This window comes from Mercenaria mercenaria, chromosome 5, assembly GCF_021730395.1.
Source record: "Mercenaria mercenaria strain notata chromosome 5, MADL_Memer_1, whole genome shotgun sequence".
In the NCBI taxonomy this organism is placed as follows: domain Eukaryota; kingdom Metazoa; phylum Mollusca; class Bivalvia; order Venerida; family Veneridae; genus Mercenaria; species Mercenaria mercenaria.
Window position 1 is genome coordinate 89,656,662 of NC_069365.1, and position 144,179 is coordinate 89,800,840.

General features: G+C 35.7%; 3 protein-coding genes across 6 annotated transcripts; 1 reads left to right on the top strand and 2 right to left on the bottom strand.

Annotated features, from left to right (window-relative positions):
• Positions 1 to 6,370: 6,370 nt before the first annotated feature.
• Positions 6,371 to 52,212, bottom strand: LOC123557903 (microtubule-associated protein Jupiter-like). Of its 4 annotated transcripts, XM_045349683.2 has the most exons (10): positions 52,053 to 52,212; positions 30,687 to 30,868; positions 28,942 to 28,977; positions 27,955 to 28,002; positions 27,275 to 27,364; positions 19,951 to 20,112; positions 19,428 to 19,445; positions 13,364 to 13,416; positions 9,756 to 9,775; positions 8,427 to 8,565 (listed from the first exon to the last, which is right to left on the bottom strand). In XM_045349683.2, coding segments are annotated over exons 1-10 (666 nt in total). In that variant the 5' UTR covers positions 52,109 to 52,212; the 3' UTR covers positions 8,427 to 8,564. The 4 variants fall into 4 exon arrangements, with proteins under 4 accessions (XP_045205614.1, XP_045205616.1, XP_045205617.1 ...); XM_045349679.2 differs by lacking the exon at positions 9,756 to 9,775 and having other exon boundaries at positions 6,371 to 8,565; XM_045349681.2 differs by lacking the exons at positions 9,756 to 9,775; positions 19,428 to 19,445 and having other exon boundaries at positions 6,371 to 8,565.
• Positions 52,213 to 53,268: 1,056 nt separating this feature from the next.
• LOC123557904 (protein cramped-like) lies at positions 53,269 to 83,990 on the top strand. Its single transcript, XM_045349684.2, has 20 exons — positions 53,269 to 53,389; positions 53,570 to 53,720; positions 54,028 to 54,311; positions 55,564 to 55,679; positions 60,507 to 60,663; positions 61,166 to 61,237; positions 61,583 to 61,637; positions 62,202 to 62,237; positions 63,012 to 63,061; positions 63,352 to 63,548; positions 63,969 to 64,119; positions 64,561 to 65,537; positions 69,108 to 69,263; positions 70,479 to 70,637; positions 71,683 to 71,965; positions 72,398 to 72,504; positions 73,942 to 74,155; positions 74,943 to 75,142; positions 76,234 to 76,374; positions 79,443 to 83,990. Exons 2-20 carry the CDS (start codon positions 53,656 to 53,658, stop codon positions 79,566 to 79,568), a joined length of 3,546 nt encoding a protein of 1,181 aa, XP_045205619.2. The 5' UTR covers positions 53,269 to 53,389; positions 53,570 to 53,655; the 3' UTR covers positions 79,569 to 83,990.
• A 4,764-nt stretch (positions 83,991 to 88,754) lies between these two features.
• On the bottom strand, positions 88,755 to 116,869 carry LOC123557906 (tudor domain-containing protein 3-like). The gene is made up of 13 exons (XM_045349687.2): positions 116,833 to 116,869; positions 114,836 to 114,917; positions 113,841 to 113,906; positions 113,070 to 113,230; positions 112,304 to 112,445; positions 111,815 to 111,926; positions 110,225 to 110,370; positions 108,227 to 108,599; positions 106,403 to 106,525; positions 104,929 to 105,845; positions 102,973 to 103,044; positions 101,681 to 101,800; positions 88,755 to 99,975 (listed from the first exon to the last, which is right to left on the bottom strand). Exons 1-13 carry the CDS (start codon positions 116,862 to 116,864, stop codon positions 99,757 to 99,759), a joined length of 2,565 nt encoding a protein of 854 aa, XP_045205622.2. The 5' UTR covers positions 116,865 to 116,869; the 3' UTR covers positions 88,755 to 99,756.
• Positions 116,870 to 144,179: the final 27,310 nt, after the last annotated feature.

Below are 144,179 nucleotides of genomic sequence, written 5' to 3' on the forward strand. Positions count from 1 at the left end.
CAATTACTAGGGTTACAAAATCATGAAAATGGACTAATACTAGTAAATGATTTTTTTGCACTTCCGAAATTATTCCTAATTGTTATTAAAATTCGACTGTTGTCTAAGCTATTTCGAAATTGTGTACAATTACTTTTAATAATAACATTCATTCATTTTAAAATATTCAGGTAAGCTATAACTGGACATTGGGAACATTTATAATACATGTTTGTAACCATGGTAACTAAGGGTCCATCTCTCTCTACACATGTTATCTATTAGTCACACCAATGGTTTACACACTATTCAGTTAATTTGATGAAGGTTAAAGCTGCAATACAGAACAAGTTTATTCATTATGTACAGAAGGGACCGATGCAGAAAAAGTGAGTACAATACTTTAAACATTATTATAACATAATAATTATTTAATTATTCGTCAATAACTTGACGTATTTATAAGATATCTATTTTAACATCATTAGCCCTTTTTTAATCTGCATTCTATTTCCTTAAAAATATCTCATACTACAAACTTAGAGAGAACATCTCAGAAAATGTTGATAATAGTTTAAATGCTTCCATTAAATGTTTAATCAGTACTTTATTTATCAAAACTGTTTCTGCATTTCTATTTAATTTACGGGAAAATGATGAATGGTAATTAAAAAAAACTCGAATTAATAAATTTGAGGTGATACTAAAGCTAAAAATTACGACCCACTTTTTGGATTACTTATTGGACTTGCAATATGTTACTAAGATAAAATACGATCACAGATCTTATGTCCAAAGTCTAAAAAGCATTTCTTTATACTTATATATGTCAATACCCTTTTTCTTGTTCTGTACAAACCTGTCTTTCAGATGCGTGCTTACAGTTATCTGGAATTTCTGTCATCTATTTTCTTAAAAACATGTAAAATGATTACAAATATGTCATGATATTTTGCAAATAGTCTTATTTTTTATGGACAAATGCTCAGACTGACATTAATTTTTCTACTTTACAGAATGCCTTTACAAAGAATCTGATGAAGTGAGTTGGAAATGCAATAGATCAAGATAAAAAGGTCCATGGTGATTCTGAAACAACTACATGGGCAGCTACAATGTTTCGGACAGTTGACAAAATCAATCAATCAATCAATCAATCAATAAGACCCATACAATTCCAGAACGCCCCTAAATGGCCCATACTATATATACGACATGGGACCCAGAAAGGTCCCACATGGGTTATAAAATCTGGGACCCATAAGGGGCCCACATTGGTCCCATATAGTATATCCCATATGGGACCAATGCCAAAATGGTTTGCAAAACCCATCTGGGTCCCATGTGGGTAGCCCATATAGGTCCCATATGGGAACCCATATGGGTCCCACATGGGTCCCATGTATGCTTGCTAGCTGGGTATTCTTCCATATTTAAGGGTAGAAGATATAACTAGTTTGCTTTGATTTAAGGTTATAGTCATTATCTACTTTAAAAAACGTTTAGCCACTGACAGTGGTACTTTTATAATATTATGGTACGTATTAGGGTCCGAAATTGGCAAAAATACCCTGTCACAACTCTGGATAGCTTACTTTGGTCTACAAACTCTGCCAGAAAGATGCTTTTGTATGTAGTTTTTGCATGTCGCTGTATAGGTGACATGTACAAAAACAATTTAGCAAAAAAGTTTGAGCAGTTTAGAAACATAAAAACATTTTAGCGATATTGTCTTGTCACAGAAATCTCTGTGAACTACGTTACCATTTTGAGCTGAATATTTAAAAATCAATGCGTATATAGATATGTACTATGATCAGTCTCGAAGACAGTCAAAACATAGAAAAGGTACACTATGAAATTATTTCGTTCATATGTATTGATAAATTTTCAAAAAATCCCCTTAAAATCGATACCCCGTTATTTTTACATTATTTTGTGAACTACGTTACCATATATTACTGCAATGTGCAATAAAAACAAAGGAATGCCTATTTCTCACTACATACATATTAGTAAACAGTATTATTATACTATTATATTAAAGCAAAAAGTTTTACTGTGCATCATGTTTATTAAGTCAGACAGACTTAACCTATTTTTTTTGTGAACTACGTTACTAAAATACTGTTGAAAAACGGCGTTAAACCCAAAACAAACAAACAAACAAACGTTACTATCAAATTAACAAAATGTCTAATATTTAATCATAGGACTAATTTCTTGGGGAGCAATACACATGGGCACTGACTACATTTCACGATGCTCTGTGTAAATAAGGATGCTGCATCCCATGTGTGATTTCATCAAATAAAAGTAACACAAACAATCAGATTTTAACCAGTCGTCGTTTAGTAACAGATCAAGTAAGTTAACCAAATGATATATATTAATTTTCTACATTTTCTGGTGGTATTATAATGACTTTGTGGTGTGTTACTGCTACAGTAAATGCAAACATAGGTATAATACATGGAGAACATGCTCGAGATGGTAACATAGTTCACATAAATTTATTTGTGATCAGATTGTTTTTATCATTTCAGAAAATGGCGTTGCATTGTTGTTTCATAGAGTTAAACATTATGTCACATGTTTAACTTGTATTTGTATCATAAGCAAGGATATAATTCTTACAAATAAGCTTTTTTGTGAACTACGTTGCCAAATACATGTACTAGTCGGCATTGGCTTCATGTCCTTTTCGTTCCTTGTTCTTTTAATTTAGTTACATCTAGTTCACATTTCTTTACGTTAACTGTGACTACTTTTATTTCAAATATTAAGCGTAAAGCAGCACTTAGCGCACAGTTGATAAAAACACTCTCAACTGAAATCCTTATACATAAATGTTGGTTACACTTCTTACTAGTTATATAGTCAGCATTAGCTATGCCCCCATACACCCCTGTTTTTATTTTGTTCCCTAGTCAATATTCGTTAACTGTGGTGACTATTATGTCTATTTTGAATAAATATGGCAGGTTTCTTTACATCACAGGTAGTCCAATTAAGTGAATTCATAAATTTCATAATCCACTTTTCTTAAAATACTGTAAAATAAGAATTTTGTGAAAATATAAGATGTATAAAATTACTGTATTGCAATATAAAATTGTCAAGAAAGTATCTTGCTTGGATTATGAAAAAATATGTAACATAAATTAACGGCAACGTCACATTTATAGTCTGCAAACTATAGAATGGTAAACTACGTTACCAAACACCATTTGTTTTTGTCCCGACGTGTATTGCAGATTTTGCTTCTTCTAAATTCCAATCTTGGATTATTCATAAAGTGAAGTCATAACACCTGTAATTAAATGTATTGTCCTGCATTGAAACATTATTTTGCCATCCACAGTTAAACATCAAAATAAGATATTTAGACAAGAGCACCGCCTTGCGGGTGCTGACGCTCATCTGATTTTTTTTGTGTAATAGAAATATTGTCCTACCCATGATTTTCTAAGTCTAAAAAGGGCCATCATTCTTGCAAAAAGCAGGATAGAGTTATGTTTCTTGATGTTTCGTGTCCACTTATGATGGTGAAAAACTGTTGCAAGTTTTAAAGCAATAGCTTTCATAGTTTATGAGAAAATTTGACTCAACCAAGAAAATGATTTTCTAAGTCCAAAAGGGGCAATAATTATTGTAAAAAGCAGGATGGAGTTATGTTGCTTGCTGTAAAGGGTCAGCTTATGATGGTCAACAAGTGTTGCAAGTTTTAAAGCAATAGCTTTGATAGTTTAAGAGAAAAAGTTGACCTAAACATAAAACTTAACCAAAAAATCTGATATTTTCTAAGTCCAAAAGGGGCCATAAATCTTGCAAAAAGCAGGATGGAGTTATGTTTCTTGCTGTACAGGGTCAACTTATGATGGTGAACAAGTGTTGCAAGTTTTAAAGCAATAGCTTTGATAGTTTAGGATAAAAGCTGACCTAAACATTAAACTTAACCAAGAAAACTGATTTTCTAAGTCCAAAAGGGGCAATAAATCTTGCAAAAAGCAAGATGGAGTTATGTTTCTTGATGTACAGGGTCTGCTTATGATGGTGAACAAGTATTCCAAGTTTCAAAGCAATAGCTTTGATAGTTTAGGAGAAAAGCTGACCTCAACATAAAACTTAACCAAGAAATCTGATATTTTCTAAGTACAAAAGGGGCCATAAATCTTGCAAAAAGCAAGATGGAGTTATGTTTCTTGCTATACAGGGTCAGCTTATGATGGTGAACAAGTATTCCAAGTTTCAAAGCAATAGCTTTGATAGTTTAGGAGAAAAGCTGACCTAAACATAAAACTTAACCAGGCAACGCCGACGCCGACGCCGACAACCGCTCAAGTGATGACAATAACTCATCATTTTTTTTCAAAAAATCAGATGAGCTAAAAATGGTGTAAAACAGTTTTTTTTTAAGAGACACATTTTAAAATGCAAAAATCTGACAAAAATAAATGTCTGTGGTAAAAATATTCTGTTCAACAGTTTTTTTTATTGTTTCAGTAAAATGTTAGAAAAAAATCGCGTTTTTAATGTTATTCTAGTTGTCATCCAGGTATAATGAATGTATCCACTCACTATGTGACGTAGTTCACATAACGAAATTGGTATGTATAATGTTGTTTCACCAAAAATATTTTGCCGGTATTTGCATTTTCTTAAAAAATGAAATGGGTAGCAACAAGGATTGATCTGACGAAATTAAACGCAAAAACAACTGATTTATGAAAAAAAAAATCTTCAACAGATTTTCTCAAAAATTGTCTACATTTCTGGAGTTTTGATGTACAACAGACTGTAATCCGCACAGGTGGAAAATTGTTTCACGCTGTCCAGAAAATCATGTGGCACAAAAACGTCAAGAGACCAAGTACAGTGTTCTGAGGTACTCAAGATCCACGGTGACCATGCTCGATGCTTCGCCATCAATCACCGCCCGCATAGCCCTTTGTCAGGAAGTCTCTAAGCTAGTCGTTGATAGTATCACCAATGCCTATGTGGTCAGCTTACGGAGGTGGTTGCGATGCGTTGTCGGAAGCCTTGGGAGAATTCCAGGATTAACGTCTATGTCCATGCCCTGTTGTTAGAAGTCGTGGTTCGTAAGAGTACCCGGATCTAAAATCGTGACAGTTAAACAAGCACGTTGATTCTCTCAATGTGGTCGAGCAGGTGTTTGCAGACTCTACGTTTCAGGATCTTATAGAAAATGTCAGTGAAACAGGACGACAGTTTTCATGTAGGTGGAACTGTCTTTTCTAATATTGAAGGCATGTCCAAATTCTTGCGCTTTCTGACTGGAAAAGGTTTGAATGTTCGGACATTGTTGATGTTCGCATAGGTTGTCGATACCATTCCTTTTTATATGGATCAGTGTTTTAGGTCGTCCAATTTGTGGTGGTGAGTAACATGACGATGTACGGGGACTTGAGATTTCTCTTCCCTATCCTTGCATAGAAAATCTTTGACCATTTAGAATGTAGTATGATTTTGACATTCGGGCTATGCATACCACACATGAATTTTTAGTGTCGTTTGTAATTCCGCGATTCATTCAATTTTACGAGACAACAATGCAGCTTATGGACACACGGCTAAACTAATATGTGGGACATGTCCATGTATCCCTGTGCATTCGCTTTGAATATCTTCAGTTTAGAGGAAGCAACTTTGCCTACAACTTGATTTTCAATGCTTTATAACGTTTTAACCAGTTTTCATACTAATGAAGTGTATTAAATGCTTAAAAACATGCTAGTTATTTCGTGCTTTTCATCTACGCTTATTATGGTTTCATCTGAACATCTCAGGTCATTGAAAATCTTTCAAGCTAAAGAACATACATATGCCTGTAACTACCAGCACTGGATGTCTCAAATCGCTTTCACACGGGACAGAATTCAACTCTGCTTCGAGCATTATAAAACCAGAGGTAGGAGACCAGCTTTGTTCCTCATTAACACTTGGAACACATTCGATTGTACTGGTGCTTTACACTTGGCAAACTTACAGAGAAGCTTCTGAACTTAAGATTTCCACAATCCTCTTATAAAAATTTGCTCGTATGGATTATAAGTCGCAACAGTATCAGAATGCAGTCTATTAGCGGTCAAATGCGTGAATAAAACAGCCAAATGATAATTTACAGACTGGTCCATAAACTAGTTTTACAACTTTTTTGTTGGGTTTAGCGTACTACAAACACAATTATAGGTCATATGACGACTTTCGAGATTTGATGATGGTGGAAGACCCCAGGTGCCCCTTCGTGCATTATTTCATCATGGGCAGAACCACCGACCTTCCGTAAGCCACCCGCATGGCTTCCTCACGAAGAATTAAACACCACCATTCTATCACTACACTGGATAAAACAAAACAGTACAAGATACTTGTCAAGTAACACTTTATTGAATTCAACTTGGGGATTTAATTTCAAACGATTAAAATAATATTGAAATATAACTTTAGTGCTGCTACTTGATAATAATAGATATGACAAATATGAGATTACCATGCAGTTCAATGACCTTCAACCCTCATGACCAAATGTAGAATACAGAAAAGATATACTTTAAATATTATTTTATCATATTTTGTTTCGATTTAAACCCTTGTCATGTTTTGCCCAAAAGCCTCAAACTCTACACTAGTCCCCTGTATAGTGATGATAAAGTTTGACTTATTTAATACTAAAACATAAATGCAAAATTACAGCAAAATAATACATAAATATTCTTTTCTTAGAAAAATTGCAAAAATAAAATCTTTATCAGCACTGATTTGTTCTCATATACAAAATTCTAAATCTAATGTAAAAGAAAACAAAGCTGTTCCATAACCTCCAAAAAGTAGCTTTTAATTTCTTTTATACTAGGGTTCTGTATAAAACTAATGTAGAACTATAAAGCAATGTAACTATTCAACAACATTTAACTGTATACATTGAACACAGTAATATAAAAGATAATACTTTTGTCTCGACATCTTGATGTATTATGTCCACTTATCATTTTATGAACAATTTCTTCAACCATTTATATTCTCTTTTATTAAACAAGTTAATTTTTTAACATGCAAAAGAAAAAACACAAAAAATCCTAAAAAATAAATGTCAGATCACAAAAAAGAAGTGTCATGTTTAAACAATTGGCTACCTGCATGTTTTTTTTTTTTACTGTAACTGACCTTGTTTAAAGTGCATGTTAATAAGAAATGAAAATTTAATAAAAGAACAAACACTTTACTTCAACACCTGATAAACCAAATATGCTGGAAAACTAATTATGCTGTATATGCATGATTACAAAATAAACTGACATAATTATATAAAACATTTGATCACAGAAACAAGTGGATGGAGAATATATCACTAAATTTCGCAAAATCCTCCCAAAATTTGCTTTGAATATTCAATATAAACCATCAATACAGAAAGCTTGTGTATATAGCAAACAGTGCAACATTACAAGGTTTCCAAACAAAAGGTTAATTAAATCAATACCTCATTTCATTTAACAGTTTTGGTTGAAGGACAAAGGTGGATTTTCATTTTTAACGGTTTACAAAATATCGGTGGGCAGTTCGATACTTTTCCCTTGTTCAAAAGTGCATACACAATATATTTTTTGGAAAAAATACCCCTGTATAAGAACTCCTTTCTGAAACCAATTTATGTTACAAACATTTCATAAAATAAAATTGTTGAGATTCCATTTTATTTCCACACAAATTTTCTCTTTTTCAGCACACAAAAATGTTAAACAAAAACTACTTAAAAAGTAACAAAAACATACACGAAATCTGCATGTAAACGAAAAAAAAAGAGAAATCAAAATATTAGTTTGGAATGAGAGAAAGTAAGTGTTATAAAACAATGTTAAGCATACTTCTAATAATGGCCCCGCTTGATATACAACAACACTAATGTTGAAATATGATATCACAATAAAATGTTTTGAAACAGTTATAATTATATTCATTTGATCTCATTTCAATTTTTACAGAATTCTTATAAATAAAAGAACACAGACTGTGTAAAACTATGAAAACACAAGCAAAATATCGGAAAAGTCAGAAGAGCAACAAAAAAAAATTGAAAAAAAAAGTTTGTTCATTTGCTTGTTGTTAATCTCTGGATCTGTTAACCTTCTTCAAATGAAATGGTATGCAAAGCTAAATTCTTCTTTTTCTACAGAAATGCATGAAAACAAATGATTGAAATATGTTTTACATAAATTCAAATGCCTTCACTTGTTAGATAAACACTAAACATTTATTGCAAACAAATTAAGTATACAGAACGCCTTTTTCCAGCTGCGAAATGCAAAAATGGAAGCATCTTTTAATTGTCTAAATTCTAATCTCTTAAGTCAGTGATCACCATAAACCTGATGACTTGCCACCTGGTGGTTGACGAACTTTCTGTATAGGTGCCGGCGGGGATTGCACTGTTGGGGCAGGTGATGGTTCAGTTTTCTCTGTTGAAGTATTGTTGACGTCTGTAGGAGTAGTGTTAGATTCATTGCTGTCTTTTTCAGATTCTTCATTTTCATCTTTTTCTTGCTCTTCTTCATCTTCCTTTTTCTGTATAAAAGAAACAAAACTAAATTACCTTCTCATTGTATTTTTCTTTAAAAATCTGAATTGTCACATTTCGACAGACCAGCTTGTTCGTCAGTATTTTATTTGCAAAAAGAAAAACATGCAAAAAAACTTTTTGACACCAAAATTAATGAGTACTTATTCAATTTTATCACTGTCAGACAAAAATTAAACTTTGGACAGGTTGTGTTTTAACATGAAAAAAAAAACCGCCATCTTTTTAAGAACTTTTATTTTTTTTCTCAAAAAAAAAAAAAAAAAAAAAAAAAAAAAAATCAACTAAATGGTCCTATCAATGTCATTACCCACATTTATGTAAGGGGACTGATTGAGGACTTTAGTATTTTTTCTATATAAGCAAATAGATAGGCATGCTACTAGTATGCTTGCAGCAGTTTAAGGTATTTCTGTACAGTAATGATTATATCAGTAATGGCAGATGATATCATTATTCAATTAAACTAGTTCATACAAAAATGAAGAATTTTCATGCATATTAAACATTAATTTTTGTCAGAAATGTGTACCCAAACAGAAGAACTTGAACTGTGTTCACTTTAAAAATGTTTTCTGGAACAAAATATTATGGTGAAGGATAACAAGTTGAGCACCACAGGTGAACAATCACTGATTTTTCTCCCAAAAACAAAATACCATTCGAGGGGTGAATGCGAAAGAGTTCTAAGTGCTTCTTTATTTATATTCACCCCTCGCATTGGAAAATCTATTCTAAAGTCAACAGGTCAAATACCAGTGTTCATTTACTTGTGGACTGGACTACTGTGGTATTAGTTTTAACATTTTTGTAACAAGTTTTAGTCAAATGTTTTGTTATTGTATACAGGAACATAACATGGTAAAACAAATCTGGTAATGATTGCTATATATAAACTTCTGACAGTATGAGATGTTGTTGAAAAGACAATGTCCTTTTTCAGTTCATACATTTGTGTTTATGTAATTCTGAATAAAAATGAACAAAATGGCAAAAATACTGACATTCTTGATTGTGTATCAGTAGGGTGTATCAACTAACTAATCTAATTCCACAAATTAATTTTGTTCAAATTATAGAAACAGGTACATTATAACTATACTGAGGGTTGCTTTCAAACAGAGGAATTATAGAAAATACAAGTCATATTACACCCTAGCAATATAAATATACTTAACACTGTCTGCGGGCTTGACCCTGCAATGTAAGACGGGTTCAAAACATGTCAATTACAATGATACATAAATTCACACATTCCATAAGTTTAACTTCATGCTTTTTCAGATAACAATGACACCAAAATCTCTCTGCTGATGAGTTTCCAAAAATGTATAAAGTTGTCATCTTGTTTTTATAATTTCGAAGACTGTTTAATACAGTTTATCTTGGACAGTTTTACACCATAGTGGTAAGGTCCTGACCTATTGAATCTTCAATGTAAGACTGTTATAATTTTTGTAAAGATAGTACAGCGGATCTCAAAGCCATGCTAGATTTCTACGTTGCCTTTAAGAGTGCATTCAGACTTCAATTGCGGAAGACTATAACCTCTGAATAATTTCTGATTAACAAAGTAACAGCATAAGGGGATAAAATACAGTGCACTGTTTCAGTCTCAGGATTTCATTATGCAGTAAAAAATCTCACATTTATACAACCCAATAATGTTAGCATGTCCCTAAAACAAATTTACCAGAATTGTCCTGTTTTATAGTAATGGTGAACTATAAATAACTGATCAGCAGAGAGATGGCAATAAGTGTGAGCATGAAAATTTTAAATGATAAATGATGATGACTTCTTATATTCAAACACTAATTAAAGCATTTTTTACGTCATGCAAGATTTTAAAGCCATTCCTGTTGAAACATTCCGTTCATTTTTACGTCAAGGCCTATCTACCAATATTAAGATCAGCAACATAAATTAAGCAAAGCAATTACATTTGCAAAAGAAGTTGTATGAATACAGAACTTTTCTTTTTAATTAAAGACTTTGGATGAAAGGATGCAATTTCAAAATACAAATCTGATTTTGTTTTATTCTGTGTATATTTCATAGTAGATAAAACAATGTTGATGACTGGTACAGTTGTTCATAAATTATGGGTTGCATCAATTAATTAAAAAATATTATTTTCCATACTGAACCACATGGGATCATGTTTTCACACAATTTGCTTCCCTTGTAACCAGAAAGTAATTCAGGTAAATGAATCATGGATCCCCCATCCCATGCCTTCAACATTTTCCCAAGAAAATGACAGTAATGTTGTGAGATACAGAAAAGTGTTCAGAATTGAAGACATTTGAGCCGTGCCATGAGAAAACCAACATAGTGGGTTTGCGACCAGCATGGATCCAGACCAGCCTGCGCATCCGCGCAGTCTGGTCAGGCTCCATGCTGTTCGCTTTTAAAGCCTATTGGAATTGGAGAAACTGTTAGCGAACAGCATGGATCCTGACCAGACTGCGCGGATGCGCAGGCTGGTCTGGATCCATGCTGGTCGCAAACCCACTATGTTGGTTTTCTCATGGCACGGCTCATTTATCCTTTCTCAGTGATATTAGCATATACTTGAACCAAGTTTTGTAAAAACCAAATAATTTTTTTTTGTTTTGGATCTGGTAAACAACATTCAGATTCAATGCTACATGAAAACAGGTAACAGAACTTTAAAATTCTGTGGAAAAACAACCTTTTCCTGACCTTTAATGACAAATATACTTCCTATGTTGTTTGTTAACACAGTGTCCGAAAATTTAGAAAATCTTAAACAATATTCAAGGCACATCACAATTAAGTTTTATCTTGGAAAAAAGTTATAAATGAAAGGACAAGCTGAGCTATTAGCCATTATCATGCCCGAGAGAATTGATTCTGCCTTCGCAATCAGTGTAGCTCTTCATCAGCCTGCATATCAGTGCAGTTTGATCAAGATCTACACTGTCCGCCATCCAGTCAGTATCTTTTTGGTAAGCACCCCTTTTAACGGTCCATGGTATTGTCCAATTGACAGATGGACAAGTTCATTATAGAAATTTAGCAGTTTAAGGGTTAACCAAGGCATCAATTTTAAGCTATGGAAACTGTTAGCATTATTTCAGTATGACAAAAGTTGTCTCCCTTAAATGATTCAAACAAGAGGACCATGATGGTCCTGAATCGCTCACCTGTCTCCACATGACCCAATTTTCATGAGATCCATTGAAAAATATGGCTTCTAGAGAGGTCACAAGGTTTTTCTATTATTTGACCTAATGACCTAGTTTTTGAAGGCACATGACCCAGTTTTGAACTTGACCTAGATATTATCAAGGTGAACATTCTCACCAATTTTCATGAAGATCTCATGAAGAGTATGGCCTCTAGAGAGGTCACAAGGATTTTCTATTTTTATACCTACTGACCTAGTTTTGACCACACGTGACCAAGTTTCAAACTTTATCTAGATATCATCAAGGTGAACATCCACACAAATTTTTATGAAGATCCATTGAAAAATATGGCCTCTAGAGTGGTAAAAAGGTTTTTCTATTTTTAGACCTACTGACCTAGTTTTTGACCGCAGTTGACCCAGTTTCAAACTTGATCTAGGTATCATCAAGATGAATATTCAGACCAACTTTCATACAGATCCCATGAAAAATATGGCCTCTAGAGAGGTCACAAGATTTTTTTTATTATTTGACATACTGACCTAGTTTTTGACAGCACTTGACCCACTTTAAAACTTGACCTAGATATCATCAAGATGAACATCTGACCAATTTTCATGAAGATCCATTGGCCTCTAGAGAGGTCACAAGGTTTTTCTATTTTTAGACATACTGACCTAGTTTTTGACCGCAGTTTCGAACTTGACCTAGATATCATCAAGATGAACATTCAGACCAACTTTCATACAGATCCCATGAAAAATATGGCCTCTAGAGAGGTCACAAGGTTTTTCTATTATTTGACCTACTGACCTAGTTTTTGAAGGCACGTGACCCAGTTTCGAACTCGACCTAGATATCAAAAAGGTGAACATTCTGACCAATTTTCATGAAGATCCATTGAAAAGTATGGCCTCTAGAGAGGTCACAAGGTTTTTCTATTTTAAGACCTACTGACCTAGTTTTTGACCACAGCTGACCCAGTTTCGAACTTGACCTAGATATCATTAAGATGAACATTCAAACCAACTTTCAGACAGATCCCGTGAAAAATATGGCCTCTAGAGAGGTCACAAGGTTTTTCTATTATTTGACCTACTGACCTAGTTTTTGAAGGCACGTGACCCAGTTTAAAACTTGACCTAGATATCATCAAGGTAAACATTCTGACCAATTTTCATGAAGATCAATTGAAAAGTATGACCTCTAGAGAGGTCACAAGGTTTTTCTATTTTTAGTCCTACTGACCTAGTTTTCGACCGCACGTGACCCAGTTTCGATCTTGACCTAGATATACATTCTGACCAACTTTCATTAAGATCCCATGAAAAATGTGACCTCTAGAGTGGTCACAAGCGAAAGTTTACGGACGGACGCCACGCGATCACAAAAGCTCACCTTGTCACTTTGTGACAGGTGAGCTAAAAACTGTTAGCATTATTTCAGTATGACAAAAGTTGTCTCCCTTCAATGATTCCCAACACCAGAGTGACAAACATATGCCCGAAGATATACTCTGTTTCTTACTAGCTTGTTACAAGCCAAAATTTTACAACAATAGAAGTTATCTCCCTTTGTTAACTGATATATACCATTTCATTCTAGCATGTTAAGATGCAATATTTACCTGCTGCCCATAGCCTGCAGGGTATTCTTCACCAGTTATAGGATTGTACTGCACTGAAAGACAATATATTTACAACTGTTACATTTATTACACATTCTTTCCTTTAAGTTCTTAAATCAACTGCCAAAACTGTCATCTGATCAAGTTAATGCAAATCCTGAAAAAAAAAGAAACATTTATAAATTAATTACAAAATGTTGACTGAGTCTACAATGAGAATCGGATAATCCTTCAAAATTTCTGAAAAAAAAAAAAAAAAATCATTATCTTTTACCAGACTGAAAATAAAAGATCATAGCAAATTTATACAATTAAAACAATTTTAACCTTTAGCCTGCTGGCGGCAAGTGATTCTGCCTTTGCAACCAGTGCAGTCTGATCATCTGATCATGGTCTGCACTGTCCGCTATTCATTCAGTAAATTTTCATTGAACACCCCTTCGAATAATAAATGGTACTGCCCAAATTGAACGATGGACCAGTCCATTTTAGAAATTTAGCAGGTTAAAGGTTAAGCAAGATTTACAGAAAGTGGACTCTAAAACATACAGAATTTTCTGCTCTTTCCTTTTTTAATTAACTTCAGTCCAGAGTGCAAATCACATCAAAAATTTGATAACTTCTGACATTTTTTGCATTACACTAATCTCTTGTCTATTTAACAAAGTATCATTACAGAACTCCATTGTAAAGAGCCATGTACATTCATTGTTCATCAAATACAAAGCCTCAATGATCCCTTGTACAGCCTAAGATGATACTATGAAACGCCCTTACATTCAACTGTGGTAAAATCTGAAATACTATCCTGTTCAGTTTTGTATTTGGCCATGTAAGCATTTTATCATCTTAACATGTTATATAATGATCAGCAATGATTCCTTTTGCCTATTCATGCATGTTAGTAAACAATAACATGATAGTGTTGAAGCAATAGCTTTAACAATGATTTTTGAACAGCTTGTATCCTTAGTAATAATGATATAATCCTAAAAGTTTGCTTGTATCTTCATTAGATACAAGGATACAATAATAAAAGTTTACAGAATAATCTCGGTCACAGACTTGTAAGTATATATCATGTTTGACATCATGGGAGGGAAATAAAGTCATTATATAATGCTGATATTACACCAGTGTTAAATAACATTTTGAGACTAACATCATTTTAAGTATAGAAGATGTTGGTCTATATTAGCTTAACAAAGTAACTTCAATGTTTCAGCAGAAAAAGAAACATATGAAAAAAGTATAAAAATTACACCTGTGTCTTTATTTTGTTGAACAAAAAAGATAATTTGCTTGTCACAGCCACGCATTTTATTATTTCATTCAGCTTGTTTAATAAATCAATATGAAGATACTTGTTCAATATCCTGTATTTCTCTACAGCTTAAATACTGTACCATAAATTATGAATCAAACAGTAAGGGTGCTTGTTACTTTTTATATTCAGTTATAGACAAGAGGCCCAATCGAATTTTGAAAACAAGTGGCCCGTTTAAACTGGCCCAAGTCGCTCACCTGCTGAGGATCTTGACTATCTGACCTTGCTCTGATGTTTGGTGAAAATCTTTTTAGCAGTTTATTAAAAGTTATCTTAAGGGTTTCTATATTTTGCACTGACGGCCCCAAAATACACGGGTACTAAACAGTGCCTGCGGTACTGACTGTGCCGACGAGGATTGAAGGCACTTCGCTTCCTGTACCGCAGGTACTTCGTCAATGTTTACAAAACGAGCGAGATCGGTGAGTGATTTTTGTCATTTTTGTCATTTTGTTACTGCATGGAGTATTTTTTCAAAAATCGGGGAATGTAGCGGGGTGTAGATGTATCTTATCTACATATCCATGCTAAAATTTGTGGCAAATGAACAATTTCCTAGAAACGTAAGGACAAATAAGTTGTGAATGAAACCTGATTTTTTCACATCAGTGACTGTTTAGACTCGATTTCTTTTCACTGACCCAAACGATGTTGTCTCTGCCGTCGTAAATTATATTTATAAATGACATGTGATCTGCTAAAACATAAAATGTGTCCAGAAAATTCCGAATTTGAACGTTATGCTACTTTTGGAAAAGTGCCGCAGGCATTTTGACGATGCCGCAGCCCCTTCGAGGTGCCGCAGGCACTTTCAAAAAGTATCGGGACATAAATTTGGCCGAAACTAGACAAAGAGACAAATGGAAGAACAGAGAAACAACATTTCCTTCAAGAAAACGAAAAGAAAAGGGGTGTTGAATAGTATGCAGTGGAATGCAAGTCAACTGAAGTCAGGTACCCTCCAGAAAGCGGTCCGCAGAATAAAAACCCTACTTTTGTTTTCACGTAAAACAACCCGAAAACAAGCGAATATTAGCATGAAAAATGTCCTATTTTATGTAAAATTCATTCCACGAGTGGAATGATGCCCATTTGGCTCCCGATTTACACGCAAACGCGCGAAAAATGGAAAAATTAGGATCTACTTTTTAGGGACTTCTTTCGATACACCACGGAAGCACATTTTGACCGAATTACTGCATTGTAACCTCTGCCACGAGATAGATAGGTAGTTGTCGCGATACTTCAAGAAATTATCGTGATAAAGCGAAGTTTTCTAAATTGAAGAGTCTCAATAGTCAAAAGTTTCCTGTAAATATTATTGCGATGATTCACATTATAATCTCGATACCATTTGTGTAAGAGCCCATTGTGGACAGTTGACATTTACTAGCTAGACAGTTATTACGGTATAAAATCAGAAACTGTATTGATGTTTGAAATTTTCTGTAGTTATTTTAATAGCCTAATGTTTCCTGTAAATATTAAGTATATCTACAAAAAAAAAATATTTTAAAAATGTTTTCAGAAAAAAAGGAGAACTTAATATAGCTCATAAACGATCAAACGGGAGAATTTTAATAGTTTTTACATGTACGTAAAAACCTATTTTATTCCCTGCAAACAAAACTTTGAAAAAAAAAACAACAAACATATCGAGCAGCATAGGACGGGCAGAGAAGGCAATTTTCAAAAAGCAAAATGTTTTGGAATACAGTTTGCTTCAACGTACTGACCGGAACAATCGCGTACTATAGTTTAAGGTTATAAATTACCCGCGATGATAAACCGATTGCTAAACTTTTTATATTTGTGAATATAAAATATAATCGTACGAATGCGATTTATTTGAGATGTAGTTATGGGCCAAATTTATGAAACTTTTTGAAGTGCCTGCGGCACCTCGAAGGGGCTGCGGCATCGTCAAAATGCCTGCGGCACTTTTCCAAAATTGGCATAACGTACAAATTCAAAATTTTCTGGACACATTTTATGTTTCGGCAAATCACATGTCATTTATAAATATAATTTGCGACGGCAGAGACAACATCGTTTGGGTCAGCGAAAAGAAATGAGCCTATACAGTCACTGATGTGAAAAAAATCCGGTTTCATTCCCAACTTATTTGTCCTTACGTTTCTAGGAAATTGATCATTTGCCACAAATTTTAGCATGGATATGTAGATAAGATACATCTACACCCCGCTACATTCCCCGATTTTTTAAAAAAATCTTCATGAGTAACAAAATGACAAAAAATCACTCACCGATCTCACTCGTTTTGTAAACATTGACGAAGTACCTGCGGTACAGGAAGCGAAGTGCCTTCAATCCTCGTCGGCACAGTCAGTACCGCAGGCACTGTTTAGTACCCGTGAAATATGAACCAATAGAACAAACTTGATAGTTTGGCGACAGCACCCATAAGATACGGCCCCAAATTTATGATGATCCATTAAGCAGCTCAGGAGAACTTGTTGGAAGGTTTTTCTGTATTCTTCTTTAGTGGTCCCTTAAAGGGGCCAAACACCCCTATATGAACAAATTTAGGAGAGAACCTTATAATGATGCTACAGACTAAGTTTGATGAAAATCCATCTAGCAGTTCATGAGATAAAGTTGCTTTTAAGGTTTCTATTTTTAGCTCTATCAGCCCCTAAAACGGTCCAAGTGCCCTGATTTGAATGAATGTTGTAGTGGACCTTATAGCAATGCTACAGACCAATTTCAATGAAGATCTATCCAGCTGTTCACGAGGAAGTTGTTTAATGGTACATCTTTTTTTTACCTCAAGTAGTCCCTAAAGGGGGCCAAGTGCTCCAATTTGAAAAAAATTTCATGTTGGCCTTTGAGTGGTGCCATAGACAAAGTTTAATGAGTTTCCGAGAAGCTGCTTAAAGGGATTTCTAATTTCAGCTCTAGCTGCCCCTAGAAGGGGCAAAAAGCCCCCCATTTGAAAAAAAAATGGGACAGGACCTTATGATGCTACAAAGTTTGATGAAGATCCAGAGAGAGAATAAGTTGTGTTGAGGGTTTTCTGTTTTTAGCTCTGACAGCCCCTGAAAGGGGCCAAGCTGAACCATTTGAAAAAAAAAACTTTACACAGGTTTATGCCAGGAGGCAATAGACCAAGTTTGGTGTAATTCTGACCAGTAGTTTTAGAGGAGATGATGCTTATTATAATAAGTTACAAGAGTCCGTAGAACACAAAATGCCCCTCTTGATGCATGCATTAATTGCACAACAAACAGAATTTATTTGGTCACTTTGCACTGGATGTTTGACGTACCAACCTCAAATCAATAATTATGGGTCATTTACCAATAAGTAAACTCTGTATCAAATGTGATCTTAGACCAAAGCATTCTCCAGTTATCTGGCAAAAGAAAGTTCTACGTGGTCTTGACTTTTGACCTCATCTGCTGGTCATGTTCAACATCCCTATTAAGTTTCGTGATCCTAGGCCCAAGCATTCTCAGGTTATAGTCCAGAAACTGTGTAGCTGTTCCAGGTCACTGGTTCCTTAAAATCAATAGAGGTCATCAGCTGGCCATGACCATCCTCTCTAACAATTTTTATGATTCTAGGTCCAAGCATTCTTCAGTTATCATCTGGAAACCGTTTAACTGTTCCGGGTCACTGTGACCATGACCTATGACCTACTGACCTCAAAATCAATAGGAGTCATCTGCTGGTCATGGCTAACCTCCCTACCAACTTTCATGATCCTAGGCAAGCGTTCTCAGTTATCATCCGGACACCATTTAACTGTTCCGGGGTCACTGTGACCTTGACCTTTGGCCTACTGACCTCAAAATCAATAGGGGTCATACTACTGGTCATGACCAACCTCCCTAGCAACTTTCATGATCCTAGGCCCAAGCATTCTTGAGTTATCATCTGGAAACAGTTTAACTGTTCCGGGTCACTGGGACCTTGACTTTTGAGCAAGTGACCTCAAAATCAATAGGGGTCATCTGCTGGTCATGATCAACCTCCCTATCAACTTTCACGTTCCCAGGCCCAAGCGTTCTTGAGTAATCATCCAGAAACCAATTGGTCTATGGACTGACCGACATCTGCAAAACAATATACCCCACCGCACCTTCTTCGAAGGGGGGCATAAAAATGCTGATGCAGGATGCTAACGATGGATGCTGGACCATCCACCTATACTAATAGCTCACCTTGAACAAGGTTCAGTTTCAAGAACTAAAGAATTGTTTTATCTTTAAAGCTTGGAAATTAATGTCAAGTCTGTGGGAAAAAAAAACTGTGTACTTTCTGTAAAATTCATCAGAATAAAATAACTGCTGCTCAATATCATTTCAAGATATATTAGACAGAAATTTGTTAGTATTTCAATACATGCAAAATGATGATATAAAGCATGAAATACCATGAATAGTTATAAGCATACCAAGCATGCAAGAAATACCGCCCAGTATTTGAGCCGTGCCATGAGAAAACCAACATAGTGGGTGTGCGACCAGCATGGATCCAGACCAGCCTGCGCATCCGCGCAGTCTGGTCAGGATCCATGCTGTTCGCTAACAGTTTCTCCAATTCCAGTAGGCTTTAAAAGCGAACAGCATGGAGCCTGATCAGACTGCGCGGATGCGCAGGCTGGTCTGGATCCATGCTGGTCGCAAACCCACTATGTTGGTTTTCTCATGGCATGGCTCATTTATATTTAATAGTCATGCAAACTTATGTTACAGTATAACATATAGATACCCTCAACTTTTCCTTGATCTGCATACAAAAATGTAAAAAAAAAAAATCTCAAAGTTATGAAAGTTCAAATAATCTAAATAACAGTTTTTTTTTTAAAACAGAGCAGTTTTTTTCATTTACCTTCAAAGCTTATGTAAAATCAAGATTTAATTAATTTAAAGTCTTGGTCAAATTGTTAATATTTAATAACATCTAAACTTTTACTGTTTTTGTCTTGTTTTGACCAACTGTCATGTCAGAACATACACGGATACAAAAAAGACATTTGTTAAAGGCTGGATTACTACTACTTGCTATTATTTAACGAGATGTTCTTTTTAAAAAGATGCCAACTATTTCATGTATTAAACACATAAAATGTTGACTATTTTTTAGAAAGAACACCTTGTTACTGTTTTTGTTATTATTCATACCTAGACAATAGTAACGTTAAACACATTGTGAACCTACATTTGAGTTCTATGTTCAACATTAGTTTCGCTGTATTGAAAAATACACATCTAATTTTGTACTAAGGGTGTACCTTTTCCCTTATTGAAGTTGCCCTGTCCCCTAACCATGCGTACTGGTTGTTGTTGTTGGTCTCGGGCAACTTGCTGAGGGTGGACCCGTCTGCTATCATAATCTTGACATGGGGATGACTCCTGGGTCTCTTCATGGGTTATGGGGTTAAACGTACCCATGGCTATATATAAAACCTCATTTTATACTTATTTAAAATTACTTAAAAAGTGAATATCAGAATTCTTTTACAAGTACTTAATACTTTTCAATTAAATTGCGTATCTGTTTTATTTATGACTGTTAACACTACACAAAATTAATCTTCAAATTTTATATAAGAGTGTAAGAAAAGCAAAAACATCAATTTAAATACAGTGGAACCCCTGAAAACTAGACACTTCTCTAAACTTAACACTAGAATTGTTAACCTTCTGGCCGATTAAATAATATTCCCATAGCACTACCTTCCTTTTTATGAAATAAAGACTTGCCCCCATGTTCACAGACATTTCGGTCTTAGCTGAGTTTGATCATGAAACCTTTTTTGCCATTTATATCTAAATTCCTTGCAAGATTCCAGAACGGGCCACAAAGCAGCTGGAAACTGGTGGATTACAACTAAAACTGACATTGGCCTCTATACTATGATTATATATCTGTATACTTCAATTAGAATTAATTCTTTCATCCTTTCAGAGTAATTGAAAGGACAACAATCTGTAAGTCACGAAAGGTGCCATAACTCTGCCAAAAAGTGGTGGACTGTAACCAATAACGATATGGCCTGCATTTAATAATCATATACCTGTCTACTAAAAATGAATTCAATCCAGTCATGCTTTAAAGAGTTACAGCCTTACAGGTGCATGACTGGACTGACCCCTGCACGGCATGGTGACTCAAGTATACCCCGCCCCTAAACTACATTTATAGGTGAATAACTGTGAGCATGGTCCAGTATAATTTTCTTCTGTTCTAAAGTAACCAGTTCTAACCCAAAACCAGCAAAACTGAACTTTTCCTTGGGTCAATTTGCTGGGTTTAACATTGCACCTACACAATTATAGGTCATACAGCGACTTTCCAGCTTTGTTGGTGGAGGAAGACCCCAGGTGCTCCTCTTTGCATTATTTCATCATGTGCGGGCATCTTGGTTCAAAAAGCAGTTCAGTTTAGAGGGATGCCACTGTACAAAGAGTTATAAATGAAACCTGCATGCAAGAACAGTGCTCACTGCAACCCAAGCAAAATACAAACTAGCAAAACATCAAAGTAACTACAGAAAATTGTATAACAACTGTTAATGGGTAGTACAGAATTAAACAAAGAGCAGGTACCAGTAAGTCTGGTTATTGCAATTCATGCATTGGTTGCATCAGGCAGAGTAAGTTCCTAAAATGAACTGGCTGCAGACAATATGTTGTGATTTTCAAAACTGCCCTATTGTGACCCTGGTCATGTACGAAGTGGTCAATCTAAATCAACCCAAGTCCAACAAGCGAATTCGATGAATTGGAATTCTCCGCCAAAAGGGTCAGAGTTGAGGAACGGCAAAAAAATATATCCAGCAAAAAGTTAAGAATGTTACCAAGAAGCAAATAATTTCATTAGTCAAAATCAAATTAAAAGAAAATGAATGGTTTGTTTGGGTGGGGCTGGGGGTGAGGATACAACAGTTTACATGTTGATTATTAATATTGATAGAAAATGAAAAAAAAAAAAATGGTGGTGGTCAGGGCTCCGGAAATTTTGATAACTCAATCGGTCCGAAACGAAAATCCTGACATCGACGCTACCCCACCCACTGCATTCCCAATATTACATATTTTGTAAAATGTGATAGAGTAAAGATATAATCATGTCATGCATTAAAACTGAGTTACCGGTCACCGCGTGTTTCCATACAATGAAGACAGTTATTCAGTGTTATGTGTGATTGTTACTTTGTTTAAATTTCGATTTTTTTCCGAGAAAATACTTGTAAGGATAAAATTACCGAGGCATTGACACCGTGTGCGTAACTAGTCTAAAAGCCAACGCACGTGACCGGTACCATATACACGGCAGATACTTTGTGATGTTTCCTCATTCTTTGGCGGAATTCTATAAAATACAATTACATGACACATATTCTCTGCTAAACAGTCTCGGTATTTTAAGAATACTCTGCCACGGACCGAATGTGTACGTTATATGAACGCTGAGATCTAATTTCCCGCATGTATAGTACCAAAAGGTCACGCGTGTTGGCCACGGATATTTCATTTCACTTATGTTGTACTTCAATAAGCAGCTACATTTTAAAAGTTATATGTTCTCTTCTGATGTAAACAAAATTTCATTTTGAAACGTTTTTTTAAAAGACCGATTTGATAAACAGCACCACTCCGATTTTCTTTATCATTCGTGTTTGCCAGTCCATTTTTTTTTTCTTTTTCTTTTTTGCACCGTCGGGTTGCAAAGACGATTTTCTGCACTTGTTTCAACTGGAGCCCCAACAAATGAATCTTGTAATTTTTTCAAATCAAGTAATTATAAAAAATACAGTGAAACACCGCTCGCTCGAGGTCGCAAGGGGATGAGCAAAATGCTCGAGTTATCCATGGTTTCGAGCGACCCAAACATTGACCAACATATGGAGAAAAACTGAAGTTTTATTCAATTGTCATCGGAACCATTTGCAGAGGAAACGGTGATGCATAATAATAACAAACCCGTGACATTTAAAAAGAACGTATCACAAACGTTATCTATGATGTAATAAGTAATAACATACTTGCTTTAATTTAAAGCAAACAGTAATTGATCAATATTTGATCAATAAAACTTTTCTTTAACCTTTCATCAATAACTAATCTCATAATCAGATCAAATATACCGACAAACAAACATTTAAGATAGTCGGGGAATAGACAACGCAATTTACACGTTTTCACGGCGTGCGAAAATTTTTAATTTACCGGTACATTCAGATCGCCGAAGCTGTGAAAAATTTTGACACCTCTGCTCGAGTTAGCCAGAAGCAAAAAAGAGTAAATTAATACACAGGGACCAGGTGTCATGCTCGAGCGATCGAGTTATCGATGCTCGACCCAGCCATGGTAATTTCACATAGAAAATAGAAGGAAATCGGCCGGGACCACATGAATTGCTCGAGCGAGCCCGGGTGCTCGAGTCATCGATGCTCGAGCGAGCGGTGTTTCACTGTATTTTGATTGGTTTTCCGTGTGATGTCTCATTAAATCAAAGACCTATAATGTACAATTATAGCTCCTTGATTAAATGCAGTGACCATTTGTTTTTATAATGATGAAACACAGCCTTTTGAAATAAACCATCCATCGGATTTTAAATAAAAGAAGTGGATCCCAGTCGAAATGATTTGGATCCAGTCAGACATATTTGGAAACCAGTCAAAAATGTTTAATACATTGCAGTCGGCTGTCTGCCAACATTAAAGGATGTGCCGCGCTAGTACTGATTGCGTCACGTGCTAATTACGGACCAATTATCAAAGTGACAGTCAGACTGTTTGACACGTTTATTGATTATATGAGGGTGCGACCAACAATTTCCTGCTTGGCTGTAGATGGTGTATTGAGATATCAGACAGAAATTTATACTTTTCTCCATTTTACGGGACCGATTTTTTTTGTTTTTTCACTTTATGAATCGGTCTGAAAAGTAAAAAATCGGTCCAAAACGACAAACGGCCAAATTTCCGAAGCCCTGGTGGTGGTGGTGGTGGTGGTGGTGGGGGGGGGGGGGGGGGGGGGGGGGGGGGGGGGGGGGGGGGGGGGACCAAGGTAAGGTGGTGGAAAATTGACCAATCGAAAAAAACCTTGAAGGGCATCGTCGCAGTATCTTGGTTCATGTCTGTTTCAAGTTTGATGAAATTCTATCTGCTAGTTACTGAGAAATGGCTGCAGACGGACATTTTTCATTAAATCAAGGGCAATAACTCTGACGGAAATTGACCTATCAAAAAAACCCCAAAAAACAAGAGATCACAGAGTGATCTTGGCGCCCACCAATGTGCCATTTTTGAGTGTTCCAAATTTCAAGACTTACTGACTAGCTCAAGGTCAAATTTCATTTCCGTACACAACACTTTGCATGTGGTCCAAATTCGAAAGCTGTAGCTTGAGAAATGTGAAAGTAGGTCACTAGATCAATTTCAAGGACGAAATGTGAAAGTAGGTCACTAGGTCAAAATCAGGTCAAATTACACTTCAGAACACAAATTTATGCATGTGGTCCAAATTTAAAGCCTGTACCTTCAAAAATGTGGAAGTAGGTCACTAGGTCAAAATCAAAGTCAAATTTTATTTCGGAACACAGAACTATGCATGTGTTCCAAATTTGAAGCCTGTACCTTCAAAAATGTGAAAGTAGGTCACTAGGTCAATGTAAAGGTCAAAGTTTGTTTCGGTACACAAAACTATGCATGTGGTCCAAATTTGAAGGCTGTAGCTTGAGAAATGTGAAAGTAGGTCAGTAGGTCAAAATCAAGGTCAAATTCCAATTCAGAACACAAAACTATGCATGTGGTCCAAATTTGAAGCCTGTACCTTCAAAAATGTGAAAGTAGGTCACTAGGTCAAAGTCAAGGTCAAAGTTTTTTTCAGTGCACAAAACTATGCAAGTGGTCCAAATTTGAAGGCTGTAGCTACAGAAATGTGAAAGTAGGTCACTAGGTCAAAATCAAGGTCAACTCATGTCAAGGTTCATCTTGCCACTCAAAACCATACATGTGGTCCAAATTTGAATGTTGTAGGTTATTGACAAGAAGATTTTAAAATCTTTTCCCTATATAAGTCTATATGAACCATGTGACCCCCCAGGGCGGGGCCATATTTGACCCTAGGGGGATAATTTGAACAAACTTGGTAGAGAACCACTAGATGATGCTACATTACAAATGCCAAAGCCCTAGGCTTTGTGGTTTGGACAAGAAGATTTTCAACGTTTTTCCCTATGTAAGTCTATGTAATCCATGTGACCCCCGGGGCAGAGCCATATTTGACCCTAAGGGGATAATTTGAACAATCTTAGCAGAAGACCACTAGATGATGTCATATACAAAATATCAAAGCCCTAGGCCCTGTGGTTTTGAACAAGAGGTTTTTCAAAGTTTTTCCCTATATAAGTCTATATAAACCAAGTGACCCCCGGGGCAGGGCCATATTAGACCCAAAAGGAAATATTTTGAATCATCTTGGTAGAGGACCACTAGATGATGCTTCATACCAAATATCAAAGCCCTAGGCTCTGTGGTTTTGGACAAGAAGATTTTCAAAGTTTTTCCCTATATAAATCTATGTAAACAATAATAATAAACAAAGGGCCATAACTTACTAAAAAATTGTTGAACCAGTCTGATTTTCAGGGGGACACAACTAGGGTACCAATACATCATTCTGACAAAGTTTGGTCAAAATCCCCTAGGTAGTTTCTGAGGAGATGCGATAACGAGAAATTGTTAACGGACGGAAGGAAGGACGACGGACCACGGACGCAGAGTGATTTGAATAGCCCACCATCTGATGATGGTGGGCTAAAAATGGATGGGCATCAGCACAGTATCTTGGTTCATGTCTATTTCAAATCTGATGAAATTCTACCTGTTAGTTACTGAGAAATAGCTGCCGACAGACATTTGTTATTAAATCAAGGGCAGTAACTCTGAGGGAAATTGACCAATAAAAAAAAAAACTTGACGGGCATCATCGCAGTATGTTGGTTCATGTTTATTTCAAGTTTCATGAAATTCTACCAAGTAGTTACTGAGAAATGGCTACGGACGGACGGACAACGCCATTTCAATACCCCCCTCCCGATTTCATCGGCGGGGATAATTAATACATAAGATATACCCAGTATTTTGCATCAAAGTGCATAGAAACCAAATATGACTGGATCTATACTTAGTATAGCGCCTGAGTTAGTTTTAAGAATAGTTGCTCCTTCAAGTTTATTTACAATAATATCACTTTCTGTGGTGAATATCACTTTCTACAGACCCTCATGTGATCAGTTATGGACCAATGAGATAAGAAGAATTTACAAGTCATAAAATAAAATTACTAAAATGCAGTTAAAAACATGTACATGACCAGCCTTACCACTACTAGTTGATAACAACAGAAAGCTGAACAATGCCAGAAAGTGAAAATTGATTATAAAATAAAGAGAATGATAATATGTGTCTAGGAAGAGTTCTATAGAAAGTGAAACTGACTGTCTCTAATTGTGTGTTTGTAAGACGTTCAGCTAATACTAATAAATGTGGATATATGCAAGCAATATTTTTTGACTAAACAAGAGGAACATGATGGTCCTGAATCGCTCACCTGTTCCCACATGACCCAGTTTTGAACTGAGTATGACCTTGTTTTTTCTATTATTTGACATAGTGACCTAGTTTTTGAGCTCATGTGACCCGGTTTTGAACCTGACCTAGATATCATCAAGATAAAAATTCTGACCAATTTTCATGAAGATCTATTGAAAAATATGGCCTCTAGAGAGGTCACAAGGTTTTTCATTATTTGACCTACTGACCTAGTTATTGATGGCATGTGACCCAGTTTCGAATTTGACCTAGATATCATCAAGGTGAACATTCTCACCAATTTTCATGGAGATCCATTCAAAAGTATGGCCTCTAGAGAGGTCACAAGGTTTTCCTATTTTTAGACCTACTGACCTAGTTTTTGAAGGCACGTGACCCAGTTTCGAACTTGACCTAGATATCATCAAGATGAACATTCAGACCAACTTTCATACAGATATCATGAAAAATACGGCCTCTAGAGAGGTCACAAGGTTTTTCTATTATTTGACTTACTGACCTAGTTTTTGAAGGCAAATGACCCAGTTTCGAACTTGACCTAGATATCATCAAGGTGAACATTCTGACCAATTTTCATAAAGACCCCATGAAAAATGTGACCTCTAGAGTGGTCACAAGCAAAAGATTACGGACGCACACACGGACGTTGCACGATCACAAAAGCTCACCTTGTCACAGGTGAGCTAAAAAGAATGAAACTCCCCATCTTTTAGTCATTTTGCACAGTAATACCAAATTCACATAGAGAAATGTTTAAGATGGAAACCCCTATCCTCTACCGTTTAACTAGTGACAAACTGCAAGTACATATTAAAACCAAGGACCAAAATTTGAAAATGATGAGATTTTGTTTTTTCTGGGGCATCTTCCATGCCCAAATTAACTTTCTAACCATCTATCCCCTTCTAGTGCCTGAGAGGTATTTGAACTAGTTTGTGTGAAGCAACTACAACAACAACAAGGGGAACAACTGTAGCACAACAGATACCTGCACCATGCGCCCTGTCTTTCACCGCTGCATTCTGAGCGATAGCATTACGGTAGTCTGTTACTGAGTAACAACGAAAATCTGCATCATCTAGAAGCATAACGCAGTTATTTGCAAATACAAGCCACATGATGACCATTCTTGTGAATGATGAATTGTAAAAACATGCTTTTATATTACTCATGCATATAAATTATTATGATAATTTCAATGAAATTCACATAAATTATCTAACAATATTTTTGTTTAAACAATTTTCATTTTGTCTGCAGTGTTAAATTTGACAGTATAAAATATAACCATGAAATTTCCTTTAAGTTCATTGTCATGCATAAAAGCAGATAAATTAGTTTGTTCATTTTAACTTTGTTTTTTCAACAGATTTTAAGTTGGTCAAGAGATCTGTCAGGCTTCCTGGATTTCATATCAGTACTACGGTACCTTAATCTCCGCCAGTAACTGACCACTTCCTCACATCAACACAGACGAAACAACATTTACTGGTTATAGTAAAACTGTAACAGAGTAAACTGTTTCAAGAGCGCTGAGACTCGACTCACAGCCAGCTGATGGGTACACAGTCTTGTGCTTCCCTTACTGACCTAACCAAGCAAGCGGTTCCTGAGAATGACATTTTTACATTTATCTAAAGAATAAAGTATAAAATAATGTAGGATTACTTTGAGAACTTGTATCACAATTGTCAAACTGAGATGGGGCTGAGGATTCTGTAAAAAGCAACAAACATTCTTACAGTAAAACATGCATACTATCAAATATGTATACAATATAATAAATGTATTTTGTTAAGATAACACATCATATGATACAGAAACAGTGTTTAACTGTTATCAGAAAACACACTGTTACTTTATCTACACCAGATTATAGTATTTGTAATGTTATTTAATGAAACAATGCTTGAATATGTTTCAATTCATCTTGCATACCTTGCTGATTATTGATAACAAAACATTTCAATTTGACGAAGGGATATTTGTAGTTGTACTTTAATGCATCGCACATGCAAAAAACATTTAATTTCCCATTAAATGACCACTTTTGAAATTAGTCTGAACTTTACTTTTTACTATAGCTAACAAATATCCCACTTTATTACTGAATACATTGTAGCAAAAACACAGTAATATCTCATTAAGAAATCATTAGCCATTTTAGATTAAGCTTAAAAACTGCCAGTAAGGTCTGGTGTCAATACAGCTATATCCTTTCAGTTAGGTTTTATATACTGGCAAAATATTTGAACACAATGTAAGTAGTGTTTTATGCAAGTTTCAAGTGAAATTATTGCATGTAACTTGAAGAAAGACCAAAATGTATCAGAGGTAAAACACATCAATATACTGAATGTATGAGTCACAGAAGTGCACTCTATATATCTACAGTGCTGCATTATGTATGTACAAGTTAACATTTAGGAGAAAAATAATATTGAATCTTTTACAACTTAAGGGACTGAAGTTCAATACATGTATACACTGTTTAAACTGTACACTGATGAAATTTTTTCCCTTAAAGATTAAAATTTTCTGAAATTATAGGTAAATTTCCACAACAGTTTGTATGATCAAAAGTAATTTTTTAATCTCTAGTTCCAGTTAAGTTCTCACTCAATAGTTTAAGTTAAGGAACTGATATATACTAACTTCCACTTTCTGCAAACATTGCAAATGGAGCTTCAGCTAAAATATACAAACATAAATGTATGAAAACTGTCATAACTTGGCTAATGCATTATATATAGTACTAATAAGCAAAGAGCACACACAAGAAATCAATACATGATAAATAACTGGGTGAACTAGACCTATTTGCTGTAGCATCATCCACCACAAAGTTAAGAAAAATTATTTATATCTTAAGAAATAATCCTGTGATTCATGGCAAATAATTTTCACAGATTCTGTGGTTGTGTCAATTCATTAAATTATATGTAAACAAGTAAAATTTCTGTTCAGTTTGTTTTCAGAACTTGAAATTCATACCCAAACAAAATAGTCCTTTTTGGACAAATCAAAACCATGAAATTCCATGCTCATAAAATGAAAGTACTAAAATGTTTGATACGTCATTTTTCCATAAAAATCATTTAAATTCCCACAATGTAACCATGAAAATCATTAAATTCCACTTTAATAATGTTTTTAACTTGGGAAACATAAACATTTTTTTTTATAATTTCTGTTACTACATCCTCCCTCCCCTTACTCAAACCTGATCCCTAAAAGGATTTATGAATACTAAGTTATGAAAGGTATTGAAAGAGAGTGAGGCTTTTTTGTTAATTTTAAGTCCCCTACCATTGTGGTGAAAATGATCTAAGCGTAGTGTAACACAAGTGAGATCTCGGAGCAAATTGACACAGCACACAGCAGAAATGATTCACAGAAATCAATGAACAGTTTCTGACTCAACCAGTTATAGAATAAAATTTATAAATGTGCAATATTTCAACTCATTTCTTCGCTCCAATCAATCGTGAGAGAGGCTCATAATTTATATATAAACTTTAACAAAGATGACCTTTTCTAATGTATTTTTTTTTTTTTTAGAAATTACATTTTTTACTTGCCAAAATTCTGCTGTACACTGCCAGTAAAATTATGAAAGAAGTCGCTTTTTTCAAGCACTTACAGAAAGTTTTATTTATAAAGATAAAAGCACATGAAATACTCTTCACATAAACCTAACCATAATTTCCATTCAGCCTGAAAGAAATATACAACAACTGGTTAATATTAATACATCATAGCATGTATATAGCACACCTTTCTGCAATAAAAATGAAATGACATATTATTATGCAAGACTACAGCAACACTGCTAAATACAGCTTACAAAGAAAAGAAAACTTTGTCAACTGAAATGTCATTACTGTGGCTTAACATGTATACTTATATCATCTTTAATTTCTAAGACCCTAGAAGTCAGAATATTACATGAATGAACAATTCTGACAATTAAGTTATTTCACATGTACATGTATATACTAGTTTTACTTCAACAAAGAATTGTATTTATAATGAACAGAAGATGTGACAACAGATGCAAGACTGCCAGATTTTATTAATGTTTCTAGACAACTCTCAGATTCCCAATGAAAACCAGACTTTTACAAGTCTGTTAATTCAATTGTCTCGCAAATTAGGTCTGTGGTACCTCAGTAAGCACAGCATCACTCATTCAAGTATTATATTTTAGAAACCTGCCAGATTACAAACTTAACAGAAAAAGAAATTCTTTTTTAAATCAGTATAAATGAAATTAGGTGAATTATCATAAAACCCATAATTTCATAACTTTTTGGTTCCCTAGCACTTGTCATTACAGTATTGACAGAGTCAGTAATAGGAGTAGCAATTACTTCTGCCTAAACAACTCTAAGACATACCTCTGCCTTTCGGTTTATTTTTCTGGTATCCTTCGTTAGCTTCAGCAGTTGGGTTTGAGGGTGATTGGGTCTGTGCTGTCGATGATTGCTGTGCCATCTCTTGCTGTACTTGTTCCTTTGGTGCTGGGGGTTCTGGTGCACCAAAAATGTTACTTGATCCACCACCTGGGGGTCTCAATACCCTGTAATGTACAAACTTTTTAAAAGCTTGCAAGTTGTGATTATGGATAAGAGCAAATCTATGGCAAGGTTAGCACTATACCCTATGAACCTAAAAAAACTTTACTGAAGGCATATCAAATGATGAGGGATGGCAAAGTTACAAAGTGCATAGTTATGCTCTTGTGCAAAAATGCATAACAAAAGGGTCATGAGGACTATACATGTATATCGCTCACCTCAAACATCAAGGTACACATTCTGACCAAGTTTCATGAAGATAGGGTCATAAATGTGGCCTCTACAGTGTTAACAATTTTTTCCTTTGATGAGCGTAAGACCTAGTTTTTGACCCCATATGACCCAGTTTTGAACTTTGCATAGGAATCATCATGATAAACATTCTGACCAAGTTTCATGAAGATAGGGTCATAAATATGATCTCTAGGGTGTTAACAATGTTTTCCTTTGATCTGACCTTGTGACCTAGTTTTTGATCCCACATGACCCTGTTTCGAACTCTTTTTGAGTCTTTCAGGGGTCAATCAAGGGGCATAACTTTGGAACTTATGACTGAATCTGATGGATTCATAATGGAATCCAAGATCTATTGTTGTCAAAGATATTTTGCAAGTTTGTATCAAATCAAACCATAGATGAAGTCTCTATATGGATGCAAAAGCCAAAATAGCAAATTTTGGCCCTTTAAGGGGCCATAACTCTGGAATCCATGATGGGATCTGGCCAGTTTTCGAAAGGAACCAAGATATTATGCCAATACAAGTTGTGTGCAAGTTTGATTAAGAGTGGTTGCAAAATGTGGTCGCTATTGTGTTCACAAGAAATTGTAGACGGACGACGACGGATAGATATTAATATAAACAGTGCATGTGTTTAATTAATTATTAGTGCAGTTTTTTCTTCTTTGCTCAATGGAAAATTAACTGGGCTGTATTAGAGTCAAATTTGAAAAATATCTCCAGTGAAAATCTATCACAAATCTTAGCGTAAAATGGCCAGTTGTTGAAGTTTTGTAATATCTATTACTTGACAAAAATCAGATCTAGATCTACTACCTTTAATTACAATTATTCATAATAAGTATGTAGTAAAGTGTCACACCACATGTCAAACTTGTCTTTTCCATACTGAGACAAAATTTTGTAAACAGTGCCAAATGTTTGACATTTTAGCTCACCTGTCACTTAGCCCTTCATCGTCCCTCCACATTTTCTTGTGAACATGATGGAGATCACATTTTGCAACCAAGGCCATCCTTAAACAAGAGCTGTCAGAGGACAGCAATGCTCGACTATTCAACAGCCTTGTCGATTGAATGAATACGAGTCGAACAAGAGCACCGCCTTGCGGGTGCTGACGCTCATCTGATTTTTTTTTGTGTAATAGAAATATTGTCCTACCCATGATTTTCTAAGTCTAAAAAGGGCCATCACTCTTGCAAAAAGCAGGATAGAGTTATGTTTCTTGATGTACAGTGTCCACTTATGATGGTGAAAAACTGTTGCAAGTTTTAAAGCAATAGCTTTGATAGTTTATGAGAAAAGTTGACTTAAACATAATATTCAACCATTTTTCTAAGTCCAAAAGGGGCAATAATTATTGCAAAAAGCAGGATGGAGTTATGTTGCTTGCTGTACAGGGTCAGCTTATGATGGTGAACAAGAGTTGCAAGTTTTAAAGCAATAGCTTTGATAGTTTAAGAGAAAAAAGTTGACCTAAACATAAAACTTAACCAAGAAATCTGATATTTTCTAAGTCCAAAAGGGGCCATAAATCTTGCAAAAAGCAGGATGGAGTTATGTTTCTTGCTGTACAGGGTCAGCTTATGATGGTGAACAAGTGTTGCAAGTTTTAAAGGAATAGCTTTGATAGTTTAGGATAAAAGCTGACCTAAACATAAAACTTAACCAAGAAAACTGATTTTCTAAGTCCAAAAGGGGCAATAATTCTTGCAAAAAGCAAGATGGAGTTATGTTTCTTGATGTACAGGGTCTGCTTATGATGGTGAACAAGTATTCCAAGTTTCAAAGCAAAAGCTTTGATAGTTTAGGAGAAAAGTTGACCTAAACATAAAACTTAACCAAGAAATCTGATATTTTCTAAGTACAAAAGGGGCCATAAATCTTGCAAAAAGCAAGATGGAGTTATGTTTCTTGCTATACAGGGTCAGCTTATGATGGTGAACAAGTATTCCAAGTTTCAAAGCAATAGCTTTGATAGTTTAGGAGAAAAGCTGACCTAAACATAAAACTTAACCAGGCAACGCCGACGCCGACAACCGCTCAAGTGATGACAATAACTCATCATTTTTTTTCAAAAAATCAGATGAGCTAAAAAGGGACATAATTTAGTAAAAAAGCAAAATAGGGTTATGGAACCTGCATAGTGCTTATCAGCTCAGGACAGTGGACAAGTGTGTGAAGTTTCAATCCATTCCCATTAGTGGATACTGAGATACCAGCTTACATACAAAAACTTAACCAAAAATTTCTATGTTGAAAAAGGGGCATAATTTTGAAAAAAAGCAAAATAAAGTCATGGGACCTGCTTTGTGCATGTCAGATCATGACAGTGAACAAGTGTGTGAAGTTTCAATCCATTCCAATTAGTGAGTACTGAGATACCAGCTTCCATACAAAACCTTAACCAAAAAATTCTAAGTCGAAAAAGGGGCATAATTTTGTAAAAAAGCAAAATAGAGTTATGGAACCTGTGCAATGTTAGTCAATTATCACAGTAAATAAGTTTGTGAAGTTTCAATCCATTCCCACAAGTGGTTACTGAGATACCAGCTTACATACAAAACCTTAACCAAAAATTTCTAAGTCGAAAAAGGGGCATAATTTTGTAAAAAAGCATAATAGAGTTATGGAACCTGTGCAATGTAGGTCAGTTTATCACAGTGAATAAGTGTGTGAAGTTTCAATCCATTCCCACAAGTGGTTGCTGAGATACCAGCTTACATACAAAAACTTAACCAAATCGGGACGCGGACGCCGACGCATGGGCGAGTCCAATAGCTCTACTATTCTATGAATATTCGAGCTAAAAATTGTTTGTTTGCAGTAACGCGACCCAGAATTTTTAGTGTGAGTAGGTAGGTAGGGATTTTTTTTCTTTCTTTCTTTTTTTTTTTTTTTTTGTATGGTAATTGTACAACACCTGCATTTCCTTTTTAACCCTCTGCTTAATACACCTTCTGGGTACTAACACTTCTCTGTAGAATGCTAACTTGATTGTAACATATCTGCAAGGGTGGTAGTTTTCACATAGTATGAATACTAATATTACTAGTAATATCACCTTTTTAATAACAATAAAAACAACAGATTATAAGCCTGACACCAGTCAGAAACAGAGCTTATTATCTCCATATGAACTTAAAAATTTAAGATTATCAATATATTAAACAAAAATAATTGGCCAGACCTTTTGAATGTCCTTACACTGGCTAGGGTAATAAAAACAAGAGGGCCAAGATGGCCCTAGGTCGCTCACCTAAGAAACACTCCATAACAGTGTAAAACATGTCTGACCTAGTGATTTCATGGAAACAAATATTCTGACCAATTTTCATTAAGATTGGACCAAAAAATTGGTCTCTTGCGATAAAACAAGCATTTTCTTAGATATGACCTAGTTTTTGACCCTAGATGACCCATGTTCAAACTCGACCTAGATTTTATCAAGGCAATCATTCTGGCCAAAATTCATGAAGATCAACTGAAAAATACAGCCTCTATCACATACAGAAGTTTTTTCTTTGATTTGACCAAGTGACCTAGTTTTTGACCTCAGATGACCCATATTCAAATTCGACCTAGATTTCATTAAGGCAATCAACCTGACCAAATTTCATAAAAATCAATTGAAAAAAAAACAGTCTCTATCGCATACACAAGAATTTTCTTTAATTTGACCTAGTGACCTAGTTTTTGACCTCAGATAACCATATTCAAAATCGACCTAGATTTCATCAAGGCAATCACTCTGACCAAATTTCATGAAGATCAATTGAAAAATACATCCTCTATTGCATACACAATGTTTTTCTTCGATTTGACTTAGTGACCTAGTTTTTGACCCCAGATGACCCATTTTTGAACTCGTCCTAGATTTTATCAAGGTAATCATTCTGGCTAAATTTCATGAAGATCAGTTGAAAAATACAGCCTCTATTGCATACACAAGGTTTTTCTTTGATTTGACCTAGTGACCTAGTTTTTGACCCCAGATGACCCATTTTCGAACTTGGTCTAAATTTCATCAAGGTAATCATTCTGACCAAAATTCATGAAGATCAATTGAAAAATACAGCCTCTATCGCATACACAAGGTTTTTACGTGATATGACCTAGTGACCTAGTTTTTGACCCCAGATGACCCATTTTCGAACTCGGCCTAGGTTTCATCAAGGAAATCATTCTGACCAAAATTCATGAAGATCAATTGAAAAATACAGCCTCTATCGCATACACAAGGTTTTTCTTTAATTTGACCTAGTGACCTAGTTTTTGACCAAAGATGACCCATTTTCGAACTCGGCCTAGATTTCATCAAGGCAATCATTCTGACCAAAATTCATGAAGATCAATTGAAAAATACAGCCTCTATCGCATACACAAGGTTTTTCTTTGATTTGACCTAGTGACCTAGTTTTTGACCCCAGATGACCCATTTTCGAACTCAGCCTAGATTTCGTCAAGGTTATCATTCTGATCAATATTCATGAAGAAGAATTGAAAAATACAGCCTCTATCGCATACACAAGGTTTTTCTTTGATTTGACCTAGTGACCTAGTTTTTGACCCGAGATGACCCATTTTCAAACTCTGCTTAGATTTCATCAAGATTATCATTCTGACCAATATTCATGAAGATTAATTGAAAAATACCGCCTCTATCGCATACACAAGGTTTTTCTTTGATTTGACCTAGTGACCTAGTTTTTGACCCGAGATGACCCATTTTCGAACTCGGCCTAGATTTCATCAAAGTTATCATTCTGACCAATATTCATGAAGATTAAATGAAAAATACAGCCTCTATCGCATACACAAGGTTTTTCTTTGATTTGACCTAGTGACCTAGTTTTTGACCCGAGATGACCCATTTTCGAACTCGGCCTAGATTTCATCAAGGTTATCATTCTGACCAATATTCATGAAGATTAATTGAAAAATACAGCCTCTATCGCATACACAAGCTAAATGTTGACAGACGACGGACGACAGATGACAGACGACGGACGACAGACGCCGGACATCGAGCGATCAGAAAAACTCACCTGAGCATTGCTCAGGTGAGCTAAAAACATTACATTCCTTAGGATTCAGCATTGAAGTACATAGCAAAATCTTTGATATTTTAATACCCTGTAGACCCGAGTCTGATTACTAGCACCGCACTCCTTCAAAGCCTATGTATCATGTAATTTTAAGACAATACTTAATTGTTTTACATTGTTTACTCAGGGCTTAAGCTATGTTAACATTTTAGGGAGAAGTCATTTCTTCCTCAGCTAAGATTATGGAGAAGTGGAGTGATTTTAAGGAAACGCAGAAAGATTTTTAATAGCGCCATGACAGGCAAGTTTAAAATGGAACTAAATATACTTAGCAATGTAAACCTAATTTCTTATCCTTGCGAATCTAATGTGATTAAACTGCAAATTAAAGTTTTTTTCACTCTTGCAATGATTGCCTTAACCAAGAAAAGCCTAATCTGAATATGAATACAATTAAAAAAAGCTAGGTTAATTCCATATCAGCAAAAATAAATCAAGCTTCCAGTGCTAATGCACTCAAAGTCAAAACACAAAAACCCATAAAAGCATTTCACAGTCACTTCTTGAATTAAATACATGTCAATAGCAGTGACATCACTATGACATCACACATAATACAGGTCTTCTTTGATCTGCAAGTGTCTTCTTTGATCTGCTACTGTCAGCACACATAAAAAGAAACAGTTGTCAAACAGATTAAACCCAGTTTCTGATGGCAGGTGTCAAAAATCTGCATGAATTTCAGTTAATTATTTAAGTCACAGAAAGTTTCAGTAATAATAACCACTCCAGGAGAACTACGTTCCAACGTAAGTCAAGTCTCATCGATATCATGTGACATACCTCAACGATAAAGCTACGGTATCGCTTCGAATGACCTTGTTGATTCACTTATTATGTGTAATTAAGCATATATTTTACGTTTTCATAACTGAAAAGATAAGTTTGATGTGTAGAATATATATTAGCTATTTGCAGCATTTTGCAAGATACAAAGAACTAGTTACAAATACACTTATGTAAGCTACATAAATGTTGCAAGGCCGCAACGATAACATACATTATGTGACAACGTCTCACATACAGTGTTGCAAAGTCTCAGCATCATAATTACCATTTGAACTTGTAGAAAATTACACTTATTAGATAGTACGCACATGCGTACGCCGGTAATCAATACTGTATAGATAATCAGGATCGTAAAGCATTACTTCAAGAACTTTCCACATAAATTAGCTATTTCGTAACAAATGTTTTCGACACCATGTGCAGGCATCTGGCTCATTCTGTCCGCATATAATAATTATTATTATGTCGTGCAAATGTATTAGGAATCTGAGACGTCATGACTCGTAACCATACAAGGCGCAAGTGCCCTCAGGACGGATATTTCTGTCGAGTTCGTAAACACATAACTGAATTTTTTCTTGCATATCGTATAAAAATTAGCGTTTCATTCTGACAGATCATTTTTGTTGCATGCCGTATTTTACAAATAACAACAGAAATTTAAAAGCAATTAGAAACACTTCATTTGCAGTACTCATTCTTATGGCAGAGCATGTACCCCAGCGCGGGAAATGAACGTCCGTAAGCCGAAGTGACGTCATTACATTCAAGTAAGCACAATAACAAAGTTCCACTTTAGTTTTATCGTTTAAAGCGTAACGGTATGTTCTTTCTGTAAATAACGTATTTCAGACCGACAAAAATACTACATGTAAATAGGACGAAGAGAAGGTCTCAAGGTACATGATATTGTCTAAGTTCACATATACAATACCATATAATATCAAAGCAGCACAAGTTGTCATATTAAACCAGCACGAGAGCCATCGCATGGGGTGTCAGATGGGTTTTGGTAAAGTCGACGGAAAGGCCAGTCCGGTGTGCAAGAAATATTTTTCCTTATTACGTATCTAAAATTATTTCAATTGAGTTTCAGTGGACTGCGATCGTGCAATATTTTTCCTTATTATATACGTTACTATAAATAGTAACAAAAAGCCGTTTAAAACGGTAATTACGGCTTCTGTTTATGTATCAATATTAAATGGCGCAGTGCGCCTCTGGCGCCATAACCATAACGGCCCCGGGTAACCAGAACGACAGCGCGTTCTGATGTTGACGTCATGAAGCAACATTATTTATGGCGATTGAAAGGTCGCTGATCAGATCGATTGTCAAATATTGATGGCATTGTTGATAAAAAGCAAAACAAATAATTCTTTTAGGTGTTTGGAAAATATACAAAAAGAAATACCAAGATAAATATGAAGTGAACGTATTATGATAAAAAAGTCAATAAACGGCTGGTTGTGCCTTCTAGCCGCAATGGCACACCTAGTTTCATAATGGTCCTCGGAAATAACCCCTCGGGCGATTATAACACTATACGTGCCATTATGGCAAAAAAGCACAACCCAGTCGTAACTTCGTAGCAATTCTTCATTTGATTCAAATGATTTTCTTTTCAACCCTAATTATGCTTTATGTAAGAAAGTACAACTATCAAGGCATTTGATTTTATACAACATGTAGCCTCTTATCCAAATGGTATAGAAACTGAAAAACCCCAGTAAATGCTTGAACAAATGAAAAATGCACTTTAAACTTTTCTTACACGATTATAGGTACACGTGTAATAAACAGGTAAATAGATGGGAGAACGGCCCTCGGGCTATTATCACCTTGGCAGGGCCATTATTACTCAAAGGCACCACTCTCCCATATATTAAACTGTACATATTGCGGACAACGCTTTCATATCGGAGGGTAATGTTTTCTAAACGTTTAAATGGAAAGAATCGCGTGATGTCCATGTCCATTTGACGTTTCAACTTGCGGAAAATATGAATGCGCGTCAGCTTGATTTGTTTATTAGATTTTCGGAAAAATTCTTCTCGTATTTTTCCTGTTTTTCGTACCAGAACGAAAATTTAGACATTAATTACTTGATAGTAGGTATGTAATAAAAACGTTATCAACTTTGTATGTGGATATATGCACTCGTTCTTTCGCGGATAATATTGCGCTCCTAAAGTCGCGCAATATTACTGCTGCAGAACAAGTGCATTATATCCACATACAAAGTCAATAACCTATAAATATTGACGTTTTAGTTTTATTTCGGGTGCGTGTAGTCAATTGTTACGTCAGTTTCATGGATGTCGTCACGTTTTTAAGTTCTTTAACTAGGACATTTTCAGATCCACTTGGGTTAAAGAACAATTTTTTATCATTGATATAATGAATAATACACACGCAGTAATTATAAAAAGATTTTTAGATTTGCATCGATAAATAAGCATTCATTCTTCATAAAGTCGCGCAATATTTCTCTATTTCCGCTGCAGAACGCGTGCATATACCTAGATACAAATCTAATAACGTACGATTACATGCTCACTTCAGGTTTCTGAGTTGCGTCCTGTGCTTCAAAAGAATCTTTTTACAGACTTAATAATAATTAAGGTGTGCGCATGCAATAGTGTAAGTCAACTCCGCGCCATCTCGTACATATTACTAGTAAGATATATTGGGGAAACCGTCAAATGATAATAAAAGAAACGGATAAAAAAATACTAGTACATATGTACATACTTTGAACAAAATCTGATTTTCAGTCACAGACTTGCTGGTACATTTCACTCGAATATAAGTAATGTTTAGCCGCAAGACTTCGATGAGTGTCAGTAACGCTTACCTATGTCGCGTTTAGAGTTAGTAACATCATCGGTTAGAATGAGGAACATGATATTAAATAAATATTGCATGTTTATGATAAAGCAGTTGCAGTAATATATTTCTAAGATTATAACTGGCATTGCCTTTAATCGATCATTGACTGTCAGTAAGTATTGCTGTTGAAAAATGTAGTATATTTGTTTTATTCTGGAAAGGCTTCTATTTTCCAAATAACAGACAACTGTTTTTAAAATTAAATGTTTTGATAAATTTATGCTATTACTTTTAGAATCTGAATACATGTTCAAGTCAAGACATAAGTAAATATCATAAAAGTAATTGCTATAAATGAAAATAATATAAGCCGTGTCATACTGAGCGATACCGTAACCAGAAGTCGTTGAGATATGTCACATGATATCGTTGAGACATGACTTACGTTGGAACGTAGTTCTCCCGGAGTGATAACTATGTTTCTAAAGTCTGTGTTTTGAAAAATAGGAAAAAGTGGACCCATGGAAATTTAATTTCACGCAAATAGGAAAATCTAGAAATGTAAACATTATGGATTTCTTTCGCTGGTTTTAGTCATTGCATTTAAAGGATGCTTAACTTTATAAATAAATTTTCAGGTAAGAAAATTTTGTTTGTCTAATATTTTTGACGTTTATTGTGCTCTTTCCAAGTGACTTGTGCAGTGTCACTGCAGTTTTATCCTCGGGGCAGATTAAAAAGATTATGCAACGACAAAAGATCGAAACTAAAATTACAAAAATTGCAAAATTGTTTGAGAAATTATGACAGAATGATATCCAAGAATTTATCTTTCCCAGATGTTTTACGTACGAGAAAAATCATTATTTTACAAATCTAAAACTCGGTTAAATACGTCTGCAGTATTGCACAGATAACACTATGTACCACGATTTGTCCATGTGGAATTTTCTAAACAACTTTTTGCATAATTTTGTAGTATATCAGGAAATCGGCAGGGCATTCGGTAGACCCGAGCTTCTGGGTTTTCACTCGCACTTATCGAGAAAAACTCGTATTTGACCCGCACAAAAAAATTTCCCGTGCGTCGGCTTGACCCGAGGAAATTTTCTTTTATGCGTCTCGAGTTCGAAAGAACTGCCCCTTGTCAATCAAAATCCCGGTGAATTCGAATATTGTTCGCCGCCATAAGCGGAAGTATGGCAGTAGGCGGAGCTTGGTATATTAATCAGCTTCTGGCAGATGTCAATCATGCCACGCGCCGACTGACACGTGGGCTTCTCGCGGTTTGTATTTGATACAATAATGTCCGTCATTGCCAAAGGTATTTATTGATCAATGTGTTAATGTTAATTGATAAACAATGCATAGAAGAGCAGCCTATTATCGTATTTGTGTCACTTGTTAATTAGCGGTATACAGAAAGCGTAACATTCACACATTTTGTTTCTTATCAGTCATATCGATCATTCATGTAGTTGAACCTCAACGAACCCTGTCTAGGAAAACTTATACAAATACAAATAGTTACCCAAAAGAAATAACGAAACAGGAAAGAATAAAAACATGGCACCGAAAAAAAAAAAATCCGAATTTTAGGTTAAAAAATTGTTTGAGTCGCGGCGATTTTCGTGGGTCGGTCGCGTTACCGCAAACAAACAATTTTTTAAGGATGGCCCAATTTTAATCAAACTTGCACACAACTTGTATTTGCGGTCGTATCTTGGTTCCTTTTGAAAACTGGCCAGATCATCCAGCATATTCAGTTTCATTCCGCAGAGGCTTAAACGCCAGAGAGATATATATATACCTCTGGCAGAATTACAGAGCTGGAGAAGTATCTAGCAGAAGACTGTGAAAAATATGATTCAGATCCTCTTGCATATTGGTCAGTTAATAAAACAAGGGGATCATGATGACCCTATATCGCTCACCTGCTAAACTTGGCCTTGGAATCATCAAGACAAGTCTCACCAGGTTTCATGAAGATAGGGTCATAAATGTGGCCTCTAGTGTCAACAAGCTTTTCCTCCGAAAAATAGCAAATTTTGGCCCTTTAAGGGGCCATTACTCTGGAACCCATGATGGGATCTGGCCACCGAGATATTATGCCAATACAAGTTGTGTGAAAGGTTGATTCAAATCCATTGCAAAATGTGGTCTCTATCGTGTTCACAAGCCAAATAGCAAATTTTGGCCCTTTAAGGGGCCATGACTGTGGAACTCTTGATGGGATCTAGCCAGTTTTCGAAAGGAACCAAGGTATTTTGCCAATACAAGTTATGTGCAAGTTTGATTCAAATCCATTGCAACATGTGGTCTCTATCGTGTTCACAAGCTAGACGGACGACGGGTGATCACAAAAGACCTTGTCACTATGTGACAGGTGAGCTAAAAAGACTGCCAACATTGTCCAAGCTTGCAATTCAATATCTGGCTCTACCAGCATCATCTGCACCAGTGGATAGACTGCTCTCCATTGCAGGCAAAGTTTTTGTCCTGATTGCTGTAATATGAGCAGGGCTCCAGCAAGCTATTTACAGAAGGGCAAAATTTGTTCTGCCCTTTTGCCCTGCCAGGCACCCTGCCAGTTTTACAACCATTCCCTGTTTGCCAGTGTGGAATCACATGATCAAAATAATCTCTATTAAACCCATATAAATTTATGAATAATATGGCATAATACTGAAGCAAGTTTTGCTGTAAATCTTAAGTATAGCCTATCATATGGCAACATAGATGTATCCTAAAACTACATAGATTTCAATCACTGTCACCTTCTGGTTATCTGGAACACTTCAAGGGACTGATACTTCTTATTTTCCTTAGTGTTTGTAATTACAGGAAATATATCATCATTTTTAACTACATAATAATATAACAACTTTCATTAGTCATAATTTATTATTATGTTAGGTTATGTCTTATCTTATGTTAGGAAATTTAGTCCTGTTCTTCAAAATATAACTTTGGTTTAGAGATTATTTTGATCATGTGATTCCCCACACTATTTTAGCCAATCTGCCCTTTTTTTTTTATATCAGTACTTAGTTTTAATAGTTTTTGAAATCGTAAGTAGGTTGTCAGCTGCTGTGCCAAACTGCCAATTTTTCATGAACATTTCTTTGCAATTAGTTTAATAAGATGTAATGACACGGTAATCTTTAATGTCAGATACTGTTAAATGTAGAGCTGCAACGATTCACTTGACAGCCGATACGATTCGATTTCGATTATTTATTGCCAATTTCAATTTTTTAAATTCTATTCTTGCACATATATTTCCTAACAATTTCACTCAACTTAAGTTCTAGACAAGAGAAATTTAAAATTCTCAAGGTTTAAACATATTTTTTTTATTGGGGGAGCTTTAAGCTGCACGTAGGAAGCCATTTTATTCTGGTACAATTACTTTGTGACAGGGGGAGCAACTATGGCATGACTAATTATCGCTAAAAGCCGCTATTCCAATACTAAATTACAATACAAAAAAACTGGGACTTATTAAAAGAAATTGAATTGAAAATGTCGGGTTATGAATCGAGAATCGAATCGCGGGCATGGTAGCTGAATTCCGATGTATCTCATCGAATCCTTGCACCTCTAGTTAAATCTTAAATGCTGTTAAACTGTCTTCATAATTGTCAAAAATATTGTTTAAACTGGACATCAGGATGCCTTTTAGAAAAGTGTAACCCTACCAGGCTATATATTTTGGATACCAGGAATACGTTCAATTAGAAGTGCTTAACTTGCATTTTGATTGTTTTAAGTTTAAAACTTTGCTGTACTTCTTATTTAAGTGGAAGTTTAAAGTGCTGAAACTTTATCTTCTGTATCATGTGTATGTTTAACCTACCCAACTTCACAGAGTAGGCTCGGGAGACAGCAAACAAACACTTTTTAAATGTGGCCTTGGCCAATTGCACTTACGGAAAGTTACGAAGTTTTGTTTTGTAATGAGTTGCCTAGATACTATAGCTGCAACCAATGAAACAATTGTTAGATATTTTTACGCAATAAAATGTGCATAAGGCCATAATAAATAAATTCCTAGATTATCATCCCTACCCGCCCCCTCATTTTATGCCTCCCCAACCTTTTTTATTTCTCTCTCTCAAAAAAAAGAAGAGAACCAACAAGAGGGCCAAGATGGCCCTAGGTCGCTCACCTAAGAAACACACCATAACAGTGTAAAACATGTTTGACCTTGTGATTTCATGGAAATAAATATTCTGACCAATTTTCATTAAGACTGAACCAAAAAATTGGTCTCTTGCGGTAAAACAAGAATTTTCTTAGATATGACCTAGTTTTTGACCCTAGATAACCCATGTTCAAACTCGACCTAGATTTTATCAAGGCAATCATTCTGACCAAAATTCATGAAGATCAATTGAAAAATACAGCCTCTATCACATACACAAGTTTTTTCTTTGATTTGACTAAGTGACCTGTTTTTGACCTCAGATGACCCATATTCAAATTCGCCCTAGATTTCATTAAGGCAATCATCCTGACCAAATTTCAAAAAAATCAATTGAAAAAAAAAAAAAAAACAGTCTCTATCGCATACACAAGATTTTTCTTTAATTTGACCTAGTGACCTAGTTTTTGACCTCAGATAACCCATATTCAAACTCGACCTAGATTTCATCAAGGCAATCACTCTGACCAAATTTCATGAAGATCAATTGAAAAATACATCCTCTATTGCATACACAATGTTTTTCTTTGATTTGACCTAATGACCTAGTTTTTGACCCCAGATGACCCATTTTCGAACTCGGCCTAGATTTCATCAAGGTAATCATTCTGGCTAAATTTCACGAAGATCAGTTGAAAAATACAGCCTCTATTGCATACACAAGGTTTTTCTTTGATTTGACCTAGTGACCTAGTTTTTGACCCCGTATGACCCATTTTCGAACTTGGTCTAAATTTCATCAAGGTAATCATTATGACCAAAATTCATGAAGATCAATTGAAAAATACAGCCTCTATCACATACACAATGTTTTTCCTTGATTTGACCTAGTGACCTAGTTTTTGACCTCAGACGACCCATTTTCGAACTCGGCCTAGATTTAATCAAGGTTATCATTCTGACCAATATTCATGAAGAATAATTGAAAAATACAGCCTCTATCGCATACACAAGGTTTTTCTTTGATTTGACCTAGTGACCTAGTTTTTGACCCAAGATGACCCATTTTCTAAATCGGCCTAGATTTCATCAAGGTTATCATTCTGACCAATATTCATGAAGATTAATTGAAAAATACCGCCTCTATCGCATACACAAGGTTTTTCTTTGATTTGACCTAGTGACCTAGTTTTTGACCCGAGATGATCCATTTTGAAACTTGGCCTAGATTTCATCAAGGCAATCATTCTGACCAATATTCATGAAGATCAATTGAAAAATACAACCTCTATCGCATACACAAGGTTTTACCTTGATTTGACCTAGTGACCTAGTTTTTGACCCAAGATGACCTATTTTCGAACTCGGCCTAGATTTCATCAAGGTTATCATTCTGACCAATATTCATGAAGATTAATTGAAAAATACAGCCTCTATCGCATACACAAGCTAAATGTTGACAGACAGACGCCGGACATCGAGCGATCAGAAAAACTCACCTGAGCATTGCTCAGGTGAGCTAAAAATGTACGAACCGCGGAAGGGTGCCGTATATTTGTTTAAATGCTGCCGCAAAACAAATACAAAAATGCGTGTCGCAAATTAAACTCGCGCTCCTCCGACTGAAGAGCATTGTTGTAAAATAACAACTTTCACTATGGTATTCATAATCGTAGTGGTTTTTCAATGTAAAATAACTCTCAAAGACTGGTTTGTGTGCAATTATTTCGATGCTAACTTGTTACTGGACCTATACAAGGACTTTGTTTCAGGCAGTCTAGATCATGAAGTGCCAAATATACGTGGCAAAACCAGCTGTATACAAGCATTCGTTGGTCAATCTAAAGTTGGTTCATCACAAACGCAGGTATGATCCTTAGTTAGTCCTAGAGTCGGATTCGAACCCTGTACTCGTGTTTTCTTTCACTAACTGACTTTGTCCCCTAAACCCCGGCTTAATAAGGCGGTACCCGTTACACACTAAAGGAAGTATAGGAGAGATCGTGTTTGTATACAAATCCGTTGTATTTTCTTTTTTTAGAACTGATAAGACAAAGGTTGGGTGGCCAGACGCCGAGCGTCCATGTCTTTTTGTAAACAGTGATGTTTTTCTAACGGCCTAAACTCTCTTAAAACACAAATAATATCAATAATTTTTGGATCAATGGAAAGGATATAAAACAAGCAATTTATTGATTACTTTTAATTTTTATTATTTTGAAATAAAATGGATTAATTATGAACGCTTAACTTACAGTGTTTTTTTCTAAAACTTTGGAGCATCGTTACGCTGCTATAAAAATCTTATGTCATTTAAAATGGTTTTTCATTTTAAAAAGATATTGAAATGAGAAAATATGAAAATCATAAGCATTTCAAAACTTTTTGAATTTTTAAAATCCATAAATTAGTGAAAAAGTTATTAAAAATTCCGATCCCATACACAAACAATGTGAAAACATTTGTTTAGCCCACCACCAGATAAACATTATGTTAATGTGTGACGTCACGGCGATCTCTCCTATAAGTGCACCCTTATACTCTACCCTTTTGCTTGGGAGAATCTCAGGGAACGTAATTTGATAGCAAACTCGCCTCTACGAGGCTCGTTTGCTACCCAAATTACGTTCCCTGAGATTCCCCCGCGCATGATGATACCAGCTGGTAACACACTTCTATGTATTATCTAACTTATACGTAACTGAAATTTACCCAAATTTTTGACACCTGCCATCAGGAACTGGGTTAAACCTGTTTGACAACTGTTTTTTTTAATGTGTGCCGACACCAGCCTATCAAAGAGACACCAGCAGATCAAAGAAGATGTCTATTCGGTGTGATGTCATAGTGATGTCACTGCTATTGACATGTATTTAATTCACATACTTATTATTTAAAGTGACTGACTTTGAGTGCATCAGCACTGGGAGCTTGATTTTTATATTTTTTTTTGCTGATATGGAATTAACTTTTTTTTAATTGTATTCATATTTAAAGGGTTTTCTTGGTTTGGACAATCATTGCAAGAGTGAAAAAAAACCAACTTGAATTTGCACTTTAATCACATTAGATTCACAAGGTTAAAAATGATATTAACAGAGTTCCCACTCAGGTAAAAAAAAAGTAAATCACGTTATAAAAATTAAATTCACGCAAGTATGTTTTACCCGGTGCGAGATCGCGCGCGTACGAAACTGCCGGGCACGAATCCGCTAAGCTGGAATCCCACGCTATGTGTACAAAAATAAACCTTGGAAATACTTCCGCAGTGCATTATCTTCGAATCGATTGGCTTAAAGCTCTCTGACGTCAAAAAATGTAGACAGGTTGTATCTTTTAACGCATTGGTAAATGAATGTACACTTATTAAACGGTTACCGATCTACATCCGGGTCCCGGGGAACTGTCTCGTCTGCAAGAATGTCGCAGTCGAAGCTTTCGACGTTTGGCTTCACGGCAAATTTCATACCCCAAAAATTTGTGTTTTACCCCCAGTTTTTGTACCCAGGGGGTAAGTTTACCCCTGAAAAAAAATCTGAGTGGGAACACTGTATTAAGAAAACAGAATCACTGACATTTTCAGTGAATTTGTTATTTACTTAAATTAATAGACTTTGTAAACAAAGACAGGGAATAATAAAAATAGTAATGTTATATAAAGCATAACATATAGTTCCTTTTTCAGTTTGCATGTCATGGTGCTAAAATCTCTTCACGTTTTCCCTAAAATCTCTCCACTTCTCCCTAATCTTACCTGAGGGAGAAGTGACTTCTCCCTAAAATCTTAGCCTAGCTTAAGCCCTGTATGCAAGTAAAAAAGAAAGTCTACACATTTTACTTTATTCTGTTTTTGCCGTTTGCCTTGACTTGTACTCAGGGGTTCGATTTATATATAAATAGCTGCCATTTTGAATATTAAAGGCTTGATTTTGTGAGTTTAAACTGAAATGTATCTCATGTTGATAACAAGGACCCTTCAGCTGAATTCATAGGAGTCTGTATGTACACTTTTGCTAATTTCAGGAGTCAAAATCCCCACTCCAAGGTCAAATGGAACCCCTCACTTACTAATATGTAGGATTCATGTACATTAAAACTTTGTTAATTTGTAAATAAGTGGGATAAGACACAGGTTGAGATATTAAATGTGATATCTACTTTGGAATTGTTGATTCACTTCAAGGTCTGATCCTTAGTTAGTCCCAGAGTTGGATTCGAACCCTGTACTCGTGTTTTCTTTCACTAACTGACTTTGTCCCCTAAACCCCGGCTTAATAAGGCGGTACCCGTTACACACTAAAGGAAGTATAGGAGAGATCGTGTTTGTATACAAATCCGTTGTATTTTCTTTTTTTAGAACTGATAAGACAAAGGTTGGGTGGCCAGACGCCGAGCGTCCATGTTTTTTTGTAACTAGTGATGTTTTTCTAACGGCCTAAACTCTCTTAAAACACAAATGATATCAATAATTTTTGGATCAATGGAAAGGATATAAAACAAGCAATTTATTGATTACTTTTAATTTTTATTATTTTGAAATAAATGGATTAATTATGAACGCTTAACTTACAGTGTTTTTTTCTAAAACTTTAAAGCATCGTTACGCCGCTATTAAAATCTTATGTCATTTAAAATGGTTTTTCATTTTAAAAAGATATTGAAATGAGAAAATATGAAAATCATAAGCATTTCAAAACTTTTTGAATTTTTAAAATCCATAAATTAGTGAAAAAGTTATTAAAAATTCCGATCCCATACACAAACAATGTGAAAACATTTGTTTAGCCCACCACCAGATAAACATTATGTGAATGTGTGACGTCACGGCGATCTCTCCTATAAGTGCACCCTTATACTCTACCCTACTAGACGTCATTACTGGTACTCAGGGGTGTAAAATTCCACTCGCCCGCTCGCATTGGTGAGTTAAAGTCTGAGTAGGACGAGTGGACCTCGCTGTATACTCGACCGATCGGGTGAGTGGTTTTTTAAGTCCTTACTTTACCAAAATTCAGAAATTACATTCCAAAACGTCAACAAACTTTGAGATGGTTCAGTCACTACCTGGATTGACTGGAATTTACCCGCGAATCGTAAAGATATCAAAACGTCATGCCTGTAATTTTCCATTCCACAAGCACGTGCGACCTATCGTAATATCTAATTTACATCGACACGTACACAAAAACCGTGCGTAGTGCATTCATTTTTTAACATTTTCGCTTCAAGTTTTCAGCACCTCTTGAGAAATAATACTATTTGAATTCAATAATGATTTTAATACAATATCGACAGAAATGTAGGCAAAATTCTATAAAAACGGTCGAATTTTCATATAATCATTTGTAAAAATTCAAACAGCGCGATCTTAGTTACTTATTTCTTTCTAAAAGTAAATAAATGATGAATACTCTAGGCATAAAATTCAGACTTTTGACCAGAAAGTACAAAAAACAGAATAAAAAAATCTTAAATAATGAAAAAGCGGCAGCAATTACAATACATGGAGTAAAACGATTTTTGGCAAACAGATTTCTGTTAGTGCGGCAGAATAGAGTTACGGGTGACCTTGTGAACGTAAATAGAAATGCGATTTTACAATAAAGCAATGTGATGTCACTGCGGTTTTTAATAAGTTTTAAATGAATCTTTGTACATGTATTTTTTGACCAACAATTTAAAAGTTTTTCTTGTCAAACAATAATGTAAATTCCTTGAGGGCAAATAGGACACAGAGGTAGGATATCCACTATAGTAACTATCATTTGAGACATTTACCTTTTATACGGGATATAGCACATTCGCTTTTGATAACAAATTAAAGAAGAAACTTTTATTGATTTCTATTTCTCAGCAATTTTAAGAACCGATGCGGTACGATCAGACAGTGATGTGTCACATGGCGCGAAAACATGACGTAATGCCATGTCAATCTTGAGCAAAAATACCGCTTTGATCTCCACTTCAGATGTCAAGATACTGACACACTTCTTTTAGCTCTTTGAGGGGGTGTAAATTGATCATGAAAACAAGGTCAATTACTTAGTTTATCAACTGAATAATTACCGATACTCTTTAACGGTTTTTTTCTCTCTTTCAACACGGGTGGATGGACGATGATTATTGTGTCCAAATTTTTTAGACACTTTTCAAAATAAATATTTTTCGGGAAAATTTCTATACTATTGTACATAATACTCCTTTCATAAAAGTGACAGTATTAAAAATGTCAATTATTAGGGCGAGTGGCTGTGCACTAAGGGCGAGTAGATATTACTGGCTACTAGTCCTGCAGGGCGAGTGGTGTGAAAAAAAAATTTACACCCCTGGTACTGATGATAAACTCGGACAGAAAATGAGGTTTTTTACCTGTAACTTTTTTATTTCTACAAATTGTTATCAATGGTTGGTATCAAAATAAAGCTTAGCTCTTACTGAATAATTGACATAATTGAAATTTATATTTAGCAAGCAAACTCACAAGAAGTGAGGCCTTGAAAGTGGTATGTAAAATGGGGACTGTATGAACATTGACTGATGATAAATTTGACCACTTTGTCATTTAAAAAAAAATCTCCAAACTATTATATTGAAACTTTCCCAAAAATGATGGAACAGTCATTCCCGATCAAGAAAAGTGACCCAATGTCAGGCCTTCCTTTATTGACAGTGAGCATGCATAAAAATACATCCTCTTCCCAAGTATTTTTGGGTAAATATTTTTTAAACAGACAAATGTAAGTCATTTATTTATACAGAATATTTACCAATTTTGTTTTTGTTTACACCAGTTGGTGCTGTAAGTGGTTGCTATTTGACGGCATGTTCAATTGTATAAAAAAAGCAATTGCAATTGAATAGTTAAAAGGTGGTCGACTTTATCATCTGTTTGAGTTTATCATCAGCAGAGATCTGCCGAGGATTTCAGCATGATGGGCCCGTGGCCCATCTACCCTGAAAACATGGGGCCATTCTGAAACTTTTGGGGCCATTCAAAAAGAACCAATTTTACATTAAAAAGACTTTTCTTATGCATTTAAGAAGTGTATTTTTTTTTTTAAAATGTAAAATTATACACAAAGTTCATGCCATTTATTCTCTTTTCCTTATAACTTAACCATGTATACTCAACCAATAACTTCTTCTGAAAGCTCTGTTTGTCAGATGTTTTACTCTTACTTTTTCGCTCTACTCAAATTACTTGACTGGGTGGGGGTCGGATCACTCTGTGATTCTGGGGTTGTTGTTTAATGTTCAGCGACATATGTAGTTGAATCGTCGCTTTTGTTCAATGTATCATTTCTATTTGTATCTTTCCCCAGTGTAACTAAAGTCTGGTTTATTTTCTTAGAGGCAGGAGGACTGAATAATTTGTGCAAAATCGCTTTTCCTTTCGGTGCGGCCGCCATTTTGATACAATCATGGTGCAATTATCACGACACATTATTTTTTCAAATCCGTCACAGTGATCTCCCCTGGAAGTATGTCTATCTACCGTGCAAGACCGGCAAACTAGCGATTGTTATCGGGTTCGAGTTTCAGATTTTCTGGCGCGCCAAAGGCCCACCGATGCGAAATTTGCTGCGCCATTCATATTTTTTTCACGCCAATGGCGCAAAAACGCAGCCTCGGCAGAACTCTGCATCAGTACCAGTAGGTGAAAATTGTGCATCTTTTACTACTTCAGGGGCCATAATTCTGGAAATTGAGGGGGAGGGGGAGCAGGAAGAAAAATAGGAGCTATTGTGTTGTAAATGACATTAACCATGTTCTCTTGCAAGTGACCAGTGCGATCATTTTTGTGTACAAATAAATTACGTCCGACACTCCGTACAGCATAATAATTTGCAGATGTTCAGTGGTTCGTTTGTACTTCAAGAAATTACAACAGAAATAACATTTTCAGGTTCAGCTCTTTAAAGTCTGAAAATATGTTCACGCACGTCTAACCAGTTTTACCAAATAAATGACGGCGAATGCCTCAGAAAATATTTGACATTCTTTTCCGCTTCAGCAAATAAATTATGCGAAATAATATCCAACAAAAATAGTACAATTTTAAAGCACAAACCTTGAAGATGACTTTCCATCAGCGCTATAACCAGAATATAATTCGGTGGTCGTCATTTTTTAAAAAGTTTTCTAGGAGATTATGTGAAAATTTAGGAATGCTTTCTCGTTCCCACACCGGCTACTGAATCGGAATACTCGCTCACCTGGTGACGTCATGTCTAAGGTCGCTATGGGGCTTAGCGCGTGAAAGCACCTGCTGAATAACAGCGCGAAAGTATATTACCAAGATCAGATGATCCAAGTTAATAAGGAACCAAGCCATGTAACATAATTTCACCACAATGTCCATACCATATTTAAGATATTTAACGTCTAAATGTGTACTTTTTTGCTACTTTTGTTTATTAGATTAAATTGAAATTCCCCATACGTTGCCTCAACCTTTATCCAATGAAACTTTTCTTTATTCAGTTGTCAGTTTAGACTTTTCATAAGGAACAAAATAGTATGAATTACGTTATATATATATATTAAAATGGATATCTTGCATATTATTTCAAAATAAAAACTCGTTTTCATACTAAATTATATTTTAGAGACTATTTTCATTCATAAATATTCAAATACGATCTCATAGGCTGCTATTTTCGACTAACAGTGATTTCCAATCACATGCTTGAATCAACCAATGATATAAGAGAGATTCCATGTTTGGTTCCCGCCAGCTAGTACACACAACATACATGTACACAATGGTTTGACAGCTGCATACAGTCGCGTCATTTTAACTTTAAAAACAGTTAAATAGCGCTCGTATCTGATATAATCACAGTTGAACCATTAAGTTAATTGAATACTTATGAATTCTAACACAGTTTCTTATCAAAATACGCGGCTAATAACCAGTTTATTTGCATCAAAATATTTGAGATTTGACCGAAAGGCATGCTATATGTCTTCACAGCTTAGTTAAATTACTTAGTTATCATTTAGGCTCGTTAATTGTAAACTGCAAGTAATTCCACCTAACGTTGGGAAAAGAAAATGTTACAACTGCTATTTTTTGGGGGTGAAAGTTTTTCATATATCGTATATTTAATAGAAATATATGTAGAAATATCCAGAACAAATTATTCGGCTTTCTGCATTCATTGATTGAGTAAAGATGCGTTATAGATTTCGGCTCATTTTTAGTTAATTACTATCATTTTTCAAAGGAAACTCTAGCCTGCGACAAAGTTTAAGACCTTAAATGAACATTTAAAGGGTACTTCTTGATCAATTAGTCAAATAAACAATTTACTTTGATGATTGAAAATTGTGCAACGCTAGTGGACAGCTCTGATCACATGACCTAGATTTTTGGTTAGGCTGTTGGAAGAAGATGAATTCAGGGTAGATGTTATAATCAATTCATATTAATAATTATCTTGTTTGTTGACATATCTGATTGTTATCCGACATTGTAAAAGGACGTTTTTCTTTATTTTGTTTTGTCTTTGTGAATGATATGCGATGTTTTATTTAGAAATCGAAGAGCAAATTTTCACGTTTTGTTGCCTTCTTTTTTGTTAGTGACGGCGCAAACCAGTTATTTCATTTCGTGTAAAATGGAAGGAAATAACATTCTTCAGCAGATTAATTCCAATCCCTGTATCTAAATGCCTCCAAGAAAAAGAAGACAGAGCGCTCAGGGCGAAGAAATTTTGAAAGAAAACGTTGAAGGGTAAGAAAATAAACATCATTTGCAAAACCGCCATTTTGAAAATATCTTGTGCGAGAAAAACAACTAATAAACAAGCGATTACTAATGCAAATTGCCTTCTTCACGTTAATTAATACTTTAATGCAGTGCAGTTTATTACAAATTATATTGTTACATAGGTATTGATGTCATGTATGTTATTGATCAGTCTAAACATCACAGCAATCTATGTTTGCTTTTCTCAAGAAAATAAAAATGGCTGCCAATAAATCCATTTTCAATGCCATCTGTTTATCATATCACTGATTTGTTTTGTATGACATGTTAGGGCTGTGTCACCAGTAGGGGTTGGGACAGAAAGCGGAAAACAAGTAAAGAATGTGCCAAAAACACCAGATACAAACAGCCAACCAGAAAGACGACTGACTGCAAGACAACAGTCAAAGCAGGATGCATTACAAGAAAGTTATTTGGCAGGGAAGTCAAAAGATCCTGCTGTGCCATCAACATCAGCTGCAGAAACAAGTGCGAAACAGCCCACCCGATTCAGTACACGTATTGTTAAAAGGCCCAGAAGGGATTTAAGCCCTCCGGAATCACCAGTGAAGAAAGGTGTGAACAATTGTTATTTTAGAGTGTTGCTATTCTGATTAATTAATACTTAATACACAAATATAATATATATAAACATTCATACATACACATACACACAACTGGGTTGCGCTTTCTGATCGTAACTGCTCAATGGCTTTAGAACAAGGGCTATTAAAAAATTGAGGTGTGCCAATTTACAGCCGCTGATTACTTACCTTTTTGTTATATGTTCCATATTGACTGCTGTATCATCAACATCCGACTTGGCAGACGTTCTGGGTACTTGGTCATTTTGATTTGCCTTGTGAGGTACACTGCAACATACTGGACCCTCTAAGAATGCCACATTACTGTTTTTGTAATGGGGGTATACTGGATTCAGGTTGTCTGTCTGTCTGTCCATAAACACAGTCTTGTGAGTTGAGTTGAGTTGTGCGCACCAACTCTCCTCATCCCCTTGACACAATTTAAATTTTAATGAAACTTCACACAAATGAAAACTGTAGTTTGTTTCTATTAATATGATAAAGGGTTGTTTGTTTGTTTGTTTTGGGTTAAACGCCGTTTTTCAACAGTATTTCAGTCATGTAACAGTGGGCAGTTAACCTAACCAGTGTTCCTGGATTCTGTACCAGTACAAGCCTGTTCTCCGCAAGTAACTGCCAACTTCCCCACATGAATCAGAGGTGGAGGACTAATGATTTCAGGCACAATGTCGTTTATCAAATAGTCACTGAGAACATACGCCCCGCCCGAGGATCGAACTCACCAACGCTCTACCTACTGAGCTAAGCGGGCGGGCTGATAAAGGGTTGTTTTCATTATTTCTGCCAAAATGCAAAAATAAGATGATAATTAATGATGGAACACAGCCTTTATAATTTTTTTTCTTGGGAATATGATCAATGAATGATTTGAATACTCTTGTCACCTTAACAATAATTGAGATCTAATGAGGTAGCATTTTTAATACTTCAGTAAATGTTCTTATTTGAAAAAAAACATGCACACGAAAATCTGACATCACATCAACATTATTTGGCACCTTACAGACCCTCAAAGAATGCCACATCACTGTTTTTTGTGTTTCTATTTATATGGTAATGGGTTGTATTTGTTATTTCTGCCTAAATGCAAAATATGTTAGAAGGGAAAAAGATTTGAGTGTGTATTACAAAGATGATTAGTAATCTTAGTACTGAGGAGCCTTTGAAAAAAACACATCAAAGATAGAGAGTCATGTATTTGATATTTGAACTGTTTGTTACAGGTAAGAAGGTAGCAGCTGTACCTCCTGTGACCACCACTCCAGAAACAAAAGGAAAACGGCAATGGGAACTGTGGAGTGTAGAGGACAAGGATAGCTTCTTTGAAGGTCTTTGTGAGGTAATATTGCGATCATCACACTTTACTATAGCCTGCCCACTTAGCTCAAAAGGGAGGGTACAGATCTATGGGTCACTGGGTCATGAGTTTGATTCCAGGGCGAGGCATATGTTCTCTATGACATGACAACGTCGTTATAAAAGACATTATGTCTAAGTCATTCACCCTCTGTCTCTGATTCATGTGGAGAAGTTGGCAGTTTTTTTTTGCATAGAACAAGTTAGCACTGGTAAAAAAACCAGGAACTCTGGTAAGATTAATAACTGCCCGCCGTAACTCTGTGATTCCAGCAGGTGTACAAATTTGATTCCATACCTCATGTTTTTATTTCGATGTAAATGAGATGTGGAACCAAACTTTGTAGTCCTGTTTGGTGCCATATAACCTATACTGTGTTGGTGCGCCGTAAAACCCAAATAAATAAATAACTGCCCGTCATAAAATAACTGAAATGTTGTTGAAAAGGCAAACATAAATACATGATTCTAATGAGGTTCACACAGCAAGTTTCAGCAAAAGGTCATGCTTAATTTCTTTTGATAACATATTGCAGTTCCTTGAATTGGAAAGATACATGCACACTTTGCCTCGAGTACAAAATATAATTAATGGTACCCAATTTATTGAAACAATAGATATAACTTATGAGGATTAAAAATAGAAAGCTTCTTTTGCATTTTTAGCTCGACTATACAAAGTATAAGAGAGCTATCCTACTCGCCTCGGCGTCTTTTCCGCGTCCCCACCTTGGTTAAAGTTTTGGTGCACTTTCTCTTTTTTCAACATATCTCTGTAATTACTTGATGGATTTGATTCAAACTTGAAATACTTATTCCTCATCATCATCCACATCATCTGACATAAGGGCCATAACTCTGGCACCAATATTTCATGAATTATCCCCCCTTTTCACTTAAATTTTCAGGTTAAAGTTTTGATGCACTTTCACTCTATCTCTGTTATTACTGAATGGATTTGATTCAAACTTAAAATAGTTGTTCAGCATCATCACCCACACCATATGACACAAGGTGCATAACTCTGGCACCATTTTTTCATGAATTATTCCCCCTTTTTACTTAGAATTTCAGGTTAAAGTTTTGGTGCACTTTCACTCTACCTCTGTTATTACTGAATGGATTTGATTCAAACTTATAATAATTGTTCAGCATCATCACCCACATCATATGACACAAGATGCATAACTCTGGCACAATTTTTCATGAATTATTCCCCTTTTTACTTAGAATTTCAGGTTAAAGTTTTATGCACTTTCACTCTATCTCTGATGCAAACTTAAACAATTTTTCAACATCATTACCCTTATCATATGATGCAAGGTGCATAACTCTGGGACCAATTTTTCATGAATTATTTCCCCGTTTTACTTAGAATTTTAGGTTAAAGTTTTGATGCAATTTCACTGTCTCTGTTATTACTGAATGGATTTGATTCAAACTTAAAATAGTTGTTCAACATCATCACCCACAGCATATGACGCCAGGTGCATAACTCTGGCACCAATTTTTATGCCCCTGAAGGCAGGCATATAGTTTTTGAACCGTCTGTCGGTCTGTCCGCAATTTTCGTGTCCGGTCCATATCTTTGTCTTCGATGGATGGATTTTCAAATAACTTGGCATGAATGTGTACCACAGTAAGACGATGTGTCGCGTGCAAGACCCAGGTCCGTAGCTCAAAGGTCATGGTCACACTTAGACATTAAAGGATACAGGGTTTTTTTTTATTCTATAGCAGAGGCCGAATATCGGCCTCGTCCCCCAGCCAAGGATTTCCCCCACAGCCAAGGATTTCCCCTATCGCAGTCGAAATTCCCCTACGTCCGAAGTTCCCCCCTCCAAAATCGTAAACAAAGCAATGGAGATTACTCCCAGCGATTTTCCTGACCGAATATCGGACCTGTTCACAATTGCAGATGGTCTTTCACAATTTTCAGTGGGTGTGAAAACCTTTAGAAATAGTAGAAAAATGTTAGAAGAGTGTTCAGTGGACCTGAGGTTCCGGTTTTGACCAGCGAAAATCGATAAAAACTCGTATCTGACCCGCACATAATAGGCCGTGGGCGTCTGCTTGTCTCGCGGTAATACTCTTTGATGCGTAACGAGTTCGAAAGCTCTGCCCCTTGTCAATCAAAATCCCAGTGAACTTCATACTGTTTGTCGACACTAGCGTAAGTATGACAGTAGGCGGAGTGTCGTATGTTAATTAGCTACTGACAGATGTCAATCACGCCACGCGCCGACTGACACGTGGTTATCATCAGTATGTAATATAGATGATTGATAAACAATGCAGCGTCAGATTATCGTGTTTGTACCTCTTGTTAATTAGCGGTAACAGCTTATGCTGTATTGTGTAATATGTTTTGTTAATTTAAAGTAATTATTTTATGTGCTTGATTCGATTAAATAAGCCGGTCGGCCGTTACGTAAATTTATTATCTTTGCCGAGGTATTTTGCTAGAGCAAAATAAAATATAAATGTTTTAAGTAATCAGATATTATAAGTATGGAATAGTTCTGGTGAAAAGATGAAATTTAAAACGGGTATTTTATCAAGAATTTTTAATGTTTGCTTTCGTTTTTTTAGCTCGACTATTCATAGAAAAGTAGAGCTATTGGACTCGCCCATGCGTCGGCGTCCGCGTCCCGATTTGGTTAAGTTTTTGTATGTAAGCTGGTATCTCAGCAACCACTTTTGGGAATGGATTGAAACTTCACACACTTATTCACTGTGATAAACTGACCTACATTGCACAGGTTCCATAACTCTATTATGCTTTTTTACAAAATTATGCCCCTTTTTCGACTAATTGGAATGGATTGAAACTTCACACACTTGTTCACTGTCATGATCTGACATGCACAAAGCAGGTCCGATAACTTTATTTTGCTTTTTTTCAAAATTATGCCCCTTTTTCAACATAGAAATTTTTGGTTAAGTTTTTGTATGTAAGCTGGTATCTCAGTATCCACTAATAGGAAAGGATTGAAATTGCACACACTTGTTCACTGTCATGATATGACATGCAATGCAAAGGGTCAATAACTCAACTTCGCATTTTACAAAATTATGCCCCTTTTTTGACTTAGGAGTTTTTGGTTAAATTCCTATTATGTAAGCTGGTATCTTAGTACCCACTAATGGGAATGGATTGAAACTTCACACACTTGTCCACTGTCCTGAGCTGATAAGCACTATGCAGGTTCCATAACCCTGTTTTGCTTTTTTACTAAATTATGTCCCTTTTTCGACTCGTATTCATTCAATCGACAAGGCTGTTGAATAGTCGAGGGTTGCTGTCCTCCGACAGCTCTTGTTCATATTTGTCACACGTTTTTGCGATCGTGATTTTCGGACTTTTTATCCTTTCTTACAAGATTTTCTAGTACAATTGAAATAAAAAGCCAACAAAAGTATGCATTTAATAATAATATGATGACTCTTGCAAAAGCAACTCTTATTTTAAAGCATTTTTTTGTGAATAAAAGCATGTGACCTTTAAATATTCAGTGATTTGAGCATTTCAACTCTCCCCACCCACCTTGTTACAATGATAAGTGAACATTAGTGCAAGTCCATCTATTGCTAAGTGACAGTGTGTATAGTTGCTAAAAGTTGCAAGAGTATGTACTAAAAACATAGTTTAAAGTGTTTATTATGCATAATTGTAAATTCCCCCCTGAGTGAAAAAATCCCCCAAAACTGCTCGTCACGCGCTATTTTCTTCCCCCGATGACAGGCTGGGGCCTCTTCCCCCAGTCGTAAAAAAATCCCTGGGATAGTGCATTGATGGGCGTGTCCGGTCCATATCTTTGTCATCGCTGGATGGATTTTCAGATAACTTGGCATGAATGTGTACCACAGTAAGACAACGTGTCACGCGTAAGACCCAGGTCCGTAGCTCAAAGGTCAAGGTCACACTTAGACGTTAAAAGATAGTGCATTGATGGGCGTGTCTGGTCCATATCTTTGTCATCCATGGATAGATTTTCAAATAACTTGGCATGAATGTTTACCACAGTAAGAGGACATGTCGCACGCAAGACCCAGGTCCGTAGCTCAAAGGTCAAGGTCACACTTAGACGTTAAAGGTCATTTTTCATGGTAGTGCATTGATGGGCGTATCCGGTCCATATCTTTGTCATTCATGCATGGATTTTAAAAAAACTACGCATGAATGTGTGACACAGTAAGACGATGTGTCGCACGCAAGACCCAGTTCCGTAGGTCAAAGGTCCTAAACTCTAACATCGGCCATAACTATATATTCATTCAAAGTGCCATCAGGGGCATGTGTCATCCTATGGAGACAGCTCTTGTTTATTAATTATTCCCCCTTTTTACTTAGAATTTTAGGTTAAAGTTTTGATGCACTTTCACTCTGTCTCTGTTATTACTGAATGGATTTGATTCAAACTTAAAATATTTGTTCAACATCATCACCCACACTATATGACACAAGATGCACAACTCTGGCACCAATATTTAATGAATTATGCCCCTCTTTGCTTAGGATATACTTATATAGTGTTTTGATACATTTTATCTTTACCTCTCTTATTACTTTAAGTTGATATTTTTGACATAGACTCAGGCTATTGTGCAATATCTTCATCCACAATTGGAGTCATTAAACACTCCAGTAACAGCTCTAGTTTCCTCAGATGTGCCCAGTTTCACTATCCAGCATTGAAATAGTCGAGCACGCTGTCTCCTGTGACAGCTCTTGTTAATTGTCTGGAATCTTAATTCAATTTGTAACTTTAATGAAATGTTACAGTATTCCATGCATGTTTCACTTCAGTATGGTAAGGATTTTGAGAGTATTCATAACCTGATTGTTAACAAGTGTAAAAAGAAGGGAGGAGTGTTGCCTATCACTGTGAAGAACAAGGAACAAGTCCGGCATTTCTACTACCGAACATGGCACAAGATATCAAAGTTGATACAACCAGTCGAAGGTAATACATATAAGCATCAGTATTTATTTATGCTATATAATGGAATTGCCATTCTGTCACCAGTTTTACCTGTGTAATAAATGCTTAGATATGACGTACTTTCTTAGGAGACTTGTGCCAATTTGTTTCAAAACCCATTAATGGCCTATTGAGGTTTTGCACAGTTATGGTCCCTTAAAGGTAATTTCGGAATAAATTTTTGTCTGGACAATTTCGTATATGTAGTATTTGAATAAAACTTTCAAGAATAATCGGTATCAAGTCAAGCCTAGTTTTGCATATATTGCGGATTTTTTTTTTCATTGAGGTAGGCCATTTGAATTTATACATAAAGTCTATGTAGCACCATTCACAATTTTCGGTATACTGGTATGTTTGTTTGTAAAACAGATACCTTCACATCTATTTCCTAAAAGAAAACTTTTTTTTCAAGATTAAAAGCATGGGGAGACATACATTTTTTTATCTAAAACACTGCTGTAGTTTTAATGTTGATTTCCAGATTTGAAGAAAGATATTCAGGAGTTGTATGGTCTGATCAGCTACAGTGTTCTCAGAAAGAAATTGAGAGGAGGTAACATTGTCATTGTAGTAAAAATTGTCATAAAAGTAACATTGTCATTGTAGTAACATTGTTGTAATAGTGACATTGCCATACAAGTAACATTTTAATCACCACAAAATATCCTTTTTGGCTTATGCAGTTAAATTGTATGCCAACAAAGGGAAATGATTTCACATTGTGTTACCACATGGAAAAACGATACAAGCATCAGATTAATTTTAGATTTAGATAATACTGTGTTGCACTTATATTTATTGACTTACTTGTTCAGTTTTAATGGTCAATATGTCCTAATAGCTTGGTCATTTAGGTATGAGTATTTCTGTTATGGCAGTATATACATTTTTTCCACAGGTGTGAATCCAAATGACAAGAACTGGCAGAAACTGAATGATTTGGTGCATCAGGGGTATGTATATATATGTTACCAAAGTAAGAAAATAAGTGTAAGTTCCAATACAAATACAGGTATTATAAAGGAAATGAAATAAGATGTTAAAATCGATATAAAGTGAATTAAATAGATGCAGATATTTTATGTAGAATAACTGAGAATGTAGTATATCCAGTGTGGAATTTTGAGGTGGTTGAATCAGAAGTTAAAGGTTTGAACACCTAGTTACTAGGATACAACATGTTCTTTGGGATTTCACTAGAATGTTACACTTAAAGTTAGTACTTCTCCAGTTTTGCCTGTTTATTCAAAATAGCTGTCAGTCAGTTGAAATACCAATCAGAAGTTCAGAAAAAGTTAACAGTTCAAATTCTCTGACATGCTTGAAATATAACTGAAAAGTTCAGGATTTGTTAATTCATACAATATGGTTTGTATGCAAGAGTTCATTTTAGACTTCTGTCCTGCTGTACGATATTAATGTAGGAACCAGTCTTATGAACCTCCCTTAGCCTTTTCTATGAAGTTTTAATTATTCATTTCCGTCTTGAAGGTTTTTATTATATTTTGTCTTTTCAGAATTGCCACAATAAAAGTTAAAGGAAAAAGAATAAGGTAATCACCATGTATATTTCCCTATTTTAAAGACTCTAAATTGTTAATGAAATCAATTTTAAACTATGGGAGGTTTTGAAATGAGGAGATGAGGAAATGTTGACGGATATAAATAAAATAGAAAGATGCATTAGTGGAGGGTTGTTGGATTCTGGTCGCAAACAGCCATAGAGACAGCACTTCCAATACATTACATTGACCTGAGAACTGGAGTCTTACCAGTTTTTAAAGGAGAAAGCTTGGATATGAGAGAAATCAGTATACATGATGGTTTTCTTGTAATAAGGTAAAAACCCCTTGAGGAGACACCAGCTTTATATAGATGTATCAGTGCTCATGCATTTCTAATATTCTAGTGACCAATGTGTATTTAGGAGTAATGGTACTTTTCACATAGCACATATTGTCTCCCCTGGCTTCCATTTTGAGGATAATGCCTGACATAATATTCGCTACAGATTAGACATGAAAACCTCCCAGTGCTGTGAAATTCTCTTTACTGATAAATATCTTTTCTTAGATTGTTGCAACATATGTAATCTTAACAGGGTTGAAGGATTATGCCTGTACAATTTTTTGCTGATTTTGTTGTGGATATCTAGAATTATGATCCCAAAATAGCATTTGGCCGCCAGATTTTTCAAATAGATAAATATTGCAAAGAAGCATAAACAATCTGTTTGAATAACAGAAAATAACGTCAAATTGCAGTTCAAAATTTAAATTTTGACCAGTGCTATCATGAGTTATAACTTGCAATTACCTTTGTTTCAGAGTGAAGACACCAGTCTGCAGTGCATTGAAGAAGCTGAACTGCTTTGAGGGTAGATATATATTTCATTTCTTATCAATTTTAGGGGGAAAAAATCTAAAAGTTTTTATATTAGATTTTCATGGCATATTAAAAGTCCATGTTTGAAAGTACATCTTTTTAACTGGAAATGATTGAGAAAAAAGGTTAGTAGCAGAAATATCTTTTTGTCGAACGGTTTTACGGAGAAAGCGTTTAAATTTTTTTTTGAAAGTTGAAGAAAAAACTTTTAATAAGAGAAAAAGATTCAAAATTGTAACTGGAAGTGATTGTTTTATTTTAAACAATTTATGTTGTTGTCAGAACCAAAAAGAGATCCTGGTGCAAAAGTTCCAGAGAAAATCCGTGTTGAGTTCCGTCCAAAGACGAACATAGCCTGGCAGCATGTGCAAGATGTGTCCCATAATCCTCGTGTCAGAGTGACAGTACGTTCAGAAAGGCATTTACAATCACTGGTGAAATATCTCGAACAAAAATGGAAACCTCCAAGATTAAAACTTGTATCCTTTATAAAAACAGACGTAGAAGACATATATTCCACTCATGTAATCTGTCAGAATGAAAGAAAAAGAAAAAATTGTGTTATTTAATTCAATAGCTCCAATATGCCTGTTTTTTGCACAGTAAGTACCGGTAGATAACACTGAATTATGGCATTGTTAAATTCCCTTTTGTTAAGTAATTTCTGTTCATCAGAATTAAATCTCTGAAACAGTTGTATTTAAAAATACTGTTTCATGAATATTTAACAGGTGTTTACTAAATGAAGTTCTAAATTTTAATGAAACTGGTTATTTTATGGGTTGATTATTTAATTATATGTAATGATAATATACACATTTTTTCTTAATACAGAAAATTTATATTACTAAATCTTCTTAAAAAGCTGAGTAAAGAAATAAGCCTTAACATTATATTAGAGAGAAAGTCTTACAGATGGTGAACAAGGCTGTGAAGAGTTTCGTGTATATCCGCATCGAGACAGCACATTGCGCAACATCAGTATGGAGGCTATAGATGAACCCGTGCTACAGTTCTGTCTCAACAAACACTGTAAAGATAACATATTTAGTATGTATTTTGATATCATTTCTTTGTTTTGAAATTGATATCTTCAGCCTATATGGTCATAGTATGAAATGCTTTATTTTGTTGGCATAAAATTTTGTGCTTTTGATCAAAGTGGTAGGGTTGGGGACGGGGGATGTGCGGTTGGCGATCCTAAATTTGTTAAGACATTTATGAATTCATGCTTTTTGTGTTGAACTGAAATGGCTAAAATTTCGCTGTTTATAATGTTAGCATGGGTTGGCTTTGTAGAGTAGGCACTAGATACCACAGTCTGTGACTATAATAGAAATAATAGCACTTTCACAAGACTTAGTGTTTATTTTATTTTTGCAAAGACTGACAGTGAATGTACTGAAAATTAGGACTTGCCTAAAATATAAGATTTTACAGTGATAAGACTTTTCACCTACATTATAACATACATGGTTGATTACATTCCAGGTCCTAGTACAAGTAAACGGAAGAAGGATAAGGAAGTGCCTGTAAAGACTTCAAGTGTTTGTACAAACACAGAAAACTCACCTGACTCAAGCAAAGCTGTGATATCTGAACCTTGTTGTGCTTGTAATGACGCATGTAATAATTGTGCTTTTAAATGTTTGAAGAGTTGTGGACCTTCGAATGATCTCGTTAAATCCTGCGCTAGTAAAGACGCTGTTAAGTTGTGTTCTTGTATGTGCAATAAAGACAAAATTGGGTTGGAGAAGCATTCTCTCGAAAAAGTGATTGATGGCAGCAATTTTATGGAAGGTGAAGGTCATAAAGACCCACCAGCTAGAAGTTTGTTTAGTGCCATAACCGAGTCGAGCAAAAGTGTGAAAATTCCCAGTGACGTTAGTGATATCAAATGTGTTCTTGCACAAAATGAATCTCCAAAATACAGATCTGATGAAGTTACGCCTTCTTTATCAAGTTCAAGGACGTTTTCTGTCCCCGATCTTAGTGAAATGGTTGATGGGGAAAATGCGATGTTTCCCGACACGATTGGCGACAACTGTCAGGAAGCCTCTATAGAAGTTACCGTTTCAGAGAATAACTCTGATGCTAAAGTTGAACAAGATGTGGATGGTAATGGTTGTTTTGGTGCGACCAAATATGTTCCAAATGTAATAACTTCCGGTGAAGTTGAGAAAAATTGTAACAAAAATATGGCAAATGCAGAATCTAGTCAAACAGACTTTGAAAAAGTGTTTAAGGGTATGCTAGACAATGGTTGGGGTGTTGATGAAGGAGATAATTTAACACTGGCGGAGTTGTATCTTATGTTTGGAGAGGACGGTGAACTGAAGTTTGAATACGATTGGGTCAGTCTGAGACGGGAGGCTGAACTGCTACAAGAGAAACTGCTTATTAACTTAAACAACATGTTGAGAAGACTGTCACATCTTGCCATGATCGAGTTCACTGATTTTACGAAGGTATTTTGTCTTGAAAATCCTTATTTGAGAATTATTGATAATTCTAACTGAATTTGTTTAGATTGGTAAAATGAAAATTGATTTATAGAGAATTATCAAGAAGACTAGTCAGTAAGTCTTGAGTTACAGAAAATATTTGTCAGTTGTGAATGGGTCTTTCTTGGGTTTTGAGAATGATTTGTGTATGTTTTTATGTAAGAAGTTTATGCTAGTTGGTGTTAGTAATATGTGACCAGTTTAAGAATTTTTCATTATTTTGTTGTACAACAGTGGCTAAAGATATACAAGACTTGTACTAAATGGTAGTTCTAAGCCAGTGTTAAGAGTTATCAGAAATACAACTTTTCATCATTCTGTGAAAAGGACTTCTCATTAGAAATAATTATTTTTAGCTCATCTGATTTTTTGAAAAAAAATGATGAGTTATTGTCATCACTTGAGCGGTTGTCGGCGTCGGCGTCGGCGTCGGCGTCGGCGTCGGCGTCGGCATCTGCATCGGCGTTGCCTGGTTAAGTTTTATGTTTAGGTCAGCTTTTCTCCTAAACTATCAAAGCTATTGCTTTGAAACTTGGAATACTTGTTCACCATCATAAGCTGACCCTGTATAGCAAGAAACATAACTCCATCTTGCTTTTTGCAAGATTTATGGCCCCTTTTGTACTTAGAAAATATCAGATTTCTTGGTTAAGTTTTATGTTTAGGTCAACTTTTCTCCCAAACTGTCAAAGCTATTGCTTTGAAACTTGGAATACTTGTTCACCATCATAAGCTGACCCTGTACAGCAAGAAACATAACTCCATCTTGCTTTTTGCAAGATTTATTGCCCCTTTTGGACTTAGAAAATCAGTTTTCTTGGTTAAGTTTTATGTTTAGGTCAGCTTTTATCCTAAACTATCAAAGCTATTGCTTTAAAACTTGCAACACTTGTTCACCATCATAAGTTGACCCTGTACAGCAAGAAACATAACTCCATCCTGCTTTTTGCAAGATTTATGGCCCCTTTTGGACTTAGAAAATATCAGATTTCTTGGTTAAGTTTTATGTTTAGGTCAACTTTTTCTCTTAAACTATCAAAGCTATTGCTTTAAAACTTGCAACACTTGTTCACCATCATAAGCTGACCCTGTACAGCAAGCAGCGTAACTCCATCCTGATTTTTGCAATAATTATTGCCCCTTTTGGACTTAGAAAATCATTTTCTTGGTTGAGTCTTATGTTTAAGTCAACTTTTCTCATAAACTATCAAAGCTATTGCTTTAAAACTTGCAACAGTTTTTCACCATCATAAGTGGACACTGTACATCAAGAAACATAACTCTATCCTGCTTTTTGCAAGAATGATGGCCCTTTTTAGACTTAGAAAATCATGGGTAGGACAATATTTCTATTACACAAAAAAAATCAGATGAGCGTCAGCACCCGCAAGGCGGTGCTCTTGTTATTAGTTTACATGGTACTGCATATTTCACCATTCTCATTTGATTTTATTTTTAGCTCACCTGTCACAAAGTGACAAGGTGAGCTTTTGTGATCGCGTGGTGTCTGTCGTCCGTCGTCCGTCCGTGCGTGCGTCCGTGCGTGCGTCCGTCCGTAAACTTTTGCTTGTGACCACTCTAGAGGTCACATTTTTCATGGGATCTTTATGAAAGTTGATCAGAATGTTCACCTTGATGATATCTAGGTCAAGTTCGAAACTGGGTCACGTGCCATCAAAAACTAGGTCAGTAGGTCTAAAAATAGAAAAACCTTGTGACCTCTCTAGAGGCCATAATTTTCAATGGATCTTCATGAAAATTGGTCAGAATGTTCATCTTGATGATATCTAGGTCAAGTTCGAAACTGGGTCACGTGCGGTCAAAAACTAGGTCAGTAGGTCTAAAAATAGAAAAACCTTGTGACCTCTCTAGAGGCCATATATTTCACAAGATCTTCATGAAAGTTGGTCAGAACGTTCACCTTGATGATATCTAGGTCAAGTTCGAAAGTGGATCACGTGCCTTCAAAAACTAGGTCAGTAGGTCAAATAATAGAAAAACCTTGTGACCTCTCTAGAGGCCATATTTTTCATGGGACCTATATGAAAGTTGGTCTGAATGTTCATCTTGATGATATCTAGGTCAAGTTTGAAACTGGGTCACGTGTGGTCAAAAACTAGGTCAGTAGGTCTAAAAATAGAAAAACCTTGTGACCTTTCTAGAGGCCGTATATTTCACAAGATCTTCATGAAAATTGGTCAGAACGTTCACCTTGATGATATCTAGGTCAAGTTTGAAAGTGGGTCACGTGCCATCAAAAACTAGGTCAGTAGGTCAAATAATAGAAAAACCTTGTGACCTCTCTAAAGGCCATATTTTTCATGGGATCTGTATGAAAGTTGGTCTGAATGTTCATCTTGATGATATCAAGGTCAAATTCGAAACTGGGTCACGTGCCATCAAAAACTAGGTCAGTAGGTCTAAAAATAGAAAAACCTTGTGACCTCTCTAGAGGCCATATATTTCATGAAATCTTCATGAAAATTTGTCAGAATGTTCACCTTGATGATATCTAAGTCAAGTTCGAAAGTGGGTCATGTGCCTTCAAAAACTAGGTAAGTAGGTCAAATAATAGAAAAACCTTGTGACCTCTCTAGAGGCCATATTTTCCATGGGATCTGTATGAAAGTTGGTCTGAATGTTCATCTTGATGATATCTAGGTCAAGTTTGAAAGTGGGTCACGTGCCGTCAAAAACTAGGTCAGTAGGTCAAATAATAGAAAAACCTTGTGACCTCTCTAAAGGCCATATTTTTCAATAGATCTTCATGAAAGTTGGTCTGAATGTTTATCTTGATGATATCTAGGTCAAGTTTGAAACAGGGTCATGTGCGGTCAAAAACTAGGTCAGTAGGTCTAAAAATAGAAAAACCTTGTGACCTCTCTAGAGGCCATACTTTAGAATGGATCTCCATAAAAATTAGTCAGAATGTTCATCTTGATGATATCTAGGTCAAGTTCGAAAGTGGGTCACGTGCCATCAAAAAGTAGGTCAGTAGGTCAAATAATGAAAAAACGTTGTGACCTCTCTAGAGGCCATATTTTTCATGGGATCTGTATGAAAGTTGGTCTGAATGTTTATCTTGATGATATCTAGGTCAAGTTTGAAACTGGGTCAACTGCGATCAAAAACTAGGTCAGTAGGTCTTGAAATAGAAAAACCTTGTGACCTCTCTAGAGGCCATACCCTTGAATGGATCTTCATGAAAATTGGTCAGAATGTTCTCCTTGATGATATCTAGGTCAAGTTTGAAACTGGGTCACGTGCCTTAAAAAACTAGATCAATAGGTCAAAGAATAGAAAAACCTTGTGACCTCTCTAGAGACCATATTTTTCAATGGATCTTCATGAAAATTGGTCAGAATTTTTATCTTGATAATATCTAGGTCAAGTTCAAAACTGGGTCACATGAGCTCAAAAACTAGGTCACTATGTCAGATAATAGAAAAAACAATGTCATACTCAAAACTGGATCATGTGGGAAGAGGTGAGCGATTCAGGACCATCATGGTCCTCTTGTTAACTTATTTGCAGAGTTCAGGAGCTAACACAACCTGTCAGCTGTGTGGACAGTCCCCAAGCAAAAAATCACATGGGCGGGGCAAGGACAAGAGCCCTGTGGGATCTGCCCGGGCTTCAAAACCAGGGAAAGATGCATCTACACAGACACAGGGTTTAAGGCTCAATCCTGTGAGTAATTGTATTAGACTATCATGGTGATCTTGCATTCAATATTTGACTTCTCTTTATTAGAAACGTTATTTAAATGTCAAAAACTTACTAGTTACCAGGACAAAATACATTGAAAGATAAATCTTATTTATGGATATCTTACAGTGTCAGACGTGCAAAAAGTGAGAAATAGGAGGTTTTACTAAGGCGTTAGCTGTAACCAATCATGCATAAATAAATATGATAACACATTCCAGTTTAACCTAACTGCTAAAAAGATTATTAGACTCAGGTCCATTGACATTTTGCATAACCAAAGTCTATGATCTCAATATTTAGTGCACTGTTTTGACTATGATATTGATATTAAGTTCATTGTTTTGACTATGATCTCAATATTTAGTTCGATGTTCTTGCTATGATCTCAATATTTAGTGCACTGTTTTTGCCTGTAATCTCAATATTTAGTGCACTGTTTTTGCCTATGATATTAATATTTAGTGCACTGTTTTTGCCTATGATCTCAATATTTAGTGCACTGTTTTGCCTATGATCTCAATATTTAGTGCATTGTTTTTCCCTATGATCTCAATATTTAGTGCATTGTTTTTCCCTATGATCTCAATATTTAGTGCACTGTTTTTGCCTATGATATTAATAATTAATGCACTGTTTTGCCTATGATCTCAATATTTAGTGCATTGTTTCCCCCTATGATCTCAATATTTAGTGCACTGTTTTGCCTATGATCTCAATATTTAGTGCATTGTTTCTCCCTATGATCTCAATATTTAGTGCACTGTTTTGCCTATGATCTCAATATTTCGTGCATTGTTTTTCCCTATGATCTCAATATTTAGTGCACTGTTTTGCCTATGATCTCAATATTTAGTGAATTGTTTTTCCCTATGATCTCAATATTTAGTGCATTGTTTTTCCCTATGATCTCAATATTTAATGCACTGTTTTTGCTTTCCTGTTTAACCTAACTGCTATAAAGATTGCTAGACTCGGGTCCATTGACATTTCGCATAACCATAGTCTATGATCTCAATATTTAGTGCACTGTTTTGACTATGATATTAATATTAAGTTCATTGTTTTGACTATGATCTCAATATTTAGTTTAATGTTCTTGAAATGATCTCGGTATTTATTGCAATGTTTTTGCCTTTGATCTCAATATTTCGTGCACTGTTTTTACATTGTGATGAATATTGTTTCATGTACCAGACCCTGATTGGTCCAGGTATTTCAACACCTGGACAGAATGGTGTGTTCAGAATACCAGTTTTACCGGCACCTGTACATTCACAACCGAAAACAACCACGACTGTCGTCACACAACCAAGTAAAGAACAGTTAGCAAGATACAATCCTACACATAATACTGTAAGTTACTAAGCAGGGTTTTCCCCCCTATAAATCTACCTCCGGTAAAAGGATGTAATTCCAAAGCAAGTATGTTTTTTACCCAATTTTGAATTTAAAATTCCAAAATGAGTGTTGCCATTTAGGGTTTTTGCTGTTTTAAAATAGTTTTGCTAATCTGTGTGTATATTTTGGTTATTAAAACAACAATTATACGGTTGAACATTTACTGAAATGCAATCCATCAGTTTTTACACAAACATTTTGCAAATATTCCCAAGTAAAACAATTTCCGAGAGATTTTTCCCAGTTCCACTGGTGTTGGTGACATTCCCAAAATGATGAAAAAAAAGGCCTGCTAATTAGGCATCATTTAATGCATTTTCAATATTTTCGTGAGTATATGTTGAATTAATAAAATTTTGGTGTATAGGATTATTAAAGTTATTAGATGATATTCTAAAATGTCTGCCCATGCCTGAAACAATCTTTGGAAGGGCACTTTCAGGTTTTCTTCCACCATCAAAAGCTGGGAAATAGATGTGACCCTAAACCCAACAAAACAAATCGGACAAAATCTTACTGTGAAATCAGATGATTATTTATTAGGGGCTTGTTACAAAATCATAATTGTTCATAAGGGCCTGGTTTATCTTAAGTTGAGGTTGCCGCATATCATCTAAATTGTTGAACAAATATAAAAATATAATTTTTTTAACTCGCACACATGAAAGTTGATTGTGGTATGTATGTAGCTGTAAAAGTTTTAACAGGTTAGTTATTTAGGCACAAAGAGGAGTTGATTTGCCTCTTTTAAGCTTAATTTTATCATCTGATGATTTCATGGACTCAAACCTGTAATAAATATTGTTTTGTCTAGCTAAGAGGCCTACCATTTTATACTTTGTAACGATGAAAGATTTATACTGAAATATAACTTCATTAATATGCATTGAGGGTATTAAAATTTTAAGCAAATGTTTTCCTTTAGATTTTTAGTCACTGCTTAGCTAGGTGGGGAGAACTTTAACAAATATAAAGGACGCATAAAATTATATATCTACAGACACAGAAGCAGCTGATGAGGCCACGAAAATTAAAACCGATGTCTCGGTCTCGGCCTGGGACAGCTGGTAGTTTGGTTCAAAGAACGATTTTGCCTAAAAATTCTGAATACATCACAATTATTCCAATGATGCCTGGAACACAGATCCCTAATCCCTCACCCGAGAAAACTACAACAGAAACCATTGTAGGCCATCCGATCAATGGCATTCAGAAACATCCGATTACTGTCATGCCATCTTCACCGAGTGTCTCTGTATCTATGAGAAATCCAGTGCTTTTAGGTAAATTTTCCTTCTAATTTAAAGTTGATGAGTTACTAGATAACTGACAACTGCTTGTGTTTTAGCTTTGTACGTTCATGGCAGTTTTCAAGGCCTGTTTTATTCCCTCTCAATATCTGTTTTAAGGAGAGAAAAAAAAAATCGTATGCACACAGTAACATCATCTGCAAATTTCCAAAACAATACTCTATTAAAACTGGTTCAGTTTGTACTGGGGAAATAAATGTAATGTTGCCAAATTACTGAGTTTGAAAAGAATGTAGCATGCATTTATTCTTGTTAGAATTACTACAGTTACATTCAGTTTACATCCTAAGTAGGGGACTGTAAAAAAGACATGTAATGCTGCTGTATAAGTGAGATAGCTGTGATGAAAATACTTCACATGCTAGCTGTCACAGTTCACTTGACAGTTCGAAGTATATTTTGCAGGATCACCATCTGTTACAACATCACCATCCACAGATACGTCAGGACTGATGGAGATGTCGTTATCCCCAGAAGGAGATCAAACATTGCTTAGAATACCTGCTGCCCATGTAAGTTAATGAATAACTACCAGTCTTGCAGCGAGATAAGACCTTGTGTCCCCTTTCCCTCGAGAATTTTTTTTATGAAAGAACTTGAACTTGGCACCACTTGAATTTGAAAATAACAAATCTTAAAACATGAAGGTAAAATTAGAAAAGCACCTAGACATCTAAAAGCCACTGCAAAACTTGATTAGAAAGGCTGCCCCTCAACACTTGGATAGCCCCTGCAACATTGATCAGAAAGCTGGTTCTTAAAGAACATGGTTAACAAGAGCTGTCTCCATAGGATGACACATGCCCCCGATGGCACTTTAAATGAATAGTTATGGCCGATGTTCGAGTTTAGGACCTTTGACCTACGGAGCTGGGTCTTGCGCGCAACACGTCGTCTTACTGTGTCACACATTTATGCGTAGTTATTTTAAAATCCATGCATGAATGACAAAGATATGGACCGGACACGCCAATCAATGCACTATCATGAAAAAAGACCTTTAACATCTAAGTGTGACCTTGATCTTTGAGCTATGGACCTGGGTCTTGCGCATGACACGTCGTCTTACTGTGGTACACATTCATGCCAAGTTATTTGAAAATCCATCCATCGATGACAAAGATATGGACCGGACACGCCCATCAATGCACTATCCCTTAATGTCTAAGTGTGACCTTGACCTTTGAAATACGGACCTGGGTCTTGCGCGCGACTCGTCTTACTGTGGTACACATTCATGCCAAGTTATTTGAAAATCCATCCATCGATGACAAAGATATGGACCGGACACGCCCATCAATGCACTATCCCTTAATGTCTAAGTGTGACCTTGACCTTTGAGCTACGGACCTGGGTCTTGGGCGCGACACATCGTCTTACTGTGGTACACATTCATGCCGAGTTATTTGAAAATCCATCCATCGATGACAAAGATATGGACCGGACACGCCCATCAATGCAATAACCTTTAATGTCTAAGTGTGACCTTGACCTTTGAGCTACGGACCTGGGTCTTGCGCGCGACACGTCGTCTTACTGTGGTACACATTCATGCCAAGTTATTTGAAAATCCATCCATTGATGACAAAGATATGGACCGGACACGAAAAATGCGGACAGACCGACAGACAGACGGTTCAAAAACTATATGCCTCCCTTCGGGGGCATAAAAAGACTGCTTTGGATATAGATTTTTTCATGCCAGTATGTTATCCAGGTAGAAGATTCTACACAGCCGCCTTCAGGTGACATGTTATAATATCCAGAATGACTCCTGGGATGTTCTGCCCCCATTAGAAAGCTGAAAACTAAATTTCCTTAAGTTTTATACAAGGTATTGTAAAATAGAGGATAGATACATACAGAGAGGAACTACAAAATTTTACTATTTCTATAAAGCTTGGATCCATTACAACAAATGCATTTGATTGCAATATCTTTCCTTTCAGCTTGGTTCTATGTCACAAGAGGCATTAAAGGCGGCAGGTCTATCGACAATGCCTGGTACTCCGATATCTGTTCCCATCTCTGTATCAACCACGCCAGTAACAATGCATGCAGGATCATACAGTTTGCTCGCTACATCAACTGCAGTCACCAATGCGAAGGGTTCTCTGAGTCCACCAAATCTTTCAGCCTTGTTGGATATTTCACTGCCTACAGGTAAGTAGAGATAATAATACATGTAATTATAATGTTTGAAATGATGGAAGATGTTTTTACATGTCTCTAGAAGTTTTCTGTGAACAGAAAATACTCACTGCCTGAATTTCTCAGGGTCAGGGAAAGCCCTTTTTAAAAGGCTGAACACCATTTTAATTAATGTGAAATCATTAATATTCATGAGGAACTAATTTTCGTGGATTTCATGGTTGAGTCAATCCACGGAATTTAATCCCAACGAACAAGTAAAATTCCCATTCATTTTATGTTCAAAGATGAAATCCACGAATTCATATTGCCAAGAAATTGCTGTTTTTACCAAAACCACAAAATTTCATGCCCACGAAATTAAATTATTTTACAGTACTTTGTATTTAAACAACAAGAGGTGAAGCTATTCTGCATTGGCAGCATCTCATCTTGGTTCGAGTTTTGCGTGCAAATTAGTATCTCAGTAACCATTGCATGTATGGGAATAAAACTTTACACAATGTTACCCATTTACCAGACCTACAGGAAAAACCAAGTTAGATACTTCTGGTTGAAATTTATTTAAATTATGGCCCATTTTGACTTAGAATATTTGTTTGAAATTTTTTCAAGCAAGTTGTCATTATTTCCATAATAGAATTTAAATTTTTAAATTGTAATAAAATAAGTCAGTAACATAAGTCATGGCCTTTGTTCAACTTAAAACCTTTCAAACTGTGGAGCGTACTGTCTTATGGATATCCTTTGTTTTTTTTAGCAGTTGACTTTGTAAAAAGCATATTTTTGTATTATACAGGGGATCTAGAAACAGATACAACATTCAGTGGTTTACTGGAAGACAACAAGACGCTGACTCTGGACCCAGGTTTGACCACTCCACCAATCGGTGCCATCACAGAACACCAACCGCAGAAGTCTGAGGGGTTGCATAGTCCTCCAGTGCGATCCTTGTTCCAGACATCACCAACACCAGACCAACAGTGGCTTACGGGGGATGTAAGTAGAAGTTGTAGAGAAAAAGATTTTAATTTGCAGTAATGGTGAATTTAACTTTCTTGTTTTTTCAGTGATTTATTGAAATGTAATGGAGGATAATATTTTAAGCTTTACTGTCTTTGGGATTTCATTTGAGCCGTGCCATGGGAAAACCAACATATTGGCTTTGCGACCAGCATGGATCCAGACCAGCCTGCGCATTTGCGCAGTCTGGTCAGGATCCATGCTGTTCGCTAACAGTTTCTCCAATCCCAATAGGCTTTAAAAGCGAACAGCAAGGATCCTGACCAGACTGCGCAGGCTGGTCTGGATCCATGCTGGTCGCAAAGCCACTATGTTGGTTTTCTCATGGCACGGCTCATTTGATAATTTGGCTGTTAGAGGACTACAAGGTAAGCAAAAGAATACATTTTGTATACAGGTAAACACTTACAAAATTATATTGATACGCTGAAAATGTAAGAGAAATCTAAAAATTTAAACTTTTTCACATATTTAAAGTTGCAGGTAAAGCTGGTTCAGTTTGATAGAAACTAGATCTTAAATTTTCAAGTGGCTGCTGTTAGGTAAACAAGTGGACTATAACGCTGAGTATTTAGCAGTACAACTGAAGTTATGACAGATGAAAAAGCAACTGCGCCAGTTAGCGTAGCTATGGTTATTAAAACGTTCTATGGGCTTCACCTATTAGCAAAAATTTTCAAAAAATGTATGACCAAATTACACAAAGATTGAGAATTACAATTATACATTTTACATTCCACTATACACAGTAGGCGGCTTTTCACAGCAAAAGTCTACGTTATTTTTGAACAGCTCTCGTATGCTCTTCATTGACAGTTTACAGACTGAAAAGACATGATGTCAGCATTTATCCTCAATCTTTTGTTTTGTGGGAAAGTTGTCAGTTACATGCAGAAAACAAAACAAGTTGATACTGGTACATAATGTCAAAGAACACAGGTTATATTGACTGACCACTGTAACAAAACTGAAATATGATGAAAACAGCCTTTTACCTCAACATGACAAATGAACATTTTCATGCTAAAGATAAATGATTCTATCAATATTTTAAACTGTATTTACAGGTGCAGGATTTATCGCTGTCCAGTTTTCTTGATACTCCGTCCAGACCTGCAACATCCAGTTCTGGTTCAATGTTTAATCCTAACATGCCTATGTCCCTATTTAATGAGAATTCCAGAGATTTCCAGTCACATAGAATCGATGTAAGTTACTATTGTGTTTTAATTCCAATGGTATGTTACTGAATGGTGCTTTGAAAATAATCAGTTCTTAATTGTTTACCTTAAAATGGAAATAATCTTTTGAGTTCTCAAAAGCAAATACAAAAAAAAGTAGACCTGTATCAGTACTATATAGCATGAAATTTTAATTTTTCTCTATGTCCATGTTATGAACTTAAATAATCAAGCAAAAGGGGCATGTTTTCAGTAACTTCAGACATTTTATAAGTTGTTAATGCTTCTTATTGTGAGCTGGGATCACTACTGTTACGATGTTTGTGTCAGTAAGAAGTTGTCAGTTTTTAGCCCACCATCATCAGATGGTGGGCTATTCAAATCACTCTGCGTCCGTGGTCCGTCCGTCCGTCATTCCGTCCGTCCGTCCGTTAACAATTTCTCGTTATCGCATCTCCTCAGAAACTACTGGGGGGAATTTAACCAAACTTTGTCAGAATGATGTACTGGTACCCTAGTTGTGTCCCCCTGAAAATCAGACTGGTTCAACAGTTTATGAGTGAGTTATGGCCCTTTGTTTATTTCTATAATTTACATAGATTTATATAGGGAAAAACTTTGAAAATCTTCTTGTCCAAAACCACAGAGCCTAGGGCTTTGATATTTGGTATGAAGCATCATCTAGTGGTCGTCTACCAAGATGATTCAAATTATTTCCCTTGGGTCAAATATGGCCCCCGCCCTGGGGGTCACATGGTTTATATAGACTTATATAGGGAAAAACTTTGAAAAACCTCTTGTCCAAAACCACAGGGCCTAGGGCTTTGATTTTATTGTATGTGACATCATCTAGTGGTCTTCAAATAAGATTGTTCAAATTATCCCCCTAGGGTCAAATATGGCCTCGCTCTGGGGGTCATATGGTTTACATAGACTTATACAGTAAAAAACTTTGAAAATCTTCTAGTCCAAACCACAAAGCCAAGGGCTTTGATATTTGTAATGTAGCATCATCTAGTTGTTCTCTACCAACTTTGTTCAAATTATTCCCCTAGGGTCAAATATGGCCCCGTCCGGGGGTCACATGGTTCATATAGACTTATATAGGGAAAAGCTTTTAAAATCTTCTTGTCAATAACTACAACATTCAAATTTGGACCACATGTATATTTTTGAGTGGCAAGATGAACCTTGACATGAGTTGACCTTGATTTTGACCTAGTGACCTACTTCCACATTTCTGTAGCTACAGCCTTCAAATTTGGACCACATGCATAGTTTTGTGCACTGAAAAAAACTTTGACCTTGACATTGACCTAGTGACCTACTTTCACATTTTTGAAGGTACAGGCTTCAAATTTGGACCACATGCATAGTTTCGTGTTCCGAAATGAAATTTGACCTTGATTTTGACCTAGTGACCTACTTTCACATTTCTCAAGCTACAGCCTTCAAATTTGGACCACATGCATAGTTTTGTGTACCGAAACAAACTTTGACCTTTACATTGACCTAATGACCTACTTTAACATTTTTGAAGGTACAGGCTTCAAATTTGGATCACATGCATAGTTCTGTGTTCCGAAATAAAATTTGACCTTGATTTTGACCTAGTGACCTACTTTCACATTTCGCAAGCGACAGCCTTCAAATTTGGACCACTTGCATAGTTTTGTGTACCGAAATGAACTTTGACCTTGAGATTGACCTAGTGACCTACTTTCACATTTCTGTAGCTACAGGCTTCAAATTTAGACCACATGCATAGGATTGTGTACCGCAACAAACTTTGACCTTGGCATTGACCTAGTGACCTACTTTCACAATTTTGAAGGTACAGGCTTCAAATTTGGACCACATGCATAGATTTGTGTTCTGAAGTGAAATTTGACCTTGATTTTGACCTAGTGACCTACTTTCACATTTCTCAAGCTACAGCCTTCAAATTTGGACCACTTGCATAGTTTTGTGTACCGAAATAAACTTTGACCTTAAGATTGACCTAGTGACCTCCTTTCAGATTTATCAAACTGCAGCCTTCAAACTTGATGCACATGCATAGTGTTGTGTACAAAGAACTTTGTCCTTGAAATTGATCTAGTGACCTACTTTCACATTTCTCAAGCTACAGCTTTCAAATTTGGACCACATGCACAGTGTTGTGTACGGAAATGAAAATTTGACCTTGAGCTAGTCAATAAGTCTTGAAATTTGGAACACTCAAAAATGGCACATTGGTGGGCGCCAAGATCACTCTGTGATCTCTTGTTAATGTGAAGTCCTTCCATGTAGTTTTCACCTGTTGATATCTTCTCAGTAACTAAAGGATATGAGCCGTGCCATGAGAAAACCAACATAGAGGCTTTGCGACCAGCATGGATCCAGACCAGCCTGCGCATCCGTGCAGTCTGGTCAGGATCCATGCTGTTCGCTAACAGTTTCTCTAATTCCAATAGGCTTTGAAAGCGAACAGCATGGAGCCTGACCAGACTGTGCGGATGCATGTCTGGATCCATGCTGGTCGCAAAGCCACTATGTTGGTTTTCTCATGGTACGGCTCAATTATGTTGAACTGTTCTACAGTAATGACCCATAAGTACTTGTGTATGTGAGTTAAGTTATAATCACTCCAGTTACCAGTATTGAGGACTACTCCAGAAGAAATGAAAGTCCTCTCTCTAGGTTTTGGATTAAAATACAAAATACCGTACAGTAGAAATTTGAATTCCAAAGGAATATGTGTAAGAAGTGAAGAACCTTTACACGGTACAATGTTCATAATTTTGTTTTGAGGAGAAAGAGCTTACAGTTGCGATCCCTGATTTTGCAATCTGGTGCCTTAACCACTAGACCACAGATCTTGAAGTGGATACGTTTGATATATTGTAAAATAAGTTAAATTTTTTGCAAGGCTAAAAGTTTGTTGTATTTAGAATTGGAATTGGTTTGCAAGAAAGAATAAAAGCAGTAAACGGCCATCTTGAGAAACAATAGTGGCTGTTTACATAAATGATTACGAGTATTTATTTTGCAAGTAAGAACAGTTAGCCGTTATAGGAAAAAGAAATCGGACACGAATATACATTATGTTCCAGGTTGACACAACATTACAAAGTATGATGAATGAGAGCAGTATGGATTACGTGAAGAAATTTGCCGACCTTGCAGAACAAATTGTACAGAATGACTCGTCCACTGAACACACGAAGAAACCGGTTTAAACCGTTACAGAATGTCGTTAGTTATACTAAAGTACATGTATTTAACAACACCACGAAATACAATCGGATGAAAATGTCAAAAAACAATGACCAATACTTGTCCAATTTTTTACTAGCTGTTGCGACACCATCTCCCCATATAAAGAAGTCCAAAAAAAAGTACATTTTATAAATATCACATGCATATAAGGGGGCTGGATTGGAGATTAATAAGAGAATAGTGAGATCAGATCATATTATTTTTCAAGGGTTTATAATACCAGTAAACAGTCACTGCTTGATGATGAGATGAATATCCAAGTTTAAGGACCTGACAAAAGTGATATTGACTGAGGCTGAAGTGAACATCACCTTGAACAGGACTTTCTAGTTCATGAGACTCTTTTTTACGGACAACCAATCCATTATACTGCCCCTCAGAGATCTCACAAAGGTAATATCAGGGCCTCCGCTGGGTTTTTCATACTTGTCGCCACCCTTTGCGCCAAATTAAAGAAGTTGGAGCCACTTTTGAGCCAAAGTTCTGAGCCACTTATTTCTCTCAGTTGGCTGTCATAGTGTGCATAGGGAAATTAATTATGTTGAATAATTACATTAAATAGGAATAATAACAATGTGTATTGAATAATTATAAAAGTAAATACAAAATAAAAACTTTAGTTTCTAAATTTAAAGTAGAATATAACTTAAACTGTCATGAAATTTCTATAATCCATACTGTCTTTTATTTACATTATTTTCCAAAATTTCTGAACATTTTAAAGAAATTAGCCAGGATACCAATTAAGTCCATTGACATTATGGTTTTGTTTTCATACCCATCGTTAAAATCTTGATAATTTTTAACATGTAAAATTAATCTTGATTTAACTGACGATTAGAAAATTATCTAAAACATTAGCAAAAAGGAACAAACTTAATATGTATCTTTCGTACTAATTAAAAATTCGTCATACAACTGCATGTCACAAACAAACATACATGTTGGTCTTTTTGTAAAAATCCAAACACATTATGTATGCCGTAATTGTCGTTAATTTTGGTCAATCCTCGGCATACTTCAAATATACAAGTTGGCAGATGTTTTTATAACTGATTGATTATCAATTCACACATATTTATGCAATTATCTTCTCAAAGTGTCACCCAACATAGCCAAAAACATCAATAGCCAAATCGACAAATACACCGATTTTCTTTACAACCAGCGCCTAGGTAAACATTTGTATTGAGAACCAATTCTTGATCGCTTATATCATTACGGAAAAAAACATGAACGACCCTAATATGGGCCGCTCATTTTCGCCAATTCGCAAAATTAAGCGCCAAATTCTTAGAATTATCGCAAATGGTGACATTGGCGATCAACAGCGTAGGCCCTGTAATATACAAAATATAGCATGGTTATATTGTATTTAAAGTTAAACCCAACAGAACAATAAACAAATATTGTATAAAATATATATATATATAGAAGTTCACTTACTACAGTATCACTTTTTTCAGTGTATATCCCTTTCTTTTGTCAGTATTGACCTTCATGTGACCAGTTACTGACCAATGATATAAGTGGAATTTTTGAGTCCTAAAAATAGTACGCTATAACCCCTTTATTGCATGTGATATTGATATTTAACAGGAAAAAAAAGCTTGGAAAATGGAAAAAAAGTTCCAAAGTGTCGTAAGTTTAAGTTAGCCAAAAATAGCAAAGTAATAGTTTTGAATTCATTGATCTAGATTCTTTAGTGTACGCCATCATAACCCGCCCGCTTAGCTCAGTAGGTAGAGCGTTGGTCTACGGATCGAGAGGTCGCGAGTTCGATCCTCGGGCGGGGCGTATGTTCTCCGTGACTATTTGATAAAGGACATTGTGTCTGACATCATTAGTCCTCCACCTCTGATTCATGTGGGGAAGTTGGCAGTTACTTGCGGAGAACAGGTTTGTACTGGTACAGAATCCAGGAACACTAGTTGGGTTAACTGCCCGCCGTTACATGACTGAAATACTGTTGAAAAATGGCGTTAAACCCAAAACAAACAAACAAACAAATGTACGCCATCATGCTGTCATGTAATAATGTGCCAGCAAAATGTTTACCGTCTGCTGCGTAGAAATTTTATGTAGGCAAATTCACATGAAACAAACATTATTGAAGGTAACTTCCGGTACTGTAGACTGTTTGAGCAGATACTAACAACTGAGTCATTGCCGAGGCATGTGCAAATGTTGAGGTTGTACATATTTGTTACTGCTTCCACAAAGATTGTAGGATTGTAGGATTCTTTTAGAGATTAATATATTTATTATTGAATCTTGTTTGAACATGGGTAAATATACTGGCTCTTACTTTCTTGAGAATATGTTGTAATGTACTGAGGGAAATATTACATATAAGCTTCTGTTAAAGGGAATGACCTCTAGATTTTGGCTAAAAATATCTTTCTTCTAAATTGAAGTTTAGTCATACTATGAACATTAGAACACGAGTTTTTGTTTCTAAACTATTTTAAAAATGCCAAATCAAGAAAAAAAGTTGACCACACCGGGAATCGAACTCTGACCACAGTGGCAATAGAAAAGTTTTCCGCTGTCGCTGCAAATAGTGCTATGGAGGATTTAGTGCTCAATGCACATTAAAAATAGATATTTATAATTGAGACAGTTATCCTCGAGTAATTGAGACAGTTATCCTCGAGTAATTGAGACAGTTATCCTCGAGTATAGTGTTACAAATGCTTTTCGATTTTCATCGTAAAAATTAGTAAAAACAACTAATTCTCATGCGTTTCCGTAACATATAGTCTGTCAGTAATTAAGTTTCAAAGCATTCTTAAGAAATATAGCATTAATTTCCAGATGAATAAAAAAATCTCTTTTTTTTTTTGATGTCGAACGATCTGGAGGCAAGTGCCTTTAAAAGCTATGAATAATTGAAGGAGACCATTTTGCTTTTGTTATTTGAAAAGAAAAAGTGCATTTATATCATTGTTTTGTTGTAAATTTTGTTTTGAGTTCAGTTTTGTTATGGTTTCAGAAAATACCTAAAGTTTGTTGCAGCTAGTCAGAATATGTAAATTCAAAATTAATATACTGGTATTATCAGGTTTAAATTTCTTTTATGCACTGAAGTGGGTGTTCTATATGCTGTATAGAATGTCTCAAATTAATTTGAGCCGTGCCATGAGAAAACCAACATAGTGGCTTTGCGACCAGCATGGATCCAGACCAGCCTGCGCATCCGCGCAGTCTGGTCAGGATCCATGCTGTTCGCTTTCAAAGCCTATTGCAATCAGAGAAACTGTTAGCAAACAGCATGGATCCTGACCAGACTGCGCGGATGCGCAGGCTGGTCTGGATCCATGCTGGTCGCAAAGCCACTATGTTGGTTTTCTCATGGCATGGCTCATTTGATTTTTCATTTGTAATTACTAGCAAAGGAAAGAATGTTAGTGACATAAAGCAGGGACTTGTTCCTTTAGGAAAACATCCAATTAAATACAAATAGATTATTAATTTATGTATTTTTCGGCAACCAGTTACAGTTGTCTGTTTTGAAAGACTTTTTATCCCCCGCCGATGAAATCGGGAGGGGGGTATTGAAGTGGCGTTGTCTGTCCGTCAGTCAGTCCGTCCGTCCGCAGCCATTTCTCAGTAACTACTTGGTAGAATTTCATGAAACTTGAAATAAACATGAACCAACATACTGCGATGATGCCCGTCAAGTTTTTTTTTTGATTGGTCAATTTCCCTCAGAGTTATTGCCCTTGATTTAATAAAAAATGTCCGTCTGCAGCCATTTCTCAGTAACTAACAGGTAGAATTTCATCAAATTTGAAATAGACATGAACCAAGATACTGTGCTGATGCCCGTTAAGTTTTTTTTTTTGATTGGTCAATTTCCCTCAGAGTTATTGCCCTTGATTTAATAAAAAATGTCCGTCTGCAGCCATTTCTCAGTAACTAACAGGTAGAATTTCATCAAATTTGAAATAGACATGAACCAAGATACTGTGCTGATGCCCGACAAGTTTTTTTTTTGATAGGTCAATTTCCGTCAGAGTTATTGCCCTTGATTTAATGAAAAATGTCCGTCTGCAGTCATTTCTCAGTAACTAGCAGGTAGAATTTCATCAAACTTGAAACAGACATGAACCAAGATACTGCGACGATGCCCTTCAAGTTTTTTTTCGATTGGTCAATTTTCCATATAGTTATTGCCCTTTAATTGTTTAAAAATCCACAGATCTGTACATAACAAACCAACCAATTGGAAGAATTTCATTAAACTTCTTTCATTCTTTTCCATGAACATTTATTATAAACATGTGATGTTGTGTACCTACACCTGGTCACCACCTTACCTTGGTCCACCCCCCATTTTTTTTTTTTTTTTTTTTTTTTTTTTTTTTTTTTTTTTTTTTCATTTTTCATTTTCTATCAATATTTATAATCAACATGTAAACTGTTAAACTGTTGTATCCTCCCCCCCCCCCCCAGCCCCACCCAAACAAACCATTCATTTTCTTTTAATTTGATTTTGACTAATGAAATTGTTTACTTCTTGGTAACATTCTTAACTTTTTGCTGGATTTATTTTTTTGCCATTCATCAACTCTGACCCTTTCGGCGGGAGATTCCAATTCATCGAATTTGCTTGTTAACACTGTAAGTACGGTGTAATTACATTCCTTTTTAATGTAACAGAGATGCAGCATAAACCATCCATACTGTTCTTTTATCTTTTTTTTTTTTTCAAAATATTTTTTTTGTCATTTGATTTTTTCCCCAGATTACCTGTTTTCAGCCTTTAGTTTTGTTGTTCATATTAAATGTCTTAGGAAGTGCTCTTTTATTGAATGCATTTATCAACTTAACATAGAGGATGAATAGAAACTGTGTTTAGAAAAGAACATCAGAAAATATGTGGATATGCCAGTGAAGTCAGAGATCAGATAGCCTGGATTAAGGATATATTAGTTATTGATGTAGATTATTTTAACTATGTCTGTATACTGCTTGCATAACTTGTCAGAATGGCAGATTGCTTACAGTTCTTGTTTTGTTACATCTGAAAGATTTATATAAAATCTGAAATACCACTGTGTTTTTGTAATTTATAACTTCCAAAAATACCAAAAAAAAAATTTATTTTATGTCCCATTTTCATTCTGTCATTGTATTCCGTCAGTTAAATTCTATTTTCTTACTAATGCTGAATTAACGTCTCTTTAAAAAAGCCCATTGCTCTTACTTGGTGAACCAATTGTGGAGACTGTCATATTTGGCTCCTTTTAAAGATTTTGAACTTGTGCTCAGCCAGTAAGGTCTTATCAATACTGTCAAAATGGTTGTCTTTCCCTGGATAAATATCTTTGAAATAGGACAATAGTTTGTGTATAATCTGTGATATAAATCCTTTCTTCAGAAGATAATACATTGCGCTTATTGGCCTTAAGCAAAGATTTTATGGATTATATACATACAAGATGCCATGTAGATTGAAAGGTTGTATATCGAACAATTTTGTGTGACATAAAATCAGTATCCAGCAAAGCTGCAGATAATGATTGGTGTATGAGTATCACACATCAATGGGGTGTACCGAATAATCCAGCAACACAGTCACAATATGTGAAGTTGGGTGTGTAACTCGAATCCACACATACAAGTGTGAACTCAGCATCCACACAGACAAAGATGTGACTGTCGCATAATAGATCGAAGGTTGTTAACTCACTATCCAGCACAGCAAACTAAACAGACCGGCATGATTGAGAGATGTGATAACTCGAGTATCCAGCAAAACAACAGACAGCATGATGAGGTGTAACTGGAGTATCCAGCAAGTTTTTACTATATATATACAAGGTTCAACTGACAGGAAATTACAGTAGTAGACTTCAGAGTTTTTCTATAGTCACTGCAAGCACTTTCAATATATATATATATATATGCCATTTATTCTTTAGCTCTGAGTTAATAGTTTAATGTTAAGTTAATAACCATTTTTAGTGCGACTTTTCGAAGAAAAAGTTGAGCTATTGCACTGGCCCCGGTATTTGATAAAGTCAAATATCTCTGTTACTATCAAAGCTTTTGACAACTATCAAAGTCTTCACCAGTTGAAACAATCCCCATAACTCTTATTTTTGATAAAGTCGAATATCTCTGTTACTATCAAAGCTTTAGACTTGAAACTTAAAATAGTTGTTTACTATCAAAGTCTACACCAGGAGAAACAATCCCCATAAATCTGATTTGAATTTTGACAGTGTTATGTCCCTTTTTAACTTAAAATTTTTTGGTTAAGTTTTATAAAGTTTCTACTGGCAAAGCTCTAATTCAGAGTCAAGCATTGAGAAAAGTAGAGCACACTGTCGACAGCTCTTGTTAAGTGACTGTTCAGTACTGGTGGTCATTTTCAGTTGGAATTTAATCTTGAAATTCTTGTAGAATTTGCTACTAAAATTTCAGTCTTAAACTCGGCCGAGACCAAAAATGTCTTGTGAACATAGGATCTGATCAATGTGGAGAAGTTGTTGGCTACCAGTGGAAGACACTTGGTTAATGACGTCTACTATAGAACAAGAGCACCACTTTGCGAGTGCAGACGCTCATCTGATTTTGTCTCTGTATATTGTCCTACCATGATTTTCCAAGTCCAAAAAGGGCCATAATTTTTTAAAAAAGCAATGTAGAGTTATGGTACTTGTTGTGCAGAGATAGCTTTTAATGTCGAATAACTGCTTCAAGTTTTAAAGCATAGCTTTGACTGTTAGAGAAAAGTTGACCTAAACATAAAACTTAACCAAGAAATCTGATATTTTCTAAGTCCAAAAGGGGCCATAATTCTTGCAAAAAGCAGGATGGAGTTACGTTTCTTGCTGTACAGAGTCCACTTTGGATGTTAACAAGTGCTGCAAGTTTTAAAGCAATAGCTTTGATAGTTTAGGAGAAAGGCTGACTTAAACATAAAACTTAACCAAGAAATCTGATTTTCTAAGTCCAAAAGGGGCCATAATTCTTGCAGAAATGTTTCTTGTTATACAGAGTCAGCTTCTGAAGGTGAACAAGTGTTGCAAGCTTTGATAGTTAAGGAGAAAAGTTGACCTAAACATAAAACTTAACCAAGAAATCTGATATTTTTTAAGTCCAAAAGGGGACATAATTCTTGCAAGTTTCAAAGCAATAGCTTTGATAGTTAAGGAGAAAAGCTGACCTAAACATAAAACTTAACCAACAAGAGCGCCGCCAAGCGGGGCAATATACGCCCGAAGGGTTACATCAGAGGATGGGAGCAAAATTTAAAGAACTTGACTGTTGAAGCCCAAAGGACAGGAACAAAAAAAATAAGAAATTCCAAAAAAAATTCTAAGTCCACAAAAAAATTCTTACCAAGTAAAGTTATGTCAAAATACACCTAAAAATTGGAGGTACCATCCATGTTGTACCACAGAAAAGTGGTCTCGGTTTTTCCCTATGGCCAATAATAAAAAAGTTTCAAAATAAGCTATTTATAGTAACAACAAGAGCTGTCCCCATAGGATGACACATGCCCCCGATGGAACTTTGGATGAATAGTTATGGCCGATGTTAGAGTTTAGGACCTTTGACCTACGGACCTGGGTCTTGCGCGCGACACGTCTTACTGTGCCACACATTCATGCGTAGTTATTTTAAAATCCATGCATGAATGACAAAGATATGGACCAGACATGCCCATCATTGCACTATCATGAAATATGACCTTTAACGTCCAAGTGTGACCTTGACTTTTGAGCTACGGACCTGGGTCTTGCGCGCAACACGTCGTCTTACTGTGGTACACATTCATGCCCAATAATTTTAAAATCCATGCATGAATGACAAAGATATGGACCAGACACGCCCATCAATGCACTATCATGAAATATGACCTTTAACGTCTAAGTGTGACCTTGACCTTTAAGCTACTGACCTGGGTCTTGCACGCGACACGTCGTCTTACTGTGCCACACATTTATGCGTAGTTACTTGAAAATCCATCCATGGATGACAAAGATATGGACCGGACACGCCCATCAATGCACTCATGAAAAATGACCTTCAACGTCTAAGTGTGACCTTGACCTTTGAGCTACGGACCTGGGTCTTGCGAGCGACATGTCGTCTTACTGTGGTACACATTCATGCCAAGTTATTTGAAAATCCATCCATGGATGACAAAGATATGGACCGGACATGAAAATTGCGGACAGACGGTTCAAAAACTATATGCCTCCCTTCGGGGGCATAAAAAAGGGAAGTAATACAAAAAAAATTATTGTAAGAGAACAAAAAAGGGATCTGCCAAATAAAAACAAGAGCACTGCCATGCAGAGCAATATACACAAAGCAAAGTCATATAAGACCTTTGACCCCCAAGTGTGCCCTTGACCTTGAAGCGAGTCATCCAAAACATGCGCTCTGCATGTCGCCTCAGTGTGGTGAACATTTGTGCCAAGTTTCTTTGAAATCCTCCAAGCAGTTCAAGAGTTACAGAGCGGACACAGCAGTCATATATGACCTTGACCTTGAAGCTAGTCACCCGAAACAAGCGCTCTACACATCGTCTCAGTGTGGTGAACATTTGTGCCAAGTTTCTTTGAAATCCTTCAAGCAGTTCAAGAATTACAGAGCGGACACGAAACACACTCATATGGCCTTTAACCCCTAAGTGTGACCTTGATCTTGAAGCTAGTCATCCAAAACAAGCCCTCCACACATCGTCTCCATGTGTTAAACATTTGTGTCAAGTTTCTTTGAAATCCTTCAAAGTTCAAAAGTTACAGAAAGGACACGAAATTGCTAACGGATTGATGAACGGACAGACACCGGCGTCATAACATAATACGTTCCTTCGGGCGTATAAAAAAAAGCAGGGTGGAGTTATGTTTCTTGCTGTACAGAGTCAGCTATTGATGGTGAACAAGTGTTGCAAGTTTTAAAGCAATAGCGTTGATAGCTTAGGAGAAAAGCTGACCTAAACATAAAACTTAACCAGGCAACGCAGACGCTGATCAGGTGATGACAATAACTCATCATTTTTTTTCTCAAAAAAATCAGATGAGCTAAAAATGTCATTTAGTAGTCCAACCTAACGGAATGTAGCCAATCTGACTGAATACATTAATACTGGGTAACATAAATACAGCAAAACACAGAACAAGATGTGGAAAAGTTTGTTTACTTCTACAAAACCAATTGCATAGACATTTGTCCAAAATGACTTTTTTCCATTTTTTTTTTTTCAAATGACAGTAAAAAATGTGAACAACCTACGATGAAGCTATACAAAATTTTATATATACATGTATAATATATATATTCTTTAAACAACCATGCTAACTTGTTTTTGGTACACATAGTAACAGACAATGTACATGACTTAACTAAATATTTAAATATATCTTTTCTTTTACTAAAACAACATAAACAAATCTTACAAGTAAAAAGCATGCCACTAAGGTTCTAATTATTAACATAATTTACAAACTTGTACAACAAAAAGGTATGAAAAACATCACCTTTTTTTTACATTTTTTTTTTAAAAGTGATAAAAACTTTAAGACTTCCAGGAATCACCTGCTCTGAAACTCATTTTATATTAAGCATATTAAGTTTAGACAGCAGTTAAAACATACTGGTGTAAAACTAAGCATTTTAAAAATGTCCACACGTATTTATCTATTGTTATTTTGAGAAAGTCAGGTCAAATTGTGTTGAAGTATTTGTAACATTGGCGGTTTACCTTAACATGTACAGCATCGTACATCTTTTTAGCAGATAGCTACTTATGTCAATCCAGGAATGATGAAATTTCAGATTAATCCACTAAACCAAATATGACGGTTCCCCGTTCCAACAGTAAAATACCAAATATTTAACAAGAGGGTCATGATGACCCTGGATCGCTCACCTGAGCAATATGAGCTACATGTTTAAAATGTCAAACTGATGCTAAAATATTAAGAAAGTCAGTAGGTCACATTCATGGTCAATGAAATTCAATTTTACGATCGGTGTGCAAAACTGTGTATGTCATCCAAATTTAAAGGCTGTATCTTAAAAAACAAGAAAGCAGGTCAAAAAGTCACAGTCATGTGACAGCATAATACTTGGGGTCATCGGGTAATTATAATAATAAATTAAACAGTTTTGGAAATAGGATCAGATAATTTTTTAAGTTTTTTTCCCTATATAACTCATATAATAACTAAGTGACCCCTGGCCTCTTTTAATCCCAGGGGCATAATTTGAACAATTTTAGTAGAAGGCAATGCATCATACCAAATATCAAAAGCCTAGGTCCTGTGGTTTTAGACAAGAAGATTTTTAAAGTTTTTTTCCTATATAAGTCTATATAATACTTGGGACCCCCAGGGCAGGGCCTCTTTTCACCCCAGGAGTACCTTTTGAACAATTTTGGTTGAGGACCATAAGATAATGCTACAAACCAAATATCAAAGGTCTAAGTCTTGTGGTTTCAGACAAGAAGATTTTTAAAGTTTTTCCCTCGGGGCCATATTCCATCCCAGGGTAATAATTTGAACAATCTTGGTAGAGGACCACCAGGCAATGCTACATACCAAATATCAAAAGCCTAGGTCTTGTGTTTTAAGACAAGAAGATTTTTAAAGTTTTTCCCTATATAAGTCTATGTAAACAATGTGACCCCCAGGGCAGAGCAGGGCCATATTTGACCCTAGGGGGATAATTTGAACAATCTTGGTAGAGGACCACTAGATGATGCTACATACCAAATATCAAAGCCCTAGGCCGTGTGGTTTTGTACAAGATGATTTTCAAAGTTTTCCCTATATAAGTCTATATAAACCATGTGACCCCCGGGGCAGGGCCATATTTGACCCTATGGGGATAATTTGAACAATCTTGGTAGAGGACCACTAGATGATGCTACACACCAGATATCAAAGCCCTAGGACCTGTGGTTTTGGATAAGAAGTTTTTCCTTTCGGTTGCCATGGCAACCAGAGTTTTGCATGGAATTCAATTCTTTGAATACTTTTGAAAGGGGGCCACCCAAGGATCATTCCTGTGAAGTTTGGTGTAATTCTGCCCAGTGGTTTTCAAGAAGATTTTTTTTAGAAAATGTTGACGGACACACAACGACGACACACGACAAATGACAGACACTGAGCGGTCACAAAAGCTCACCATGAGCCTTTGGCTCACTGAGCTAAAAATAGACGTGATTTAAATTTTTTTTTTATGATTATGGTATAATATTTTTTTTTTTAATTTTATTTTTTTTAAATTTCAACATCAAAATTTTATTGCATAACATTTCAACATGTATAACAACAAGTCTATAAACAGATACAGCCTAAGTCAATGAATCACTCTGTTTATCCTTATTTTTGTACAATTACTTACTAATTGAAGTTAGTGGGAACAAGATTTAAACAGCTGCATGTATAGGAAAAATACAAAATTAAAAGCATTATTCTGCTACTAAAGTCTGTTGAAACTGTCAAAAAAACTTAATCTTGTGGTTTGCTACACCTCAATGTATGAAGTTTACACATGTATAAATTTTGTCAAAATTTCTAAAACCTAGATATGGGTGTCTGAGAGGCTTCTAAAAGATATGAAAATAATCCTAGAAGTATGAATACCAGTACAAGTGGACAATCTCAGCCTGAACCTTTAACAATCATAACAAAACAACCATGTTCTTTGACCTGCTGTCAAGTAGAGACCTGCTGTCAAGTATGTATATTCTAACTTGCACATGGTAATTTTTTCACAGCAAAAATGAAAATATGTATCACCTCAAGTGCTTGCTGTCTGAACATACACAGGACAATAATATATTTAATGCCCTAAACATAGTAGAACTAATTACAATATGGCGGTTTTTCATTAGATATGTAACTCTGAAGATAATCAGATGAAAATTTAAGCAATGAATCAGAGATGGAGGAGAAATAATCTTACAGGCACTGTCTTCAGTCAACCATTGCAGAGAAAATTTTCTTGCCCAACACAGATATCACCTTTACTTTTCTTTAGGGAGAAGACAAGGTACACATATGTATTGTGATGCCATAAACTAAATCATTTTGTGCTTTTATAATTTACATTATCTTCTGAAATTTTACAAGCCTTAGGGTAGGCAAGAAAAATAATATTGCATGCCTGCCTGTGTGAGGTGTTTTCCCAACCTTCGGACATAGAGGATATTACATAAGTGGCTTTTCATACTGAATTTATTAAACGAGTTGAATAAAATAATAAAATGCGAGGCTCTGCCGAGCATTTTATCAATTTTATTCAACGAGTTTAATTAATTCAGTGTGGAAAGTCACAAATGTAATATTCTTTTTATCACATGTCAGCTTTTCCTGTAGAAACATAAACAATTCTACTTTCTATTACTATATAAACACGTCAATTTCACCAACGTCTCCAGTACTATAAATGACGTCGATGTCAAAGCTTTATTACACTAGTGTATTATCATTTTTAAATAATGGCTTTATTACACTCCCGCGACGTCAAATATGTGATAAAGTGCAATAAGAAATCTTGCTTGTGCTAACTTTAATCATTCCTCACTGCCCTTCACTGCATATTAAGATCCTTATAACATGATACCAGAGGTTCTAACCTATAATCCCGCTTCGCCTAATTACCTACAATGACAGACTTTATAACATTGTATACTACACTGCCAACTTTATGGCAAGAAAAAGGACGTTTTCTTTTATTCATTAAAAATAGAAGTTGACAGTGAACATGATCAAGCTAGATAATAAATAAGATCAAAGTACCCAGTTAGGAATTCAGAAATGTCAAAATGAATGAATTTTGCTAAAAACATTCTAAACAGAGTGACAACTGATTTTTTCTGCAGAAGAATGTAAATCAATAACAAAATTTTTCAACAATTTGATCCTATGACCTAGTTTTTGACCTTAGATCCTACATTTTTAAACTTGAGGCAGCTTTGTATAAACATTTATGAAGATCACGCAAGAAACTGAACTAAAGTGTTATTGTTTTTTCATGATTTGACCTAGTGACCTAATTTAAAACTGAATGATCTAGTTTTGCACTTGGCCTAGATTTCATACAGACAAACATTCTGACAAAGATTTATAATTATCAAGTAGATAATGTGGCCTCTAAATTTAAACATGGTTTGTCTATGATTTGTGTTGGTGAAATAAAATGTCCAACATTATATCAATATAAAAAGAAAGTGATATCAAAAAATGGTAATATAACATTTCGAATTAATAAATCTCAAAATATACAAAAAGGTCTGCCTTCAAGTGACTTAATCATTAAAATTCTGTTGACAAAAATTCACTATTTGGTCAAAATATATACTGTGAAATCACTTAATTTTGTCAGCACAAAATTTCGTGGTTTTGACCAAAACGGCTGTTTCGTGGGGACGTAAATTCGTGGATTTTCAAAATAATAATAATAAAAAAAATCATTATTTCCACAGGAATAAATCTACAAGGACTTCTGTCCTTACATGTGAAACCTACACGTGTCAAACAGCGCTACCATGGTTACAGAATTTGCAATTGATGCCGCGGGAGATTAGCGAGTGATCATGTGTCAATTAATGACTGTGTTATCTATAATTATACGACCCCTAATTTGCAAAACTTTTTAAAACTGTGAAATATTCAATGCGAAAAGTCGGCGCCAATTAAAAAGTGTCAAAACCGTAGCACCTAGCACAATTACCATTCATAATCGAAACAAATATAAAGTTGATCATTTGATCGTGTTTTAAACAAGAACTACTTATTGTACTGCAAATTAAAACACACTATTATACATTTAAATAGTGCTAGTATAACCATAATAATTCTTACATAAACTATTATAAACTGGTCCGACTTCTTTTTCAAAATGAATGCGTGTCTGCATCTAAAATTACAAGCTGTTGAACTTGTGCATGCGTTATTTCCTGCCAAGAAATGTGTAATGTGAATTTGGTATTAATGCATCAGATACGAATCATACAATTAATTTGTAATATTTAATAGTTCCAAAGTCGTAGTATTTTACTACATGTCAGTAAAAATAAAGGCTAGTGTATAAACATTGCAAAGCGGCGCCGAAAAAATCATATAACAGCCGTATTATAGTGCAGGTGGCACGTGACGCTACGTCAAACTTCTATACTTAGTATCTACTTTCACTTTGACAAACTTGTCATAAACAAACCATGGGTACATTTCTAAATGAACTAGAGCTATCACTAAAGGTGATGAATGTACCCCCCCCCCACATGCACTGACACAGTACATTGAATTTGACACACACAAGACTGCATAATTATGTGGACTGTATGTATTCAGTATAGTAACAAAAAAAAGTCCCATAACTATGCAGAATATTTATCTAAAAGAATGTAACATGCACCATGCACAACTAGGGTTGGTACTGATCACTTGTGTGAAGTTTCATTAAATTGTGTGCAAGGGTTTGGTAGATTAGGCACGCACAAGATTGCATATGCAGGCTGTATGTACATAGTATGTTAACAAGAAACAAAGTCCCATAACTCTGCAATTTTTGTTGCTGAAAGAACCTAACATGCCCCATGCACAACTACTGTTGTTACTGATCACCTGTGTGAAGTTTCATTAAATTGTGTCAAGGGGATGAGGAGAGATGGTGCACACAAGATTGTGTCTATGTATATAGTATAGTAACAAAAAAACAAAGTCCCATAACTCTGCAAATTTTTTTTCTGAAAGAACCTAACATGCCCCATGCACAACTACTGTTGTTACTGATCAGTTGTGTGAAGTTTCATTAAATTGTGTCAAGGGGATGAGGAGAGATGGTGCGCACAAGATTGTGTCTATGTATATAGTATAGTAACAAAAAAACAAAGTCCCATAACTCTGCAAATTTTTTTTCTAAAAGAACCTAACATGCCCCATGCACAACTACTGTTGGTACTGATCACTTGTGTGAAGTTTCATTAAATTGTGTCAAGGGGATGAGGAGAGATGGTGCACACAAGATTGTGTCTATGTATATAGTATAGTAACAAAAAAACAAAGTCCCATAACTCTGCAAATTTTTTTTCTTAAAGAACCTTACATGCCCCATGCACAACTACTGTTGGTACTGATCACTTGTGTGAAGTTTCATTAAATTCTGTCAAGGGGATAAGGAGAGATGGTGCGCACAAGATTGCGTCTACGGACAGACGGACAGACAGACAGACAGACGGACAGACAGACAGACAGACAACCTGAAACCAGTATACCCCCCCTGACAACTTTGTTGTCGGGGGGTACAAATAGTCGGTTTTGTTCCCACGCATACTTATGTTTATCGTTGATGGAGTCTCCATTAACTACACGAAAGCTGCAGGTTAGTACTGCCGCATGCATACAACTACGTATCAGATCGAACGGCTATGGTATCTTTTTTGGCGACATTGCGTACAATTAAAAATTATCGTGGGCATAATTTGTCCGTTGGGACTTAAATTCGTGGTTTAGCTCAACCACGAAAATTAATCCCCCACGAATAATAATGATTTCACAGTATTACATTAATTGTTGATACCAAAATTTCAGGATAAAATATGTAGGGATTTCATTTGATATACATTTGTATGTCATTATATTGTAATGGGTAATGGCAACCATAAAAAGTAGGCCCCTTCATCAACACACCAAGGATATGAATGGTATCACAGAACATTTCAATTGATTTTTTTTTTGTAACTGTAATGGATGAATAAGAGCTGTCAGTAAGACAGCACGCTCCACTATTCAGCGATTTGACAGTAAAATGAATATATGTCTCAATAAGAGACCTCTACTTTAAAAGGAAGACACACCAAGGGGCATAATTCTGTCAAGAACACAAATTAGAGTTATTGGAATTGTTACTACACATGCAGATGATGATGGTAAAGATATATTTTGAGTTTCAAGTCATTATCTTATATAGTACCAAAGTTATGTCCAGAAAACAAAGTTTGTTAAAAAATTTAAGTATGAAAGGGGCATAATTTGGTCAAAAATACAAATCAGAGTTATGGGGATTGTTACCACACATGCAGATGATGATGATGATAAAGATACATTTTAAGTTTCAAGTCTTTATCTTATATTGCATTAAAGTTATATCCAGAAAGCGAAGATTGCAAAAAAAACTTTAAGTATAAAAGGGGCATAATTCTGTCAAAAATACAATTAGAGTTATGGGGTATGTAACCACACATACAGATGATTATAAAGAAACATTTTTAATTTCAAGTCATTATCTTTTAAAGTTCCAAAGATATGTCTATAAATGAAGCTTTCGAAAAAATTTAACATGAAAATAATTCCAAGTATAACACCATGGTGACCTTGACCTTGGGTATAATGGGCCAAGCCCCTGTACATACTTTGTTTGTACGCTGGACAATGTTTATGTAAAGTTACAGTAAGATATAAGCAATAGTAACAAAGCTATGACAGAAAAACAAAGGTTGCCGAAAAACTTTAACCTTAAAAATAACCTAAGTATAACACATTGGTGACCTTGACCTTGGGTATAATGGGCAAAGCCCGTATACATATTTTGTTTGTATACTGGACAATGTTTATGTGAAGTTATAGTAAGATATAAGCAATAGTAACAAAGATATGACAAAGAAACAATGGTTGCCGAAAAACTTTAAACTTAAAAATAACCTAAGTATAACACCTGGGTGACCTTGACCTTGAGTATAATGGGCTCAGCCCCTACACATATTTTGTTTGTATACTGGACAATGTTTATGTGAAGTTTCAGTAAGATATAAGCTATAGTGACAAAGATATGACAGAAAAACAAAGGTTGCCGAAAAACTTTAACCAAGAAAGGTCACACCAATGCCGGGGCAAGTGGAATAGCCCCCCTATTCTCCGAAAAGTGGAGCTAAAAAATTAGTATGATTAAGATTCCATTAACTCTTTCCCTGCTAAATTTCTACAAATGAACTTGTCCATCTTTCAATTTTGACAGTACCATATAACTGATACATTGTAAAAGGGGTGCTTACCAAAAAGATACTGACTGAATGGCAAACAGTGCAGATTTTGATCAGACTGCATGGATGTGCAGGCTGATCATGATCTACACTGGTCGCAAAGGCAGAATTTATGTGTCTAGCATGATACGGGTTAACTCTGGAATCAGGTATACTGTAAAAACACGCAGTGTTGCTCAGGCAGCAACACAGCATTTCTAAGGCAGTTAAATTTACAATCTCTAAAATCTCATAGCATTTCTAATTTCGACAGCAAGCTAAAACATAAAACATCCTTAAACACACTGTCAAATAGAAAACAATGAACTGAATACATTCATTTAACAAACAAAACTTGGAGTTCCAATATTGCTGTTCTTTTCTAACGGATGATTGGCAGAGTGAAAACCCGTTTTCTAACAGTATTGTGAAATCATCAATATTTGCAGGTCTAATTTTCATTAATTTCATTTCTGCTTTAACCCATGAAATTAAATCCCCCTTTATATTGATAAGAGGAAATACTTGAATTATACCCCACACCCCCTAAAAAAAAACAACAAGAGCTGTCAGTGGACAGCACGCTCAACTATTCTCAGTGCTTGATAGTATAATATAAGCAATGAGTAAAACTTTAACATTACAATAAGCATATTCTAAGTCGAAAAGGGGCCATAATTCAGTCAAAATGCTTGACAGAGTTGCCTCCTCCTTTTTACAGACTGGGGTCATGATGGTAAATAAGTATGCAAAATATGAAAGCAATAGCTCAATGGACTTTGAAAATATTTGGGGTGGTACGCAAACTTTAACATTTGTGTGACGCCCACGCTAACGCTCACGCCGGGGCGAGTAGGATAGCTCCCCTATTCTTCGAATAGTCGAGCTAAAAACTGTTTGTGCAAAACACAAAAAATTTATAACCACAAAATTTAATGATTTCACTGCATTTTGGTTATGTTGTATCAATTAATGAAACAACAAGAGCTGTCACTAATGGTGACAAATGCCCCCGAAGCACCTTGACCTTTAACAAGGTGACCCCAAAGTCAGTAGGGATGGTGTACTCAACAAGAGGACCATGATGGTCCTGAATCATTCACCTCTTCCCACATGACCCAGTTTTGAGTATGACGTCGTTTTTTCTATTATTTGACATAGTGACCTAGTTTTTGAGCTCATGTGACCCAGTTTTGAACTTGACCTAGATATTATCAAGAAAAATTTCTGACCAATTTTCATGAAGATCCACTGAAAAATAGGTCTCTAGAGAGGTCACAAGGTTTTTCTATTATTTGACCTATTGACCTAGTTTTCGAAGGTACGTGACCCTGTTTTGAACTTTATCTAGATATCATCAAGGTGAAAATTCAGATCAATTTTCATGAAGATCCATTGAAAAATATGGCCTCTAGAGAGGTCAAAAGATTTTAATAATTTTAGACCTACTGACCTAGTTTTTGACCGCAGTTGACCCAGTTTCGAACTTGACCTAGATATCATCAAGACGAACATTCAGACCAACTTTCATACAGATCCCATGAAAAGTATGGCCTCTAGAGAGGTCACAAGGTTTTTTTATTATTTGACCTACTGACTTAGTTTTGTAAGGCACGTGACCCAGTTTCAAACTTGACCTAGATATCATCAAGGTGAACATTCTGGCCAATTCTTATGGAGATCCATTCATAAGTATGGCCTCTAGAGAGGTGACAAGGTTTTTCTATTTTTAGACCTACTGACCTAGTTTTTGACCGCACATGACCCTGTTTCGAACTTGATCTCGATATCATCAAGATAAACATTCAGACCAATTTTCATAAAGATCCCATGAAAAATGTGACCTTTAGAGTGGTCACAAGCAAAAGTTTACGGACGGACGGACGGACACATGCACGGACGGACGACGGACACCGCGCGATCACAAAAGCTCACCTTGTCACTTTGTGACAGGTGAGCTAATAAGTACTATCAGCATGTGAAGTTTGAAGGTCCTGGGTGAAGTGGTCCGCGAGTAAAGTGCCTTATGCAAAAAGTTAACGTTGGCCCCTGTGACCTTGACCTTTGACCTGGTGACCCCAATGTCAGTAGGGGTGGTATACTCAATAAGGACTATCAGCATATGAAGATTAAAGGTCCTGGGTGCAGTGGTTCGCGAGTAAAGTGCCTTCATGCAAAAAGTTAACGTTGGCCCCTGTGACCTAGACCTTTGACCTGGTGATCCCAAAATCAGTAGGGGTGGTATACTCAATAAATACTATCAGCATATGAAGTTTGAAGGTCCTGGGTGCAGTGGTTCGTGAGTAAAGTGCCTTCATGCAAAAAGTTAACTTTGTGATGAACAACCTAACGAACGGATGGACAGCTGAAAACTAATATGCCTCCCTACGGGGGCATAATTAATGAGGACAAACAAACAATATACATGTATATATATCAAAAGAAGCTGTCTTATAATGCCCAAACCAATGAGTCATTAAATCATAATCAGTTGCCTGGTTTTCTGCAGTAAGGACATGTGTTCTAAATCCATTTAAACATTCTATTTTGAAAAGATCCAAATTGTGAATCCAAGAATGGTGTTCTCTAATTTGTTTATTGTTTTACATATGTAAATGGAAAATTAAAGTAACATGTCTCTGACTGAATAATTAAATAATATGTATCAAAAACAAACAAACAAATAATATATTCTGGACTGAGAAGTTGACACAATTTTTTCCTAAAAGTTTGAGGAAGTACTTTTTACGTAATATATTTACTGATATACAAACCTTCACATATGAAACAACTTAGTTTTCACAGATTCCAATGATGTGTAATTGTTCTTCAGAAATCACATACATAGTTTTTGGTCACTTTTTAGGAGAAACAAAAACATACTGTCATTGTATAATTAATTTCTTCTATGTGACTATTAGAGATATAAAAAAAACAACTAGTTAGGCTTTCTCAAGTGATCTGTTAACATCCACCTGAACTCAACTTTTGTAGGTTCATTTTCTTGATTGCTAAAACTGACAAAGGTTTCACTTAACAGTGACTTGTATTTTAATGATCATTTTTAAAGTTTAGAGTCAAAGTTAAGTATAAAGGTGGTCTTCCGGCAGGTTTACCCATCTGAAAATGATTGGACCGTATGATCTGTGTGTCTATCTCCGCTGTGGGGGTGGCTGATAGAGTTGCTGCTGACCCCGATTATCTTTCTTTGGATATGCTGCTCCGCCCCCACCTCGCCGAAACTCCATGCCTCCGAAAGCCTGTATAACATCGTCCACACCAGTCACTCCTGGAGGTGGTGGGGCAGAGAAGAACACTTGTGGAGGTGGGACACTCATGTCGGTGGGGATGATAGGCCCTTGCTGGGATATCTGAAGGTAGAAAAAAATACTCAAAATTTTTAACACCTACTTTTTTTTTAAAAACAATTTATACACAGGAAGGAAGTCTGCAATATATTTTTTCTAGAGACGGGCATTTATCAGTATAATTTTTTTTTTTAAAGTTACACCATAAAAAAACAAGAGGGTCATGATGACCCTGAATCGCTCACCTGAGTAATATAAGCCACATGTTTCAAATCGCAAACTGATGCCAAATATTAGAAAGTAGGTCAGTAGGTCAAATTCATGGTAACTGAAAGTCAGTTTTAAGACTGGTTTGCAAAACTGTACATGTAATCCAAATTTCAAGGCTGTATCTTAAAAAACAAGAAAGTAGGTCAGTAGGTCACAGTCAAGTGACTCCTAATCACTTAGGGTCATCAGGTAATTATAATTAAACAGTCTAGGAAATATGATCTGATAATTTTTAAAGTATTTATTCCTATTTAACTCATATAACAAGTGACCCCCAGGGTGGGGCCTCTTTTCACTCCAGGGGACTAATTTTGAACAATCTCACTAGAGATCCACTAGGCAATGCTACACACCAAATATCAAAGGCCTAGGCCTTAAACTTTCAGAAAAGAAGATTTTACTTTTTACCCTATATAGTCTATGTTAAATTTGGGACCCCCAGGGCAGGGCCTCTTTTCACCCCAGAGGCATAATTTGAACCATTTTGGTAGAGGACCACAAGGCAATGAAACATATCAAATATCAAAAGCCTAAGCCTTGCAGTTATAGGCAAGAAGATTTCTTAAAGTTTTTTTCTATATAAGTCTATGTAAAACTTAAGACCCACCCCCCACCGAAGCAGGGCCTCTATTTACCCTAGTCATAATCTTGATAGAGGACCACAAGGCAATGCTTCATACCAAATATCAAAGGCCTAGATCTTGCGGTTTCAGACAAGAAGATTTTCAAAGTTTTTTTTATATACAAGTCTATGTAAACTTGGGACCCCCCGGGGTGGGGTCTCTTTTCACCACAGGGGCACAATTTGAACAATCTTCAAAGAGGACCATTAGATAATGTCACATGCCAAATATCAAGGCTCTATGCCTTGCGGTTTTGGACAAGAAGATTTTTAAAGTTTTTCCTTTTGGTTGGAGTTCTATATGGAATTCAATTCTTTGAACAATTTTGAAAGGGGGTCACCCAAGGATCATTTCTGTGAAGTTTGGTGTAATTCTGCCCAGTGGTTTTCAAGATTTTTTTAGAAAATGTTGACGGACGCACGACACACGTCACACTACGGATGACGGACATTGAACGGTCACAAAAGCTCACCATGAGCCTTTGGCTCAGGTGAGCTAAAAATAAAATGATAAGACTTCATTAATTTACACAGATGTACTGAGCCAATTTGTCAAAACTGGGGGAAAAATATTTTCTGAAGAAGGGAATGGGACTATACCCCCTTCAACTTTTTTTGGGTTGGGTTTTATGTCAAACTGACACATATATAGGTCATATAGTGACTCTCCAGATTTTGATGAAAGGGAAAGCCCACAGGTGCCCCTCCAGACATTATCTGAGGTACAGACTATCCAAAAACCAGTTGGATGACTTCCTCACAAGAAATAATAATACACCCAAAGTTTTGAAGCCGTAAAGGCTGGGGCAAGTCACTGAATCTTCATCACCCAGCTAGAGGGACCCCCACAGTCTTTGTTTTACAGGATAAAATTACCTGTGGTATATATGGACGGATATCTGAAATCATCACTTCCTCTGTGTTACCATACTCTGTAAATGTAACGACCACTGTCGGCATATTTGGTGCCATTACTTCAATCATAGCTTCATAAAACTGAAAATATAAAAATAATATGTGTAAATTAGCTATAAATCATTTTCTAGTGCATAAAAACTGTTTTAATTCATGCTTTTCCATGGTAAAGTGAAATGTAACAGCAGATACTTTAACCTTTACCCTACTAAATTTCTAACATGGACTTGTCTATCATTCAAGTTGGGCAGTACCACTTATTACTCAAAAGGGTGTTCACTGAAAATTTACTGACTAATAGCGAACAATGCAGGCCACACTTGTCGCAAAGGCAAAATCACCTGCGGCCAATAGGCTAAAGGTTAACTATGTTTAGAGCATGAAAAAAAATAAAAATTCTTTCATATGAAATTCTATGCCAAACATCTCAGCCAGTCAACATCTTCTTCCAAAAACTGGTTCCAAACAAGATGAGATGAATATGAAAAACTTTTGATAAGTGGAGTTAATCTTTAATTATCCATAGCAGTATCAGGATTTAAGGTAAAAAAATAAGCTTGAAGATCTGTCTCAAAATGCAGCCTTGCTATTGGTCAGTTTTAAGACAAAGCTCAGAATCAACCAATCAGATGCTAGAGTTTCCAGACTGGTCTAAAACAAAGTTTTATATCCCTGGGCCATGCAGTCAATGTGCAATGTTAGTACTTTATTTTTTTAATATTATTTTCTTTGATGTTACTCAGATTCTAAATATGGCCAATCAACTGGCAAGTTTTTGTTGGAAAGAAAAATTTGACTGTCTAGAGCTACTTCTAACAGTAATAGTTTATATGCATGCTCAAGAAATAAAGAAATACATGACAAATTTGTCAACAGACTTTGTGGAATCTGAGGAACAACTGTTCATCAGATCAGTTCCATAAATGCCTAACATTTACTATGAAATCATTTAACTGCATTGGCATGGAAGTGCAGCTATTTTGGGCATCTCAATTCATGGTTTCAGCTTCTGAAGAGAAAATGAATTGGAATTTCGCTTCTTCTTTGGGACTTCCATTTTGTAGAGTGACTTAATGAAATCCATTCAAATTGGTCTGCCATGAATATTAATGATAGCAGAAATAGCAAAAAACCATCTGTCAACATCATTCACAAATAAAATTACCCAGAATGCAGCAGCTGTGTCTGAAAAAATACATCCAACCTTCGGACTCTCCCTGATTTTTATACATTGTTAGAAAAACATTACTTACAAGATTATCTTCCCAATATTTTGCCATCACTTTATCTCCAACTTTTATACTGAACTGGACTGGTTGTTGTGCCTAGTGGATAGAAAAACAACATATTACTTCTTTACATGAATGGTGTTTTTGTCATTATTACGGTACACTTGATTTACACACGTCAGAAAAATTTAGCAGACTTCAAAACCTGATGAATACTGGCTTAGGTCAACAATGTCATCAAATGAAAATTGCAACAGAATAAAATACACACATCTTTCTATTTGTTTTTTTTTCTATTTAACACTAACTATTTGACACTTAACTACAAAGGTCAACAGATCTTTCTTACTATAAAGAAATTCAACTATACTGTTTAATAATGATCATACAATAGTGTTATTTGTAGAGCGATGCTGCGGGGCGCCCCGCCCTGCCCTTTTTAATTGCCGCCACGCTGCCCTTATAATGTGCCCTCCTGCCTTTGATCTTCTGCTAAATCCCACCCTTTATCGTGTAGACATGCCTCGCTGATATTTTGATCAGCAAATTACGTCACGGCTAGTGCACACAGGTAACGAGAATCAATGAGGTGTTATGATTAATTGATAAAGTACTGATTATGACTTTTTTGTGTACTGTCAAAAAAGCGCCAATTAATAAATTATCAGTAAGCAGCCAGCTGATTACCGAGCACGTAAAAAGCGCCCTGTAAAATTTCTTCATGCAAGCTTTAAATTAAACCATTGTTTAGTATAATAAGAATATATCTTTGCAGTCTAATCCTACCTTCATTTTTACTAGAAAATCCACAAATTTTAATGAATTTCGAAAGCAAAAATAAGTTAAAGATATCCGTTCACGATTCTAATTACACCCGATGTCGTATGCAAACAACAACACGCAAATTTTCAATTATTCCATCAAAAAAGCTGAATATCACTGTTATTTTTTATGATAAGTATCATCATAATTTGAGGAATTATCTCTGGTTTACCTTAGTGAGTCAAGTAAGCTTAACAAAAACCACTTTCACATGTCATTCCGAAAGTGTACCAGTATCCGGATAGTACATTTTGGACACATTTTTTACAAACTTTTATAGCACTTTTCTGTTAATGAAATATTGATGAAAGACCTAATTAATATGACATAAATTTTGATACATATTAGTTTACAATGTGACCTGAAACTGACCTTTTTATTATGTTGTAACATGATCTTGGCTTCAAGCTTATTAGACACATATAACATATAAAAACCCTCCACTATATCATAATTATCCATATGAATATGTTGACATCCTTGGTAACATTTTTTGAAAAAAAAAAGCTTCAATGAATGGTTTGACAAAAAATATAAAGTAATGTTAAACCCTTTGTAAACTCTGTTACTAGTTTTGGGAACATATCTTTTACCACTTTACTCTGTGATTTAAAAGTATGTGCACAAAAATCATAAGTGTAATAAATACATAACTATAAACATCTAGAAATGTAACTACTGCTGCGGTAACTTTCCAGTTTAAAACGGCACTATGCCCCTTTTTGGCAGCACCCTGCCCCTTTTAGACAGCACCCTGCCCTTCTTGAGCTCTAGAAATAACACTATACAAAGTAACATGTGTAAAGTTTTACTGAAAATTCTGCTTTATTAATGTAAATAAAAGCTATTAATCTGTTAAGAATTTTCTTATAATTTTTGAAATGATATAAATTATATAAATCTCATGAACATAACATATGGTGCAAAGAAACTGCCTCCAGTAGGAACACTGAATGTGTAATAAAATCTTATATTACAAGAATATGTAGAGCACAGCAAAACTAAATCCCATCTAATCTATAATCTCCATGACAAATGGAAGCTGTATGTTTTATTTTACTGGGAAGAAGGTTCTAAATATATTTCTGTAAGACCTTTTCTGTGTGTAGTTTAAGGTATTCCCCTAACAAATTAAGTTTCCAGAACTGATATACATACCTCTGTGTACACAAACTCAGGTACTGGTTGAAACTGACCTCCGCTTGAACTAATTGGAGGGTAATTGTTATAGTTTCTATAGTTACCAGACTGTGTCTGCTGATTTTGCACATAATTATCACTTCCTGTATTGTAATTTTGAGAACTACCTCCTCTATTATTAGCACTATAACTAGACTGTGACTTCTGGGAATTACCTCCCTTTGAATATGAATCTTGTTTGTATGAATTATTGGCACTAGACTGATTTTGGTGAGACTGTGAACTCTGACCTTGATAATTCTGTGATCGACCCTGCTCACCCCTACCATTAGAATAAGAAGTCCGAGAAGATGCTGATGAATTATTTGAATAATTTTCATTTGATTTTTGGCGACTGTCTGATGATTGTGGGTTCTCCCTGTTACTGGCCTTCTCGTGCCGTTGATTTCCTCGAGAATTTTCCCGATTATCAGACTGTCTTTGATAACTGTCTGAATATGACCTAGAATCATAATTTGTTGGTTTTCTATCATTTTGTTTAAAGTTTCTGTCATCAGTTTTACCCCCACCCCTTTTGTAGTCCCTATTATCGTTATAATTTCTATCATTATAGTTTCTATTCCGATCACTAGTATTTCTGTCTTTTTCATTTGTATTTCTTTCATTTTGAGTTCTATTGTCATATCTTCGGTTATCTGTTGGTGCTGTTTTAGGTCGGTCCTCTCTTGACCTCTGTGACCTGTCATCTTGGTAATAACCTTGACCTCTATTTTGACCTTGATCATATTTTGGTTTGTTCACAAATCTAGGAGGTACTGATTGTTTCGAGCGATTTGATTGGTCAGAACTTCCACTAGATGTTCTAGGCCGTTCACGATTCTCAAAATGGTTTCTGTTTGATGAATCTTTCCCAGATGAAGGTTTTTCTTTTGTGTCTACAACAGAAAATATATAAGAATTAAATAAATGAAATATTGTTTTGAAATTTGTAAAATTATACATATACACATGTTCAACTTAAGAGCGCGGACAAGTGTAAAAAGGCTGATTTTCGGTAATTCAAGGGCCATAATTTCGAAGTGCCTGGGCCAATTTGGCTAGTTATAAAACCTGGCTGAGGACTTGTGGCCAAACACATTTTGTTCAAGTTTGGTGAAGATCGGATGAGAAATGTTTGACTAAGAGTGCGGACAAGATTTGTGACAGACACACACACATACACAGACAGGTCATGGAGTAAATCAATATGTGGTGGAAGACATAATTATAAGAAAATCTAAAAACTGGTCGACACATTGTAACAGCTTTAACTCTTGTTTAATGTGTGTACTTTCATAGAAATTGTTAAACAAAAAGAAAACTTCAGCAATGCATATTCAAAGAGTCAGAACCCAGTTTTTCCCCTAGTTTACATGTATATTTCTAGGACAAAACTGTGTAACAAAAACATAATACATTATGCTCCAAATATACCACTATACACAGTGATTACCTTTTGTCTCAGGTATTTTATTTGATACAGCAAGGAAATCAAACAGTGTAGCTGGACCTGAAGGTTTACTGCTAACCTCATCTCCCTCATCTGTGTCACGACCTCGTCGCCCTCTAGGTGGACCTGTAAACCATGGAAATAGAGACTTCACACTTCACAATTTGTCAATTAAAATAAATTTACCTGTGCATTTCTTTAAAAGCTTAAGACAATTAATAGCTGTCAAAATTAAACAAAGTTTTTTGTGACTACTGTGAAAAAATGTATGTGAGGCAATGATGTTTCCGGTAATGGTTGAGACAACATGGCTTGAATAATTTTAAACTCGTACACAGTCGAAAATTTCAAGCAGAAAGTTCAAATTGCAAGGCAAGATTTCATATCTTGTTTTTTTTTTTTGAGTGAAATATTTGAGCCAAATGATATGCTTTTTTAAAAAGAAATATCCACTCCCTTTTTTGACAAATAACAAGTCATTTATTTTAATGTATTTCATGGTTTTTGGAATGCTTCTTTTTTACGTTTGAAACATGCCTTACGTTATTAAGCAGTTGACAAGTACTTGCAGCATTATTGACCATGTTACTGGAATTTTTTCTTGTAATTAATAAGCAGTCATGATCACGCAAATATGAGTTGCTAGACATTCTTTAGTTAAGTTTTTTTCTTCAAATTTATCAAGTCTAAAAAAATCTACTTGTGAAAAAATGGAAGTAAAAAACTGACTATCAGAATAAAACACATTTCACTTTAACTTCATATTCAAGTTTGAAATTCACAAAGTAACCATTTTCAGTAAAACCACAAAATCTTTATTTGCCAACAAAATTAATAACCTTCACATTATTCAGGTTAAAGTTTTTTACTCCCTAACAACAGCCTTTATCAACTAAGATATTGTAAGATTTTGTAACTTAAGTTGTAACTCAGGGCATTCATCAGCATTGCAAGTCACATATTCAGACTAGGATTTAGGCAACAATCCAGCTGATAATGAAAACATTTATAGACAGAAAAGCGCTATAGCAGCTTTTATCATTCAGTTACATGTAACATGGGAATTTTACCAAAGTTACAACATCTAATACGGAATATATTGTATCAAATACTGAATTTTCTTGTATGGTCATGTGGTAAAAATGTGAATCACTGACTGGAAAACAATATATAGGTAGCAAATAATATATTTCATATCCAACACTTTTAACACTTACTCAGTATTAAACTAAGAGGTTAATGTGCAGCTTGTTTGTGCCTTCTTACCATACACCAGCACTTAATTGACCATTTCAATATAAACCTTTGCTTCATATTTATCTTGGTGTTTTCATTTTACGTACTTTCCACAAATTAATAAGCATCATTTGTATTGCTTTTTGCATCAACAATGCCATCATTATTTGACAATCGATCTGAAAATGATTCAACACCTTTCACCCAGCATAATGATGTTGCTTCACTTTATGACATCGATGCGCTGACATTCCGGTTACCCTGGGCCGATATGGTTATGGAATGCAAGGCAAACTGTGCCATTATGGATTCATCAGTGGCAGCCCAAATGGCTGTTTTTAATGGCTTTTTTGTTACCATTTATAGTAAGATATAAAGTGAACAGAATTCAACACTGATCGCTCTAAATTGCAAGGGGATGAGGAAAATGCACGAGTTATCCAGGATTTCGAGTTTTTATCCAAACAAAGAGAATATAAGGAAACCAGTAAGGGACAAAATGAATTGCTTAGCCAGTCCTGGTGCTCAAGCCATTGATGCTAGAGTGCACTATTTTCTCACTGTATATATAATTGTAAAATAGTATCTCACCGTTATCTTCATCTCGTCTATCCCTTCTCCCTCGACCTCTATCTGACTCATAATTTGTCTGTCTGTTCACAACTCCCTGTGGTTTTCTGTCAGATTCGTAATTAGATTGTCTGTAAGGACCTCCTTGTCCTCTTCTATCACCTGACTCATAATTTGACTGTCTGTTCGGGCCCCCTTGTCCCCTCCTATCCCCTGACTCATAATTTGACTGTCTGTTTGGACCCCCTTGGGGTCTTCTATCTGATGAACCACCTTTTAACAGGTATTCTATAGCCTGCTGCACATTGCCATTGTTCACTTTAAGAGCATTTGTGGCCTCTTCAGCTTTGAAACCCATTTCTGTTATTTTGGCAATATCATAATCATTGGAAACCTAGAGATAGAGTAAAAATAAAGTAAAATAGCCCCAAGGACCCTACCAACTTGAAGGCATGTACTTCCATGAACAAACTAAAGAAACAAATTCCATTTCCTCCACATTTTTCTGATAAAACAAGATCTGAAAGTTCTAAATGTGAATTGGATGAAATTTGGTCAAAGCATTAAAGATTTTTCATCGGGTTTAATACCGTATTTTGGTGTGTATAGTTCGCGGTAATGTATAGTCCGCATCTAATTTTTGCTCTGGAAATGGTCGGAAAATTTAAGTTCTAGCGTATAAGTCGAACTTAAATTTCGGATTTTTTCCCCAGCAATATTAAACATTTACCGGCAAAAAAGTTATGGCCGCGGCCATATTGATGCCGCGGACTGAATTATTATCAGAACCTGATTGGTGGAAATTGGACAGTGTTATTTTCCATCCCAGCCGTTTCGTACCAACAGTAGTATCAGTAACAGACTACATCAAAGGAAAGCGGCTTTTCGACACTAATTGGCAGCAGACGGTTTGCATTTACATTCTGTAATTATGCAAGTTAAAGTGTGAATTGTTTGCACTGCAATTATAACACCTTTCTGTGTCATGTAATTAACCACGTTCTTTTGATTCTGAGTAAAAGGATTAACAAAATAACTCTTTTTGGATTAGTAAAAAATTTAAAAAATATCTTTCAATTTTTTTAATACGCTAAGAATTAGTATAAACAATGTTTGGAATAGAGGACGGATCTGTCCAGATTTTATCCAACCCGGAGTACATGTCAATGGCGTAAAGTAAAACGAAAGTAGAAACAAACGTAATTCAAACTGCAAAAACATCTTTAAAAAGTCATTCGTAATTTTAATAGTCTGTATGGGTTATTTACGATATATTTCATTGAAAGTAACCGCTGTTGGTTGAAAAGCTGGCGATATTAATATTTTTTTTATCCTTTTTGTTCGTTCGTAACAGATGCACATAATTTTGCGAGAGCTACGGTCAGAAAATTGGCCAGAAAAAAACTCTGCTGGCAATGTTCTGTCGTATAGGTCCCAGGAACTTTTTCAGGCAGCAAAATGGGTAGAAAAAGTGCGACCTATACACACCAAAATACGGTATGTTTAAAATGGAGGCTAAATAAAGAGAATATCATTTTAAAACATAAACTTCCTACACAGATGCTCATATACAGTATAACCTCTGTTAACGGAACCTTTTTTTTTTCAGATGGTTTTATGTTATAGCGATGTAGGTGATACGGTGACTTTACAGCTTTATAACAGGGGAAGACCTGTTTCCCTAAAAGCATTATTTCAGGCAAAGCAGATACTGTAAGCCAGCTGGATTGTGACAAAGTCAGCTTAATCATCTGGTCACAGGAGGTCGATTAACAAAACCTCTGTGGACTGAAGACCTCTTTACAAAGGCAGACATTTTGTTTCCCAGCAGACTTGATTTAAAGTACACGGACATCTCTGAAGCAAAAACCTCTGTAAAACAAACATATTTCAGCCTTCCCATGATGCTCACCCTTAAAGAGGTTGCATTTCCCCACCCACTCTCCTGCAGCGAACTAAATAAATCAAACACGGGTAAAATATTTATCAGGGCATATTTCTAACCCTAGATGCTTATACCTGTTTTTGTACACCTCCAAACTTTTTAGACTGTGCATCTTCTTTAGCCTGCATTGCCTCAGCTATTGTAGCTTTTCTTTGCTGCTCAAACTCATTGTCCTCTACCTTCTTATCTCCCTTGTTGACTTCTAGTGACTTGAAATTATCTGAAACAAATTCTACCTTTAACTGCAATGTAAGGATATAGTGTGGTCTCATGACATAGCACCTTTAGGTATAGTTGACAAAGCTATTAAAATCAATTGTGCTATCCAATTAAAGGTACTGATTATTATTTGGGTACAATTCGGCTTCTGCGTTCCACTGAGTTTCAAGTAGGGTACAAGTAACCATCTAGCAACATAACTGTGCTTTTTTCAGTTATTGGAAAATAATGGCAATGCCCATAAGAAGGGCAAAATCACATCATAGCTACTAAAGTAAGGGAAAAATAGCTTTGTAATAAAAACAGTGTTTTCCATAAAAATGTTACACTCTATTGGGACCATATCTCATTCCCTTCCCCAACAAGAGCTGTCTGATGACAGTGTGCTTGACTTTTCTCAGTGCTTGACTCTGAATAAGAGCTTTGTCAGTAAAAGCTTTATAAAACTTTAACAAAAAATTCTAAGTTAAGAAGGGGCATAACTCTGTCAAAATTCAAATCAGCATAGTGTTTCTCCTGGTGTAGACTTTCATAGTAAATACTTATTTTAAGTTTCAAGTCTAAAGCTTCGATAGTAACAGAGATATTTGACTTTATCAAAAATTTTAACCAAAAAATTCAAAGTTTAAAAGAGGCATAACTCCGAAAATTCAAATCAGAGTTATGGGAATTGTTTCTCCTGGTGTATACTTTGATAGTAAATAACTATTTTAAGTTTCAAGTCAAAAGCTTTGATAGTAATGGAGATATCTGACTTTATCAAAAACTTTAAACCAAAAATTCTGTTAAAAAGTGGCATAACTCAGTCAAAATTCAAATCTAGAGTTATGGGGATCATTTCTCCTGACGTAGACTTTAATAGTAAGTAATTATTTTAAGTTTCAAGTCAATAGTTTTGATAGTAACAGAGATATTTGACTTTATCAAAAACTGTAACCAATGGCGACGCCGACGCTGGGGCGAGTGCAATACTCTACTTTTTCTTCGAAAGTCTAGCTAAAAATGACTGATGGTTTAGCACCACAGACTCACTCTTATAGTCTGAGCCAATAATGCCCATTGGAATTTCAGTTGCGGAAAACCAAACTAAAATCCAAAGAGAAATAGCAATGTAAGCTGACATGTAAATTGTAAAATGCCACATTTAATTTTTTCCTAAGAATTAAGATAATGAGATTTTGACAGCGAGACTTTTTACTAGAAGATATGTCGTGTATTTTTGCATATATTGTCCAAGAAAATGCTTTTATAAACAATGCTGTATAATTTCCAATATACAACTGCTTTCTTTTTTCTTAAATTACTTGTGTACCCTATGACAGAGTACAAGAATAACTATTAAATAAAGATTTAATTGTTCTCTTGGATAATTCAACCTTTTTTTTATATTTCAAACGATAACTATTTAATACTGTTAAACTATAACTTGTACCAGGATTACAGACCTCGTCTTGTTGAGGACTTGTAAGCGTCATTACCAATCCTCTGACCAAATGGTACAAACGGTGGAGGCCCTCCTTCAGTACCATAACTACCTCGCTGTTGCTTCGCTAATTTCTACAAATACACAAATGCAAACCATCCTTTTTATTTTGATAAAAACCAACAAAATATTCAACAATGTCCAACAGTTGAACTACAACACATGGTGAGTTAATCAAGCAGTTAACAAATACAAAAGGCTTTGTTAGTGCAATAGCATCAAAAAGAGACAGTTTAATGAAAGATTCTTAATCTATTTGTAAAACATGATTTACACAGAACATTCATGACAAACTTCAAGCACTTTTTATTTTACTCTTTCAAGGTTTATTTTTCAGGAAACCAGGCCAGAAATCTTAGTACAAACAACCTTTTTACTAGCGAAAAGCATGATAAATGGGATGTGTAGTTTGAAATTCAAATTAATATGTTGAATAAACACTTAAATTAACCTTTTTCAATTCCCACCCCTCTGCCATTTTCTCGACTCTACCCCCTAGATTTCGAGTGTTTTTATTGTTCAGCAGTAAAAAGCCATGTTCAACATCAACCGTCATCTTCAACAAAATCTTGCTCCCTGGTGCTGTATTTGAACTGTAATACAAAAAATAGCACATACAACACTTTTCAAAATGACTGAATATATAGCACTGAAACACCATAAGTAGTTGATAATAACTGGCTACATTTCATGTATGCAAAATAAGTTGTTTGGCATGAGTTTAGATTGGTTAAGGTAACCCATTTCAAAATTGCTCCTAACCACCTTAGGTTTAGAATTAATGATTTATTTTTATACAAAGGAAGCTTTCAAGGTGATTTTGGGAGGCTGTTCGTTCTAACATTCTGCCTGTGTTTGCCTAAAATACTATCAGCACAGAGGCTGTTGGTTCTTTACCTATTGCCTGTCTTTGCTTTCAATAATGTCAGAACACAGAGGGTGGAGGCAGCTGGTTCAACAATTCTTTGCTTGAAATTATGTCAGGACACAGAGGGTGGGGCAAGTCTACTGGTTACACCTTTATTTTCTGCAATAATGTCAGGACAGAGGGTGGGGGAGGCTGCTGGTTCCAACTTTCTGCCAGTCTTTGTCTGAAATAGTGTCACACAGGAGGAGCACTTGCTGTCCTGTACTCACCCACGAAAAAGCTGCAAAGTCAACATATAACCTCAAGTATGTCAGCAAGAATTTAAACTCAACTAAACAAATAAATGTACCCTATGTCTTTCAACACTTCTGTCTCTACAGCTGAACAGGTGATATGACCATCTGTTAATACCAGCTTCATCAGTCGTGGTGCAAACTGCGACTCCTCATTATCTTTGGGGGCGGACACATTACGTATCTTCTGTAACTGTAACACACCTGGACCCTGAACCTGTAAACCAAAATTATGTTACAGCAGTGTCTTGTGTTATACTACAGTACATTTTCTAGAACTAAAACTTAAAATTGTTTCACAGATAATTTCAGCACTTAACTATCACATCTTCTTAAGAAGTCCACTTTAAGTTAGACTGACAAGCTCCGCATCTTTAGTGGTCCTGGGGACCTGTCGGCTTTCAGTATTTACTGGTACTGAAAATCTTCTGCCTGCTGGTCAACTGTCAATCCCTGACATTCGGTTAAATAAATGGTCATTTCTTCAGCTAATGACAAAATCGCAATAAATTATTGTCTTTCCAACTCCCATCAGTGCAAAGGAAATCAGTTCTGCCATTTTATCGTTTAAATTAAACAGAAAATGATACCCAAAATTTTCCCAAAAATGCCTCATAAATCTGAACTGATTATACCATTTAAGTGTATTTATACCCGACTTACTTCAAGTTTTCTTTTTATATACCATTTTAATGTATTCTAGTAAATATTATAAGTAAAACTATTCATAACACAGCATAACTTGAATTGCCTTCATAATGGCCTAAGTCAAAGTTACTATGAAAGTTACTATGAAGTTAAGAATTATCCAAAGTCTGGTAACTTACATAATCTGCTCGTCCCCTGTTTATATCTTCTGGCAGCCATCCTTTACCAATTTCCCTAAGATCCGTCTGTTACATGTAAACAGAACAAAACAACATTAGCAATTTCAAGTCAAATAAAGGCTAGAGACCACCAATAGTTTTCCCATAGACTTACATTGTAACATTATGGCGTGTACGGCCTTCCATACATCGAAACATGTATATCTAATTACAAGTTTTTCAAGAACTATCTTAGTTCTACCAAGATATCGGACGAAAAACATATGAATTAAGTAATTTTCGTGTGAATGAGATGACCCCTAGGGCATTTGTTTGGCCGTTTTTGGGGCCGAATATGGGCCCCATTCCCCTCATAAATGTTTTTTTCCCCTTTCTCAGAAGAAAATTCCCCTGATAATAGGTTGTCTGACACAACTAGATATGAACCCTCTTTCAAGTTATATTATAGTGCCTCTAAGGAAGGTTACTGCTGCAATATATTTACATTAGTATTTAGTATTAAACAGTATTTAAAAATAAGTGTGAAAAGTTCTAACATAAACTTCGCCTTTAGTCTTAAAATGATGAATTCCCCTTCCGGAGGGTATGGGTAGCTGTCCCCAAAAGTTGTCTAGTGCGCTGTCCCCAGTTTACATCATTGACATGACAGGAGAAATTTGTTTGATAAAACTTTTTTTCAATACATACAAAATGTAGCAAATTTTGTCAAAATGTATAATAAAATACTTGTAAATGCAGTGAAAAAAATATCAGTTTTGAAAAAATAATCACTTCTTGGGTTTGTTTACATGACTGACCAGTCAGAACGCACAGACGTTACCTCATTCCCAGTAAGTTCCCTGTACTTTTTTGAATTGGTGGCCTCTGACCTATAATGTTAAGTGTTATCTGAATACTATACGGACATATCACCATGACACTGCATCACTTCTGCTGTCACTCTTTTTTCAGTTTAGAATTCAGCTTGTGTACCGGTAAATGATTTTTAAACTCACATTTAAAGCAGTTTTGATAACTGATTCTGCATCTGACTTGCCACCTTGAGTACACTGTGCAATGCCTTCCTCTGACAAAAACCTGCAATTAAAGGATACACTTGTAACTTGTATATTACAGTCCCTTTCTGTGGTAGACGGCAACTGCTCTGAACAAAATGTATGGTTATACTTAACACACTTCACATGACCCATTTCACAGTGTTCCCATTCACGCAGATAATTGCAACAAACATTCACAGAATATAAAGATCTCCGGTGCTATCAGTAAGACAATATGTTCAATGGATGTGTAAAATAAATTTCTTTGTCTGTTGTTGGTATTTAACTATCGCGTTCTAGTCACTTCCACCGTGAACTTGTTAAACCTGCCGCAAGATATTCTGCTTAGTTTAATAGTATTTTATTGTATTTGTTATTTGGCATATATACAATAATACGAACACAAAAATAACATATATACAAATGGATTGGACCACGAGTTATAAAAACATCAGCAAACGGCCCGCTACACAATATTTTGCAGAAAGCTCTACCGGGAAATTTAGATCTTCCATAAAATGTTGGGCTATATGACATGTCAAAATCGTAAAATATTGAATTCTGACATTTATTTATAGAAATAGAGGGTAGCCCTTCACACACACACACACACTCCCCTTTGAGGCTGTTGTCGTCACACATAGACTCTTTTTACCTATGCTCGACCAGATTTACAAGTATTTTTCTCAGAACAAATTAAAAACTGACAAGGTTGTGGAAAACGTTTAGTTTCTGAACTGACCTACTTTTATTGGTAAATTTCCACCCAAGCGTTTGGCTGACATTGATCAGGATAAAATATGGCGCGGTTCATACTATAGGGTGTAAAACACTAAATTTTAAAGTGACATTTTCCTATGCTCGACCAGACTGATTTCTTTTTTCAGAGGTAATTATAAAATCAAACAAACAAATATTTTTATAGTCAAAACTTCATATTTTCTAGTTCTGTTTTCAGATTTTAAAATCAATAAGTTTCAGACTTTCAAACAAGAGATAGAAACACCTACCTGAAAAGCGGGCAAAAGGAACATTGGTAAATGGCGTGTCTGCAGTATCCATCAAGTAATTTAACAAGAAATCGACGAACTGTTTTAACAATCAAACAAACCTAAAAACTTCAAAAAGTCAAATGTCCATAATCATTTTATCCAACTTGTCTTATGGCGCGGTTAATCTTTTTATCTCAAGCATCTACATGACGCAACTAATGAAGGCGCCATTTTTGTTCGACCTTTCGAGAGGTGGGCGTGTTTGTTTACATCTTAAATTTTACTTTCAAGTCGATAGTTTACAGATATAAGCTTATGTCAAATGATCAATAAAGGTTAGAAGACTATAAAATACGTTGTTCCAGTACTCTTCTTAAAGAATTCAGGAAAGACGCATCATTTTCAAGAGGAGATTCACGGTAAGTATTTTCACAGATGCAAAGAAGCTGTCGTCTGTAAACAAACAAGCCCCTTAAAGATCTAGATCAAATATGTATGATGTCATACAAGGATGCTGGGAAGGAAATAAATGAACAAAAACCGTGAGTTCAAAGGTTTATTTCAATAAACATGTACATTTATAAATAGTGGTCGAGCACTTGGCTGGTCGAGCATAGGTAAAATGACTCTATTTCTGGCAACACGCCTTCCAAATTTTCTCGCTAGAACCCTAAGGACTACAAAATGCTTATTGGCTGATATATATTACATGTATTTGAAATTGTACTGATGATTCCTAGTGCTTCACACAAAAGTTAAATGATATTACCGCTCCCCACCCACTATTTCACCATACAAATTTTGTGACGTGTAGGAAACAAAGCCAATTTATGGCTTACTACATTTATACTTTAAAATGACACTATAGACATTTAGTTACTTTATTCATTTTCTAGTGTTTTTACATAGGAATTGTAGTGTTGCAATGACTGTCGGTGTAAAAATAGTGAAAATTTTGTTTACCAGCCCTTTTCCTGCAACGAGACACCCGCCATCTTTATTCCGGCTACGGTTAAGTTTTTACCCGCACATTACGTATTGTTATCGTCGTATCAGCGTTTCACTTCTTAGATCGTTTTCTCCCGCCTGAAGTACTTTTCACTTCATGGTTGGTAACCCCTAGGTTTCACCCTCCTGATTATTTATATGTTAAAGGGTAACGATCTTTGTTATACTGACTGATCTTGATTAATGCAGTGGATGAGCAGTCCTCAGATCAAGAATCAACCAGCCAGACTTCAACACATACTTAGCAATGATTATTCAGCAACTTTTTGAAATGAAAAGATGATGTTGTTAGGTCTTTTAGAATATTCCGCAGTTTATATAATATAAACTTTGCAAGTCGTTAAAATAGGTCATTTGAATAAAATAGAGTTAACATTTTTGTATACATTTTTTGATTTATAAATCAAATTACTTTGTCTAATGTTGTTAGACACCCAGAAAAAAATGATATCTAAAAAAGTTAAACTTCTTGATAATCTTTCTGTATATTGCTTTATGTCAATAAATTGCTGAAAGTTTATTTTAAGATAAGTGTAGGATAACTTTGAGTTCAACTTGAAAAAAGAGTCAATCAGAAAAATTGCTAATTATTTCATAAAATGACTCATATTCAAGGAATAAGCGAATTCACACTCCAATGGTACCTCTTTAACATTACTAGAATATGTGATTAAGTTCGTATACAAATCAATAAATGTCTGTCTAGAAACTTTAAAATAAAATTGTTTGCAGTATGATTTAGTCTACAATTTGAAATTATTCAATAAAATTAATTTGTTCTCGAATGTTATTTTGGCTAAATTTAAGATACTTTGAGTCAAATGGAAAAAAAATTCAGGTGAAAACAGTTATTAGTATTTCAGATCAAAGGACTTACATACTAATTTCTGACAAAAAACAAATCACAACCAAATAACATCATTAATCCAACAAGTCTTTTTCAAGAATGTATAAGACTGCATAATAATTTCGAGAAGTAAATGCGACAAAAGTTCTAAGTGTTTCTATTTAATGCCCGTAGATACTCGCATTATACATTCCTTGAATATAAAAATAGCAAATACCCGTGAATCATAAAACAGAACAAAAGCAAAACAATACCTAAGTTTTATATGGATGTTAACGATTAAAACTGGCAAGGTTTTAGCTGGTTGGGATGGGCGGAGCACGGCTAATTCAGGCCGGGATAATCCTAATCGAAATTCATGTTAAATGATCTCAAAACATGTCATGTTACATTTGAATTCCTGTGAAGATTAACCCAACTTCACTTGATTCAGCAGCGACAATTGAACATTGTACATTCCGAAAAGTATAACTAAAGAACAGAAATAGACACAACAAGACTTATTTCAATGAATGTTTACATGGACTGCATAATAATTATGAGAGTAAATGACGAAAAGTTCAAGTGTGTCTTTATTTAGTGCACTTAGAAAACTTCGCATTTCTCCGATTATTATTTCAGAATATAAGTAATTGATAAAAGAAAAGCAAAAAAGCCTAATTTTGATGGATACGTTAAAGATACACTGGCAGCTTTTGCTGGTGGGTTGGGAGAGGTACTTCACTCAGGGCTATGAGAGGAATGTACATGAAATTCCATGTATGGAATTCACTGTCAGTTCATTTTTGAAATTCTGTGAAATAAATGTTCAATGATTTGGGCAGCTGACACTTGACACATTGTACATTCCAGAAAAGATATAATAAAGACAGAAAGGGTCATTCTTATTCATTATGAATTAAACAAGGAAACACTTGTACTTTCATATATTTTATTATATTATACATTATTAAACTATTTTCCTTCAAAAATAAGCATTTAATTTGAAAAAAAAATCACATAAATATCTTAACAAGTATCACCACTTTCATTTATACACATATAATCAAAGTGAACTTAGTCATCATCAATGACATAAAATTATGTAAGCACATTTGAAAAAAAAAACTTTTATACTTAATATCACATAAATATTTGTTTACATCAATCAAATATATCTTTTATGATTAAACTATGTCATTAATTATATTTGTGTTGCTGATTTTAATTATAAATTAGTGTTTTGAAAACACTAAATATCTAAATTTATAATTTATTGACACATTAAAAACAACAACAAAAAAGTTGCTGTATTATCTACAAAGGCTTATTCACCATAAATCAACTGATCAACTAACATTATTATATATCATAATTTAAATTGCATGTTTATAGCCATACTTTTTAGGATTAAACCTCTTTTTAGATAATTTAAACTGAAACTTCAGCTTAAATCAATCATACTTTTCATATTCAAATGGGGGGTGAAACAACTAGGGTTTTGGGAGGTGAAACAACTAGGGGTGAAACATCCAGGGGGTGAAACGACTGGTATTGTTATCGTCTAGTCTGCGGTCATTTGTTGTTGTTTTCGTCGCACCGACACATGATAGGTCATACGGCGAATTTTCAGCTTTAATGGTGGAGGAAGACCCCAGGTGCCCCTCCGTGCATTATTTTATCACGAGCGGACACCTTGGTAGAACCACCGACCTTCCGTAAGCCAGCTGGATGACTTCCTCACATGAAGAATTCAACTCACCGAGTGAGGCTCGAACCCACATCGATGAGGGGCAAGTGATTTGAAGTCAGAGACTTTAACCACTCGGCCACGGAGGCCACTGCTGCGGTCATTTGTAGACTCTTCCACGCGTTTATACTACATATTAACCAGTCTGTATTGCTAGACAGATCAGTGTAACAGACTACCTGAGTAACATAATTTATACATGTTTTGCTAGAGCTTTTAATCATTTCTTTGTCTCAATGGTCTAGTGGTAGCACGCCGAGATAGCCGGACATTACTGTATCTGAAAGAAATCTCTCTCTTTACATCTTTTCTGAGGTATTTCTTTTGCTCTGTATCTAAATGTCTGTATTAGTTGAAGATTAAGTTCAGGGGTGTAGCTAGGGCTTCAACCTTGCATAAAGAGTTCACGAGTCATGCTCAAGACCAGAATGCTAATACATTTCTCACATACTTCCACTCAAGCGACAAAGCCGCACTTCACAGCACTCCAGATGGTGACTGCTTCTTTAACTCAATTTCAACTTTGGTAAATGGTGATGAAAGTCGTAGTACACAACTCAGATACAGATGTTGTCTAGAAATGCTTCTCAAGAAATCACAAATTATGTTACACTCGCAGTATAAACGACCGACTGTTCTCCGTCCTACAACTGAACAGGATTGTGTCAACTGTGCGCGCCCGGGCACAAATTCATCAATGCACATGTTCATCGGAATGTCACGTCTGCTAAATCTCCCCATAAAAGTACTCTATCCAGCAGTCAACGGCACCAAGAATTATAATTTCAGAGTGATGAATACACTTTTGAGACCACCATTCGCAGATCCTGAGAAGGGGACATTACATCTTATGTGGACACGTATAAGATTACCAGTAAGTCTACCAACCACAAGTAACCCCTGGAATCCACATAGTTCCTTTGGTTGAAAATGTATTAAAGGGTCCGGTGCTTCAAATGCGTGATATCTTCAGTATGAAAGAAGACTGCGTACAACAAGAACATGTACCTTCAATCGCCTCGTCGACGAAGTACCGGCATCTCATACATGAAATCATTGACGATTGAAACTGAAAAAGTGGAGCCAACAACCCGTGAAAAAATACATAGAAACAGAACAGAAAAAACACTCAAGTAGCTTCCAAGAATAAGAAATCCAAAGTCGGTAGTCACCCCGATGTGGATGCGGCGCCTTGCGCACCGATTATCAACAGCTCGTGCAAATCATTACCTACAGTCGGTAGTCACCCCCATGGGGATGCGGCGCCTTGCGCACCGACAATTAACAGCCCGTGCAAATCATCACCTACAGTCGGCAGCAACAGCCCGTGCGAATCGCCATCTAAAATAGATACTCAAAACAACAATGACAATGATACACATGAATTACCTGTGCCAGATTTGAACCCAACCTATCTACAGTATACAAATCAGACAGCGAACAAGTTGAAATTGACAGTGGCGAATGTAGAATCTGACAATGAAAATAGCGAAATAGAAAACAAGATTCTGATAACAATGAAGACACGTGTTTTACACCTGGACCCCTACAAAACAAATTTATGGACATAAATGACGCTATAAAGACACTCAGTGGGTCTTATACCGTTCTAGAAAACATTCCGCTTGGTCGCAAAGACGGACATTACTTTGTGGTCAGTAATATAAGTATCAATGATAGAAGATCAAATGGAAAGAAGGCGGAATTTTGGGATGACTACGGAACATGGGCAAATGGCACCTCACTAAGCTACACTTTTCTCGAGCGTGATGGGAGACTGGTTACCATTCACAAAAGACAGGGCTTGTATTGCACGGAGGAAGTGGTAGACAAGTAGAAAGTGCATGGATCATTGGAACCTCAGCCTGACTCAAGTGAACTTTTGATTTTAAAACGATTATATAACACTTTAAATGCTAGTGAAAAAGGTCCAAATCAGTTTCGACGCAGATGTACATGGGTCATTAACAGACCATTGTCAATGCCACACCTGTCGTTAGATAATGCTCTTGTAGAGTATATTGGATAATTTTCAGGCAGGAAACCACATGGTAATTCAATTGTGAACAAAGATGTCTACATTAGAACAAAACCCAGTGTAAGAAACAACTTAAAAGAAGAACTAATAAATTAGTCGGTAAAAGCTGTCAGGAATAAAATGAATATACAAACGAAAGATGGTCATTTTAAACAAAGAAATATAAAACACATTCAAAAGAAGAAAACAGACATATCAAATAATATACGTGGAAGAAATGGTAAAAACCCACGATCTGGTTTACAGTGTGAAGCACTTGAAAGGACTGCATCATCCTGTTGTAACTTTACTTAATAAACAACAAATTACAGATATTAAACGTTTCTGCGGTACAGGAAGAACAGTGCTAGGGGTCGATAAAACCTACAATCTGGGCGATTTCCACGTTACACCGGCAGTATTCAAAGACCTCTCCGTTATAAGACAAGACACACAACAACATCCCATCACATTTGGACCTACATTCATACATACGAACTCACACGCAAAAACCTACAGCTCATTCCTTCATGACATTGCCGATAATTTGACACAAGAAGAAGTAAATAATCTCGTGATAGGATCCGACGAAGAGAAATCATTTAAGACAGCTATTGAAAGGTGTTTACCAGGTGCCACCCATACTCTATGTACTCGACATCTACGCCAAAACACTAACAGATACTTGGAAGATCATGTCGGATATCCAAAGCAGGAACGACAGCGGATAACCTCGGCTATTTACGGTTAGGATGGTCTAACATTCACAGGGGACATGGATACGTTTCAGTATAATTAGAAAGACTCAATGAAAAAATCGAAACATTGGACAGTAAAGTAGGTGATAAAAAATTCAAACCGTACTTCACCGATAGGCTACTACCGGTGTTAAAAAACAAGGAAGAATATCCAACAGGGAAAGCCACGTTCAAAAAACGCAGCCTCCCCAAAGACACACACGAACAACTCTTGCACACCATACACAAACATGAACACAAAGGACAAAATAAACAAATACAGGAACACAGTGGGGAACCGCCTTGGAACGGTCAGTGGCAAAACCACCACTGGGGAGCTTAAAGTCACAAGTGATCGAGCCGTGTAATAAAGGCAAAATAGAATGCGGTTGGACTAGGAACAATTACGAGTTCGCAAATCACATATTGAAGTCCGCCACAGGCTGGAAGTAGACAGACCTTCCAAAATTTATCAACTTATTTAACGACATTGTGCTGGGAGAAAACGTAGAGAGATGCCGTGCGATATGCGGTAGAGTGGACTTCAGACTTCAAGATACGTTTACGCATCACCAAACAGACATAGACAAATGGTCAAACATGTCCGAAGAATGTAGGAACAACAGGGAGAAGAAATTTCTCTCTGACAAAGGAAGGTCTCATCCGAACATGGTGACATCAACAAATGGAAACCGGACAGTATTGAACACTGCAGATCGGGGAAGCAGCCAAATCAGACAAAAAGAAAGAGATCAGAAAGGTACCGTACACCGTCAGCAAAACGAGTGTTGTTAGCTTGAAAATGTAGATACATTGTACATTGTTAATCAGTTTCAACCACAAAAACCAAATGAATATGTTATTGCTCATGTTCGGTATTTACTATATTTACAAGTCATATTCGTTGGCATAAAACAGAGTGTTGTTAGCTTAAAAATGTAGATACATTGTACATTGTTAATCAGTTTCAACCACAAAAACCAAATGAATATGTTATTGCTCATGTTCGGTATTTACTCTATTTACAAAAATAGAAAAGTGGAAACTCCACAGGTCGCTCAACACAACAAAAACGAAAATGTTGCAGGCTCGGTTTGATTGAGCCTGTTCATGGACGGTAGTTAAAATGCATGCTACCGTCCACGCTCTCTAGCCCCGGGTTGAGCAGAACTCAACATTTACACATGCTAAAAGTACAAAAAAAAAAACAATTTAGAGACATCCGCAGATGTGTTCATACGGCGGTGCACATGAAACCTTCAATGCTACACTAGCGTGTAATTCCATGAAAAGCGGCGTATAGTCCCCAGTTAAAATAATGGGTTTGCCCTGAATGAGAACACAATGAGCAGAACTAAACAAACTGGAATTTAGAAAGGGGATCTGAGATTATGGAGCCTGCATATCACAGGAACTGCCAAAAGACAAAATTAAAAAGCAGGCACTATATCCAAGGGGTGATTAAACAATACCCAAAGCTATGAAAGCGGGAGTATTGGAACCACCCAGGCCGAAATGTTCATGCTGAGAAACTAAACAGTACCAGTAACACGACATAAAAGTCGTACTGAACGATCTGAGAAGATCGAAATATAACAGCACTGATTGAATGTACGGGAGACATTTTACGGCTGCCACACGGCACAAACAACGCTGCTGTGATAATAAAATAGAAAAAGTGGAAACTCCACAGGTCGCTCAACACAACAAAAACGAAAATGTACAAGTCATGTTCGTTGGCATAAAACAGAGTGTTGTTAGCTTAAAATGTAGATACGTTGTACATTGTTAATCAGTTTCAACCACAAAAACAAAATGAATATGTTATTGCTCATGTTCGGTATTTACTATATAACAAAGTCATGTTCGTTGGCATAAAACAGTGTTGTTAGCTTTAAAATGTAGATACATTGTACATTGTTAATCAGTTTCAACCACAAAAATCAAATGATTATGTTATTGCTCATGTTCGGTATTTACTATATTTACAAAAATAGAAAAAGTGGAAGCTCCACAGGTCGCTCAACATAACAAAAACGAAAATGTTGCAGGCTCGGTTTGATTGAGCCTGTTCATGGACGGTAGTTAAAATGCATGCTACCACAAAAACAAAATGAATATGTTATTGCTCATGTTCGGTATTTACTATATTTACAAGTCATGTTCGTTGGCATAAAACAGAGTGTTGTTAGCTTAAAAATGTAGATACATTGTACATTGTTAATCAGTTTCAACCACAAAAACCAAATGAATATGTTATTGCTCATGTTCGGTATTTATTCTATTTACAAAAATAGAAAAAGTGGAAACTTTACAGGTCGCTCAACACAACAAAAACGAAAATGTTGCAGGCTCGGTTTGATTGAGCCTGTTCATGGACGGTAGTTAAAATGCATGCTACCGTCCACGCTCTCTAGCCCCGGGTTGAGCAGAACTCAACATTTACACATGCTAAAAGTACAAATAAAACAATTTAGAGACATCCGCAGATGTGTTCATACGGCGGTGCACATGGAACCTTCAATGCTACACTAGCGTGTAATTCCATGAAAAGCGGCGTATAGACCCCAGTTAAAATAATGGGTTTGCCCTAAATGAGAAAGCAATGAGCAGAACTAAACAAACTGGAATTTAGAAAGGGGATCTGAGATTATGGAGCCTGCATATCACAGGAACTGCCAAAAGACAAAATTAAAAAGCAGGCACCATATCCAAGGGGTGATTAAACAATACCCAAAGCTATGAAAGCGGGAGTATTGGAACCACCCAGGCCGAAATGTTCATGCTGAGAAACTAAACAGTACCAGTAACACGACTTAAATGCTATGCTGAACGATCTGAGAAGATCGAAATATAACAGCACTGATTGAATGTACGGAGAGACATTTTACGGCTGCCACACGGCACAAACAACGCTGCTGTGATAATAAAATAGAAAAAGTGGAAACTCCACAGGTCGCTCAACACAACAAAAACGAAAATGTACAAGTCATGTTCGTTGGCATAAACAAGAGTGTTGTTAGCTTAAAAATGTAGATACATTGTACATTGTTAATCAGTTTCAACCACAAAAACCAAATGAATATGTTATTGCTCATGTTCGGTATTTACTATATTAACAAGTTATGTTAGTTGGCATAAAACGGAGTGTTGTTAGCTGAAAAATGTAGATACATTGTACATTGTTAATCAGTTTCAATCACAAAAATCATATGATTATGTTATTGCTGATGTTCGGTATTTACTATATTTACAAAAATAGAAAAAGTGGAAACTCAACGGTCGCTCAACATAACAAAAACGAAAAGTTGCAGGCTCCGGTTTGTATTGAGCTGTTCATGGACGGTAGTTAAATGCAGTGTACCACAAAACCAAATGAATATGTTATTGCTCATGTTCGGTATTTACTATATTTACAAGTCATGTTCATTGGCATAAAACAGAGTGTTGTTAGCTTAAAAATGTAGATACATTGTACCTTGTTAATCAGTTTCAACCACAAAAATCGAATGATTATGTTATTGCTCATGTTCGGTATTTACTATATTTACAAAAATAGAAAAAGTGGAAACTCCACAGGTCGCTCAACACAACAAAAACGAAAATGTTGCAGGCTCGGTTTGATTGAGCCTGTTCATGGACGGAAGTTAAAATGCATGCTACCGTCCACGCTCTCTAGCCCCGGGTTGAGCAGAACTCAACATTTACACATGCTAAAAGTACAAATAAAAACAATTTAGAGACATCCGCAGATGTGTTCATACGGCGTAGCACATGGAACCTTCAATGCTAAACTAGCGTGTAATTCCATGAAAAGCGGCGTATAGTCCCCAGTTAAAATAATGGGTTTGCCCTAAATGAGAAAACAATGAGCAGAACTAAACAAACTGGAATTTAGAAAGGGGATCTGAGATTATGGAGCCTGCATATCACAGGAACTGCCAAAAGACAAAATTAAAAAGCAGGCACTATATCCAAGGGGTGATTAAACAATACCCAAAGCTATGAAAGCGGGAGTATTGGAACCACCCAGGCCGAAATGTTCATGCTGAGAAACTAAACAGTACCAGTAATACGACATAAATGCCGTGCTGAACGATCTGAGAAGATCGAAATATAACAGCACTGATTGAATGTACGGAGAGACATTTTACGGCTGCCACACGGCACAAACAACGCTGCTGTGATAATAAAATAGAAAAAGTGGAAACTCCACAGGTCGCTCAACACAACAAAAACGAAAATGTACAAGTCATGTTCGTTGGCATAAACAAGAGTGTTGTTAGCTTAAAGTGTAGATACTTGTACATTGTTAATCAGTTTCAACCACAAAAACAAATGAATATGTTATTGCTCATGTTCGGTATTTACTATATAACAAGTCATGTTCGTTGGCATAAAACGAGTGTTGTTAGCTGAAAAATGTAGATACATTGTACATTGTTAATCAGTTTCAATCACAAAAATCATATGATTATGTTATTGCTCATGTTCGGTATTTACTATATTTACAAAAATAGAAAAAGTGGAAACTCCACAGGTCGCTCAACATAACAAAAACGAAAATGTTGCAGGCTCGGTTTGATTGAGCCTGTTCATGGACGGTAGTTAAAATGCATGCTACCACACAAACCAAATGAATATGTTATTGCTCATGTTCGGTATTTACTATATTTACAAGTCATATTCATTGGCATTAAACAGAGTGTTGTTAGCTTAAAAATGTAGATACATTGTACATTGTTAATCAGTTTCAACCACAAAAATCGAATGATTATGTTATTGCTCATGTTCGGTTTTTACTATATTTACAAAAATAGAAAAAGTGGAAACTCCACAGGTCGCTCAACACAACAAAAACGAAAATGTTGCAGGCTCGGTTTGATTGAGGCTGTTCATGGACGGTAGTTAAAATGCATGCTACCTTCCACGCTCTCTAGCCCCGGGTTGAGCAGAACTCAACATTTACACATGCTAAAAGTACAAAAAAAAAAAACAATTTAGAGACATCCGCAGATGTGTTCATACGGCGTAGCACATGGAACCTTCAATGCTACACTAGCGTGTAATTCCATGAAAAGCGGCGTATGGCCCCAGTTAAAATAATGGGTTTCCCATAACGAGAAAGCAATGAGCAGAACTAAACAAACTGGAATTTAGAAAGGGGATCTGAGGATTATGGAGCCTGCATATCACAGGAACTGCCAAAAGACAAAATTAAAAAGCAGGCACTATATCCAAGGGGTGATTAAACAATACCCAAAGCTATGAAAGCGGGAGTATTGGAACCACCCAGGCCGAAATGTTTCATGCTGAGAAACTAAACAGTACCAGTAACACGACATAAAATCGTGCTGAACGATCTGAGAAGATCAAATATAACAGCACTGATTTGAATGTACGGGAGACATTTTACGGCTGCCACACGGCACAAACAACGCTGCTGTGATAATAAAATGAAAAAGTGGAAACTCCACAGGTCGCTCAACACAACAAAAACGAAAATGTACAAGTCATGTTCGTTGGCATAAACAAGAGTGTTGTTAGCTTAAAAATGTAGATACATTGTACATTGTTAATCAGTTTCAACACAAAAACCAAATTGGAGCGATATATCGTTATGTAGCATACATGTTCGTGCTAGTTCATTTATATTTACAATCATATATTTACATGGGTCATGTTCACATGTCGCATAAAAACAGAGTGTTTGTTAGCTGTTAAATAAAATGTCTAATAATTGTAGCTCATGTTCGATACAGTTTCAACCACATAAAAATTCTTAAAATTGATTGTATGTTATAGACCATCGATGATCTCATCGGTATTTACTATATTTACAAAAATAGAAAAAGTGGAAACTCCACAGGTCGCTCAACATAACAAAAACGAAAATGTTGCAGGCTCGGTTTGATTGAGCCTGTTCATGGACGGTAGTTAAAATGCATGCTACCGTCCACGCTCTCTAGCCCCGGGTTGAGCAGAACTCAACATTTACACATGCTAAAAGTACAAAAAAAAAAACAACAACAATTTAGAGACATCCGCAGATGTGTTCATACGACGTTGCACATGGAACCTTCAATGCTACACTAGCGTGTAATTCCATGAAAAGCGGCGTATAGTCCCCAGTTAAAATAATGGGTTTGCCCTAAATGAGAAAACAATGAGCAGAACTAAACAAACTGGAATTTAGAAAGGGGATCTGAGGTTATGGAGCCTGCATATCACAGGAACTGCCGAAAGACAAAATTAAAAAGCAGGCACCATATCCAAGGGGTGATTAAACAATACCCAAAGCTATGAAAGCGGGAGTATTGGAACCACCCAGGCCGAAATGTTCATGCTGAGAAACTAAACAGTACCAGTAACACGACATAAAAGTCGTGCTGAACGATCTGAGAAGATCAAAATATAACAGCACTGATTGAATGTACGGGGAGACATTTTACGGCTGCCACACGGCACAAACAACGCTGCTGTGATAATAAAATAGAAAAAGTGGAAACTCCACAGGTCGCTCAACACAACAAAAACGAAAATTTACAAGTCATGTTCGTTGGCATAAAACAGAGTGTTGTAAGCTTAAAAATGTAGATACATTGTACATTGTTAATCAGTTTCAACCACAAAAACCAAATAAATATGTTACTGTTCATGTTCGGTATTTACTATATTAACAAGTTGTTCGTTGGCATAAAACAGAGTGTTGTTAGCTTAAAAATGTAGATACATTGTACATTGTTAATCAGTTTCAACCACAAAAACCAAATGAAAATGTTATTGCTCCTGTTCAGTATTTACTATATTTACAAGTCATATTCGTTGGCATAAAACAGAGTGTTGTTAGCTTAAAAATGTAGATACATTGTACATTGTTAAAATATGAAATATGTTAACAAGTTAAAAAAAAAAAGAAAAAGAAAACTTAAAAAAACAAATACGAGCCATGGTGAGAGTTCCTCCTCGTGGTGCGACCTGGATGTAACATTTTGCATTGTATTTCGTACATGAAAGAAATAATTGTAAAATTTAATAACTGAACGCTCTCATAATATATTCTGTCCGGCTGTGAAATCTTTTTTCGTATATCTCTGTCTTTACACGGCAACCTGCAATAATAGAAAATGTGTGCAGAAATCTTTATTAATAAGTAAATTAATTGAATATAAAATCAATACATTACTCATCGGTGTGCTTGAATTTAATATATTTTATTATTATTTACAATATTTTAATAGCGCATTTTGCTCATGTTCGGTATTTACAAGTCTGTTCACGAACATGAATCGGATCGCCAGTTTTCTATTTGATATGAATTAAAAGCAAAATTATGCTTGGATTTTAAATATTTCTTGTATGCAATGGTATTTCAGCATAAATAATCAATTTAAACCGAACGGAAAACAAAAATTGCGTTAATAGAATAATAATCGCTCATGTTCGTTTGGCATAAATCAGATCGCCCATACTGTATTCTATGTACATTTGTGTAAATAACAATCTTAAATGTGCTTGAATGTAGTGCATCTTTGGTTTGCACAGGAATTTTAATATCTATAATCATTTTAAATCACAAAAATATAATATATTTCTTTCAAAGAGTAGTAATCGCTCATGTTTGATATTTACCAGCCTGCTCACGAACATGAATCAGATCGTCAGTTTTCTATTTCATATAGACTAAAAGCATAATTATGCCCGGATTTTAAATATTTTTGGTATGCACTAGTTTTCTAGCATAAAAATCAATTTAAATCACAAAAACATAATACATTGCTTTAATGAAATGATAATCGCTCATGTTCGGTATTTACCAGTCATGTTCGATGGCATAAAACAGATTACCCGTATTGTATTCAGTATAAATAACAGTCTTTAATATGCTTGAATGTAATACATTTTTGGCATGTACATGCTTTTTTAATATTTATAATCATTTTGAACCAAAAACAAATAACATATTGCTTTAATAGAAAAATAACCACTCATGTTTGGTATTTACCAATCTGTTCACGGACATGAATCAGATCGCCAGTCATCTATTTTATATAAATTAAAAGCATAATTATGCTTGGATTTTAAATATTTTTGGTATGCATTAGTATTTTAGCATAAATAGTTACTCTAAATAAAGAAACATGAAATACTGCTTAAATAAAATAATAATCGATCATGTTTGGTATTTACCAGTCTGTTCACGGACATGAGCCAGACCGTCATTTCTTTATATCATAAAAATTAAAAGCATTAATATGTTTGAATTTAAATTGTTTTTGGTATGCACTAGTTTTTCAGCATAAATAATCAATTCAAATTACAAAAACACAATATATTGCTTTAATAAAATAATTATCGCTAATGTTCGGTATTTACCAGTCATGTCCGCGGACATGACTCATGTTCGGTGTTTAGCCATACCCCAACACAGGGTAAGCAAATAATCTTGAGGGTTCCGAGTCTGTGGTGCAACATAGAAGTTTCCAAAATAAACAATGACAAAATTTGAGCGATCAAATATCCGCAAATTTTAAAAAAAATTATTTCTAAAATGTTGATTATAGAAAAAATATTGCTAAACATTACAAATTCGTTCAAATGCTTAAATATAGATGATAATAGATAAATTACTTTGGAATACTTTTTGAATGACAGTACTAAATTTCAAGTTGATATGAATTCATGAATAAAATATTTAAATTACATAGGCCTATAGACGGATTTACAATGCCGCTGGTTGCCCTGTTGTTTAACCAGATGATTATATTCTAATGCGTATGCGCACCTTACATGTGGGAGAAAGGTCGCTCACCAATAAGTAAACATATATAAAATCTTCATTATATTATGAACGGTATTGCCACAATAAAAAGGTTTTGATCACAAAATGTATTATAAGTACAGGTTGCTTTGATTAAAGATAGATATGCCATCAGTTATATCTTACCTGAGGAGTCGTATCATAAATAACTTGATAGAAATTGAAGAGGATGATGACCAGAGTAGACCATCAAAGCAGAAACGTTTTTGGAATTACATAAAACCTTTCAGGAAGGACAATACTGGAATTTCACTACTAAATACATGTCTGTATTCACAAATGAGAACTTGATGATGTCCCAAGTCCATCTGGTACCCCCCCCCCCCCCCGCCCCCCCCCCCACTCCCCCACGCCCCACCTGCGAGACTGTGGTCACCACTGAAGGGATCGAGAAGTTCCCGCGCAATACCATTCTCGGAAAGTGTCTGGTCTTGATGCCATACCAGGCCGCATATTGAAGGAAAGTGCTACTGAACTTGCTTCAATACTTACCATGATCGTCAACACCTCGCTGAAGAGTGGATCAGTTCATGATGACTGGCGACATGCTATAATGTCTTAGACATCTTCAAAAAGGGTGGTCGCCATGATGCTGCCAATTATAGACCAGTCTCCCTAACTTGTCTCTGCTGCAAGATGCTGGAACATGTTATAGCCAGCAACATCTTGAAACATCAAGACAACCACCAAGTCCTACATGATTGTCAACATGGTTTCCGTGCCCGTAGGAGTTGCGAGACCCAGCTGCTAACGTTATATCATGAGTTGGCTTCTGCGTTAAACAAGAGGACTCAGACAGATATGGTTGTCCTGAATTTTAGTAAACCGTTTGACCGGGTCCCACATCAACGATTACTGGAAAAGATAGACCATTATGGAATCAGAGGGAACATCAACAGCTGGATCCAATCATTCCTATCAGGAAGGACCCAACAAGTACTTGTAGAGGGACAGACATCAGAAACAGTCCCAGTGGTCAGCGGCGTGCCCCAGGGATCTGTATAAGGTCCTCTACTGTTTCTGATCTTCATTAACGATCTACCGGAGTGCGTCCAATCGAATACATGTAAAGACTATTTGTTGACTGTATACTCTGTCGTCAAATAAGATCTGAGACTGACCAAGTACAACTACAAGAAGACCTAGACTCACTAGCTGAATAGGAAAAGAAATTGGGCATGGAGTTCCGCCCTAAAAATGTAACATCTTACAAGTCACAAGATCAAAGACCCCAAAGAAGTATGAACACCATCTGAAAGGAGTTGTTCTGGTTGAGGATCGCAGCACAAAATGCCTAGGTGTAGACAAACAGTCAAGTCTAGCCTGGAAGCAACACACTTATAGAACATCAAAGAAACCTAACAACATGCTCGGCTTCCTGAGACGAAATCTGCAAAAAACTTCTGAAGACACCAAAACGAACGCATAAAAGAACTTTATTCGATCAAACTTGGCCTACTGCTGTTCAGTTTGGAACCCTCATCAAAAGGACCAACTACATCAGTTAGAAATGGTACAGCGGAGGGCAGCACGTTTTGTCACAAACAGATACAGAAACACCAGCAGCATGACAGATATATTATTATATCTAGAATGGGATTCATTGAAAACTAGACGGAAGAAAGCCCAACTAACATTGTTGTATAAGGTCGTAAATGAACTAGTGGATATATCATCAGCCACATATTTAACACCAGTAACCTCCAGGACACGAGCAGCACACAAACACAAGTTCCGGCAGTACTCTCCAACTAGTGACTACTTCAAGTACAGTTTCTTTCTAAGGACTATACCCATTTGGAACAGACTCCCAGCCAGCGTCGCTGAGGCTCCCTCCCTGGTATCCTTCAAGAGGGAGCTATCGTCCCTACCCTTCTAAGGGGATCTGATGCCATACTCACTTCCAAAATGACGAGTGAGCTGTGTCGGCGGGACCTTGTGTCCTGGTAGCGCCACACAAACCGAATTAGTCTCTCTGATGGGGTGTAGTGGTTTGGTACCCTGCTTCTCATCTTTCTTTTACTATCTGCAACCGATTTCCTGTCCGTATTTCTTTTCTTCTCTTACTTTTACTGTGTATGCTTTTTTTTCTTACGCACCGTTATATCATGGTCAAAGATGACAGCATAACGTACAACGTAGATGTAAATGTAGATTCATTCTTATTTTTCGTCTGTCTGCAAGCATTCTCAAGTCTTGATCTACCCACGTAAAACTTGTTCCTTACAATTGAAAATGTCATATTTTCTTTCAATTTATCTGTCAAAAGAGTTTGTTTCCTTCAAATAACACAGTATTACATATTTTTCTCCGACTTGAATTGTATTTATTCCAAATGTTAAAGGGACGCGGCTCTGAAGTTACTTTTTTAAAGGTAATTAACGGGTTGCTGCTGAGCGCAATTTATTAGGTAATTATTATGCAACTGACATGATAAGACATAGGTCACCTTGGTGATCAAGACCATAACATTGGATTTGTTTGTGATTTCGAGAATGTCACCTAATTAAACCTGGTCATAAAAGTTAATGAAGCATACACTTAAGGACATTTCTAACCCGTCACGTTTTCAATGCATTAGTTTGAAACTATACATATTTTAGCTGTTTGGCTAAATTGTCTGTACAGAAATTATAAAATCTTTCAACCGTGACGAACCAGCAGTTTTGCACCTGGTACGTGCTCGATTTCAACACTTAGCACGAGGAAATGTTGGTAAACAAAATTATCGATTTTAATTTTCATTTAGTTATTCTAGAATTCTATTCACCCTGAAAAAAAACATAATTTAGCTATTAAAATTGCAATGGTCAGGATGAATATCCAAGATATTTTAACTGCAAATATTTACAACATGAATCTATTCACAATAAATTATGAAACAAATGTATAGTTATCAGTGAAATTTTAATATTGAGTTATTTTCTTTACGGTTTGCCCGAGTATTTGGCAGACATGTGTCCACCATGGCTAGCCTTCGGCAGACGTTTCAGCGCACAGTCCGAGTTGGTGATCAGCCCAGGAAGCTTGCAGAAGGGTGACAATGCCTACACAGAATGCGCGGATCGTTACAGATCATTTTCGAGATCGTTTCAAGACCGCACGCATGCTAGACCCGTAAGTCGACAAACAGTCGTCAGGGAATAACAGCTAGGCGGCCATTCTGGGGACTTACTCTAACACCATTTTGTGTTACCGACAACAGCGGGAGAGATAGACCCGTCGGCACCAGCGTATGACACGGGCTGAGTGGTCAAATGGACGAGAGTCGGTTTAAGGTAGTAAACTGGAAATGTTGGCATAACGTCATTTATCTGGATAACGTAGAACAAAACCCGGATTCGGCGTACGGAAATGAAAATCATTATATGAATTAACGGCAATCCGAGTAAATTAATTACAATGGCAGCGTTGCTATCTTTCTTCTAAAGTTAAAATATAATAATATATGACACGTTAAATTGTACAAAATTATGGCTTAAAACCTGGTTGAAATGTGCGGATCACTTTAATTATGTGCAAAAGTCTCAAAAATAAGCACACGGACCTATATATTATATTTCACCATATTGTAGGTCATATGTTTATTTCCGACTGTGGAAGTTTCCTTAAAATCTACATTGTAGAAAAAGTTCTATTCGCAAAAATGTGATGAAAATTGTGATTTTCCATAGACTCTCATTATGAAAACGTGTGTGAGATCCAAAGTTTTCAAATCAGTCTAGCAAAAACAAGCTCACAACCATATCTGTATTATTTGCTGAATTTTCTAAGTATATTCTAAAGTTTTGAAAAGTCAGGGTTTAATCAAATTCTACATTGTAGAGAAGTTTTGATCTGAACGTGCAGAACTACTTTAACTTTTACAACAACGACGGAAGGATGCGAGTGTACAGACGTCGAGGTGAAAGACTGAACGACGCGTATGTTTTTCAACGAGACCTGTATGTAGGTGTTTCCATAATGGTATGGGCCAGAGTGTCGTTACACAACAATACAGACTTGATAGTATTCACGGGAACCTAAATGCAACTGGGGTCCAGTAACCATCTTGGGTCCTGTCGTAATTCAGCACTTACGAGCTGGTGGACGTGGTATGCAATTGCCGCAAGACGGAGCACCGACCCATACCGCTCGTACGACACAGCTATTGCTGCAACAACAAAACGTGAGTTGCCTTTCCCGCCTAAGTAACCGGATCTCAATGTTATTGAGCACCGTACGGATGAGCTGAGCAGGCGAGAACGGAGTCGACCAGCAGCCCCTCACAATCTCCGACAGGTCCTTGTGCAGTAATGGAGGAATATTCCACAATGAGTCATCCTTAACTACGAGCTGTCGATGAGGTAGAAGGTGTGTGCATGTCGTGAGAGCCATGAGAGGACACACGGTGTGTTAAATACATTTACTCGGACGTATAAACTGTTCTGCGATTCAGCTACTTTTAACATTGTTAGAATTTAGCGTTATGCCATTTTATGAATTCGGATTTTACAGTGATAATTTTATTTGTTAAGTTTTATACTTTTCGTAAAAAGGCGGATCTAACGTGGATGTCAACAGAAATAAGAAAACTCATAAAGAAAAGAAATAAATTATTTACCAGACTACGTACATCAGTTTCGACAACTCTGAACGAATCATATCACAACATAAAAAAAAAAGAAATGAAATATAAACTACGTAAATCTTACCATACATACTTGAACGACATGCTCGATCCTGAGAATGATAAAAACTCCATAATTTTTTGGAAATATATGAAGAGTAGAAAACAAGACTCTGCCGGTATAAGTACCTTGAAATAGAACGGTATTATAGATGACACTGCTCAGGCGAAAGCTGATATGTTTAATGATCAGTTCACCTCCGTCTTTACTAAAGAACAAACATCAAATATTCCAAACAAGGGTACATCTCCATTCAGCATATTGGTGCGATCAAAGTCACACTGAAACGTGTTATTAATAGTATCAACCGTCTGACTGAGAGAAAAGCTACAGGTCCCGACAAAACACCATTTATCATTCTCAAAATAAACTGTGAAGTAGTTGCATCAATTCTACAATATATATTTCAACTTTCATTAGACACCGGTATTGTTCTAACAGACTGGAGAACTGCTAATGTTGTTCCTATTTTTAAGAAAGGGGATCGTTCTAAACCATCTAATTATCGTCCAGTTTCTTTGACTGCAGTCGCATCCAAAATGCTCGAACACATTGTTGTTTCAAATGTTATGAGTCACCTAGACTCCTAAAATATATTACATGAAATTCAACACGGACTCTGGGGATAGAATTGAGTGATAACCTCAAGTATAACACACACATAGATCAAATAACAGGTAAAACGTCCATTCATCAAGAGGAACCTCAAAACATGTCCATCAGTCGTCAAAGAAAGATTTTTTTATACCCTCGTACGACCGAAACTGGAATATTCATCTCCTATATGGAATCTCCAACAACAAACCCAAATAAAACAGATTGAACAAGTACAATGTAACGCAGCAAGATTTGTCGCCAACAAACCATTTAGTGACCTGAAACCAGATGGCGTCTCTTCAATCATCACAAACCTTCAATGGTCGCAGCCAGCGCTTTGACGTCACTCTCTATACCGTGTGGTCCATGGACTTATTGCAATGCCTGCTTCATATTTACCTACTAAAGCAATTATTCGAACCACTAGACAAAGTAATGACCACAAGTTCCTGCAGCCTCGCGGCCGTGTGAATATATATCAACATTCATTTTTCCCACACACCATACCAGTTTGGAATGCTCTACCCACCGCTGTTGTATCTGCGCTGCGCTGGGCATGGACGCGTTCAATACTTAAAGGGGCAGAGAAATAAAAAAAATCGTTTACATGAAGTAGTATGAAATCCTACGTTTCAGTAAAATTGAAACTCCAAGATATACCGCATCCTTAAGGACAGATGGGAAGTCCATAACAGTTTTAGCAAATGTATGACGCATTAACTTGGATCTAATATATTTGCCGGCATGATAAATTTAAAACAAGTATTGTGTTTATATTTGTACAAAATCCGTGATTATTGCTTCTGTTTGGATAAGGTCATACAAGGTCTTGTAAGATGCCATTATTCTAGACAATTATGCAAAACTTCCGACCTCTCCAATGAGAAATGATCTAGGTTCTGTTGGTGTTTACTCTTCAGGTATTATATCTGCTATGCTGTAAAAACTTAAATGTCATTATGCTGAAACATTCTTGCTATGACTGTTTTTGTCCGTACGCACCTGCTGCCTTTGAAAAGTCAGAGAGATAAATCCCAACCCGGTACAAGTTCAGTATTTATCATTTATTCTAATAGAATTAATAAACAATCTTTGGTAAGACAAACGTAACTAAGTAAAATGTGACACGAATAAATTGAGTCTAGACTAAATCTTGATAGATGATTTTATTAAGCTACATAGATTGAACTTTTTTCTTTAAATAATATCAGGTTGTTCACATATCCTGCACCACCAGCATTCGATATCAGGAAGGATATATCTATAATGAATTATGTCGGCATTATACTTCATTTTTATTTCGTTTGAAATTTCAAATCTGCTCGAAGCCCCGTAAGAGATGTTGAGGAAGCCACCAGGCTCGATGGTCTACACAGATGTCAGCCCATGTCTGCAATAACGAAGGAGGTTTTCTTTTACCATAAAAGCTTGAAAGCCACCATATTACATAGATTGTATTATTGTGTTATTTAAACACAACACTATAAGATATATATAGGTTACATGTAAATGTTATACTGGTAAAACGGACATTGAACAGTTGAATTTCCTAAACCTTGCATCCAGTTGTAAATCTCACTATCGTGTTTATAAGACTGATATAAATAAAAATCTGACATCCGAAGTGCGGCATTATTGCGTCTGTAATGTATATAACGCAACGTCAAAAAGGTTGATTACCTAAACTTACAATCTGATTCAAGAGAAATGAAGTTTTTCTTCTCTACAACCTTTGTTGTAGAGTAAAACGTTATAATACCGAATTGTCAAAGTAATAGGCAAAGGTGAATATCTAACATAAAGTAAATCCAAACGATCTTATTGTTTTTAAATTATAATGGTAAATATGATACATTGTGTACATGTGATTAATACGATCCGATCAGTTTTCCTATAAACAAGAAGACCGAAACTGTGAGTTATTATGTAATAAAATCACTGTTTGTACTTTAGAATTATGAGTATTAGTGTGAAGCGTCACGGGAAAAGAAAACCATACAAAACAAGCAAACATCTGGCGGATGTCGTCAAAAATGTACATAATCTTACCACTTTTGGGCGTAACTAATAAAAGAGCATAGCATTTTATGACAAAAATCCCAATTTCCGGTGGCGGGATTCGAACACGGCTCGCTTGGGTGCTAATCCAATGCTCTAACCACTGAGCCAAATAGTCGACTCCCTAATGCAGTTGTCGGTGATTACAAACTATGCGTAAGCGGCCGTAACAATAATAAATATCGTGTAGGAATTGAAATAATCGCAGGCAACAATTTTCTCTTAAATAAATCATTGTCACATGATTGTGGTTCATATGCGCACTCGTGATATAATTCCTTCGCATCTGAACTCCAGAGAATGATTGTATTCAACGACAAATCACACTGGGAATATGTTTTTTCTCAATGAAAAGTTTAAGACTAAATTAATACTTATATCGAAGTGAAATTTATTTCAATGTATTGTCTCAGGTATCTGAAAACTGTAAAATATTTTTCAAAACAACTGATGTAAGATTTGGTCATACCACATGTCATTTTAAGTGAATTGTGGACGAAAACGTGTATGCTTAACCAATGGGCGCTGGTAGCTCATTCCCTGAGTCATGTGGAGTTGTCAGTTACTTGCGGAGACAAAACAGTGTCAGTAATGGTACAAATCCATGTTAACTGCCAGCCACCGGAAATACTTTTAAAACGAGCGTCAAACCAACAGAAAGCAATCATATGAATTCTTTTAGAGTTTATTGCACATTTGTTTACCTCTTAGGAACAAACTTAATGGAACCTAGTCTGATATTAATTATATGCTTCGAAAAGATCTTCTGTCAGATAACATTTATTTCGCAGTAAACGTAGTTGGCAAAGTTATTTTGCAGATGGAAATACTTACCAGCCTTCCAAAGTATCGGTTTGAAAGTCAAACAGACAAATTACGGTACAACTTCAGTATTATCATATAAAATTAATTACCAATCTTCGGACAGACAGAGATTTTATTAGGTAAAATCCAATACAAATAAACTGAGCTCAGACGAAACCTTTACACCTTATTTTAACTAAACCATACTGCCGCAGACTTTTCTACACGATAACTGACTAGATGTATATACAAAAAGGTTGTTTGTGCTTAAGTTACAAAAAACATTTCACATACGAAGTTTTGAAAGCTTTTTTTGTGTGACAACCTTCAACGAGAAGAAACCATATAGTGCTTTAATAACTAATATAGGTAATTTGGATTCTTATGAGCATTATATCTTTCTAAAAGAACCATACACTTTGATACAAGATCGATATTATCTTGATTTTTTGTTTTAATCTCAGATTAAAAAGTAGTAACATGCAGTACAGCTCGCTATTAATATGAGCCGCGCCATGAGAAAACCAACATAGTGGGTTTGCGACCAGCATCCGCACAGTCTGGTCAGGATCCATGCTGGTCGCAAATTTTTAAACGCACTATGTTGGTTTTCTCATGGCACGGCTCATATATAGCAGTCAGTTATCTTGTGAAGATATATCATCTAAAGAGTATTATCATATAATTGAGATGTCATTAGTTTATGCATATTAATGTCATCTATTTGTCAGACATTGGTAATGGTTTCATTAAAATGTCAGTTCCAACATGCGTATTCGTCAGCAATGCCAAGTAGATAATGTTGTTGTTTAACTGTCACATTATGAATCATGTGTCAATAAATCAGTTAGAAATTTAGTTGAATGAATTGTTACTAGATTCCTAAATCAGAAGCAATGTTAAAAAATCAACAGTTCAGATGTCGTATATCTGATACTTTATCATCATTAATGCTGTTTCTGAACTAAACAGGCTGAAACTTAATTGTAGGGCAGATATTCTTTCCTACTTAGATTTACTGTAAATGTGGTGATCGCAAAATGGTTGAATGTTGCAAAGCAGGTTGGCCAAATGTCTTGTCTGTGACAAAATGTATGTATATGTCCACTAGATTTGTGGTCAAACTGGCTTGGTATGGTTTAGGAAACAAAGGTGTGTTTAATATATAGTTTAAAGAGACTTATCTATGGCCATTGTATGCAAATGTAAAGCTTTTATCAGTATTGTAAGAATATTATAAAAGGTAGGTTCAAGTTTGGCATTTTCCAAAGTATATCAATATTTAACATGTATTAAGATTCTTCGGAAACGTAGCATACAGCAGAGCAAAATAGTAGCAAATTCGATTTTAAGATTGTTCATGGCGGGGTAATGAAACTAAATCTGAAACCGTATACGCAAGAAAATTGAAACACGTATGCAAACAGATTTGAAAATTCTACTCTAGATGCAAGAGATCCTCTGTCATATAGAGGTATATCTTTAGCAATGGCTGTCTATAAAATCTGTTGTAATATATTAAATGATCGTCTACAAGAATGGGCTGAGAATAATAAGTTGTCAGATTTAGGGGAAAAACGTAGTATTATAGATCAAATTTCTATGCTTACAAATATTTTCGACTCAAGAAAGAGACATAGAAAATCCACGTTCGCCGCATTTATAGATTTCAGAAAGACTAATGACTTTATAAACAGAGATAAACTTTGGAAAAGACTTTGCGAATCTGGAATTTCTGGTAAAATACTAAAAGCTATAAAGTCAATTTACTCATCTATAACTTTGTGTTAGGGTTAATTCTCTTAAAACCGATTGGTTTGATGTGCATTCTGGTTTAAGACAAGGCTGCGTCCTGTCTCCTTTGCTTTTTAATTTGTACAATGATTTGATTTCATTCTTGAAGAGCTTTGACGTTGGTATCCCTGTAGGAGAAGAAAAAAGTATGTATTTTATTATACGCTGAATACATTGTCATTTTAACTGAAACTGCTAATGATTGACAAACCCTCCTTACAGCTTTGTCAGACTGGTGTAATAATAAAGACATGTATATTAACAGTGGCAAAAGCAATATTGTTCATTTCAGACCAGCTTCTGGTTAGTGTGTTGATGAGCATCTAGATTACAATGTGTCAGTAAATGCAGCTGCTCAAAATGCCAGTCGAGCTCTTGGTTTATAGCGCTCCTATCTGGGGTCCTAGAGCAATTGCCTTTATTAATGCAGTGGACAATCGGGCAATGAAACATTTTTGGGCGTTGGAAAACACACACCTAATGCTGCAGTGGCAGGGAAAATGGCCTGGGATACCCCTATTGTCCGACAATGGAAAGCCGTTTCTGTCTTATGCACACGCATTTGTATCACTGCACATTCTAGAGTAAATAAGAAAGTAGCACTTTGGTCAGCTAACTTAGCAGGACGTTCGTGTAAAAACTGGTTTTTTGATTAAACAAACGTTCACTCAATGTAATTTGGTAGATGTTTCTATTGCTAATCGTGTATCTAGAGAATTTATTGTAAAACACGTTACTAGATAGGTTATAGAGAAATATATTGCTAAATGGAAGAATACGGTCTGTAGATATGATAATGCTAGTGGAAGGGGTCGCAATAAGTTCAGAATTTATTGAACCTTTAAAACAGATCTTCATGTTGAGAGCACAGAGCAGCACTTAGTAAGTGTCAGTGTGGCATTGCTCCTATTAGAATAAAAACAGGTAGATATGAAAATCTTCACGTTCATGACCGCAAATGCCCATTTTGTAACTCAGCAGGAAATGAAAGTTATGTTTTAATAAATTGTAATGTTAATGATGATTTACGTACTATGATGATTTACGTACTAGTCTTAGATATATCAGATTTAGATAAGATGCAATTTATTTTTACCAATCATTCATTGATAAGAATTCGTGCTAAATCTTGCTGTAATATTTTAAGTATGAGAACGTTTTATTTGTGAAAATAATGTTTTTTTTTTTAAAATTTTATTTAATTATTTAAATTAGATTTTATTATGTTATTTTACAGCATCCCAAGAAGTAGTAGCTAATCAGTTCACCAAAGGCTTGCACGCGGTAACAGATGTAATAAAAATTGTTTTGTTTTTTTATCGTTTTTGGCAATTTGTCTTAAATGCGCATAAGAAGATTTTTTCAGTTCTGTATTTTAGCATTATATATAGTTTTGATGAAGTTATTTTATAATGATCAGCTGCTACTGCTTGATTTTATATTGTAGAAAACTGTTAATATAGTCTATTATAATTCATTATTTGTATGGCAATGTTTTTCGGTTAACTTGTTTTATTATATTTGTTTATACGATGTACATAATACATTGATAGGACTTTAATAAAGATTAAAACTATGCAAATTGAACGCACTCTACATTTGTAAGGACCAGAAATAATAACATTGAGTAGATCTACAAGTTTGCGGCCGCCACATATCCCTTAAAGACTGCTATTTTTATAGTTATAGATTCGTATATCTTCTTCAAGAAAATCCTTTGCAAAGCATACTGAACCAAGCAAAATAATAGCATACTCGCTTAAATTCTGTCTGTTTATCAGAAGAAATGAAAAGTGCAGCATCCCCAACCTTTGAGCGGAACTCTATCATATATAAATAATGGATGAACTATATGATCCTAAAGATGGCAAAATCTTATCTTCTTATTCTCAAATAATGGTGGCAGTAAGGATTCAATTTTTGACATTTTAGAGTTTAGTTGAATATTTGTTGCAATAATTATTTCAGATCAACTATCAATTAACACTTTTCACTATAAAGCTACATGTATAATCTTCAACACCAAATTCTAACTTCATAAATCTTCAGCAAAAAATCTTTTCGTCATATGGGAAAATTAGACCCATCGTGAAAATCACCACAAAAGCCGATAAAACGTTTGGCCAGGTAAATCTGCTGTCGAGACTGTTCGCTAGTTTTCGGCCTACTCCGTATTTCAGACCGATGTCTAACCCTTCTTCGCCAATGTACCGTTACATTAATACTTTTGATTATATGGATTTAGGAATATTGTTAAGTCTAATTTACAGTGATTGCAAAGATAGATTAGAAAATAGAAACCTAAATGGCTGTTGTTGGTTTAATCAGAATAACATTTATAACGGTATTCTCAACAAACACATGATTATAAAACCAAACAATGACTTTCCAAAAGTAATTTCTACTTTCTTACAATCAGATGGAAACTCGCTTTTATAATACTTTCTTTGATGTTCATGATTATGAAATAAAGATTTTAAGTAGTTTTTTATGTAATCAAATAACTGCACATTTATTATTATGTCGTGAGCGGTGTCCATCTAGCTTAGAACTTTATGCAAGCTCGAAGACCGAAATTCAACTTCATAACTTATCGAACTTTGATCCTAAGCTACACCTGAAGATGAAAAACGTCAAATTGCAAAATAGCTTTTAATTTGGGGCCAGCCGTCAATGTTCAAAATTTATTATATTCAAAAAGCCAAATTTCGATCTCGTATTGAATGAACAGCCTGTTCCAAGATTGATATTGAAATGAAAAAGTCAAATATCGAGCAAGCAATTAGTGTCGAGCCATCTCGAAAATCGTACTAAGCTGAATTTCAGAATAATACTGAAACTGCGATCTGCTCAAGATTCAAAGATTAAAAATCGTGCAAGATCGGATATATTGAAATTCAGGTTTTTATGCCCCCGGCATCTACTGATGCGGGAGGCATATAGTGATTGTCCTGTCCGTCCGTTCGTCCGTCCGTCCGTCCATCCGTACGAGGTTAATCAAATGGGACCGTTTCGTCTAGCATCAATACCCCTTACTAGAATGACTTGATACAAATGCAGATGTAACCTGTGACCATTCCTCATCTTCAGACATCACCTGATCTCAGTTTGACCTTGACCTTGAACTTGACCTCGTTTTGGACTTAGGTTGCTTTGTATTGACAAGGATGCCACCGGGGCATCAAACGTTTATTGAACACAGCTCCTTGTTAAAAATCTAAATAGATT

Excerpts from the sequence above, each read along its gene's own strand:
- LOC123557906 (XM_045349687.2), bottom strand. The coding sequence starts at position 116,864 with ATGGCGGGTGTCTCGTTGCAGGAAAAGGGCTG. Across the intron at positions 103,045-104,928 it reads CTGAGTTTGTGTACACAGAG|GCACAACAACCAGTCCAGTT; the intron begins GTATGTATATCA and ends TCTATCCACTAG. Across the intron at positions 101,801-102,972 it reads AATATTGGGAAGATAATCTT|TTTTATGAAGCTATGATTGA; the intron begins GTAAGTAATGTT and ends TTATATTTTCAG.
- LOC123557904 (XM_045349684.2), top strand. The coding sequence starts at position 53,656 with ATGCCTCCAAGAAAAAGAAGACAGAGCGCTCAGGGCGAAGAAATTTTG. Across the intron at positions 55,680-60,506 it reads TCTTTGAAGGTCTTTGTGAG|TATGGTAAGGATTTTGAGAG; the intron begins GTAATATTGCGA and ends GTTTCACTTCAG. Across the intron at positions 69,264-70,478 it reads AGGGTTTAAGGCTCAATCCT|ACCCTGATTGGTCCAGGTAT; the intron begins GTGAGTAATTGT and ends TTCATGTACCAG.
- LOC123557903 (XM_045349679.2), bottom strand. The coding sequence starts at position 52,108 with ATGACGACCACCGAATTATATTCTGGTTATAGCGCTGATGGAAAGTCA. Across the intron at positions 28,003-28,941 it reads AATGTTTGCAGAAAGTGGAA|AATCCTCAGCCCCATCTCAG; the intron begins GTTAGTATATAT and ends TGCTTTTTACAG. Across the intron at positions 8,566-13,363 it reads CTGCAGGCTATGGGCAGCAG|AAAAAGGAAGATGAAGAAGA; the intron begins GTAAATATTGCA and ends TCTTTTATACAG.